Below are 139,410 nucleotides of genomic sequence, written 5' to 3'. Positions count from 1 at the left end.
CTAATCTCCTGCCTCCGCGCTTGGCACCAGCCTATTGAGTCACCTGTCATACGCCGCTTTGATGAGGCGAATTCAATCTCTCAGCTATAATGACAATGGAGCCATTTTAATGTTTGGAAATGATTATGTGAAGGTTTCTCTTTGCTCTGTCTTGGCAAGCAAACCAGGTCAGCGTTCCGGCTGTGTCTCCCGCCGCCGCTAACGACTTGGAAGGAGCTGGCCTGTATTAAGTGAATATGCCAAGTTATTAGAAAGGAGATGCCGAAGGCAGCTGGAGGGGGGGAGGCTCTTTTTATTTCCTTTTTCACAGCAAGTGTGAGCCTGAGAAGATGCTTCACACACGTGAGCATCTCCCACGCACCCCTGGTGCCCGGCGGGCCACGAGAGCCCCGTGCGCTGTGTGCCGGCAGCCACGGGCTCCTCGTCCCAAAATCCACCTGGGAATGGCTGGCATTGCACAACAGGCCACATGGAGCTGGCTTCGTGGTGAACAAACCAAGCTCCCAAACCTGTTCGAAGCCCTCCAGCCTGCTGGTGTGCTGGGAAGGAGGGCTGCACCCAGAGCCTGGCTGGGCAGCCGTGGAGAGAATCTGCGGTGCTGGATCCACCCCTGCCCGGGTGCCCGTGTCAATTCACTTTGGAGTAGAGACACTGAATTTCTCCTTCTCTCAGGTGTCTCTGTGTGTGAAACTAGGTCCTTTGAACAGCAGCTGAAATACTTGGTTTGTTTATTTGAGTATAAAAGGAAAATGGCTGTGTTTCCTCAAGCTGCCAGTGGTCCCAAATGCTCGAGGAAAGTGTTTTCAACTGGACAAGGGCTTAAGTCTCCTTGGAGGAGCGCAGGGTCTGTCAGAGCCCATAGGTTGGGTACAACCTGGGGACTCTTGGTGCTGCCCAGTCTCCCAGCTGGATGGCCTCTCCCTGGCATCTCTGCCAGGATCCCATGGGTGTGGGTGGCACAGCCATGGCCCAGTCCTGCAGAGAGGCTGGCACATCCCAGCGGGAAGCACCACTTCCCACACGGTTCCATCACCACCACCCTGTGAGAGCCTCTGGCATTGAGGTGTTTGCCACCTTCCCTTGGCCTTCCCTGCTAGGGGATGGGTTTTAACCGCTACAACATTAATTTTCCAGAATCTTGAATAAGTCTTTGCCAGGGCAGGGGTAAAGCAGCAGAATTTCAGATGTCAAGCTTTTATTAAGGTGAGTGTTCAAGGCTGGCCCTGGATGGGTGTCCTGGGCCACTCTTCAGTGGGTGAAAGGCAATTGTTGGGCTGGAGAGAGGACGGAGCAGAACCCAATTGACCCACACCATGCAGGGAGCAGCGCTGAGCCCCTTTCACCAAGAGTCCTTGCTAAGAAACCTTTTTTATTAGAGCTGAGTGCTGGAATTATTTCAAGGAAGTGATTATCTGCCTAATAACGACTGTGCCCGCGTGAGTGACCGCCACAGGGAGAACCAAGGCAGCAGATTTGGAGAGGGGCTGGGCAAAGCAGCGGTGACACGGGCACACGGGGCTGTCCCCATGGGCACATGGGGTTGTCCCCAGTGACACAGGCATGCAAGGCTGTCCCCTTGTTGTGTTTGGAGGGATGCTCCTACTGGAAGCTTGGCCTTGCTGGTGGGACAGGATGGATGATGGCATCAATGCTGGGATGTCCTTTGGTTTTGGAAGGGCCCAGCTTGGGGCTGGGTGTCACCCTGCTGCCCTACCAGGCTGGTGCCTGCATGGCGGGGAGCTGGGCACCCCCACATCCATCTCCCCTAATTAAGGCAGCCAATCTAATTAGGGCGGTGCCCCGCGCCGCCACCCCATGGGGGCGCATCAAAGCCAGCGTGGGGCTGGCGCACGGGCAGCGCAATTACCCAAGTTAAGAAAACATCCCTGTAATTAGCCAGGCAACTCCGAGCACAAGGAATGGAAATTAGTCACAGCGCAATAAATTAGTCGGTGCATATATTACGTGCCGGGAGCACCCCGGGGGCCTCCTGTTTTCAAAGCTTTGGTTTGCAGCCCCATGCCTCTCAATAAAGCATTCATCCCTAGGTGATTATGTGCCAGCAAAAGGAGTTTTTAACTGAATTACAAATTTTCTTTTCTAATTCTTTTGTAGGCAGAATTGGGATCCCTCACTTTTTTCTCTCTCTTTTTTTTTCTTCTTTTTTTTTTTTTTTTTTTTTTTTCGTTTTTTCTGAAGGTCCGGGGAGCAAAGCCACTTCCCTCCCCCTTCAGCTAATAATTAATTTTCAGCTTTTCAGGGTGCTTCAAGACCCTGCATTGTTTGCTTTAATTGGGAGCGGTAGTTAAGGAACTATTTCAGAATCCCTCCCCAATTCTGAACTATTTTAGCTGTCGTTTCTTTCCTGGGGGAAGAAAAGGGGAGGGTGAAGCAGGAAATTGGACTGTAGCAGCACATAACATTTGCATCAAAATAATACAGCCGGCAACAGAAAATCACAATCACATCACTCAGAAGGAAGGAACAGAATACAAATTAAAGGAATAATGTAAATTTTTTGCCATTAAGCTTCAATGACCATTTGAAATGGTGCAAGGCACAAAGGTTTTGATGAGCATCATCCAGTTTGATTATTCATACTTGTGCTTCTGCTTGAATTAAAGTAGGAGTGCTAGAGCCTGTTAGAGCAAAATATTTGAATTGGTAGTGAACTCTCACCTTTACTTGCATCCATTTACTTTTCAAATGAATACCAGATAAGTTAGTGCATTTTATAATCGGCCTGTTTTCCAGTGAGTGCTGTCATTACATACCAATTTCTTTTAGAAGTGCTTCCTAAGAAACATTAAATACTTACAAATAAGGATGTGTCCATCACCAGCAGCAGCCCTCTGTGAGCAGGCAGGTTGTGTGTCCTGCCTGCCAGGGCTGTGTGCTTGGCTTCTCTGGCCCGTGTGGGGCTGCCAGCAGGGTCTGACCTGGACAGGGAACTCCCTGTGGGCTACAGGAGGTGTGGGTGTGTGGGTGCTGCAGAACCATGTGCAGGAACATCCCTGCCAGGCTTTCCAGCAGCAGCCATGAGAGGAAAGAGCATTGCAGGAGCTCTCCCTCCAGCCTGCAGCTTTCTCCCCTGAGCCATCGCTGTTTTATCCCGGTTCCAGCACTCACGCACACAGATGGCTTGTAGAGAGGAAAAACGAGAGGAAAGACCAGGATTGGTGTGAGTTTTCAGGTGCTGCCCTGTGAATAATTGTGGATGCAGGGGGAAAGCGAGGAGCATTAGGGTAGGGTGGCAGGAACCAGCCTGGAGAAGCTTCCCTGGGGCCTGGTCTGACCAACTGGCAGGTTTGCTGGGTGCCTTAAGAGCAAAACTGGGCAGGTGTTTGTCTGAGGAGATACCATGGGATTAATGGCTTCAAAAGTTGCAGCAGAACAAATTTAGATTGGATGTTGGGAAAAATTTCTTGTCCAGAAGGGCTGTTGGGCATTGGAACAGGCTGCCCAGGGCAGTGGGGAAGTCACCATTCCTGGAGGGATTAAACAGATGCATGGATAGGACACATGGGGACGTGGGTTAGTGGTGGCCTTGGCAGTGCTGGGGGAATGGCCGGACTTGATCTTAGAGGGCTTTTCCAACCTAAATGATCCTATGGGCTTCTGGAAAAGCCAAAAGGCAGGCTCAAAATCAATGCAGAGAATCCCAGGAAAATTTGAGTTGGAAGGACCTTAATGCCCATCTCATTTCACGGGCAGGGACACCTTCCAGAATCCCAGGTTGTTCCAAACCCCATCCAGGGGCAGCCACAGCTTCTCCGGGCAAAGCTGGTTTGCTAAGTAATAATTAGGTTATTCCTAATGAGCAAGGGGTTGGTGATGCTGCTCAGAGCCATCCTGCAGCTCCATGAGCACGGAGGTGTCAGCAGAGCTCCTGTGGGCTGGCAAACACCCACTGCGGGATGCCTCGCCCTGCCCCGCTCCGGGTCTCGGTAAAATGCCTTTTATTAAGATGAGAGAGGGGGAAATCAATGCGACTACACATCAAACCCGAACAAACCTCCGGTTTAGCAATTCCCGAGCAATCCCTCAGGAGCCAATGAAGGCCGGGTTATTTAAATGAGAAAGGCCGGGATGAATGCCTGCCTTTGTCCGGGCGCTTCCCCAAGGTGATCTGGGTTAAACCCGTGCTCTCAGGGTTAATTATCAGCTGCTTTTCTTTTAAAAATGTTTTTTTCCTTATTGACACAGGGGGGTTGATTTATGTAATATCCATCATAATTCCCAGATTTCTGTAGATTACAAGGTTATCCCCACGCAGTGCTCTGCTGGTGGAGGGGCTCCGTGCTGCCTCCCGCCTCACTCCGGCCACCACCCGCTCCCTGGCCCTCCTTAATTAGGGATGTTTAATACGAGGGGCTCTGGGGTGCAATTAAAACCAAATAAAACAAAAAGGCGGCGTGGAAAAGCGCAGCCCTGCTCTTTCCTTCCATCTTCTCTCCCTCCCTGGTGTCTGCGATGCCTCTCCAGCCCACCAGGGATGGGTTTTGGGGACCACCAGCCCCAGCCCAGCCCAGCAGAAACCCAATCCTGTTCTCTCCAAATGGGGGGAATGGCCCCCCATGCACCTATGGGGTCAGAGGTCAGAGCCCCTCACGTGAGCCTGGAGGTGATGTGGGGCCTCTCCTGTCCTCCTCAGGAGTTCCATAAACCAGCCAAGGAAGAGGCCGGATTGGCATCCAGCTCTCCAAAGCAGGCCTCCCAGTCCTGAATCCCTCATTCCTGGGGAAAAGGAGCAGTGCCAGACCCCTCCAGTCCCGAGGTTTGAGATGCCCCTGTGGTGTTGAGGAGGTTTCCCTGTCTCCAAGCTGGGCTGCCAGGCAGAAGGAGGCACACCCAGCTCCCAACACACGCAACACCTCAGAGGCTTTGGGAAGGAGCATTCCTTGGGCCTGGCTGCTCCACATTACTCATCTCTCCATACTTATTTTATTTCCTCCCATCCCTGGGGTTTTTTTGCTGCTTGCCCCCTGCCCAGTGCCTTTGCTGGCCCTTTGGCACGGCCTTGTTTTCCGGCTGCTGGCCTGCGTGTGGGCAGCCGCGGATTTCTGACAGCGCCGAGCGCATCCCCGCCGCAAACCGCGGCTTTCAGGGATCATTCCACTCGACTGGCTGAGAAGAAAACTGCTCTGATAGAAACTATGTCATAATAGTTGGGAGCTGGATAACAACGCCCCGCTGCCGGGGCTGATCTATTCTCCTACGCCAGCGCGGGGAATTGGTCTCCACCAAAGCAGAAAATGGAGCTGGCTTTTCAGGAGGGTTTAAAATTAAGTGGCTCTGGAGTCACCAGATGATGGTTTCGGTAATATTTCTGTGGCCAAGCCAGCCCTTTCGTTCTGGGAGGTGCTGGTCTGCAAAGCAAATGTCCCACAGCACCAAACCAGAGCTCCCCACAAAAGTTTAAGTTTGGCTTTGAGCTCCTCAGGCTGCACTGCTGGGGATGGGAGGTGCTGCTGCCTCTCAGGAGTGACTGGGGGGAACTGGTGAGGTTTAAGAGTGATGATGAGAGGAATGACACATGCTCTGGATTTGTCAAGAATGTCTGCCTAGGTTTGCTTTGGAAAGGCAGAAACGAGGGGGCTGCTTGAGAGTGAGGGCTGGGCACCTCTGGCGACGGCAGGCAGAGTGACACAGGGTGACAAAGCCACCACAGGAGCAGGGCTGGAATAACGGGCTCCTCCCATGTCCGTGGCACTCCATCCCAGCTGGCACCCTGGCAATCTGAGCAGTTAGTTTAACTCTGGCTGTCCAGTTTGGTTTTGCAGGGGAGGATGCACAACGACCGCACAGCAACCACGGAGCTCGCAGCAGGTCCCTTCCTGTGGCTCCAGGCAGCGTCCCAGCTGGAGGCTGCCTCACAAGTGACGTTTTTCCATGATCCCAGGCCAGCCCAGCCGGATGCTGCAGCCATCCCCTCACTGCTGGCCGCTGCTCCCTGTTCCTGGCGCGCTTTGTGCAGCTGGGGTTGGCTCGTGCGATAAATGGACGCCGCTCAAAAATATGACTCCTCTGAACTTTTTAACCTTTACACGAAAGGGAGGAATTCTAAGAGCAATGGGTAAAATTCAATTAACTGAGATGACAGAAAATAATCTACTGAGCACGTACATCAGGCAATTGGAAGCTTTCATACCTTTCAAAAAGGAAATAACCTATTTCTTCCCTTGTTATCTAATGACACAGGAGTTTATTTCTCTGGGAGCAGTTACAAATCTACCTAATGGGGCCTAAATGCTGTTGCCAGGCAATTAGGGGTTCATTGTGTGGCTAATTCTTTCATTTCCGTGGCGCTGGTGATTGCAGTGGCGGGCAAGCTGAGGTCCCTGGGCCGTGTTTGCCCCCTGAGCCAGGTTTGCTTCTATGTGGAATACACCTCTGGCTCCGCTCCTGTGTGGAGCACACCTCTGGCTCTGGGTGTGTCCATTCTCTGTGGCTCTGCCCAGGGCACCCCTGGCCTTGTCACACTGTGACTTATTCAGTGTCTGATCCCTGAGTTATCCCATCCCTCTGAGCTGATTCCAAAGGTTCCTGCACAAGCCCAGGCAGCTTTTGGTTATGAATGAGTGCAGAGAGACACACAGGGGCATTATTTATCTAAAATATATAAGCAGGAGGAATCTTCATAAATCACAGGCTGCTATTATCCTGGGGTTCGTGACAGCCATATCTTTTTTTTTCCTACAGAAACCCAGAATACATTAAACACCCAAGGCCTTTGAAAAGGACCTTTCAAACCTGTACAATTGCTCTGTTTATCCCATTCCTTTAGCATTTCATATTTGAAGTCTGTTCTGCTAAATCAATCTTAAAATTACACAATTGATCTTCAAATTAGGATTTAAGCCAGAATTTATTGAGGGGAAGCTCCTATATCTGCCTGTAGGAATACTGTTGTTTATGACCTGAGGAGTGGGGTGGTTAATCCTGGAGGGAGAGCCTTTGGAAAACTGTTTTAAATTGGGCTCTGCTCATGTCAGACCTGTTGGGGAGCACTGGCAGGGCTGTGCCTGGACCAGGATGCTGCAGGAGACCTGGGATGCTGCAGGATGTTGCTGCCCTGCGGTGGCACCTCACAAGATCATTCCAGAAGGCCCCTCCTTGGGCTGCAGTAATCAAGGGCTGTGCCCAACAGTTTACTACAGCATTTAATTAAACAAATTTACCTTTTGAGGGAAAATCCTTCGCAGGCAATTTGGGTTCTGGTGTATCAGAGCCTTTTTTTGAGGTGACTAGTGCTTTTAACCACTGTCTAAAGTGCAGGCGGTGTTAATTAGCATATTTAGGATTAAGTAGATTTAGCATGCAGTAATCATTCCCTAATTCAGTAAGAACTATCTCTGGTGAATAGTGGACATTAATGACAGTTGCAAGAGCTTAGATATTACATAATCACTAATTACATTCTGCACAATTAGCAGAGACTCCTCAATGTGAATGGCTAATGGCTGATTTGTGTCAGCAGCCTGTTCTGGCTGTAGAGAAATATAAACAGTCTGCATAATGTTCTGAGGGAATTAGCATAGGGAGGGAGGTTATCTGTGGAGGTGGGAGGCCGGAGGAGCTCTGATGGATGGGCTGAGCCTGGAGCCAGCGTCGTGCCTGGACACACACCTGCCCTTCCTCATGGATCGCCTCAAAATGCCACCACGCACTTCAAGGCTCTCAGCTCCCGTGGGCAGAGGATAAATCTGGCACCCAGGGGCCTCTGAGGGAGTGGTGGAGTGTTCTACTGGGTGCTGAGTGAAGAGGTGCAGAGCTGGCACCCACAGCCAAAGCCTCAGTTCATGGAAGCCTCATGCTTCGTGCCAGGGAGCAGGCAGGAGTGAAGTAGGACAGGGCAGTAGGGCAGGAGCAGCAAACTGCAAGCGCTGCTTGGTTTGTTTGGGGTTTTTCCCCACCACTCTCTCTGTGAAAATAAAAATGCAATAGTGTCTTGCCCTGCCGCATTTGGCATTTCCTCACCATTAACCATTTCCTAAAAGGATGAAAAAGCTGAGCTTCGCTTTACGCCCATCGTGCGTTTCAAAGCTGCCCCTCAGGGAAACCTTGGGCAAACCTTCTGGGGATTTGGGCAATACTGAGGTGGCAGGCAGGGAAATCAACCCATGGCCCATTAATTTTTAGTGATGGATTCCTACAAGCAAATTCAGGCTCCCACATTTGTTGTGATTAAAACGAGGAATAGCAGTATTAAGCTGAGGGAATAGTTTTGGACAAATCCCAAGCTGGAGACCGGCACTGGGCCCCTATACCTTGAGGTATTGGGTATTTTAAATTAAGATTGCATGTGGTTTTAAAAGGCATTGTCAGAGCAAAAGCAATTTAACAAAAGGCAATGTATCTGACGGCGACTCTCCTGTCTGCCAAGTGCTCTTCTCCGCGAGCGCATTGTAGGGAAGCAGATTACATCTCCTGAATATTTTTGTCTGTTGCTCGGTTCATTTTCATAATAATAACTCGCATCCGTCTCCATCCTTTCATGTTGAAGGGTTGCAAACTATTACACAAACACACCCGCTCCTGCTGCAGCCACCTCCAGGGAGGGGACAGCCGGCGGCTCTTGGCAGCGGGGAGCGGGACGTGGTGACCTGGGGGGATGCTGATCCCTCTGCTCGGGGGCATGGGGGGTTCTGGGGAGCCCCAGCCTGCAGCTCACCCCACCTTGTGCCTCCAGCATGGAGCTGTGGGTGCCTGGATGCTGGGGAAATGTGGGGCAGGTGAGTCACGGTCCTGCCTGTGCCTGGGGTGGACCTGCAAGGGATACACGGGGCCCAGGGAAGCTGTGGATGCCCCTGGATCCCTGGGAGCATTCCAGGCCAGCTTGGAGCAACCTGGGATAGTGAGAGGTGTCCCTGCCCATGGCAAGGGGTAGAATGAGATGGACTTTAAGGTCCTTCCAAGCAAGGATTCTGTGTCTGAAGGAAAACACCTCAAAGCCCTGGAAGCCTCAGCGAGACTACTTCTGCCTCAGCACACGAGTGGCTGTGCCCCATTCCACACCCCCAAGCAGGACTTGGGGAGGGTTTATAACACCTGCAATGTTGTTTCCCAGCTGCTGGGATGTTCAGAGTTGAGGCTGAACATACTGGCCTTTGGGTACCTTGTCTAGAATCCCCATTTTTTCACCCCTGAGGGGCTGGCAGCTAGGCTGGCACGAGGTAAGGAGAGCAATGGTGGGGCTGAGGCCAGCAGGATTTCTCTCCTGCCAGGGAGGAGCAGTTCAGCAGTGCAGAGATCACTATGTTCAGTTAAGGTCACTCAAAGCCACGTTCCTCAGTGTCACCAGTGGCTTTTCTGTGGCAAGGACCATTCCCTGCTGCTGGCCTCACAGCGTCCCAGCTCCTCCAGCCTGGAGCTGGGGGTTGGACACAAGTCTCAGGCCTCAGCACAGGGCAGCATTTCCCTAAGTGCTGTTTGCCGAGGCAGGTGCTATTCCTTACATTATCGCCAGGACATTTAAATCTCACTGATTGGCATTGTTGTCTCAAAGACAGTGTTTTTCCTGCTGAGAAACTGCATTAGATCGGCGAAACGGAGCTCATTTCCATTCACTCAGCAGTCTCTCTAGAAATGACATGCAGTGCTTGAAACTGTTTATTTCCAAATTCAGGCCTCCTCCGCATCAGTCATCAGCTTCAATTACCAGTTTTCCGGAGCCGAGCCATCAGGCAGTCTGACACGAGGGTCCAACCTAATTCCCACCTTCTCCAAAGTCAAGAGCATAATGTGCAGATGAAAAGGTGGAAAATAGCCTGGACTTCATTAGCATGCAGAGCCCGGCTGTTCATTTGCTTGCTGCGAATGGAAGTTCTGACACTCGGCGCCTTCTGCAATATGAGAAAAGTCCTCTTCAGAGTATATGATGTCCTCACCAGCCAGCAAAGGTCATCAAAAAGGCAGGCGCTGACCTTGCTCCCTGCTCTTCATGACTAGTTTATTGATTCCAGGAACACCTCATTACATGCCGGATCAACATATTATTGCCATGTTCAGCGGCTGAATTGTTTACAAGTGTCTTTATAACCAGCAGAAAGCCTTCCGGATGATGCATGACTACACTCATTTGGATGTGACCTGCCAATTAGATGTTATCCGATCCGGTGCCGTGTGTCCTGATCCCTGACCGGGCCCGCTGCCCTGCATCAGCACGGGCCCATTTACTACTTCTTTCGAACGGCTCTTTGGCAAAGTGTCCATTAGCCTGTCAGTCTGTAAATTTTTTTTTTTTTTTTTTTTTTTTTTTTTTTTTACCTCGGGCAGAGCGGTGGAGGCGCCGCCGGCGCTCCTGCTCTGCCATTTGCTATGCATGAAGTTGATAATCAGCTGGGGGAGGCGAGGGGGTGTTTTATGGCGGCGTCTGATGGCCCACCCCATTTGCAGTCAGCGTGCGTGGCCCGCGCTCCCGCGCCGCGTGCCACCCCGCCACAGGGACCCGGCATATTTTATTCCAGCGCCGCGAGACTGCTGATTTATGGGTGGGGGGAAGGCAGGAGCGAACCCTCCCCGTGCTCAGCCTCCCCCTGCCCAGCCTCCAAAGGCCCCATAACTTACCACCCAGCAAATGCCTTCCCCCTTCTCCATCTCTGTGTTCTCCCCCGTTAATATATTGCGCTGCGTTATTTATCCCGCAGCCCGGGGTGTTTACACGCGCGGAGACGCGAGAACTTCAAAAATAAATCACGGGGCACGACTACTATTTTAATCTCTCATTACAGACACTTCTGTGGCTCCATAAAGAAAAGAGTGGCGCACAGCAAGTCTGTAAAGAGAGATCTTCCGTGCCAAAAAGCGGTGTTGGGATTGTGGCTTCCGAGCACCAGAAATCTCCACAGGCTGGGGTTTTGATTTTTCCTCCTCAGCCTTTGGTGGTGGTAGGGTGGCTGAGATGCCAAAGGAAGCTCTGTGCAGCCACGGATGTGGCTGATGTGGCAGTGCCAGGATGTCCAGGGGGGCTGTGGCCTTAGCTGGAATATGATAAAATGTTCACACGCATGGCACTCTCTGCCCAGAGCTCTGCAAACATTAATCAAGTTGCCCAGCGGCCCTTGGCAAGTGTCAGTGCTGAAAGCCCCCTGCTGGGGTTAAATCCAGGGGCCAGAAGGGCTAAAGGGCTTCAAGGGTGAACCCACAGCCCCAAAAACACCACATCTCCGGCATCCTGCTCTCCGGAGCCAGCATTGCATCTCCCCAATCCCAAAACCTACCGTGCCAGGCCCTGGGCTGCCAAACCACAGGAATGTGACAGGAGGGAGGGATGCCCGTGCTGGGTGACAGAAAACAGCTGAGGGTTCAATTCCCTCCTTACAACATGAAGCATTGGGAATTGGGGGCTGGAAAAAGGGGGATTTGAATTCCTTAAAACAGCACAATTAGCTTCCAAAATAAAAACTGGAATGTGTTTGTTTAATTAAAGCTGAGGCAAAACACACACTCAGGTCAAACCAGCCTCAGGCTCCAGAGACAGCACAGTGCATTGATCTGAATTTTGGAAAGGAGTGGAAAAAGCTTCCATTTCCCAGCAAATCCCTGGCTCTGAGCAGCCCTGGAGCTGCTGGCATTGAATATTCAGAGGGCTGATTCCCCACGGTGAGCTCGGAGCCGGCGCTGCAGCCAGGTAACAGCGGGAATGGAGCCTGGGAGCTGCAAATCCCAAATGTGGGATCTCCACTGGGTGCAGGGATCTCCATCCTCCAGGAGAGGCACCAGGTCTGGCCTGTCCCACGGTCCCAGTGGGGGATCTGGCCTTGTTTTGGCTGTGTTAAGCCTGCAGTGGTTTATCAAGCCCCAGACATCCCTCCAAAATTGGCACCTCATCCCTTTGCTTCTGTTTGTGTCCCTGTTACTGGATTTCTGTTCATGATGTAAATTCTCCTTTTAAATGGGAGAAAATAATCAGCTCTTTATGACAGCAGACATCAAAGTTGTATGACTATGGAGAAGTGCATTAACCTTTCCTTTAGCTTGGAGAACTTCATAATCTTTTAAAAATCAACATTTTATTAATTTTGGAATGATGCTTAATGCCTGAGAGGAGTGAGGAGCAGTGGCAGCACCAGTGGAGCTCTTTGCCACTCTAACTTAAGGTCAGGCTTGCAAGTGCTGCAGGAACCACAGCCCATGCAGATATGGAATCATGGAATTGTGAAGGTTGGAAAAGCCCTCTAAGATCACTGAGTCCAAGCATTCCTCCAGCACTGCCAAGGCCAGCAGTAAATGGTGTCCCCAGGTGCCACACCCGGACATCTTTTAAACCCCTCCAGGGATGGGGACTCAGCTCCAGAGCACTCAGCCCCAGCTGGTGGTGCTTGGCCAGCCTGGAGCTGGACCTCTGCATCCATATGGGTAAGGAGAAAGGAGCCACCTCAATTTTCTTGTAAGATTGAGTTTCCCTGGGAGAAAACCAGGATGTCCTTCCTGGGCTGAAATTTGGATTTAGCAGGGCAACTGTCAGCCGTTCTTCCTTGCAGACTGGGCCAAGGAGACAGCCAGGAGAACCCAGCCCCTTTCCAGGGGGTTGTGCAGGGAAGGAAGCAGCTGAAGGGCTGAAAATGCTTCACCCAGAGAGAGCAGCTCATGGGGCCACAGACCTCACATGGATCCACCTGGAGCCCGGAGCTGGGGGCCGTGTGAGCCTCTCCAGGTGGCGTGCACACACTGGGCAGGGTGGGCTCTTATTAATTACTACTAATAACTTATTTCACATATCATTCTGGACGGGATTTTGTTGCAGAGGGCTGCTGATATTTTAGGGATACGCAGGGCAAATCTCTGTCCGCGCAGCCAAATCCCCGGGCCGGGGCTCCGGAGCCTCCGGCACAGCCCTCGCCGAGTGTTTCCAAACTGAATAGTCATTGGTTTGGCAGATAATTCAGAAACTATTTGTATGAGCTGTTTATCAAATTATTAACTGCACAGATGTTGTTTGGTTGAAGAGCAGCTGAACCTTCTCTCTGCCAGCCGGGGAGACAAAGGTCTGCAGGAATAATTGGAGATGTGCATGGAATATTAAATTAATTTACTGCTCTTAATTCTTATGCAAATCCTGACCTCTGATAGAGCCTATCAATTACCCTGCACACAGGGAAAAGAAAGGAGAACAGTTTCTTTCTTTTCTTTCCCCCCCCTCTCCTTTTTTTCCTGTTGTTCTCCAGTTTGGGGTTTTGTTTCTTTGTTGTTGTTGGTTTTTTTTTCCCTTTTGAAAGGGAACTTGGGAAAGGAAATATTTGTGGGAAGAAAAAAAGCCATTTATTTGTGGTGCAAAGGGCCAGGATTATTTAATTGAATGTCCTGGTTGCAGCGATGTCCCCTGGGAGACAGGGTGCAGTTTTTAACATTGTGGGGTGCTCGGGGGAGGCCTGGGAATGTAGGCAAGAGCCAGGCTGGAATAGCTCCACATGCTTCCCCAGAAGGGGCCCCACTCTGCCAGCACCGTGGTGGGCTGAAGTGGGAGAGGGCTGGAGGCCCGGGCTGATCCCAGCCGGGTTTTGGTGGGGCTGGGGGCAGGAAGGGGCCCCTGGCTCTGCTGGAATCCAGCCGGGGTGCAGGTGGGTTATCAGGGAGGGCTTCCTGCCCCGACAGCGGGGCTGATTCTGCCAGTAATTACCAGGGAAGAAGAAAAGGAATTTGTTGTGAGATCGCAGGTAAAATGAAGCAGGATTTAATTGGTCCTCATTAAACAGAGCTGGGTTTCCAATATGGAGAAAGGCCTCGGTCCGGGCAGTGTTTAATTGGGGCTGTGTGTGCGCTGCTCAGCCGGTGCTTAAAGGCGGGCGCCGGGGCCTGTTCTTTCATCCCATTTTCTAATAAGGATAAATAAACAGGATGAATAATGCCATCAGTCTCTCCCTCGACCCCTGTGAGACCCCAGCAGTGCAGTGCTGCTCCCTGGGATCCATGAATCCAAGGCACACAGGATCCCCCGGCTCGGAGCACCCGATGCGGCACCGATGGGCTCCGTTAGCAGAACCCCCAGGTCCAGCCACGGAGCAGTTTGGGGAATTCTCTGGTTAGTGGCTGTCAGAGGGGAGCCGGAGGAGGGGATGGGGCTCAGGAGGGGAAAGGAAGGAGAAAAGAATGGAAAATAAAATTCTATCTTTCCCTTTTATTTTTCCTTTTTTATTTTTTTCCCCTCCGTAAATCCTGGGAAGCGCTGGGAGACTGCACTCCCCCTCCCACGCCGCCCACTCGGGTAATTTCATTTATCCCGCAAATCTAATTAGCAATCCGTAGCTGACATTAATACAGATCTAATGAGGCCGGCGATGACCAGATTATCAGGCGAGCGCTGACAGAGTCTTAAAGGCACATCAAGCCCTGCAGTCAGTGGGACCTGGCAGGGGAAAAACTGCTTGAAAGGGGGAGAAGAAAAAGGAAAAAAAAAAAAAAAAAAGAAAGGAGGAAAGAAAGAAAAAAAAAAATTGACGAGGGAGGGGGAGAAAAACATGAGGAAAAGCAGTGCGGGTAGGGCTTGGCGGCTTAGCTTATTAAGGGAGCTGGAGCTTTGCTGGACGCAGTTTATCCACTAGCATCGGGCCTCTGTCCCTGCTTCTCCCGAAATACCGTTCTGCAGAGGAGAAAAAGGAGGGGGGAAATAAGGGGAAAAAAAAAAATAAGAAGAAGCTGGAGCCCAAGGAGTCGCTGTGCAATTTATTCCAAGGGGTGGCTGTTGAGAAGGCGGCAATTTGCGGCGGCCGGGGGTTATTTAGTGCGATATGAAATCAAATGATCCTATTGCTCAAATAACAGTGTCTGGGAGGAGAAGCGAGCGCGCTCCAAAGGTAATTGTCTCCAGATGATATTCTTATTATCCCCCAATCCCGGCCTAAACGCTGCCAGCGCCGGACTGGAATCGATACGGGGGGAGGACCGGGGGGATCCCGGGGCCGGGGGGAGCATCCCCGGCGCTGACCCCCCTCGGGAAGGGCGGCAGGGCTTCGGCAAGACCCCAAATTCCCTGTGGCTGCTGCCTGTCGGTGCCTCGGCGGGAGCGGCAGCACCGGCGGCGGAGCCGAGCCCGGAGCCCAGGTAAGAAGGGACCGACGGGGGGACGGGGAGCGGGAACCCGGGCCCCTCCGTGCCCCGGCGGGCAGCGGCTCTCCGAGCGGACCCTTCTGCATCGCTTCACCCCAGCACAGGCTGCCGGGTCCGGGGCGACCTCCCGCGGCCCCGGTTCAACCCCGCCGCGCTCGGTCAGCCGCTGCTTGCGGTCACCGGTGCCTGCGGTCGGTCCCGTTTGCCCGGAGCCGCTGGAAGCGCAGCCGGACCAGGGGCGGTTTCACTCTGGATCCCCCGCTAGCGGATGGAGCGGCGGCCCCCGCTCTCCGCGGCGCTGCCCGATGGTAAAATCGCCGCAATTCAATGGCTTTGAGGGAAAAAAAAAATCCAAAGGGACGGAAGGCGGTGAGGGGGAGACGGGAGCGAACCGGCGGCACTTACCTGGGCGGGGGTCGCCGGGGCCGGGGCCGGGCTCGCTCCGTGGCCGCAGCGGCAGCGGGGACCGAACGCTCCGGGTGCGGCAGCCCAAGGCGAGCGGCGGCCCCGCAGCTGCTCCCCAAAGTCCATCGGGGCGCCCCCCGTGCCCCCGTGGGCTGGCCGGGGTTCCGCCAGGAAAATCCCGGACGGGGATTTCCCTCTTTCCGCCTTTCTTTGTCAGCCTTTCGCCCCGGCGGACAGCGCGTCCCCGGCGCTTCGGGCATAGAGAACAAACGCGCTCATCCTGCAAAATAAATAATGCGAGTATTGAGGGAGTGAAACTCCGGGCTGGGGCGCTCAGGAGTGTCCCGGCTGGGGCAGCTCTGTGCTGCCGGGGGCCAGGGTTTGTCCCGGAGCCGTAACAGCGGGAGGTGGCTGCGCTGAACCAGCGGGGACACTGAACACGGGGAGCGGCAGGAGGAGAATGCTCGGGGTCAGGCGCCTCTCTCGGGTCAGGTCCCGATGAGAAGAGGGCACAGGTCACCCCCCGGGCCGCCAGGAGAGGCTGGTGGGGTTTGTGTGCACTTGCTGCCATGATCTAGTTGAACAGTTAGAACATCGGCTGGACTTGATGATCTTATAGGTCTCTTCCAGCCTTGAACTTCTGTGATTCTGTGATTCTGTGTGTCTGCAAACGGGCAAAGCATTTGGAACCTGAAGCCTGGAAGTGAGCCCCAGCCTTTGCCCACCCCATGCTGCCTCGCAGGTATGTTAGAACGCGTTTTTCAGCACTGTCCAAATGCGCTGTTGGAGGGTTTTTCCATCTCTGCTCAAGCCCTTTTGTCAGCTTCAGCCTCAGGTTCCTATTTCTGTTTGGCGTGTTCTGAATGGAGTGCAGGGCCCAGGGGTGCTGAGCTCCGAGCAGACAGAGTTTAATTAATTGAATAGTCCTGTGCTTGTTCTCCCGCTTTTTACGAACAAATGAACAGTTGATATGTGTGGATCCTTTCATTCACCACCAGAACAATCCTCTGCACAGGACAGGGGGAAAATGCCTAATCAGTCACAGCAAACCAGCATGGTGCTTTGGGGTGGGAAGTGAAAAATACCATGTCCATTCAAACTTGGATTTCACAGCGCTGGAGGATCGGGAGAGGCAGAGTGCAGGACTTGCCCCAGGTGAGAGCTGCGCTGGCTGCACAGGCAGTGCTTCCTCAAAGCACTCCCAGGTTTGGGCATTCAGCTCCAGACCTCTGGCAGAAGTGAGACTGGAACAGAGGCAGCAATAAAGCTGTGCCCAGGCAGGAGGTTGGGGTTCCCTACGGCGCGAGCTCAGAGCTCCATGCTTTTTCTCCTCCTGCTGATCCGCTCGCTTTTATTTTTCCACCTGGTGACCCGCAGGTGTTCCTGCTGAGACACAGATGTGGTGGGGGGCATGTTTGAATGCTGGGCTGTGAGGAGGGCAGGGATCCTCCAGGGACCCCGTGTTTGTCTGTGTGTCTGTCCCAAGAGCCGCGCCCGGATCCTGGCCCCACACACCACACGGCTCGCCCAAGTGCCTCCCTTTGTTTCAAACTCTTGGAGCCTGGAGCACTTGTTGAACCTGACCACGAGTGCATCAAAGTGGCTGACAATTAGGAAATAAACAAATATCATTTGAGGTGGTTTTGGGCGGAATCCAGCCATACATAGAAGGGCTCGTTGCTGTTGTTATCATTTTGAATATTCCTCATAGTTGGGATATTTGTACTGTGCAGCGGCGTCCCCGGCACAGCAAACATTGCATTATCTCTCTGTGCAAAGGCTCCATTAATCACACCAGACAATGGGCCAGACACATCCCTTTGAGCCTGGTGCTGGGATCCTCTGGGCTTTTCACCTTGTCCAAACGCTTCATCCCTGTCAATGCAGGCAGCAGCTCTTCAAAACCGATGGCTCTGAACTCTGGGACTGACAGGAAAACGTCTAATTCAGTTAAAAGATTTCCCCAGTTATTTTATATTCTCCCTTTGATTTTTCATGGCTTGTAGAAGCTAAACTTTTTCAGTCTTTCTGTCTGTACATGAGATCAATCCAATCATTTGTTAAAACACTAATGAATTTGCCTGATAGATCTGTGTCCTTTAAAGCAGCAGCAGCAGTGGCAAGCACTGAGATCGAGCAGGATGGAGTGGCCTGGCCAAGCCGTGGCCCCACTGGCAGGAGCTTCAGAGTGGACAGAAGAGGGAACACAGCTTGGTGGTGAAGGTGCTGTTCTCCTGAAAGAGGATCCTGGCAAAAACATGGCTTGGTGCAGGGGATGGCACGCTGAATGCGAGGTAGGACCTTGTGTGCTGGGAACAGGTGTGGGTGCATGTCCCCTTTTCCTCACTGCAGTGTCCCCTTTTCCTCACTGCAGCAGGACTGTCAGGCACAGGGAATCCTGAGAGCCCCTGAGGGATGGTCTCCATCCCACATCTGTGAGGAGGGGAGCTCGTGGTGCCCCTGGCAGGCTTTGCCTTGTGCTGGGTTCTGTTTCCTTGGGTCATGCTGCAGCTGAGCGGGACCCTGGTCCCCCCAGCCATGGGACTCCAACAGGCACTTGTGGCACTGAGCTTGGCTGTGTGTTGTGAGCCATTTCTGCCGCTTGCAGTTTGGTCACTGCAGGCCTGAATGAGCCAAAATACCCTCTCCTGAACAGAAATACACCAGAACTGGTTCAGCTTGGGGAACACAAGTTGAAGGAGCCATGGCACAGGGCGCTCCTGAGTGTGAGGTGTAGATGCTTTCAGGGAAGATGAGGGTGGAACCCTTTGGCTGTGAGTGGTCAGGTTCAAATTCAGCCTCTGGGCTCACATCTCAGAAAGCCTGAATTCGGTTCTCATTTTTCCAGGGATGGGGAAACTCAACACTGTCAATCTCCTCTTTCCTCTTCAGACAGCAGCAGACACTTGAATGGAGACTCCTCGTGTTTGCAGCCTGGCCACACGAGTGACTGAGACCCGAAATCTCCCTGACGTCCTCTCTGGATGCTTGGCCTTGGAACAGCCTCTTTCGTGCCACACCTGCTCCCTTCCACTCGTGGAGCCTTCTGTGCTGCACAGGACACTGGAAAAGCACTTGGAGATGGCTGGAGAAGGATGGGGCTTCCTGGAAAATGGTCTCTAAACCAGGCCTTTCCCTGTGCCGTGGCTCATTAATATCAGTGGTATGTGCTTATATCTCAATTCTCCAGGATTAATTAAAAATCCATGGACAGTGACACGCCTAGGGGCTTTTCAATTATATCACTTTTGGCTAAGGCCATTACATTTGTAATAACCATGACATGCTTGTAACTGCTGCGGTCTCCAGGTTTTTGTGTACTCAGCCGTTGTGTTCTGCGTTCCAGGTTCCTGCTGGAGGAACTCTGTCACCTTCCCCGAGGCAGCAGATCTGAGGCCAGACGTGGTGTGCACTGCTTGTGCATTCAGACACGAGTAATAACAAGTTTGGAGGAACTGTACCACTTAATAAAAGCATTTTATTACATTTAAATGTATTAAAATGTGAACATTAAATTCAACGCGCTAATTACCGCTCCCAGGCATTGCCGCTGACAGGAAATGGATCCTCACAATTGCTCTGCTGAGATCACTCACTGCTGTTACTGCTCTTTGGTTCCTGGTGTGTTATTAGTGCTCTGCATTTGGGACTTGAGTCATTAACAAAAGGGACTCGTGTTGGGCATTATGTAAATTCTGTATGTTTTCACACAGCTACCGGGGCCTGTGTTATGTATCTCATTGACAAAAAGAAAAGCAAATGCATTTGGCTCTGCCCTGGCTTGTGGGCGAGGGATCTCAGGGGTCACCCAGGCACAGAGAGGGAAAACCTCTTCCTAACACATCTCTGTGTTTCTGCAAATCCCTTTCCAGGGAAATTTGTCCCCCCCTACCACCACTTGCTGCATGTCCCATGACACCCTACCACGGACACTAACAATTCCTGCTCTGTAAGGTGTTTCCCACTTTTCTGGGAGCCAGGAGCTTCCCATCCCTGCTGCAGGCATGTGCAGCACATGTATCCATTGCCCTGGAAAACTGGGAAAGCCTGCCAGGGGTCTCTGCTAGGTGAGAGACCTGTGGCCAAGTGCTCAGCTCCATGAGGCCAATCCCTCACCTTCTGGGATGTGGTTACTTCTCAGAGAGGGGGATGCTAAAGGACACGTGGCTGCCTCCCTAAATGAAAAAGAGTGTAAAGCTGTTCAGATTAGTGCACATCAATCCCTGCACTGGAATCAAGAGATGCTTTGGTTTGGCAGCACTGGGGACAAAGCCACCATTTCGTTCAAAGTGTACTTAATGCGACAGAAGGAGGCAGCTTCCTTTGACAGTTTTACAGCTCTTATCAGATTACATCAAAATTAAATTAAAACAATCTAAAAGAAGTGTGAAGTACTGCAGGGAGAACACAAATAAAACACTCCTCTTTGTAGGCTTTCAGGGAAGGGACCACATTCCTTATCAGGGATGGGAGGATGGAGATTATTCTTGAGTCAGTTATGAGCCCAGAGGCTGCGGTGAGCACTGAGACACAGAACAAAGTGGGAAATACATCGGGGGGACTAGGCTAAGGCTCCTTATTTCCTTATTTTTCCTTAAATAAATAGCAGGATGTTGAGCCCTGCTGCAGTTCAAACACTCTCAAGCCCCAGCCCGAGGTCCATAGTGAATCAAAACCTCCCAGGGCTGCCCAGGAGACAAACTGTGCAGCCCAATGGGTCAGGGACCATCAGCCCCTTTCCACCAAACCCTCAAAACTGGAATAAGGCTTCCAGTTTTTTCAGTTTGGGAATAAGGCTTCCAGTGGGGTCACGATTCAGACAGTGCTGGAAGCGCCTGGAAGTTTTGCACTGTTTTAGGTGTTGTTTTAGTGAGCACAAATATTTCTGAAAGCAGGGTCAGATTTCACCAGTGGGCTCTTGTGAAGGTGTGAGGGAGACCTCCAAAACACATCTTTGCTTTCAGTAAACAGAAGAAGGTGGGAGAACAGTCTTCATGACAAGTGCTCCATATGGGAATGCAATACTAAAAGGCTCCCAAATCCTCTGCTGGGCATTCCTGGAGTGGGAAAGCTCTGACTCAAGCCAGTGTTCTCCATACTTTGTTGAGCTGGGTATTTAGACGAACACACATCTGAGCCAGGCTAATTTGGGGACAGCTGGGTGCCACTACATCCATTCCACAGAGCTTTTCACTCTGAAGCTGAGCTGGAGGCTGCAGGTGTTGAAAACACCAGGAATGCTGCTGGATCTCCAAACCCAGTCTAGGAACCCCAAAAGCTCCCGATCCCCCCAAGGCCAAGGCATGTCCCCAGCCAGAGCCTCCAGCTGAGCTTTCATGTGTCTGTTCTTGGCCAGAAGTTCTAACGAAGCATAATTACTGTGATGATCTTGCACTAATTGTACTCTGATTGCCATCCTAATTATGCTTAAGCATTTCACTGCTCTCTGCAATTTTGTCTATTGATGTATCGCTTCTCCTTCATTTCAATTATTCCCGCGCTATTCAGATTTTATTGGGGCCCTGGAATTTAAGCGCTCATTTGGCAACTTCCTTTCAAAGGGATTGAAGTTTTTATCTGCAAATGAAAGGCAGGCGTTCTGTTTTCATTCTCCAGCTGGAGATGTGAATGCAGGGCTGGAGATGGCTGTGCCCGGCTGTGGCTTCTCCAATATGAATTCTGGAGAAGTGACAGCACCAGAGGGACACAGTGGCACTCCAGAGGACGGGGAAATCAGGGTGGCTTTTTTATTGAAAACCATGGTGTACAATAAACTCGGCAAAGCCAACTGTAACTGTTCAGCAGCTTCCAGTTATTTTTTGGATTGGCACTTTGCAAATTTCCCCCTTTTCCTGTGACATGGATAGGTGCCCTCCAGCACCAAGCTGGGGGCTCAACACCTGCGGTAACAACGTGGTGGTGAGAGATGGGATGACGATAAATAATTATATATATATTAAAAAAAAAAAAAAAAAAGGAAATACAAAAAGGAAAAAAAAGAGAAAAAAAAAACTCTTCAAGGCTTCCAAAGCGCCTCTGGGCGGCGCAGGCCGCGCCCGCCCGTCCCCATGGCAACGCGGGGCGGCACTTCCGGGGTCCCGCGCGGGGCACGGCGGGAGCCGCACGTGGGCACCGGCGGAAACCGGGATCGGGAACGGCACCGGGATCGGGAACGGCACCGGGATCGGGAACGGCACCGGGATCAGCGCCAGGATCGGGGCCACTGGGACCGCCCCCGGGCACCGGCGCCCCCGGGATGCGCAGCCCCGCGCCCGCCAGCCCCGCGCCAGGTGAGCCGGCTCCCGCCGCGGGGTGGTGGGGTTCAGTTCCCGCCCAGGGAGGGCGGATGCTTTTCCCCTCCTTGCTCTCATTCATCTCCTTTTTATTTTCACCTTGGATATCTAAGTTCTAGAGGGCTGGGAAGTCAGTCAGCAAAGATGAGGCTCCTGGCCGATGGAGCACGCCGGGACGTGTAGCTGGACTTTAAATCCCCTCTCAGACTGTTTATGGCCAGGGTTTATTCCTGGTGCTGGGCCCTTTTCCAGCCCCACGCCCGGGGGTTTGTTTGCTGTGCCTGCCCCAGGAGACCTTCCCTGGGTATCCCTGCCTGCCTGAGTGGCTGCTGCGGGCAGAAAAAACTGAAAACCCACTCTGGTGGGGAGGGAATGGGTTTTGGGGAGCCGAGGAACTCAGTGTGCTCCCTGCGGGATGGGAGAGTGGGAAATGGGGATCAGAGCACACATCAGGTCACATCCATCGGCTTCTTCATCCCTTAGGATATCGGTGTTCTCCACTGAGGCAGGAAAATTACTTGGAGAAGTGTGCAGGAAAATTACTTGGAGAAGTGTAAAAGCAAGATCTTGAAATCTGCGTGTGCTTGGCTGTCCATGGCATAAGAGGAGATTGAAGGGATGAGATCCCAGATGGAGCGTGGCTGTTAAATTGTGCACATTTAACACACAACCCTAATCCTGCTCCAGGCACTGCCAGGATCACATGGCTCAAAAGGACGCCTTGATCTCCCAAGCAGAGAGGCAGGAAGGGTTTTTCCTGTTTCCCTTCTCTGCAGTGAAACTGTGAAGGGATGTCCGTGTGTGTAGGGAGAGCCCAAATCCATGAAAAAGTGTTGGGATGTGTGATGTCCCCTTTGCTGCCTAATGACAGCCTGATGCTGTTCTTGAAGAGGCTTTGCTTCTGGCAGGGTTTGCAGGGAGAATCTGCTGGAATCCTCTCTTGATTATTTTCAGTTTTTCCCTCAGGGCACGGTTGTTCATCCTCAGGTGCAATTTGGAGCTGTTTAATAATGGCAGCTTTACTCTGTTCCCAAAACCACCTTCCCTGTGGGATGGCTTTGGGAGAGGTGTGGGTGACTTTGTCGTTTGGCATGTGTTTGGCAGTGCCATGATGGCTCCATAGGCTCTCAGCACCACCAGGATTCCTGCCTGACACTTGTTCCTGCAGCAGTGCTGCAAGTGGGGCTCACCTGCCTCTAGATGGACCTGGCCTGGATGCCAGGAGGGAAATATGAGCTTGGTTTCAAGTTCAGTTCCTAGATAAAATACTTGGCTGGCATGTGAGGGGAGGGGTTTTGGAAGTGTGTTCTAATCCATCCCTGTGGCAGGTTCAGGGCAGCTGTCCTGGGAACAGCTCCAGCCTAGTGTTTCCTGCATGGAAGGGGGTCTGTTGTGGGACTGTGGGGCAAGAAAGGGAGGGGTGGGCTTGGGAACTGCCCATGGTGGGGTTCAGAGCCCTTCCTGGGCCGTCTCGGGTCTCTGAGTGATTTGGTGGGTCCCATGTGGGTGTTCAAGCATCTCTTGCCTTGCCAGCAGCCCTGTTCCAGTGAGGAACAGAGAGAGGGGTGGGAGTTTGGAGTTGTTCAGAGCTGGGCTGGCACATGAGTCTGTAACTCCCAGCAGATCTGACCTCTCTGCTCAGCAAGGCTGTGCTCGCTGTGCTCTGCAAAACCCCCACGTTCTGGTGTTTGGAGATCTCAGATGGTGAAATGCTTTTATCTCACTGTGTGTTGTTTTCTTCCAGTGAAGCCAGAAGGCTGGAATTAGGAAGGCAGAGAATGGAATACACAATGGCTGATCCACACCTGTAAGCCTGTTTAAAAGCTTCTTAGGGGTTATTTTATTTTAGTTACAAAGGTTTAGTTATCTTGGAATGCCTTTAGAATGTTGTCTTGAAGGTTTTTCAGTAATAATACATTTATATTCATGTTAAGTGTAATGCAAAATTCATGTCTTCAAGTTATTGATGAAATAGCTGCAGCAGTAACATAAATGCCTCATTCTATGGATACTAAAATCTTGGGAATAACTAATGTGCAGCTTGGCTTTATCCTGTTTTTACAAAATTACCACAGCTTAGTCCATGCTGGAGAATCCCAGGGTCTTAGAAAGTTGAAAGCCTTAAGAAGCCCTAGGGGGTATTCCAGGTTCTGATCCTGGAATTTGGATTCTTTCTACAGCAACTATTTAATGTAAATTGCATGGGCGGACAGTCTGTACAAAAAAACCCAAAAAAACCAAACAAACAAACAAAAAAAAAAACACCAAACCCAAACCTAAACAGCAAACCAAATGAAAAAAAAAAAAAATCCAGAAGCCCCAACAACCAGACAGGACTGAGAAGTGTCATCCAATGTTCCATTCCTTTCCTCAGAGGTGTTCTGTAAAGCTCCAGGGACTGGGTGCTGTGGGAGCCCCTCTTCTGAAAGGGGCAGAAAATGCAGATGCAAATTAAAGAAAAAATACCTGGACAGGTGGGGCAGCATCACATATACTTTGTTCCCTGGTTTTATTTGATTTGGTTTAATCCAACAGATTTAGCACTGCAGTTTCTCTGAACATCTTGGAGGCTTTGGGTCGCAGTTTTCCTCCTGGCTGAAATGGAGCTGTGAGCCAGGAGCATCTTTGGGTGCCCATTTCCCTGTGTTGGCATTAATGCCTGTGGCTGCCCTGGAGGCACATCAGGAAAGGGAATCTGGTTTGTAGGTGGGAGAGAGCTGGGTCAGATGGATTTCCAGTGCCTCTCTTGGTGGCACCATGGATTTAGGCAGCTATGAAACCCCAGCTTCGCTGCTTCTGTTTGGGTGACTTCCAGAACACTTTCCTCTGCTAGATTTCATTTTGATTTAATGGCATAGGAGTGACTAGCACATAATCCATTTAAAACACAGTTAGAGAAGATTTTTTTATATATTTACCTTTTGGAACACCACAGCCCCTATGTACATCTGCAGATAAGTGGCACATATATATTTATATAAATGTAGGTGTGCGGAAGAACGAGTCTTCTCCTTTTTGGTGTCTGGGGCAGCTCCCCTCAGTGTTGGTGTGTGTGTCTGAGGCAGAGGGATTGTGATGGATGCTTTTGGTTTATTTTCACTCTTTAAAGTGCCTATTCTTTGCCCTGCAGAGCAAGGCAGAAGCTGCAGAGGCACCTGGAAGCAGTGTCAGCACGGCAGCAGCTGGCCCTGCGCCGGAACCAGGCCCTGCGCCAGGAATTCCTGCAGCTGGAGGCTCACATGGAAACCACAGGCTGGGAAAACATCTGGAAGATGGGAGTATCTTCCTATAAGACTTGGTCATGGGTGTTTGCTGTTGTTATGCAGAAATCTCCTGGTATGTCCTAGAGCTGGAAGCAAACTCCATCAGGGTCTGTATTTCAGGTTGTAGGATAGACAGGTCTGAAGTACCCCAGATTCAGGAGATGCTGTAAGAAAAAGCCAAGCTCTGAGGTTTCTTGAATCACATTATTATTATGTTGTTGTTGTTTTTCCTAAAGTACAGTTTGGGATGTTGCAAAGTGATGATTCCAGATTTTTAAAAATGAAATTGCAACGTCTGCTTATGCCACTGATGCATGGAGCCAGGTTTTTAAGGGATCACAGTCTGGGAGGGAAATGAGTTCATTCTTGCTTTCTAAAAGCAGTGGCACTCCTCAGAAACGTTTGGCTGTGTTTATTCCTCACACAGCAGTAGGCTGTTGGATCTGGTGACATTCCCAGAACATCTTTCCCTGGCTGCAGTGCAGTAGCCCAGAATTCAGAGCCTGTCGCTGGGGTGTGCCATTCCCTGCCTCTGATTTTTACTTGTTACTTGAAGCAGAGCAGGAAGGGGGCTGTGCTGCAGTGCCAGCTTTCCCCTGCTGTTCTGAAGGGGATTTTCCTCCTCAGCAGCCCTGGTGCACACCAGTCTGCCCAGTGTCAGGGCTGGTGGCTCTGACACCTGCTGCAAGTCCCAGTGCCACAGGTCGAGCTGCACATGGGGTTTTTGTTCAATGGGGTTTTTGTTCAGTCCTTCCATTTCTGTGTTCCTGTGCCATCTATTTTATCTTTGCCAAGTTACAGTTACTTTTCAGAGCTGCTGAACAAATGACATCTCCTCCGTGTTAGTTATGGAAAGCAGGAGAGTTATGGAGCATGCAATCATTTAATCTATCATGGGAGCACACAGGAAGAAATTATTGCTGTTTTCTCTCCTTTTTTTCCATAGAGAATGCCCTTTAGGAGTGCTTTATCACAACTCTGTGCACATTTATTATGTGGCTGTAGCTCACAAAACTCCTTTTGTTTCTGAAAGATGCATGTGTTTGGTTAGTAATTTTTAGGAGTATAAATAAATTCACTTCAGCTTGCAGCAAAATCCAGGAGTTACATCTGAGTTTCTTTTGAGCATCCCAGCTCCTCACATGGTGAGGTTTTGTTCCCTAAAATTCAAGTTTGCTGAGTGGCTCCTACCTGGGAGCGGAGCGAAGGGCAGAGGCGGGCGAGTTAATTGTGTGAGGGATTCATTCCCAAGCCTGTTCCTTGATGCAGCATGGGTCCTGCAGTGCTTTCAGCCCCAGTTTGCTGCTGCTGCTGCTGGGGGCTGCAGTTAGCAGCATGCAGGATTAATTACAGGTGCTGCCCAGCTCTGCTCCCAGCACTGCTCCAATAAACCGCAGAGTGTGGCAACGGAGCCTTCCCTGCAGGGCTGCTCTCTGGACATTCTGCCAGGGATTGTTCCTCACTACAGCCCAGCCAGTTTTAAGATGGGGTGTGAAAAACACGTTGTGGAGCTTGTTTCATCCCAAGTGATGGGTACACACCACAGCAGCAATATTTTGGTGCTACAGGTGCTGGTTGGGATGCAATAAACACAATAAATAAATACAGTAATATGAGCCAACAGGTTATTGCTGTTCTGTGGGATTCTAAATGATGGGCATGAATAAATGTGTATGAAAGCCCTGCAGCAGATTGTGTACAGGCCACGCTGCCTGGGCAGGGGAGCTGAAAAATGAGCAAATGAGATCCCTGCTTTTAAATATGGTCTGAGTTAAAAAGGCTGTGGGGGCTTTGCATTTAAAGGTGCACGTTTTGCAAAGTGGTGTCTCTTGGGCTGGGGGGGTTGTTCGGCCTCCAGTTTTGTGTGACGGATTTGTTCCCTTTTAGGAGCGGTACGGAAGGGAAATTAAAAACCTGTTATCCCTTCGAGAGGGCAGCTTGTCAGCAGGAGGTGACAAGGAGGCAGGACCCAGCGAGCAGGTAATGGGGGGGAAATGGGCTTTGTTCAAACTGTGCTCTCCTCGGAGCTGTGCAGCCTTTCCATGGGGATTGCAGTGCTGGCACGTGCAGTGTGAAATTGTGTGTAGCACCCGAGAGAAGGAGAACCACCTGGGTAAAAAGTGCAATAGTTTCATCCAGAGAGCCAGAATTAAAAAAACCTCTGACTGTTTGCACACGTCTTTTTGTTGGCTTTTATAATTCCTGTGCTGGATGGTGTGGAGATGGTCGTGACCGAGGAGGAAATGTTCCTAATGAGGGATATTTGCAGAACTGCAGCCGAGGAGCCGTGTGCTGTGTTTATAATTTTGTGTGTTTTGACCTTTCCTCAGAAGGAGCAGAAGGAGATTGCATATCTAAGGAACAGACAAAAAGACTGACAAGGAATACTTAAATATCTGCTGCCATATATCTGCAGTAATGCAGGCTCCTAATCCCTCCTCCTATCTCCATATAAATGATACAGTTCAAGACCGGAGCTGTTTTCTCCACTAAAAGCAGCAAAGCTCTTTTAGATGAAATGTCTAAAAACATCTTGTAATAACTTGGAGCATGCTGGCAAGAGTAGTCACTTGTGACTGTGTGTGGAAGCCCCTCAGCCAGGCGGCGCCGGAATAGGCAGGACGGGAGCATCACTCCATTATTCCGAGGAGCCGGCAGCACGCGCGTCCCTTAGGCTACAGCATTCATTAAGGAAAGCTTACTGGGCTGAAAGCTGGGAACAGATGATAACGGGATATGATTTTCATATTTAATGCATTCCTTGGAAGAGTGTGTGTGCTGCAGATTGATAGAAGAATCAACTGCTACTTTACTAAAAGACTTTCTAGTTTGCCCTATAGCTACCGATGGAATCATTCAGCCAAGAAATTAACTTTTTCCCCTTTTACCTGCTTTATGTATCTGCTAAGCAGGCTGCTGGCTGCCAGGGAATGTTATTATGCAGTTAAATGTTTGGTATTTAAGACTCTTATCAGAAAAGAAACAGAGGCCACACTATTTTGTTTTTATAGTAGGAGGAAGGTTTTTGGTTTCCTTTCTTCAGTGCATTAGCAGTCGTTAATCTGAGTTTATAGGAAGTTTTCCCCATAGATTAAAAAGTTAAAAACCTTGAATTTAGAGCGTTCTTTAAACTGTAATACACAAACCAGTGAAGCCTAGCAGCCTTGACCTATATAGGCAGGCCTGTGGCAGGGTGCAAATTGTGGTTTGAACTGGGAGGTGTTGTGGGGAAAGGTGAGTTTATTTTGGAATGTGAGCTGTCCAATTAGGGCAGGCAGTGTGGGAGATGGGATTTCCAGCTGATGGAAAAGTTGTCATCAGTAGTGGAGCATCAAAGGCTTGTGCTGTGACTTGAGGGTTGAAAAACTGTGGGCAGGACTTTGGCACTATGACAGTGTGGTGTGTACCCAAAAATGTCAATTTGTGTATAATAATGGATTGGATTGTTGATTCCTTTATCCCCTTCCTCCTCCTCCTCCCTCCTAAAAAACAGGTAACTTCAGCTACATTGTATGTTTTTGTCATGTCCCTGTGGTGTGTTTCAGCTCTTAATTCTTTTTTTTTCACATCAATTGTGTTGCTTCTGTCCAAAGCACAGGAGTTTGTTCTCAGTGATGTGGCACTGAGTCAGTCACAGAGAGAGTGTACAGTCAGCACATGGGATGTCCTGAGTACAGCTTGTGGAACTGGTTTTATTTCCCAGCCCTGGGATTGGGATGGCTTCCTTCAGGCTGTTTGGGATGCAGTGACTGTGTGATGACTCCCTCAGTGACATCTTTGGGGATCATCTTTGGGCTTTGGGGACCCAGGAGGACAGTCCCAGAACCAGCAATATCCCAGTGCTGAAGCACCTCCAGGAATGTCTGGCACGTTCCTGAGCCATGGGAAACGTGCACTTTGGGCTCCCAGTGTCAAGGGGCGTCCTTAAGTTCAGAAGTCCCACCCTGAAGAGCTCCTTCCCAGCTGGCAGAGCTGTACAGCCCAGGCTCCTGGATCCCCTGTGCTGGGGAGTCAGCTTGGAGCCTCTTCCTTGGAGCCTTCAGAACATTTTGGGCATGCTGGAGCCTCCCAGGAACACCTGTGGGTGGCAGAGTCCCTTCCCAGGGAAAGGGATTGATAGGAATGTGCTGTGCCTGTGCCTGTTTGAAATCCATTTGTTTTGGAACACTGCATCCAGGAGCTGCCAGAGCCGAGCAGGAGGCGTTTGAAAGCACCAAATCCCACGCCTGAGAAGTAATTAGGAGGAACCTGAGAGCAGTGGTGATGGAATAAGCTGTGAACTTAATCTGAGTGGCAAACCTTTGCTGCTGCTTAGAATGACTTCATGGCTTTTTGTTCTGCTCCTTGTTACGTGGAATTTGAGCTTTTTTAAGGAACCTTAGTCACAGAGCAGACAAGATGCCTTTGTTTCCTTTCAGCTGGGCTTGGCAGCTGACTTGGTGTGGGAGGAAGAGGTCAGGCAGTGAAAGAGATGGGAGAGGTGTTGAGGTGACTGCAAATTGTGCTGCTGGAATTTGGGGCTGGAGAAGAAGCCCTGCTCAGTGTGCACAGTGGCATTACTTTGGCTAATTTTGGCTTTGCATAAACTGGCCATGACCCTACAGCAGTCGTGGTGTGACAGCAGCCATTCCTCCTAAATTGTCCTGATTGAGTAGGTTTGCAAAGGAGAAGAGGCAAGTGTTAAAACAAAGGGATTTGGCAGCAGAGTGGTTGTGTCCTGGAGCTGGTTTTGTGCAAGTTCAACAGTCCTTGGAGGAAAGTGCCGTTCAAAATGTGTCTGCTCCGTGTCCCGTGTCAGCTGGTGGGAAAGGCCATGTCACTGCCATGGGAGGAGCAGGAGGGAGACAGTGAAACTGAGTTCTGCCTTGTTCCATGGTGTGAGGGAAGCTGGATCTGCTGAGTGACTCAGACATAGAATACAATGGTCCCTCTGGGCCTTGTGGGCAACTCTAAATGTGGTGCTTTTGTCCAGGGTCTCCAAACTTGTGTAGGATCCTAATCCCAGAGGTTTGACACTAAAATCCAGTCACCATTTAGATGGGTTTGATGTGTGGGGGTCCCTTTGGCTGGGCTGGGGGTGCAGGCAGCTTCTGCCACTGGATGTTTTGGCTCATGGAGCTTTAGTGCAGATCTGAGCCGTCATTTCACACTCTGATGCACAGGCTGTGTGCCAGGGGTTGTGTCATATTAATGCCACAGCAAAGTCTTGAATTCTGTGACACTTTTCTCTTCAGAGTCCAGCATGCCACCCTCAGGAAGCTGCCACACACAGTTTGTGTCCTGTTTGTCTCCTCAGCCATGTCCCACTGTGTGTTTCAGGTGCTGCAGGCCGGAGGACAGGTGGGAATTGGCCCCAGTGCAGCTGTGCCAGGAGAACTGAGCTATCCAGTGGCAGCCTTGCTGGGCTGCCCCACACCAGCTGCCCCAGCCACAGGAGGTTTGGGCTCTGAGCAGGAGCCCCCTCTGCGCTCCCCATCCCCTCATGGGCTCAGTCCCGAGACCGGCAGCGCTGCTGGAGAGGGTGAGGAGGGAGCAGCAGGACACGGGGACCTGGCTGCCAGTGAGGAAGGCTCTGAGCAGCTCAGCTCAGCTTCTGGTGCCAAAGCAGCCCCACCAAGGGCGAGAAGTGTTCCAGGTATGTCAGTGGTGTGTGTCCCTGTCTGCCTCCCCCCCAGCCAGAGCCTGCCCACAGCTGCTGCTCCTCCTGCTCCTCTGGCACTGGGCTTGGAGCGTGGTGGCTTTGCTCCCTTTTTCTCTCTTTGTTCATTTTGACTCCATTTCCTCCCAGGCTGCTCAACAGGACAGGGAAAGACACACTGGGGGCTGATCCTGGTCAGGGGCACTGTGAGGGAAGATTACCTCACTGCTGTGCCCACAGAGGCCCTGGCATAGTTTAGCCTCATCTGAAGAGGTGTAATGTGAACCTGCTTCACCAGAGGAGTCACTTCTGGGTCAGGCAGACTCCCTTCTCCCTCAGAGCAGGTGCATGATGGCTGATTGATTCCCCCAGAGCTGATTTGGTCAGCTTTGATTTCCCCCTGGTCTCTGTGCCGAGGGGGTTTCTGAGAAGTGCCAGGTTTGTTCCCAAACCCCAAAGGCTGCAGCCTCTCTGGACTCCCCCTTGTGAGAGGAGCGTGCAAGGACAGGGGCCGAGGGCAGGGAAACCCACAGACAAGAGGGATGGATGGATTGGATGGATGGATGGATGGATGGATGGATGGATGGATACTCTCTCACACAGGGTGAACAACATGGGTAAGCTTGCTTTCAATCCCTACACTGTGAGCTACTCCATGGTCGTGCTGATGTTTTGAGAAGAATAATTACAGGTTTTATATCTTTGATTTATTATTTTTTACTGTTATTACAGGGGCAAAGCCTATCCTGAGCAGCTGGTGGGCTCACAGGGAGGGGAGCAGTGCCAAGCTCCCGGTCCCTGCCGGTGCTGAGGAGGAGGCGAGGCCAAGCATTCCCAGCCTGCAGCAGGAGCAGGGCAGGGATGCCCAGGCTCCAGAGGGCTTCCTGCTGCCCCCACTGAACCCTCCTGCAGCCCAGGAGGAGGCCTTGGACAGCTCAGCACCACACAGGTACCACCACCTCCTTGTTTCCTGGGTCAGCTGGGCTGCTCAGGGCACCAGAGCTCACACCAGGTTCTCCCCTGTCCTTTAGTACCTTGTACCTGTGCTGGGCATTCAGGGGCTTCAGGCACCTCACTGGGGTCAGAACTGGCAGGTGGATTTGCTACTAAAAGGATTTGTTACTAAAATGCAGATGGTGTTCTTTAAATGTTCAGAAATCTTATTCCAGTCACTCTGCTTGGTAAAACTTCCACTGTTTGAACATTTTTGTTCGGAAACAGAGTAAGAAAGGATGAGGACAATTTGCTGCAGACACAGGGCCTGTCCTCTGCTGCAGGATTTTGTGGCCAACAAATGCAGCACCAGAGCATCGGGCTAAATCCATCCCGGCAGGATTTTCAGCCCAGCAACGCCCTCATGAGACAGGCAAGTGCATCCCTGTCCTGGTGGGGCAGTGCCCACGGTGAGATGGTCCCCAGAGCTGGCCCAGGTCACCCAGGAGGGCTGGCCCAGGTCACCCAGGAGGGCTGGCAGGTCTGTAGTGAGCTGTGGTGCAAAGGAAACAGTGCTTTTACCCCTGGAGAGCAAGTGCTCCTGCAGAAGGAGTTCTCTTCTGCCAGTTGGTTGGGTTTTCCCATCTTGGCTGTTAAATCTGTTAGTTCTGTTCCTGGGCATGTTGTGGTGATGCTGATGTCAGTGCTGGTTTGGGTGTTGACACCTGAGCAGAAACTGGGAGACATGGCAGAAACTTCGGTAACTTTATCCTTTCCTATTTGCATCGGGCTGTTGCTCACTATGGAAACATCATCTAATTTACATGTAAAAAGCTTTCCCCCAGTCCTCCCTTTGTATCCCACCTGTTAATCACAGCAGAGCAGGCTAGATCACCAAGTGCCTGTGTCTGTGAGAGGAGTCAGAGCTGACCCCAGCACCAGCAGTTTAACCTTGTGTTCCTCCCTGCAAGGCCTTGCTGTGCTGTGCCTGATGAGACACAGAGCAGCTCTTGAGGCCCGGGGAAATTATACACAAGGTTTGAGCGCCTGCATTGTCCCCAGCACACGGCTGGAACCGCAGCACAGAGCTCTCCTCCCGTTGTGCCAAGCTGAATGCCTCTGCTTCTCAAGGCCATGGATGTGGGATCATCACCACTGCTTGCTGGTGCTGCAGGAAAGATACAGGTTTTAATTTGCTTTACCTGAAAATGAAAAGGCAGATCCACCAGCAGGAGCCGTTCTCTTGCTGTGCTCACTGCCAGGTGGGCTTTCCAAGGCACCTGGAATGCAGCGTGCACACTTGAGCCTTGCAAAATTAATTGGCCAAAAATCTTGTGGAAAAGCTTGCAAGTGATTAGTGCGTGAGTTTCAATTGTACACGTTACACAAAGTATGGGAATGCAGCTTCCTCTGCTCTGTCACACCATGGATTCACAACATGTGACGTCCTTCCAGTCCCCGTGGTTTTCTCTTGTGAAATTCCTGTGCTGGCTGAAGAAATGTGCTGAAATTCACCAAATTCTGTGTATTTGTTGCCTTAAGTTGAAATATTTGTAACTTGGACTCTCCCACTGTAGCAGTGTCACTGTGGCATCAGAAGGAAGGAATTGTTCATACACTTCTGGTGAATTACCTGAAATGAGTACAAAGGATGGTGTTGAAAGTAGCAGAGACCAGAGGCAAAACCAGTCCTTGTTGTGTGCCAGGAAGCCACGAGTTTTTATCTTTATCTGTCCTACTGCAGAGATGCCAGCCTCTGTTTTTTAAGGAGTTTTCAGTTTTTTCCCCTGCAGTGAAGTGTTTGCAGCCAAGGCAGGGAGATGTTGTTGGGAAAGGTGATTGAGCAGAAGGTTTCCATCTCGCTGCAGGTCACAGTAGGGTGCTGCAGCTTTGCAGCCTCAGTTATCAGAACTGGTGATTGTTGGACAGTGTTCCAGAGGATCAGAGGCTGCTCCCCTGCCTTCTCACACCCAGCCCCACGGGAAGAGCCTGGGATGGGTTTCCTGTCAGCAGCCCCCTGGCACCACAGGGGCTCATGAAGACTCCGTGTCCTCTTACCATTCCCTGCAGCACCCAGCCCTTTCTTTGAGGGCTTAAACCCGGGGGGTGGCAGGCGGGGGGAGAGGGTCTCTGAGAATTAGTGTGCAGAAAGATGATGACTATTTTAAGGCCTGAGCTGAGGGGGTGGAAAAAGGCAGAGCTAATGCCTGTGCTGCTTCAGCTGCATTGAGGAGGACTTAGCACAGATGGATTGTGCATTACAAAATGTAACACATAATTCAAGCTGTCAGCTTAATCAGACTGTTTCCAGGAAGCAACCTGTAAAAGAGAAGGACCTCTTGTTTGCTGACCTCTGATCCGTAGCCTGCTGCAGATTGTCATACATTTTGTTTTTCTTTATGTTGGTGTCCCTTCCTTCCCCTTCCCTTTTTATTATTGTATCCCTCTCGAGTGGCACCCTGGAAGGACCACCCAGCGGGAGGAAAACAATGGGAAACGAGCCGGCCGCTGGAATACAGGGTTTGTAAGGCTGGGGGAAAAGAGAAAGCACTGTTTAACTGCCTATGTGATCTCCCGAGCATTGTTTTGCTTATTAAATGTCTAGGAAACTCGACTAAAGACACAGCAGCCCCCACTTAATTGTTCACTGTTGCCCAACACTCGGAGGGAAAACACAGCTTTGGGCACAGCTCAGCACGAGTGTGCAAATGCTGCAAGTTTTTGTGCACAGAGCTTCTCCCTGGAGGCAGAGTAAGCCAGGGTTAACTGTGGAAACATGTCAGCTCCTGCATGTGGGGGAAAGAAAGAAAGAGAACTCTCTTTTGCCCCGGCTGCGGTGTTCATCGCTGGCGAGACCTGGGCTGGGAGCCCCACAAAGAGGCAGCCGGGGACCTGAATAGCCATTTACACCTCTGTCCCGGGATTAGCCCGCCCCATTGTTTCAGTGGTTAAGTCCTCATTTGCATCATTATAGAGGTGCAGCTTCATCAAAACCCCTCTGAGGTTCCAGGGCTGTCCCCATACCTGTAGGTGGTCACCAGATTTGTTTCGCTTGTGGAGGTGAAGGAATTAAAGTGCTCGGCACGGGGGTAATTTCCATGCAGCAATTTCCATGCAGTGGCTCAGCCCGGGCTGATTTTTGGATGGTTCGTTTGCTCATGTGCTTCTCCCACCCCTACCCCTTCCTACAGAGCTCGGGAACGTGGTTCTTGCCGTTAGCTTTGGAAAGCTCTAACGAAGCTGTTCATTTTCCCAAGGGATAAGATGGGAATGCACTGACGAGCCCTATCACACATTGTCGGTGACTCCCACCCTGTCTGTCCATCCGCAGGCCCGGCGGGATGCGAGCCGAGCTCCAGGAGCTCTGCCAGGCGCTGCAGCTCCTGGAGGGGCTGGTGGAGAGGACGAGCCCCCAGCACCGGGCACTGTACCAGGGCCAGCCCTCGGGGACAGCAGAGCTGCCCAGGTGAGTGAGTGAATGCACCCGGGTAACAAACGGCCCATGTGTGCCAGAAAAACACAGCACATGGAGCAAGAGAGCAAAGGGAATCCCCAGAACTGAGTGTTGCCAAAACCAGTGGCAGGGAGCCCTCGCTGTCCCTCCTCAGCCTCTGGGCCCCCAGGTGCAGAACTGGGAATTGTTGGCAACTTTATTGACAGCGATGCACAGCCTCCACAGACTGAGACTCTTGTAGGCAGTTGATGATTGGAGGATTCCTTGGGATTTAGGAAAGAGGAGCCCCAAACAGGCCTGCCCCCCAGGGGATGTGCTCAGCTTCCCTCTCCCTGGGTGGCTGCACCTGGTACATTCCAAGTGCTGAGTGTGACCTCCCTGTCCTGTCCCACGTGTGTCACAGAGCACCACGGATGTTTGTTTGTCCCTCTGGCTGTGCCCTGGCTGTCCTGTCTCCAGGCTGTGCTCACAGGGCTCGTCCCCCCTGCTTTGTGTTGCAGTGCTTGTGCTGGGGCCAGCGGGCTGGCTCAGGGTGACCTCGAGGTGATGGAAGCCATGGTGCTGCGGCAGCTCCAGGCTGTGTCCCAGTGCATGCAGAGCAGGAGCCTCCCACCAGAGAACACCAACGAGGCCGTGGGCAGAGCAGGGCATGAGGAGCACACCAGGTATGGGGGACACAGAACCCATCAGGACTGAGGAACATCTCTGTCCTTGCCCTGGATCCACCGAGGCAGCCAGGCCAGCACTGGCAAACGGAGCCACCGGAGCACAGAGCCTTGTGGCACTCACAGTGAGAGCATTCAGGAGTTTATTTATTTCCCTGCCTTCCCCAGTGGCAGCCCCAGGGTCCTCCCAGCTCATCAGGTCCACAGTGTCTCCCACTCTCTGGCAGGCAGGGAATTGCAGGAACTCCAGACACCTCTCAGCCAGCCATTCCCAGGATCTGAGAGTAAGGCCGACAAATGTAATTCTGAGAAGGAAATTAGTCTGTTTGAGACAGAAGATGCACGTGGCCTTTGAAAACAACAAAGTGCAGTTACACAAAATGGACTTTTTTTTCCGTGCATATGCCACAAGGACAAGTGAGAATTACTTTTTTTTTTTCAGGTCTCTTTAACCTAGGAATGAAAACAATTTCCATTCTGCCTTGCTTAGCTTCTGTCTAGACCTCCCTCCCTGTCGCAGGCTCCGCAGTGCTCAAGTGCTGGCAGGATCGGGGCACTTGTGAGCGCTGCAGAAGGGTCTCTCTGCAGTACCTGCCTCTCTTGCAAGGCTGATACGCCTGCGGGCACCAACAGCTCCTTGTGTCTCCTGAATGGTTTCTTAGGGACAAACACTCCTGGAGTTAATTGGAATTCACTCCTCTGAAACTTCACTGGAGCAGCAGGAAAAAAAAAACAGCTTTGGCAAACAAAAGGATTGCAGGATTGAGATTTTCTACATTAAAAGACACCTTTAGTTGCTTTTTTCCTTTTCCTTTTTTATTCTTTCTGAGCAAAAGACAAGCCTGGGGCAGTGGGTGCCGGGCTGTGCCCCAGGGAGTAAGTGAGGTGCTGAGACCAGCGTTGTGTCTTTGGGTCCTGAGCCTCAGGACAGGGCAGGCATGGTGATGATGATGCCCTGACCATCTTGCAGAACTCACAAATGGCTTCCTACATTTTGCCCTTTGAACATTTTTAAAAGAAAAAGTGGGAATTAAGGCCCAGATGGGTGGTGGTTTTCCCAGCACGTTGTGGGTGGGGTGTCTCACTGAGGGTGCTGGTTTGTTCCTCAGGGACACGGAGGCGCTGAGGACTCTCCTGAGCCACCATGGCTTGTTCCTGAAGCAGCACCAGGTTCAGCTCCCAGAGCAGGTGGCAGAGATGTTTGAGCAGCTGCTGGCTTCAGGAGAGGAGGAGCAGGAGCGCCAGGTGGGCACTGACACCTTGGGTAAGTCAGGGGCACTGGAGGCTCTGCACTGCTGTGGCTGTGCCCTGGCACAGTGTGGTAGTCAGGGCAAGGGCAAGGGGCGGTCTGTGGTTAAGCAGCCCTGGGGTCTCAGGGAAATATCTCCAATGTTTCATCCCACAGGAAAAGGGACTTTTAAGGTTCCTACCCTTTATGCCAGTCAGGCATTGGAACAAGCTCACCTCTTTGCTCTGGTGCAAACCAACGTGAGGCTTCTATCTTCGTCTTTCTCTGTGAATTTTTATAATGAATGATGTATTTTGACTTTTTTTAAAGTAGAGTGAGGTTTGGTACTGAACACACAGAGCATTTTATAAATGGTAGCTCACTCATGGTTTTTCTAAGTTAATGCAAAAGTTTACAGCTAATTATTTAAATAAATCAATAGAAATGGTATTCCATAGGCTGTGAGTGCCTCGACCCCTTACTGTGATGTTAATTGATTTACTAATCAGTGAGAGAGTTAGGGCAGAACATAGAGTAAATATTACAGACTCAAGTCCATATTTCTGTCCCAAAACCAGCCCCAGAGGAACACCCTAGATGTCAGGTAGTGGAACATCTAACAGAAACACCCTGAAAGCAGATTACCCTGGGAGCGTAGATTAGCCTGAATGCGTGTTGGAAAACGTTCGAGGGGGAGGATAATGGAGCTGTGGCTGTTTCTGTTTTGAATGCTCAGACTGTGCTGAGAGAGGCCCTTCCAGGAGAGTGTGGGGATGAGCCACCTGTGCAGAGTGATGAATCCTCTCTTGGCCTGCCATCGATCCCGACCAACGGCGGGGAAGGAAAGCAGGGGGAGCTGGCACGGCGAGAACCAGGTAAGGGTGTTCCAGCTCTGGCTGCCACTGCAGCTTCCTGCTCTGGACATAGGGGAGTTCTGTCCAAGCCCCCAGGGGACTGGGACATAGCCACTGGTAGATCAATGTACATTTGTGATGGATTTGGGGGATTTTCCTCAATATCTTGGTATCCTTTGTGATTATGGCTTTCCAAACTAAGTGATGCCTGTGGTGGTGGGTTTTTCTGCAAGAGAGAAAAGGCCAGGCCCTGTGGTCGCTGTAAAATGGATGAGTGAGTTTTGTGTGCATGTTTGCAAGGCATCTCCCATTTAGGAACTCAGCGATGTATTTGCTGCCTCTTATGACAAAGCCAGACCACAGAAGGAATTGCCAAAATGAAAGGGTTCATGCAGGGCCATATCCCAGCTCAGGATGTGCTGGTGTTGGGGAGAGCCCAGTTCGTTGCTTCACACAAGGAGGGAATACATTATTCCAGTGATGGCAGCTCGCTTGCTCTGCTCCTGGAGCACCCCTTCCATCAGAGTCTGGCAGCAGCAGGCAATTAGGCTGCTGTGCTCTTTGCACAGCAAATGCAAACAGGCTGCTCCAGGCTCCGAAATCCACGCCACTCTTATGTGCAGAGGCGACCAGACTTTGATTTAAGCTAATTTCCTGCAGTGGGTCTGGCACATGCCACTGCCACCAGGCATTGCTGCAGGTTGTTTGTTTCCCAAATCCACGGGGTCTTCAATCCTCAGGACATTTGGTTGGCTTGTCCTTCTGTGAGGAAGCTACAGAGAGGCAGGGTAGCAAGTTCCCAGTAGGCGCTGCTTTTATGAGCGGTAATGGATAGTTTAGATCAATAAACAAGAGATAACAAAAGTGGGAAATTAAAGGGAGTAGGGCTTAAAAGCAAGCAAACCGGTCTGATGGCTGCCGCTTTGAAATGGTTTCATTACGGTGTGTTCACATCCACAAGTCACAGGCTGGAGTGAAGATGAGAGCAGGCAAGGAAGTGTGGTGGGAAAGATTCCCATTACAGGTGGAAGGGGTGGCTGCATATTAACCTCAGGCCCAGCATTCGCCTGGGTTGGACAATCCCACCCCGGCGGCTCCGTGCCGCGGGCGACTTCAGAGGGAGCAAACCCAGCTGCTCGCCCTGAGCACAGATTAAATGTCACATCACAGGGCCCACGTTGGCAGAAACAAAGGTGGGGAGCCTGGTGCCTCTCTAATTCCTTGTAATCATGTTCCACGTTTGCACCATGTGAATATCCACTCTGCAAGCCTGTCAGGGCCCGCCATCCGTGTTACTGGGGTCAGTCTCTGTGATGGAGATCCAGTAATTATATGGCAACTCCAGAGAGTGCTGGTTTGATTCTTTCCATGAGTAATTGACTGGGGATCATTAGAATAGCATGGGGCAGATCCTTGCCAGGCAGGGGCCGTGCCTGTGCCAGCCAGGAGCCTCCTCCTCTCTGCCTCCTGTACCAAAGCTGCCTGATAACAGTGGCTCCCTCCAGCCAGTGCCATCATTGAGACTTCCTGACCTCTCCTGGCTCGCTCACAGAGCAGACGTGCAGCTCCTAATGCTTGCTGTGTGTAAAAATGCCAAGAAGCTCCTCAGCCAAACCCAGTAACCCAGTTCCAGCCCGTCCCTTGTGAGGGAGCTGTCTCTGCTGTTCCTGTGTCTCCGGGAGTGAGGCTTCTCACACCTCACTTGAAAGCCAAGCTGCTCCTTTCAGACATGATTCATCTTCAGCCCGTGATCTTCTGCGGGCTTCTGATTCCCCTCCCCTCCTCTCCCTGCCAGGCAGCTGCTCATTCCCTTTTATCATCACCATTTGCTGTGGCCCGGGGGCTCTGGAGTCATTATGGGCCTAAAATAGAAGCCACATCTCTTGTGTGTTGGCTTTTGGGCTCAAACAACTTGTTTTGAGGGGTTTAGATGAACTGATATTTGACAGCCATCCATACAGGATTGTTTTGCTGTATGACTTTCTCTGAACTTAAGGGATACAAATTTGGGTTGATTTTTTTTTTTTTATTTCGGTATTTGCTGCATTTTTTAAGTGTTGGTTTGAAACACCAAAAGCCTTTTGGGGCTTTGGGGTTTGATAGACTTCACTGTGAAAGCTGTGTGGACACACTTCCAAGCAGCGTTTAGGGCAGCACTGTGGGAACACTTCTGGAGTTTTGGTTCATTTTTCTTTTATTCTGTTACATAAACTGAGAACCAAAACGTTAATTTATGTGAATATCTGTAAATATTCCAGTAATATTTGTGTTGGTTCTTTAATGCCCTGTCCAGAACTCATGGGTGGCCACCTGTGGACAATGGGCTTTAAAGGGATTGTACCTGGTCCACAGCTGGCCCAGGGAGGAGCTGGCTGATAACAGCAGGCTCCTGTGATACCAGGTTATGTGAGAATACAGGGGGAGAGCAGAATACAGGGCTCATTCTCAGCTCCTCCACGGATGCTTTGTTTTTTTATGGGGAAGACTCAAAAGAAATTGTTCAGCTCTTCTGCTGTTCCTGAGGTAGGTGAATAATGCGAGATTAAGAAGGATAAAACCCATTATTTCTTGTTTTGCTGGATGACTGTTTAAGAGTCTCATTTATGAGTAGGAAATTGCTGATTTTATTGAAGGGGCAGGTTTTTTAAATCTTTAACAAAACCAGATTCTCTCTCTTCCCTTCACTTGTCTTTGATTTGAGCAGGCGTTAAGGCTGTAGAGGATTTGAATAAAAATGGTGTCACTGCTCCACTCCTTGGGCTCTGCTTTAAACAGCTGGAACAGCACCCCCAGCTGCTCTCCAGGCCTAAAATCTCCTGTAGGAATAAGGAGGAAAAGCCCTATTGCAAAGAAAAAATCAGCCCTTCTTTATGTATTATATGGGAACATGGAGGGGCACAAGCTGGATTCTGCCTTCCTTTTCAAGCCACCTTTAATGAGCCAACAATTGGGTGACCACTTTTCCCACACCCACGTGTCCTTCCTGGTGAGGTCCTCCTTTGAGGATTCTGAGGTGCTGCTTGGAGTGCACCAATTAAGGCATTTAATAAGTCTCACTCAACCTTTTCCTCTGTTTGATATCATTTGATACGTTTGGGATAGAGGAAGCTCCTTGGGCCAGCGCCAGGTTGGACATTGCACTTAGGTCCGTGTGGATGATGCCATCCAGCAGCTCATGTTGGACACTTAAGTTCCTCAAGGACCTCTGAGTCTTTGTGAAATTGTGAATTCTGGGTGGAAGTCCTTCATCCATCTCTAAGCAGAGGCAGCAGCAGCTTGAGCGCTGGTTTTGGGGGAGAGGCAATGCCATGAGCTGTGATATATCATGGGAAAGGGGGGAATAATTATTTTTTTTTTTAAACCACTTTATCTTTTTTCCCCTCTCATTCTTGATTTCTCTCTCCTCCTGGGCAGACTCTGGCACCTCTTTTCTGGAAGTGCCTGAGACCAAGCAGGACTTTTGCTGCTGCAATCCAAGTGCAGAAGGGACCGGGAATGTGCACAGCCAGTTAGGAAGTGGAGAATCCAATGTGGACAGAAATACTGAATTATCCTGGGTAGGGACATTGGTGAGAGCAGGGCTTGGTAGTAGTTTCAGTGCTGTAGATAAAAACATATATAGAAAATATATGTATGCAAAGCAGCCTTTTAAAGTGGGATTTGTGCTTGAGCATCGTGTGCTTTAGAAACGAATACAAAGATGAGCAATTGTCTGACTCCAGTGAATGAATCCATTTGCCTCTTCTTTTTTTTTTTTTTTTCTAAATCAATCTTTACAGAATGGAAATGAGATCCACAGAGCAGGGGAAAAGGGAAGAAAGGAAAGTGGGCATAACAGGTTTTGAAATAGTTGTGTGTTTGGCTGTTTAAGTCACAAAAATCTCAAGATATGTGTTTAATTTGATTTTTATAAGATTTATTTATTTTTGTCTAATTGAAGAGAATGGTTGAAAACACAGAGGTATCAAATAGCATTGACAGAACTGTAACATTCCAAAACAATCTACATTTAAGGGGAAGGAGAACAAAAATAACCTTTCTGCTTAATGTGAATGGGAACTTGGAAGGTTCATAGCCCTGTTTTTCCTGCACAGGTGGGGATCACAGCCACGACAGTCCTGAAGGAAGTGACAGTTTGGGAACGCATTTGGAAAGCAGCTTCTTGTCAGATGGAAGCACTCCTCCCTTCTCCAGGTAAGGCTCTAACACTGGAAATGGTTCCATGAGGGAAAAACCCTGACAGAAAAGGGCTGAAGCTCCCCTGATGTATTTTTGTACTTGGACCAGGGTTAAGGTTGGTGTTTCTGTAATCAAACACTGCAGGTTTGGAACACCTCAGGATATGAGCTTCTCCTTGCTTTAATCTTCTTGCTGCATAGATTTTTAGGCTGCTGTGGGTGAGGCCAGTTCTGATTCTGCAATTGCTATTAAAATCATAAGAGTTTCTATAATTCAAGCACATTAAATATGAGCTGTAACTGAGCATTGATGACTGGCGTTCCTGCTTTTGTGTGGGATTAATTCTTACCATCTTAGGTTCAATTGATTTCTCTTTTCGTATTTTCTGGCACTTTGAGAATGACAAGCCAATGATTTATCCTGCCTTGTGCTATGAAATGCAAAGGTGTTCCTGTAGATGAGTTTTTGAAATGTTATATTTTAGCCCTTCCCTGAAGCCTGGGCTAGCAGGAAGAGCAGGATAAGGGCTTGAGAACTTACTTACAGGATCACTGCTGCTGAGTAAAATGTGTAATTTAAAATTAACTATTTTTTATTTAAAATAAAAACTCTTCAAACTAAACCCCATTGCTGCTACACTGCCGGCCAATCGTGCCTGCAGCCACTTCTGCCTCAGTTAGATGCTGTAGATTTTTTTTACCTTTTTTTTTCTTTTTCTCCAGTTTTGATTTGTAATAGATTTCAAATAATTCCCTCTGGTCTATAATTCCAGGCCTCTCAGTGCTCAGCAGCAGCAGCACACTTTGTGCAGGGACACGCGATGATGCTGCTTTACAAAGCCATGGCAATAAAGCTGTAAGTCAGTGTTAGAGTTAGTTTCTGTGAATGTTTCTGTTAGTTTCTCCCAGCCACAGCAGGGTTTGGGAGCAGCCCTGGGTGCCCGGAGTGCGGCACAGGGAGGAGGAAGAGGCAGAGCTGTTTGCTGTGCCGTGCCGCAGTTCTGCGGCACTGCAGCTCTGCTCCCGGCAGCCACTCCTCGGGCTTTATTGCTTTCACAAGTGGTCTCAAACCCACTACTTGAGAATAAACATCCCTGCGAGCTCGGCCGTGGCACTTTATAAATTCTCCTTTGCCGCATTTTGTCACTGAGCTGATGAGTGACCTCGGCGCGGACCCCGCCGGACCGGAATAAAAACCGTGGCTCCTCTGATGTCCCCCAGACAATAATTATCATGTGCCAGTTAAGCCCAAACTACAGCTGAGGGATTTTACTTTAAAGCGGAGGCTCGGGCGCAAAAATGCATTTATAGCTCTTTGTCTGGCACCTCATTATGTGTGGGCCTGATTCATTAAGTAATTGGTTTGCAGTTGTTTACATGAGTATTAAGGCTTTCTATTCAGCAGCCTTTGAGATACACATTGTGCAAATGTTGCATGTTATGAATGCGGAATGAGGGGCCGGGGCCCGGCCCTATTGGCTAAACACTGCGCGCTGTTGAAAAGCAAGAGAAAGAGATTGGGTGCTGTTTTGCATAGCAATGACTTTCTTAATAAGCTTTACAGATTGATACACACAAGCTATAAAAGATGCAAAGAGATACTCTTAGCACATTTATCCATGCTCGTTTCACTATTATGGGCCTGGAGAAGGGAAGAATTGAGGGCTTTCATACTCGGGTTTTCAGTGCATGTCTTCAGTGCATGAGACTTAATAGAATCTGATGTTTATTGTATTATAAATCATGGGGAAGTAGGCAGATCTGCAACAGTTTATTATTAAAGATTCTTTCAATGTAAATCTTTTTCTGCCATTGTATTTCCTACAGCAAAATCATTTTGTGGTTGAGTGGGGATGAAAGGCATAATGTACGACGGAGTGAGTCTTAATAGGAAGCTGCTCTCCGAGTAAAGACCACTTGTTCCCTTTTGTTCAGCGGTGCATGCCAGAGCTTCCTCTTCTCCCACAAATGCCGCCTGCTCTACCTCCAGCAAGAAAACCACTTTTCCCTGGCTCCTTTACTTTCCCGGGGGAATATTTCTACGCACGGAGATGCACCTCTGGGTGGGGTGTCAGGGTGCTGCAGCAGGCGAGAGGGCGTTAAGTGGCGTGGTCCTGGGGGGAGAAGGTATCAGAAGTCAGGGCTGAGGATGCTGGCGAGTGCAGGCGGGTGGGCAGCTATGTGTGTGGCATTCCGGGGGGCTGTAGCGATGGATGCAGCCAGTGGAGGTCACTCGCTTTCTGGGAATTCCCCATTTCGGATGCAGGCGTTTTATTTTTCTTTGACTTGTTTGCGCTGTCTCGTTTCCAAATAATCTGGAGATTAAAGGTACGTTATCAGCTGAGAACCAAAGCCCACTTTGGATTTGTCAGGACACCAACACGGCATAAAGTCTTTTAAACTTTAATTAATCTGCTGGAAGGACTCTGGGGGGGGTCTCTGAAGGCCGGTATTCAGCCCTGTTGCCCAACACAGCTGTAGTGACATGCAAATAGAAGTTGGCAGAGTTGGATTCATCTCTTAATCATTCCTGGGCTCGTTGCCTTTGGCCATCGGGGGGCACTCGGGCTCTGTGCATCCCCCATTTCCCCCTTCCCGAGCCAGTCCTGACGCTGAAAACTGCTGTGCTCTGAGGAGACATCCCAGAGCTTTGGGGCTGGCAGCAACTCAGGATATGCACAAATGCCTTTCCCTTGGAAATCCAGGAGAAGTGCCATTGTGTCGGTCTGGATTTGTGGGAGGTGCACCCAGGAACAAGGCAGGATCTGCTGGTTTTATCCCCCCAGTTGTCCAATGGCTTCTGTAAGAAGCTGACTGAAAATTCCAGCAGGATTCTTTGCTGTTCCAGCTGTTTGTGTGAGCTTTGTTTCCTCTGCCTGCACCCCCAGCTGTTGCAGAAGCAGTGCCCTGCCAGGTGTGTGGGGAGAGGCACCAACATCTGCCAGCTGAGCACAGAGGGAACAGTGGATTTTTTGGCACTGCCCCTGCTCTCCTGCAGAGCTTCCTTGCAGCGTTGTGATGCATCTTTGTGTCAGTGGGGTTTTTTTTCTCCAGCGTGGTGAATCCAAACAGAGACTGGTCTTAGATGCAGCTCGACAGAAATCTTTGTATCCTAAAATAAGGGTCGTCCTACTCACAGTGAAATTACTGAAATTCAGTGTTATTACTCCAGCTCTGGCATGATGAATGGACTTTTGAGTTTATACTGCCTATGTGACACTGTGCAGAATATGTACTGTAGGTACTTGGTTTCCCAGGGTGGGAAAATTCCTCTCTTGGCATTTAGCATTTCCCAAATTTTTGGGTGTCTTTTTCATTTGACACTAAAACATAGAAATTCAACAGGTGCTTTAGCAAGAAGACCTCAGGCCACAGTAAATGTTTTCTGCTGTTTTCCAGCAAGCTCCCTTGATCACCTTGGCTCTTGTTGTCCTGGAATTTTCCTTGATGCCTCAGGTTTTAGCTTTTATATTTTTCTGATTCTGTACTGCTTTAGTGTGTAGATCTGAGCTTCATATTAAGGGATAGCAAGCTCTCTTCATAGAGTAGGGAGACAAAACAATTCCCTCTCTAGCTGGGGACCAAGGACAAACAATCCAAATCTCAGCCCCAAGAACACAAACAACAGCGGAATGAAGAGAGAAAAACAAGAAGGATGAGACTTCCTATCCTAAAGCTATAACTGGACAATTAATTCCAATATGCAAATGGACCAGAACTTGTAACATTGAGGGATCTTGTGACCAGTCATCCATTTTTGTGACCATTTTGGTTCATCTTGGGTGTAGCCCTGGCTGGGCTCTTGTACTGCCCAAGGTGCATCCATTGAGGATATCCTTTTCATAAATCCCTACTTTTTTCTTTAACTCCATCTAGCCTTTGTTCTAGGTCAGCTTTCACAAGGCATCATCCTCTTAATATTAATTTTCATTATAGAGGAAAAAATATTTTCTTGGAGCTTTTTCATTTCTTACTGTTGCAGCATCTTCAATACACAAAAAGCCTGTTTCATCAGAGAAATGGGGAGATTAAAAGGCTCTTTGAAGTGAAACTGGTTTGGGTTTTCTCTTTGTCAGAGCCTGGGTTCAGTTTGGAATTATTTTAGGGAAGAAGCAAATGTGTAAATGGATATCGGAGGGTCAGGGCGGGGATTAGTGGAGGCGCTGGAACCGGCCTGGCTCCATTTACAGCCCAAAACCGTCTCGGCGGAGGTCTGTGCCCATTGTGTGCTGCGGCTGCGGGTGAGCGCAGCTGCTGCGCCGCGCCAAGGTGCTGCTGCACCTCCCCAGCCGCACACACCTCACCCCAGGGTTTATCCCCTGCTGCATTCCCCAGGTTTGGGCTGGTTTTGGAGCTGCTGTTCCCCCTCTGGCCTTTCTGATGTCCTCACTCCGTTTTCTGTATCTGTGTGCTGACAGCTCTCGTTGCGAGTCTTTGCTGCCACCCTGTCCCCATCTCCTTTCTCTGGGGATGGCTGGGCTTGGCTTTTTGGGGAGTGAAGCCCATTCCACACCTGGTGGGTAAGCCCTGGAAGATGAACCCCAGGCAGCAGATGGTGGTCGGTAGAACACAAACATCTCCTCTCCCTGCTCTCCTGCCAGCTTTGATCTTTCTCTTTGTGGGAAGCTCTGGTGGCAGTGAGGTCTCCAGATGTTTCTACAGCCGTGGTGGTCCTTTCTCCATGGATCCCTCAGCTGGATCTGGAAGAGCAGGGCCTGGAGATGTGGGCAGTCCTTCCTGGTGATCCTCAGCACTGGACCCAAAGCACTGACCTGCTGGTGTTTGTTGTGGGACAACAACCACTGAGAGAAGTGGGACAGAACTGAGGAAAACTCAGTTGTCAAATGGCTTTTGTGAGAAGCTAACTGAAAATCCCAGGAACCCCACGCTCCCATTCCAGCAGCAAGCTGGGATGTGGCCGAGGGGAAGCGATGGCTGCTGCCCCCTGATCTTCTCCTCTGCTACTTGAAATGGTTCCTGTGCCAGCATCCATAGGAGAAGCCTCGCCAGCTACAGCTCAGCAACAAGTGGTTTCCTGCTCCATACCCCAGGGAAAACAGTGCAGCCTCTTGAGCAGATTTTCATAGGCTGGGATGCATGGAGCACCTCCTGGGAAGTGCTGAGGACCAGGAGATCTGGCAAAGGGAGCAGGAGCTCAGGGTGTTCAGCAGGATTAGCCCAGAGGCTCTGGCTTCAAATCCTTTCTGGGTATCCTGTTGAGTGAAGGCCTTTGAAGGAGAAGTGAGAGTACAAGGCAGTGTGGAGTTTTGTTTGGAATAAAAGGGAAAGCCAGTGGGCTGGTGCACTAAAGGAATGTTGGAAAACATTTGAAGCCCAACAGTTTAAGGTTTTTCACTGAATAAGGTCATTATGAGTTACATCACTGTTAGTACTCTGCCAGAGCTGTCACTCGGTATTGGCACTTCTGCCTTGGTTTGGTGCCTTGGTGGAACCTGGGCTGTGTTTAATATTCTGGGAATTTCTGCCCACAAAGCAGGAGCCTTTGGAGAGGAAATGAGATTTAAACAGTGGGAGCTTTCTCTGAGTTAAAAGGAAGAGTGGCTGCACCACTGGTAGCTGCAGTGTGTGAAACTTCACATGTGCCTTTCCAGCCGCAATCCCAAATTCTGACTGAATACTGAGGGTAACACTAGCAAGGAATCATCTTTGCTTTGTTTTGTCTCCTTCACAAATACCTCCACAATAGTGGAATATTTGTAGCTCCCCACTTTAAACACTACTGTATTGGCTGCCACATTTTTAAATGAAACACAGCAAATCACAGACATTTCAGAGTCCTGTTGTGGCTGAGGCCACAGCTTCAAACTGCACCTTGACATTGACTTATATTTCACTGCTTGGCCCAGTGATGTCCCAAATATCTCCTATTTGATATTCCTTATTAAAATCAGCTGAAGCTTTATTTTTGGAGCTTCTTGCAGGACTGCTGGTGTAACAGTTAATTCTCCCCCAGTTTGCCCCCGTGTGATTATTCCCCAGCCCCAGCACAATGCACACGCTGCGCACAAAAGATCAAAATGATTCCAGCTTGTTTGAGAGATTCAAAAGGGCCTGTGATGCTCCAGACACAAGAGCAGCCATTTAGCAGAGCAGGCTCGGGCTGCACACACATCAAGGTAGATCAAAGGCAGTGGAGATTGCACATTGCCGTGGGGCTGGGGGACAGCACCAGGACCTGGAGGAAGTGCAGGGAGCAGCACTGGGGGGATTTGGTTTTGTTTGGATTTTGTCTTTCTGTACTTTGCATGCTCTGAAAGGTGGCAGCAGCTTGGCAGGGCCCTGCTCCTCTGTACCTTAACTCAGTGCTGGTGTAAATCAGTGCCGTTACCAGGGAATGACTCCAGGAACTGCTGGACCAGTGTCACTCCTGCACGTGAATTTCTCCACCTTTTAGGTGAAGAAGTCCGTGATTAAATAGCTATTTGAAAAAAAAAATAGTTACAGAAGTTACTAAGCTGTTGTTTTTTCAAACCATTTCACAGTATTTTTTAAAAAGTCACTTTTTTTTATTGGAGACATTGTGCTGATTGTTTGAAATGTTTTACAGGACTGAATTACGGAAGGAAACAGTACCTGCCATAAAATCCAAAGGTAAGAGACAAATGTTACACTACTGAAAATTAGTGTCTTTCTAGTTAAATTTGTACCGTAGAAGCCCTCCCAGAACAATGTTATGACCTGTATAAGGTAGAGAGAAAGGGAAGCATGGAATTTCTCTATCTCCAGTGGGAGCCAGCAGGGAGCTGAGGACAGATCCAGGGCAGAGAGGAGGTGTTTGTGGCGGGGTGATGTGGAACGGGTTGGGATCTTGGCAGGGTTTAATCAAACGCCTGTTAACAGCATGTGGAGGGAACTGGAGAAGGAGAAACCAGGGCATTCCTTGGTCTTCCCTGTGACCTGGGACGTGGGTGGGTGCAGCTGGAAGGTTTTATGTGGCCAGGCTGCTTTTATTCTGAATTGGTGTCTGGACCCTGTGTGTTTTTGCTGCCCACACATTCCAGTTCCCCCTTTACCCCCTGCAAGGCCCTCCAGAGCGTGCAGCCGCCTCTGACAGAGCCTTCTGCCAGCGGGGCAGTGCTGGGGGCCAGGATCTCTCTGCCTGGAGCCTTTAGAAGTGTGGCATTGAACAGGGGTACAGATGCCATCAAGGACAGCTGCTTTGGTGGCACTTGAAAGGCTCTGGCATGCCTGGCCCCTTTCCTCTCTTGGAGCTGTTCAGCGTGGCAGCCAACACAGGGCTGGCTCTGATGTTCCTGCAGCCCAGGGGGCCGGGGATGGAGGATGAAAGATGCAGATGCTGCATTTATAGATAAGGTGTTCATGGAGCTGGTGCCATCAGTAGTGTCTGTGTGAGTGTGACAGCCTTCCCCCTCCTGCTGTCCCTGGCTGAGCCCTGGGCCTCATCCCGCTGCCTTTGGACAGCCAGCAGCCTCTGGATTAGGTGGGAACAGAGAGCACGGCTCTGTCAGCCACTGTGGCCCTGACTTCATGTGCCACACTTCCTGCTCTGTCCTATCCATGGGTCAGAAGAATTCACATCTCCAAAAATCTCTCAGGCACTCTGAACTGCCGTGGGATTCTGCTGCTGTCAGTGAAAGGGTTTGCTGATTCCCAGAGCCTAAGGTTAAAGCCGTGTTCTCCATGAGATCAGGCCTGCCTGGATCTGCTCTGATCTCCAAGTGGTGATTTTTCATTTGTGATGTCATTGCCATTTTTGTGCCAACTCTGATGTCATGGCCCGCTGGTGACTTCATCGCAGGGTCAAGTAGCGGGGAGAAAAGGGAAGAGAGTAGACAAAGCTGCAATTCAGGCAGCAGCTGGTCAAGTAAATTGCTTGGAGTGGAAATGTTCTGCCCAGCTACCTTGTGGCACAATGGAGTGGGAGCGCTGAATGAGGCCGCTGTCCAGCACAGCCGCTGCACTGCCGGACACTGCGCCAGACACGCGCACCTGGGGCTGGGCTCCCAACTCCCAGCCCTTGGTCAGCCTCGTGCTAATGGCTGTGACAAGTGGCAGGGCCACAGAAAAGGTTTTACACCTCTGCTTTCCTTCTTCTCACCCACAGCGTTCTGGGGTGAATCTGATGACAGCAGCTCCGAGCTCGAGGCTGCGCTGCGCCCACAGACCCACGGCACGGATTCAGATGACTTTGATGAATTCTATGACTGAGATTCTCCCACTGGCTTTGGGGAAGAAACAGTCTGTGTTTTCCTTTACACAGTGAGTGTGCCACAGGCTGAAGCACTGCCTGTCACTTAACTGGCAAAGAAAACTTAAATACCAAATAAACATAATGGGTCCTATATATTGTCTGTGTGCTCTCTCTGGCCTGCAGTGTTTTCCTGCTCTCACAGGAACCCTGCCCCATGACAGTCCCCTCCCAAGGCTTGTGGCATCCCAATATTGGGACTCCAGCACTAAACAGGGTTTGGGAAGAAGCAGCCAAGCATTGTGGGTATGCAGACAGGCGCTGCTGTGGTGGGCTGGCATGTTTGATCTTTATCTTCTGCAGCAGATCAAGAAGAAAAAATGCATAAAATGTCCATTTGTAATTCAGCACATTTTGGAACAGAGCAGCATTTACATGTGGCAAGCCCCAGTGCTTTCCTGCTTTTCCCTGCTTTGTGAAATCCGTGCTGGCGTTGCTGTGTGGACATCACAGTAATTGGATGACTCCAGGAGCTTCATGCATTTTTAATTTTCTTCTTTTCATTCCTTTTATCTAAAATTAAGTTCATTAAACATGAGATTTTCTTTGGGAGGGAGAAACCAGGGGACATGTTAAAGCTGTTCATAAATGATGACGAGTTCAAAAGCAGAAAGCAGCACCCCAATTAAGCTGTGCTGTGCTGAAGCCCCACATCTCCCAACATGGGCACCAATCTCTGCACCCCATCCCTCAAAACCCAGCTAGAAATGGGAAAACATTCCATTTAATAAGAGGAACTTGTAGGCTGAGAGCTGAACAGCACAAAATGACTTGGAACTGAGCAGGAGCCTTTGGCACAGCTGGCTGCTGTGGGTTTCAGTCTGCCATGAGTGAAGCTGCAGCCTGGAATGTTCTGGGAACTGGGAAATCTGCTGCAGCAAGGATGGAGCTGGGTGAGTCTGTGACCAGGGCTGGCATCCTGGGAGACTGCTGGGCTCGACTAAAGGACTGCAGCAACTGACAGAATGAGAGGACACAGTCTTGAGCTGCACCAAGGGAAAGATAGGTTGGATATTAGGAAAAATTTTTTTACAGAAAGAGTGATAAAGTACTGGAATCATCTGCCTGGGGAGGTGGTGGAGTCACCATCCATGGATCTGTTTGGAAAAAGACTGAATGTGGCACTTAGTGCCATGGTTGAGGTGTTAGGGCACGGGTTGGACTCTGATCTCGAAGGTTCTTTCCAACCTTGTGATTCTGTGACTAAAGCCAGACTATACTGAGAGCTTTAATGTCCTTTTTACCACACCAGCTCCCTGTGTCCTGTGGGACTGCTGCCTTCTGCCTGTGCTGTGAGGTGGGTGTCTTGCTCAAGGCCTGAGAGGAGCGTGGAGAGGAGGAGCAGCCCCGCTTGAAAAATCCAGCAGCCTGCACTGCCAAGGAACATTGCCTCAGCAGCGCAGTGTCTTCGAGCTCTGAGCTCCTCCTGAGTGGCTCTGGGCTGCTGGTATCAGCCCACTTTGCTGCCTGACACCAGTCTGTGGGGCTCTCCACCACCACAGTCCGGCTCAGCCCTGACAGCGGCCCGTGACAGGTGACAGATGGCTGTAGAGCCACATGCAGGCAATCTCTGCCTCTTGGTGTGGGAGCGATAGCCGGGCTCTTCCGCAGCGTTATTCATGATACACTTATTGTGCACAGACTCATTAGATGCAAAACATCCTGCCAGTCAACTTCCCTGTGCTCCTTCACAGCTGTCACCCCGGCAGCCCGGCCCTGGTGGCAGGTGACGCTGACAGACAGGGGGATTGGAATCAACACACCCCCAGCAGATTCCCATCGGCACACCACTCATCCCAGGAAAGTGCCCGAGCAGGAAAACCTTCCCTGCTCCTGCCCAGGGTGCGCCGCTCTGTGCTGGGCTCATGGATGTGCAGGTGGCAGGTGAGACCTGGGCTCACCACCCAGAGCAGCTCCTCGTGCTCAGACCAACTTTTCAAGGAATTGTCTGCTGCAGTATTAATTTTTCCAGCACTTGTTTACCCAAGCAATTATAAGATAAGATGATTGCCTTTCATTTGCGTCTGCCAGCCTTCTGTTTTCTTCGTCATTATCAGAAAAACAACTGATTGCCCATCAATACAAACAAAATGTTCATGCTAAGTTGCCGTGATCCCTACAAAATTCTGGGAGGAGATGCACTGGAAGGAATACAATAGGAAGCTTCAATCAGGGAACATTTTGTAAGGAACAGATAAAGGACAATCTTCCGCTGATACCACAGGTGTGGTGCCACTACAAAGTTGCAAGGGAAATTTATTCAAGTCACAGATTTTACTGAGAGGAGCGACAACAGAAAACGGCTTAACAACAGCCAAGTGAGGATAAGAATAATGAGAGACACAATATCGGGTTAATTTATTCTACAGCGAATTAGCCAGGTACCAAGGTTCCCCTCTGCTCCCCAAATCGGCGGCATTGACTCAGCAAGCACTGCTGAGGTTTTGTTATTTTTGTTAATGGCTCCCGGGCCGCTGTTCCCTGTCCTCGGCCCTGTGGCTGCCCTGCTAACGGAGCTGATGTGCAGCAACGGGACACAGCGGAGCAAAACCCGCCTCGTGCTAATCCCGTTTAATTCCCGGCCGTTTAATTCCATTTTGGTGCCGTCAAACGGGCACAAATTAACAGTGTTTGCTTATGCCATGGGCAGAGCAAGGGGACGGCGGCTCTTTTGCCTTGTGTTGGTCTCAGGAATCACATGGAGACATTTCTCAGCAAGGGAAATATCCCCTCAGAGGGCACAGAGCAGCCGTGCCCTGAATCGCTCCTGTTGTTCGCACACGCAGGATGAGTCAAAATTGCCCGAAGTCAGGATGTTCTTTAATGTAAGATCTTTGTATATTTTCATGCAGAGACCTCATTAGTGCATCCTTTCCTCAAGGACATGCTGGAACCACCAAGCCTTAAGGATGTAGTAAATCCAGATGTTGGCGCCTATGTGTGTATTCCTAACTTGGCAAAGCACTCAGATTCCGTGTATCCTATAGCTGAACTGTGTTTGTTGTAACACTGAAACTCACACCTACAGCTCAAAAAGAGGTGCAGACCTTTCCCCTGAGCAGGTGGAAGAGTTGGCTGGGGTTACCTAAATCACGTGGAAATTACTGATGGATCCCCTCTAAAAGAGGGGCTGTGCTGGGGAAGTTGCCAGCTCTGGATTTCTGAATATAAGTAACAGTGGTTGTTCTGGATTTAGGGAATATGTTGAGCATGCAGCTCATGCAGCGCTGAAATAAATCATCGATTTCTCTCTTAATTATTGACTTGTTGGGCAACACTGCTGAGTGTGTGCAGCCTAAAGCACCCTTTTTTAAAAGATTTTCTAAGCCTTCTGATGTTTACATTTTTATAACAAACTTTCTCACACAGTTTCTGTAGATAACTTACTGTTTTGCATTCTTTTATGGAGGAGGAAAATTTTGATGAACTGTTGGTTTGTCCAGTGTCATTGGAGAAGTGGCGCTTTTACCCTCTAATCCACTGTCACTTTAGAAAATCTATAAATATTGGAGTAAAAAAATAAACTTCCTTTTTTTCACCTTGAGAACAGCAGTGCGTGCAGGTTATGTTGTTACATGTCCTATAGTGACACGCTACAGCAACACCCCATGCTTGTTTTTTAACAAGGCGCTAAGGGAAGGTGAGTCTTCTATTAAACTGTTCGTTTATGGCGGTTTTTGAGAAGTTGTCACACTGCGTGTCTTGGCTGAGCGTGAGGGCAGCACTGGGGCTGTCTCAGGAGTCAGGCTTCGCTTTTCCTCCTGGACATCACTTTTGTGTCTTGGCTGAGCGTGAGGGCAGCACTGGGGCTGTCTCAGGAGTTCGGCTTCGCTTTTCCTCCTGGACATCACTTTTGTGCCCTCTGGTTTTGTTTTCCCCTCTGAGCGTCCCTTTCGTGCCCCAGGAGCTGCCCAGACACGTTTTACGGGGCGCTGTCCCCTCACGCTCCCGGCCTCCCCTCAGGCCGCCATTGCGCCGCACTCAGCCCGCACCCAAGATGGCGGCGCCGCCTCCTCGCGCACGCGCGCCCCGGCCCCGCCTCCCTCCCTCCGTTCCCGGCGCGCCCCGCGCCGCCCCTCGACCCCGGAAGTGCCGCCGGCGCCGCGGGTCCCGCTCGGCGCTGCCCGTGCCGCTCCCGCCATGGGAGTGCCGGCCTTCTTCCGCTGGCTCAGCCGCAAGTACCCCTCCATCATCGTCAACTGCGTCGAGGAGAAGGTGAGCCGGCCGCCCGGCACCGCGCGGGCCCGCCGGTGGCCGCCCCCCGGGGCTCTGCGGAGCGGGGCCGGTGGGGCCGCACCGGTGCTGAGCCCCAGGTGCTGAGCCCCCGGTGCGGAGTCCCCTCTGCGCCTCCGTGGGCCGCGCCGGGGCATTTCCAGGCGGGTCGGTGGATTTGGACTTTGTTTGGGTTTGGTTCGGGTGTTGTTTATGATTGTGGGATGTTTGGGTTTTTTGGGGGGGGGGTTGGAGTTTTTCCCGGGTTTTTGATCCCGGTGGAAGCGGCCGCTCTATGGGGGGAGTTATCCCCGTGCCCCGCTCAGTGCCGGGGGTGCGGGTGAGCCATCCCGGGGGGAATGGGCGCCGCAGCCGGGAATCGAGCTTCTCCTCCGATTCCTCCTTCTCCGGCCGCTTCCCGGGATTTCCTTCCCGGGATTTCCTTCCCTGGAATTCCAGCCCTTCCCGACGCCCTCGGCTCTGCCCTCGTGTGATTCCGACCCGTAAAAGTAAATTTTGAGACGCTGGTGAAATTTGAGTAGGGAGCGTTTTTTGCTGTTTCTTGAATGTTTTTCGCAGCCTCCGCTTTTCCACAAGTTTTTTTTTTGGGTGGGAATTAGAAGCCTCAGCAAGCTTCGGGACTTGCTGGAAACACGAGTGCAGCTACCGAGCCTCTGCTTGTGCTCTAGCCTAGAGCAGCCTCAGGGGGTTTTGTCTCGTTGCTGGTGATTTCTAGTTCGGGATAAACCCCTGAACTAGAACTCTGGTGCAGGATAATCTCCTGGCCAAACAGGGAGCTGATTATTCCAAAGACACCGTCTAAAATCTGGCTTTCCATAGCAGCAGCAGGAGGAGGTTTCAGCGAAGGCTCTGTCACAGGATTCCACAGGTGCCTTTCCAGGCAGTATTGCAGCTGAAATGATGTTTGTTTACGTGGTTTGTTTGGGCTGGTTCCTTCAGGCACATCCCTGCAGGCACGGGGGTGTTGTGCCATCCTATGGGACACGGTGGGAGGGACAGGGAGGATGGGGGTGATCTCCCTTCATTGGCACCGTGGTGGATTTGCTGTGCCCTGAGCGTGGCAAGTTCTCCTCCTCAGGGCTATTTCTGAGGAGGCAAACTCTGGAGTTCTTGCTTCCCAAGCTGCTTTTCCCATAATAATTTGCGTTCTGTTTTGTTAGATTGCACTGGCTGCAATCTGCTGATTTGGAAAGTTCAGGGCATGTGCTGGGGCTTCTGCCTCTCTGCTCCTCCTCCCAGGGCGTGCTCACCTCGGGCAAGCACCTGGAAGGGGACAAAGAGTGGGAGCACAATGGAGAAGATCAGGGAAAAGAGAGTGAAGTGTTGGAATTCCATGTTGGGGCTGCAGGTGTGCCCTGCCTGCAGCAGGATGTTCAGCTCTGGGCTTCTCCTGGGTGGTTTTGTGTTGCAGGTTCGGGCAGTGAAGCACAGGGTTGGTTAAAAGTGTGAGTTGCTGCTGCTGTGGTTTTATTGCAGCTGTGATTTCAGGCCCTCTCGGCAAGGTGGGGAGTTTATTTTACCTGTCACTGCAAAAGGTGAATTTTTAATGGGGGAGAATTAAGATCTAAGAATGTGCCTGGGAATTTTTATGGAAAAAAGGGGGCTTGTTTAAGAGCTTAACAGTGTTTTAAGGGCTTTCCCTTAATGCTGAGCTCCAGCAGCACTGGCTCTTCTGGACTCTGCACCAAACTCCTGGATGTGACCTCTACTGGGGCTTTGGGAACCCTCAGTTTAGGGGCTGTCCTAAATAACCCTTTAAGATCAAAAAGCAGCCACAATTTAAACAGCAATTACATCCGTAACAGTTTGGGGCAGCTGTCTCTAAGAGCAGATTTGCCTTTTCCAGCACATTTGTAAATGTTAGATTAATCTCTGTGTAATCAAAGCTGCTCTCACATTTAGGCAAAACAAAGGTTTGCATAGCCTTGGTTTTACTGATGGTGTGTCTCTTTTTTCAGTCTTCAATAACTGGACTTGTACCAGCCAAATTATTTATTAAAATTAGTGGAAAGACACAACAAATTCCTTGAGTTGGATTTGCCATAAGTGAAGTGGCAGCTCTTGCTGTCCTCATCCACATTGCTTTCTTCCAACTCAAGAGCACGTTGCAATTACAGCCAGGACAGCACACGGATAAATCACATTCATTAACATTTTTTTTATATTCAAATCTGGTCATAAATCTGAGAGTGGAGTAGGACAGCAGGGAGAAGCTGTAGTTTGTCTTCCTGTCGATGAATTTAAGCTTCTCTCACGATGTAATCAGCTCTGTGTGTGTTTTAGGATTGCTGTAAATCTCTCTAATCAGAAATTTTGTATCTCCCGGTAGCTTGTCTCTTTGAAATATTGAAAAGTTGATCCTTGTTCTCTTACCTTGCTAGATTAATCAGATTTAAGAAAAAGAAATAATCTTCTTCTTAAGCTGAGCGGGAAGAATGAGAGGAAGATCTTGAAGATAATAAAAAAATCCAGGAGAGAATATTCTTAATCAAATGGATAGGAATTAATAAAGCTGCAGCTAAAGTATCATGTTTGAAGATCTGTTTTGAATGGTTTCAAAAGAGGCTGGAGATGAGAAGTGAACAGTTTAGTTGTATCACAAGAGATACCGCTGCCACACACTTCAGCCTGCCTTGCACACGGCTGCTGCATGAGAACCCCAGTGGGCTTGTGAAGGGGGGCTCCTTTTCTGCCTCACAGAGCTGGGATTCCTCCTGAATCCATTGAGCTCGGATCCCACGGGGCTGGGGATCAGGGAGAATCCAGGGGGGTAGCCCAGAGGAAGGTACAATGTTTGCACTGACATTTAGTTTCTGCTAGCACCACCTCATTTTGTGTGTGTGGTGTCTGGAGAGCTGAGTGAAGGAGGCAAACAGCAGTGCTTGGAGGTGGCATCTCTCAGGATAGCTGTGCCAAACCTGAATACTACATCAAGTCTTGAGAAATGAATGGAATGAAACTTGGGTTTCGTTTTGGGGGTAAGAAGTCAGCCGGTCCTGCTGCTGCTTTAAGCAGGAAAGTTGTCCAAAGTTGACAGCGTAATCTGTAAGTTTTGGGGTTTTTCTCTCTGAAACTCCATCAGAGATGTGGAGAACTCACTCAGTGAGTAGCAGTCTGCAGACAGACGTTTGGGAAGGGCTTCTTGTTGGCTCAGCAGCAGCAGCTGAGCTCCATGTGATGGGAGACCCAGGGGTATCCCAGTTTTCCCCATCCCATGCACTCCTGTGACTGTAGTTTCACCTCAAAACATGCCATTCATTTTGTTTATTTTTAAACTTGGCTTTATGCCCAGCTATTCAAGAGCACACTTTGTTCCACCTTTGGATGTGTTATAACCCATTCCAGCCAGAATTCTTCTGAAAACCATCAGGCTTTTCCTTGCTCAGGTCCTGTCTCTTCCACGCTCTTGGGTTTTAATCCATGTGTGTTATGCCTGTGGCTGATGGAAGGGAGAATCAGTGTTGCTGATTGTCCTTTGACCAAACTAACCACAAAGCCAAACCACAAGCCCAACAACAACAAAGGCCCAAAGAGAACAAACCTGAAATTATGGTGAGGAAACGAAAATGACTGTGGTTGTTGAGGATGTTGAAGAATCCACTGCTGGAGCAGTCCAGGCACACAGGTGGCTCTAGGTGGGTTGGGATGAAGAAATAATATGAGGTATGAAAACTTCTTGTCAGGAGAAAAAAACAACTCTTCCATAACCCATTATTGTGTTTTCTGGTTAAAAGCAGGTGTAGAAAGAAGTGCTGTTTAATAGTGAAAAGTGCAGCTGCAGGTAGTGTGGGTACTTATTACTGGCACTTGATTTTAATAATAATTACTTATTTCTTAGTGTGGGTACACTTTTTCCTCTGCTGCCATTAAAACCAAACCAGACTTTGATGAGCCTGTGCATTAATAGCTGCAATCCTTGTCCCCACTGCATCCCCAGGCCAAGGAGTGCAATGGTGTCAAGGTCCCCATTGACACGAGCAAGCCCAACCCCAACGAGGTGGAGTTCGACAACCTCTACCTGGACATGAATGGCATCATTCACCCCTGCACACACCCAGAGGACAAGTAAGGCTTTGTTTAGCTCTTTGCAGGTGCTGTATCTCTCTCCTTATTGAGAGATAAGGTGAGAGGTGAGAGGCATTTCAGGTGTTAAATTGGATGCTCTTTGTTTTAGGCCAGCGCCCAAAAATGAAGATGAGATGATGGTGGCGATTTTTGAGTATATCGACAGGATCTTCAACATTGTGAGACCAAGGAGACTCCTTTACATGGCCATAGATGGAGTGGTGAGTATTGACACGCTGGGTTTCCAGCTGGAAAATCCTCATCTCCCCTCACTGCACAGAATCACAGAATGGTTTGTGCTGGAAGGGACCTTAAAGATCTCCTGCTTCCCCATGGGCAGGGACATCTTCCACCAGCACAGGTTGCTCCATCCAACCTGGCCATCAGTAGGTCTGATGAGAGGTCAACTCTTTGTAATAACTTGTGACCCAAAGCACCTCTCAGGACAGGAGAGATTGTCCAGATGCAAAAAGTGACCCAAGCTCTCCTGTACTTTTTTTAGGCCCCACGTGCCAAAATGAATCAACAGAGGTCCAGGAGATTCAGAGCCTCAAAGGAGGGCATGGAAGCTGCTGAGGAGAAGCAAAAAATCCGACAAGAAATTCTGGCCAAAGGTAGGGCAGTGGCCTTATCAGAGGTTTTTTCCTTGAGAATCACCTTGTTTGATCACCTCAGTAAGGTTTGGAGAAAGCTCTGTGTGCTTTGCTGGGAGAAGGGGAGAACAAGCCTGGAGAAGGCTGGATCTGTGTTTTCCAAAGTTAAGAACTGAGACAAAACAAAATGTCATCTTTTCTTCTTCAGTCTCCTGCCTGAAATGAGTTTGTGTTGAGTGCTCTTAATTCCTTTTGAAAATAAATTGAACAGAAGAGCAGGGATAAATGCAGTGAGAAACAACCAAAACCCTTCTGGAAGGAAGTACACGTTTGTAGGGCTTGATGAAAGGAGGATTGAGGCTTAAAAGCAGGGATCAGATGGAAATACTCCTCTACAGGGATAATAAGCTGCCAGCAAGGGGAGTTACTTGACAGTGGAAACTCTAAATTCAGTGAGGAAACAAAAGTCAGAGCAACTTTGAGGGTGGTGGTGACACAGCTGGAGTGAGAGGGGAGTGTTTGCTGCTAGCTGGGCTTTGAAATCACCTTGCTGAAGTAACAATGTTTGTAAATGTGGCAGCACCTTGTAGGATGGAGATAATGCAGTGATAAGAGTTGGTTTGGTTTGGTTTTGTGGGAATTTTATTAAACAATCTGGTTTCAATGAGTTAATTATTCCCAGGGGAGCTGTCTGGGTTTTGCCATGCAGAAACGTTGGCAGTGTTCCATCTGGATGTAACTCTGCTCTCTGTTGCTCCAGGTGGCTTTCTGCCTCCAGAGGAGGTGAAGGAGAGGTTTGACAGCAACTGTATCACCCCGGTGAGTGGCCTGGCCCTGTACCCAGCAATTTCTAGGGGCTGGATGTTGGTTTAATTCCTTTCCTTCCTACCCTCTGCAGGGAACTGAGTTTATGGACAATCTTGCTAAATGCCTGCGCTATTACATCGCCGACCGCTTGAACAGCGACCCGGGCTGGAAGAACCTGACAGTGAGTTTCCCACTTTCACACTTGAGGGAGATGAAGGGGATGTTTGGGCTGGGCTGAGATCCAGTTGAAGAGTAGAAATTTAACAGATTTGTCTCTTGGCCTGGCTGTGAGCTGTTATTAACAGCAGGCCAGCACACACATCCCTCTGAGGCTTCAGAGATCCATTGTGTGCTGATAACTCCATCTCCCAGCACCATTTGCTGTGATTTCATTGAAGGACAAGGAGCAGGTTTGCTGCTGGAAGCCACAATTTCACATAATGGGGAGACAGGGCTTTAGGAATACTTTTTCTGCTTTTGTGGGAAGTGTCAAGATACATTGTAGTTGTATCTTTTGCACTGTTTCTTTTTTGTAATTGCTTCCTCAGCAGGCTCAATTTCTCTGTTCCTCTAATGGCAGGCAGTGAAAACAGAAGTGCCAGCTTTCTTGCCTTTCTGAGCTGGGTGATTCTCCCCTGTTCTTGCCCAGCCACTCCACTCCTCCATTTCTGCCCTGTGTGTGCTGCACACGAGGAGCAGTGCAGGCAGGAAATGCAGCTGCCTGTGCTGTGTGCCATGAGCTGGCTGTTCAAGTGCTCTAATTAGAGGGCAGTTGGCTCTGCTTGATTCCCCCATCAGACAGGGGTTTTATAAACACTAATTCTCGTCAGGGTGAGGAGGGGGTGATGAGATCATGTTTCAGTGCATCAGTGAGCTGAATCTGGGAGTTCTCTAGTGCCCATTTCATTGCCCTGATAATTTATTGGACGCATCAAATGTGACGTGATCGTTTCAGTGGAATTTGCAGCAGTGTCAGCTTCAGCCTGGAACTGACAGAGCAAAGTGAAAGTGTCTTCACTTGCTTCTTCATTGTAAATAATTTCATCTTAAATCACAATATTTTAGCTCAAACCACAAGTTAGAATTTCAGGTATTCATAAGTCAGATGCTGTGTTCAGTATATAAGTTACTGTTTTTTTTTTCCTCTGGCAATATTAATTGTTGCCATTATTTCAATTCTTTTCAGGTTATTTTGTCAGATGCCAGTGCTCCTGGTGAAGGGGAGCATAAAATCATGGATTACATCAGGAGACAAAGAGGTAAAATTCCAATTAATGTGGACATTTTGTTTTAAGTTAAACTCAGTAATAACTTACTTAGCATGACTTTGACAAAATGTAATTTTCTTTTGTGCAGCTCAACCCAACCACGACCCAAACACTCACCACTGTCTGTGTGGGGCTGATGGTGAGTTCTTTCTTGCTTGTGGTTCCTGGGTAATCACATCAGTATCTTGCTTGAAGCAGAATCCACTTTGCTTCTAAACATTAAAAGAAAAACAAAACCAAAACTTGATTATGTTTATCCTTAATCATATTTTATTTTTCTCCCTTGATAGCTGATCTGATCATGCTTGGCTTAGCTACACACGAACCAAACTTCACCATCATTAGGGAAGAGTTCAAACCAAACAAACCCAAGCCTTGTGCTCTCTGTAACCAGCTGGGGCATGAGGTTAAGGATTGCCAAGGCCTGCCCAGAGAGAAACAAGGAAAGGTAAGAATTTTGCTATTTCTAGGATTTTTTTAATCTGTAGTGTACAAGGAGATTCTCAAATTGTTCTTGCTGCTGGTTTTAGCTGAAGCATGGTGCAAATTGTTGCTGGGAATACCTAGCTTTCCCCTTGGAAATAAAAATACAAAAGGGTCATGCCAAACCTGATGTCCACATTTGAGGTGTTTTGTTGTTTGGGGTTTTTCCCACTGAATGGGAACAAACAATCAGTAACTGAACAGATGTGCAAAGCAGCAAAATACACCCTTGGCACAAGGGCTTGGGAGCCTGTTTTTGGATCCCTCTCAACTCCTCTTGAGGCAAACCTTGCAAGTAGGGCTGGAGAAGCTCTGGAATGCCCTTGGATCTGATGTGGGTCCCCTCTGGTTTTTCAGCACGATCAGTTTGCCGACACCATGCCAGTCTCTGAGCAAGAGTTCATCTTCATCCGCCTGTGTGTCCTGAGAGAGGTGAGGTGCTAAAAATTCCATCCAAAACTATAAATCCCTATAAATTCCATCCAAAACTATAAATCCCTACAAGTTCCATCCAAACCCCTGCAGTGTTCTCTGAGCTCCTGTTGCTTGTGTGTGTGTTGCAGTACTTGGAGAGAGAGCTCACCATGGCCAGCTTGCCTTTCACTTTTGATTTTGAAAGGAGTGTTGATGACTGGGTCTTCATGTGCTTCTTTGTGGGGAATGATTTCCTCCCTCACCTGCCATCTCTGGAGATCAGGTAGATGAGAATCTGTGTTCTTGTCCTGCAAGAACAGCTCTTGTGCTTTTCACTACCAGGAGTCTCACCCTGTGCTTTGTGTTTAGGGAGGGAGCAATTGATCGCTTGGTGAACATCTATAAAAACGTGGTGCACAAAACTGGGGTGAGTTTTTTCCTTTTCCTTTAAAAATATCTGGGTCTTTGCCACAAAACAGGCTTGTTTTTCAGCTCTCTTATTCTCTGACCTGCAGGGCTACCTGACTGAAAGCGGATTTGTGAACTTGCAGCGGGTCCAGATGATCATGCTGGCTGTTGGGGAAGTTGAAGACAGCATTTTCAAAAAGAGGAAAGATGATGATGTAATTTCTTTGTTGTTGTTCTGACATTCTTGAAGTTAGGTTTTAATCACTTACTATTAGCCAGAGACACTCCTTTAAGAGAATAAGAAAAATACCCAGAATTTGTATTTTCATTGTTATAATCTCTGGTGAATACTTCAACACTGCTGTCACTCAAATAAGGCTGCAGCTAAATTTAGTAGATCATTTAAATCCTTAGCAAAGTTTTGGAGCTTTGGGTACCCAGCTGTTTTTTTTCCCCATAGATTTTCAGGGTAGGGTAGAAAATTCCATCCCTTTCTGTTGGATTTACAGACACAGGAATTGACCCATGTCTTATTCAGAACACTCCCTAAAAACCTCATGGCATGGTCAGTTGAGGATTATAATGAAATCATTTGCCAAGGAGTCTGTGTCCATGACTGACTTTATTTCCCTTTGTTCTTCATTTAGGATAACTTTAAAAGACGACAAAAAGAAAAAAGGAAGAGATTGAAGGTAAGTGAATTCCTTACCCAAACTAGCAAGAATTTGAATGTCTACTTTAGTTTTTGAATGTTGGAACTGCAGGTGTAATCATGGTGTTTTCTGCCTTGTATGTAACTACTTCAAAGTTTAAAAAAATTAAGTTAGGTTGATTTTTTTTTTTTCTATTCCATATTCAAAAAATGTGTCTTTGTGCATTCATTTCCCCATAATGTTAATCTGAAAATTGTGAGAGAGCATCATCCCAGTGCTGGGGAGATCACAGCTCTTTCAGCAGCCTTGTCTGTGTTTATCTTGCAGAGGGATCAGCCTTCCTTTATTCCTGGTGGTCAGTTTTCCCCTCAAGCCCTGGGAAATCGATCCAGCCCTCAGGCAATCTGTAACCCTCGACAAGCTGCCTTTGAGATGAGGATGCACGACAGGCAGAACTCGGTGAGTGGATGTTCAGAGGCATTTGCACAGAGAAAGGAAGGAATTACTGCCTGCGTTACTCCTTTTTGTCTGCTCTGTCCAGTTTTCTTGAAAAGCTGGCACCTCAAACATGATTTTTCAAGGAAGTGGCTTTTAATAAGTGATTTTTCTAAGCATGCTTGAATAAAATTGTCTTCTTTATTTCTACTTGGAATGATGCTTTTCGCTGGGGAAGGGAGAAATTTGGATGAAGTTTTGGGCAAGGTATTAGTGCGGGAAAAACTGGAAAGAAGTGCCCTGTTAGAAGTCCTGCTATCTTTAAATAACAATTATGACAGGTATTTTCTTTTTTGGTATAAATCTTCATCCAAGCAGCAAACAGATTAAAAGTTCTTTTTCATCACAGAGATGTGTGTTCTGTCTCTGAAGTCTCAATACAATGTGCTTTTTCAAGGTTTAATTTCTGCTGCTCTTCCCTTTTAATCTCAAAACTTTTTTGCACATGAGTTACACAAATTAGTTCCTTTATGGAATGGGAGACATTTGTTTTAGATTCTAATATTAAAATAGATAAATTTGAGAGGAGTTTTAGAGACCAGCTGTGAAGCAGCTCAGAGTATTTCTGGCAGTTCTGAGTTGGAAGCACCTTTTTTTCACTAGTGCCACAAAAGGAAGTTGCAGCAGAAGCTGCAGTGGTGTTCCAAAATTGGACTGTATCCAGAATATGAATTGATTAAAAAATGCCACTGTGTTTATTGCACTTGTTTCTTTCTCAAAGCCAGGGACAACTTTTCCTGTGTGCATCAATGCCTGCCTTTTAACAGAGATATGTTTTTCCCTTTTGCACCTTGACTATGATGGGTTGTGCATCCTTTGCCTGGAGTTTTTTTGGAGCTGAAGAGAAGCCTTGTGATTATCACAGAGCTGTTAAAATTAACTGCATTTTTAAAAGCCTAACAAATCTTCCTCTCCCCACCTCCACCAACCTTTCCCTGTTTATCTCTGATAATTCTGACCCTAGACAACTTCAGCATCTCCCAACACCAGCCTGACTCCTGACAGCAGCCCGTCCCTGGGAGGAGGAATTAAGCGGAAACCTGAGGACAGTGACAGTGAACCTGAGCCAGAGGATAATATCAGGTGAAGCCATTTTTTGTAGCACTTTGTTAGCAAATTGCTGAGATAGATGCAGCCTAATTAATGCCATTTAGCTCAGTGCAGCGCTGCCTTCGGATGCTTTTGTGATCTTTTTTTATCCAGCGGTAATTAACGTGGAGGGTGAAGATATCCAGTAAATTCCAGTGAGATGGGTGAGCTCTGGCTGTTGAAGCTAAGTATCCAGATTAGTATGCATGCAGGTTTGCAGCCTCCCAGCCACTGCTCCCTCTGAGACCGAGCTTGGCGAGACATTCCCTGATTATGTGAGCGGAATGCTCCTGGAATCTGGGAGCTGTTTAACCCACATGTGGGCAGCACTGTCAGTGCTCTCCACCATCTTTGGGTTGCAGCAGGCCCTGGTTTGGCTCTGAGTTCTTGCATTGTCTCAGGAGGGCTGAGCCTGGGATGGTTGAGACAGGAATTTTCTGGGAATTAACCACCAGTGAGTCTGCATTGGTCAAGGATTTCAGTGAAACTGTTTGCATCGAGGGTGAAGGCCTTTACAGCTGTTCCTGAGAAGTGCAGCCACAGGGGTTTTCTGTGGAGTCTGCCCACATCTACCCATGGCCTAACACTCAGAGTTCTTTCCTTGTGCAGTTCTGTTCACAGTCATCACAATATATTTGTGTTATGTGGCCCATCAGCTCTAGCAATATCACAATTCTTATTATATGCTCTCATTCTTATTTTCTTTCCAGTGTGTCTATATCTGAATGGACTGATTTTTTTTTTCATCTATCAAGCAGTATTTTTATATAAAATAATAAATTTTAAGGATATATTACTCCATCTCATTTCCATCTGAGTGTTAGCAGAGCTGCTAAAAGAAGCTTGAACAGTATGAATGAACTGTGGTGATTCACGAGCAGCAGTGGTTCTGACAGGGTTGGTATTGCCAAGGAAAAAGATGTGCTACATTCAACCACAGTTTAAGCTTTTGTAGCTCAGAATATTTTTTCATATCCTTTTCTGAGTGGAAATTAATTCTGTGCTTGCCATTGTAAATAAAAAGAACTGCATTGATGTCCTGGATACGACCACACTGTTTGTGAAAATAAATTCTGTATTTAGAATGACTTTGAAACCAGAGCAAATTGTTGCAGTCAGCTGCAGATGGGTTTTATCTCACAGAAAGGTTTTTTTTGGAATTTATGCAAGTGTCTGTCTGCCAGGCAGCTCAGAGCCTGCAGATGTTCTTGACTCCATCCCTCAAGCCTTCAGTGCCAGGAGCTCTGTTCTTGCTTACCTGCTTTTCTGGAAGTCTTGGAAGCATCTCTTGGCTTTTCTGCCTGCTCATCAGTGTGAGTTGTCTTGGAAGGATTTAGGAAGTGTCCTGAGCAACTGTCTCAAAACAGAAGCAAAGATCCTCTTTGCAGAGCCAAAGGGATGTGCATCCTGTAAGGAAGCATGAATGGATTGTGGCTCTCTCCTAAAGCTCCATACACAGGATTTAGGGCTCTGGGAGAATCTGACCAGTGTCAGCTTGAGGTGACCTCTTGGAGTGGTTTGGAATAAAATTCCATGTAAGAAAACAAATCATTATTAAGGGATTATGTGGTTTAACCAGTTTGGTTCTTTGCTGACATGATACAGCAGAGCTGAAGGGTGCAACTGCCCGTGTGTGAAAGAGGAGCCAGTGTTTGTTTTCCCTGCCCCATCTGTGGACAGACATGAGGGGGAGCTGTGTGAAGGAAGGATGAACCGTGGCCTGGTTGGCTCCTGTGCTCCCAATGTCCACCTGTGGCCTGAGAGACTGAAAATCCTGTGTGAAAGGGAGCTCATCTGATGTGAGGCAGCAAGCACAGGGCAGAAGTGCCTCTGGTAATCACAGCTTGTCTGAACAGAACAGAAATTGTTTTGCATTTGCTTGCCTTTATATTTGAGGTAACAGGAAAACCCTGACAATTCTGCCAACAGTCATATTTTATTCTGTTGCTGCTGAGCATCGCTTTTTCTGCTTTCATTTAAACTGTATATAAATGGCAACTGAAGCAGCAAGTGGCTTTGTTTTACAGTGTAATTCAGACCTGCAGATGTGCATCTGCTGAGGTGCCCATCCATGTTAACATGTTGCCTGTGCCTGGTTTGTTGCAGGTTGTGGGAGACTGGCTGGAAGCAGCGCTACTACAAAAACAAATTTGACGTGGACGCGTCCGATGAGAAATTCCGCCGCAAGGTTGTGCAGTCCTACGTGGAAGGGCTTTGCTGGGTTCTCAGATATTATTATCAGGTACCCCAAAGTTTCTGGTCTGAAGTTGTTTCAGTCTGTTGCTCGTTTTGGGAAAGCTGTGGGGATTTTTGAAGGTGTAAAACAGATGTGTTCCCATTCTGTTTGACACTGGGGGTTTGAATGCAGTTTCGCCATCTCTGAAGCTGCTGAAGGAACAACTGGATGTGGCACTCAGTGCTCTGATCTGGTTGACAATGTGGTGATTGGTCACAGGTTGGACTCTCATCTCAGAGGTCTTTTCCAAACTCAGTGATTCCAGGATTCTGGTTCTCATATCTTGGTGCAGCAAGAACCGCTGATATTTTCCCTTTCCCACAAATAATGACTGCACGTGCCTAAATGAGAGAACAAAGAGCAAAGCCCTTGAAATGCCAGTAAGAATTTGCAAGGGAGAGAGTTGTCAGTCTCCTCTGTAGATTGTAATGCTGCTCCATGAAGTGTGTTGTGATTGAAGTAATCTGTGTCAGATTTAAATCTTTTGATAATTGAGATGTCAGATTGGCAAGAGATTAGTGGGCCATGGTGACTGATGGTTAATGAGGAGCTCCGTGCCCTGAAGGCAAAGTCAGACTGGCTGTGTGACCTGGGAGCACAGTGTGCTCCAGCCCAGGAGTTTGTCCTGTCTCAGCAGGAATTTGGAGCTTCCACACAGGGCTGTGTTCTTAAAACTTTGTATTTTTCCTCAGTGGCTGCCACCTGTCCAGCTGGGAGCACAGGCAGGACAGATACCTCAGGTGCCTACAAAATGCAGTTTCCAATAGGTTTTTTCACTCCCCCCTTGGAACAAAATGGGAATGTATCCTCTTCCCTCCTGCTCTAGCCATTCCTTGAGTTTGAGCTCTGACTCATCTGTTGTGGGGGATGAAAATCATCAAGTTTAAAGTTTGCAAGCTCTGGTGCAGCTTGTCTGCAGGGAAGCTGAGTTCCCCCCACCCTTGTGTGCACGACCTCCTTTTGTGAAGGACAGATGTCACCTGGATGCCTTTATAGGTGGGAATTATCAGGATCCTGTGCACAAGGAAACTGTGGTTTTTAATCATGACAGAGTATTTTCCCACAACTCCCTATGTGCCCATCTGCCTCCAGGGGTAGAAATGAGCCTTCAGGTGAGCTGTGGGTAAAAGTGTCCCCTTCAGTGGTACAAGAGCACAAGACCATTCCAGTCTGTTGTATGGGGATGGAGCAGCTAGAAAATCACTCCCTGCTGATATGGAAATGAGGTTAGGAAGCTGTTGGGCAAGGGGAACTTCAAAATAGGTTTGCTTGAGGATCTTTGTTTGGCTTTTTTTCTTCTCACCATAATAAAAATTGACTCCAGTAATTACTGCTGGCTGTCCATAAAACTTGTGCCAGAATATATTGGATGCCTTTCTGTTCCTACAGAAAGCTAATAATGCAGGGCATGTCCCACTAGACATCTGTTTGGAGAGGAGGAGGAAAAAGGGAAAAAAAAGAAAGGAGAATGAAAGCAATCCACCTGGCTTTTGAAACATTCCAAGTCCGTCCAAAGGACTGCAGAGAATAATTATAGGTGCTGTACTTGTATACCAAAAATATCACTGGAGGAGCCTTGTTGACATTTAATCGTTCAGAACTAAAAGTCAAAATAGTAGTGGGCTTTTGTTTCAATTGGTGCTGCTAAGAAAAATAGCTGAGGAGGTGAAAGCTTGACTTAGACCCTCTGGAGCCACGTTTCCTTTAGGAGGTGCATGGTGTTCTGGTGTGTTTTGAGTTTGCTTGATTCTCTCCCTTCTGAGGAGACACTTTGTATTCCCCACTGCTCAAGGCAGGAGAAGGAGAGGGGAAGAGCAAAGTGCTACTCCAAGTGTGCAGTAGTGCTGGTGCTGGAGAGAGGAGCACCAGTGAAAACCAGAATGCTTCTCAGCACGTCTGCAGCAAATACTGTTCACATTTGCACACCCAGCAGGGCGTGCTGGGGTCTCTGCTCCCACACCACCTCCCCAAGTTAGCTTTGGGATTTTGCTGTGGAAAACAGGGGTGTGAACTGCTCTCTGCCACGTTGTCATGTTTAGTGACCGGGCTGCATGATTTTCATTTGCTGATTTTTGTGTCTCCCACCAGGGCTGTGCATCCTGGAACTGGTATTACCCTTTCCACTACGCTCCCTTTGCCTCGGACTTCGAGGGCATTGCAGACATGCCCTCAGACTTTGAGAAGGGCTCCAAACCGGTAGGGCTCCTGATTTATCAACTCATTCACTGCTCATCTGCCCTCCCATTCCAAGAGTCTCACACCTGCCTGTCTGTTCTCAACAGTTCAAGCCTCTGGAGCAGCTGATGGGGGTGTTCCCGGCCGCCAGTGGAAACTTCCTGCCGCCCACGTGGAGGAAACTCATGACAGACCCAGTGAGAATCCCTCTTGTATTTATTCCTGTCTCTGGCAGCTCAGGTCATCTTGCACTGGTGTGAGGGGGACCTGCTGCTTCTCACTTCAGGCAGAGAAATGCTGCAGACCAGGAGGGAAAGGTTTTGGAAGATTGCAAGGATTTTTTCAAAATCCTTAAAAGTGATTTCTTGGAATTGAGATGTTATTTCCCAGCTATCTTACACTTCAGATGGCTTAGTTTTTTCCAGAAATCTTCCAAAACTTAGTTGGGGAGCAGATAACTTACCCTGATTAGCTCTCCTCTTTATCCTTATTTTTCTCTCCTCAATTTCTTGTTTTAAATCTCTGAGTAGTACAAGTGCCCATCCTCACTTTGTATTTAAATGGCTTTTAATGAAAGCTGTTTCTGTTATCAAAGACCTTTCTATTTGGCACCACATGACATTCTGAACCCGTGTCAAAGTTGGCTTTAAGGGTGATTTTTGTTTTTCCAATTCCAGGAATCAAGCATCATTGACTTCTACCCTGAAGATTTTGCTATTGATTTGAATGGGAAGAAGTATGCTTGGCAAGGTGAAACTTCAACTGTCCTCTTTTTAATTTTTAGACATTAGTCTTAAAAACCTGTAAAAATAGAAAGAAATTGGAAAATTATCTTAGTGAGAAATGCTGCACAAAGGTAACTTGTGTTACTTGTTGTGGGGACAAGTATTTTACAGCAGGTGTGTTTTTGTAAAGAAATTAGTATGAAGAGCAAATTACAAATCAGTAACTGGTTTTGGATTGGCAATGATTATTGGTAATTTCAGCAGTCATTCTAGATTTGTTCATTTGTCCTGAACTAGAGTAATCATTCTTCTCTTTTTATCAGCCTCAGTGTGTAATTGTCTTTTGTCTCCTTTGCATTTAATTAATGGATCTTGTTCTGCACAATCAGTGGCTCATTAGTACTGTGCCAAAAATACTTTGGAGAGTATAGAAATATTTTGGAGCATACAATGAATGGAAAAAGAGCTACAGCATTTATGCAACTTTTCCTTTCTTTAAAGAATGTTAATTTCCAAGGTCTTCCAGATTCTGTGGATGGGTGTAATTTACACTGCAATTAAAATTTTAGGTTTTCAATTTGAGTGCAACAGGTTTTGTTTGAATAAAGCCACAGAAAGATCTGACTTCTGAAGCAAAAATATGATTCCTTCAGATTCACACTGTTCTGGCTGTTTCTTGGCTAAGGAATCTTATCAGAGCTTGCCATGCTGGTGTCTGTTTTTGGGGATGCTCTGGGTTTTTTCAACAGGTGGGAGGAAACTCTGTTTTGGTTTTGCCAGGTGTGGCGTTGTTGCCCTTTGTGGATGAGCGACGCCTCAGAGCTGCCCTGGAGAAAGTGTACCCTGACCTCACTCCTGAAGAGAGTAAGAATTGGGGTGTTGGGCTAAAGAATTGGGGTGTTGGGCTAAAGAACTGGGGTATTTTGTTGCCACCTATGAAATTCACCGTAAATGAATGAAGAAGGTGTCCTGAATGTTTGGTTGGCTTGAGTTTGACAGACTCTTCCTCAGGGATGCTGCTGGTAATTGGTGATCCTCAGTGGATTTGTTTTGTAACACTTGTTCAGCTTATAAAGGCTAATGTTTGTTTCTCTTTTGTACAGAAATAACATCTGGTTCTTGTGCGTAAAATGTGGAGCTGTGTGGGGTTTGGGGTTGTTTTTTATCTGTTCTGTCTGTATCTGCAGTGTTACTCTATTCTAAATTCAGCATTCCTCCACTGAACACAAGATTCCCATTATTTTACTGCCTGCCAGCTGTCCTTGGGACCAGACACATCCTGCTCTTGTAGATATTGTCTTTCCTATGTTCTCAGAGCTTTCTTCTAAATCACAGTGAAACTTGGCTTTTGTGGAGGTGTCACCAGGACAGCCTTGCTGCTTTGCTGCATTCCTTCCTTCCCTCTTTCCCCTGAACTCTTGCCCCATTCCCATCATTTCTCCAGCCAGGAGGAACAGCCTTGGCGGTGACGTTCTCTTTGTCGGGAAGCACCATCCCCTCTGTGACTTCATCGTGGAGCAGTACAAGACCAAGAACACAGAGGTAGGTTGCCCTTGTTGCTCAGGGGAAGTGGTGAGATGGGAGGTCTGAGGTGCTGCAGCTGAAACCTTCCTCCCTAGGCAGTGGACATCCCACCGGAGCTGTGCCACGGCATCCAGGGAAAGCTCACCCTGAACGACAACGCCGTCCTGCCGGACCAGTGAGTGTGGCCTTTGGGGGGGTTCCTGCTGCTAGAGGGCCCCTCCTGCTCTTATGGCAGCAGAAATGGTTTTGTGCCCCCAAGGAGTAAATTAAAGTTCCAGACAAAGCCACGTGTGTAGGTCTGAGGGTTCAGAGCAGGCCTGTGTTACCTCCAGCTCAGTGAAATTTGCATTCTGTGGTCCCATTTTTTAACCTCTCAACTTGGCTTTTAAAGCAGCCTCAGATATTTTTAAAATGTTGTAATGCATTTGTTTATTTGCTGAGGAAGCTTTGTTTGTTTGTCATTTTGCCTGTGGAAGGCTGATTTTTATGTGTTTAGTTATTGTTTTATGAGGAAACAAGGCCTGGGTAATAAAAATGGTAGTGCTCGCTGGCCTGGTTCAGTAGGGTCATGTTTTGGCTTCTCTGCTTTTGTGTGGATGTTAATGTGGGCTGATCTGATATCCCATTAGTGCACATTGCCTAAAAACCCCAAAACTCTGTTTTTGATATGCTAATCTGCATTACATCTGAGAAAAATCCAGGTAGTGATAGCTTAGATATATTTTGGCTTAGATATATTTTGGTTTTTTCCATTTAGTCTGCAGCACTAAAATCAGGGCTATTCCCAGCTACACATAGTAAGAATATTTATACTTTTAGTTTTCTTGAGAGTGTATCCAGTCTGAGGAATGATCAGTGTAATCTTCTCCTTGTAGGATGCACACTCATTTATCTGACTGTGCTCAGAGATATAAGCAGGTGTTCAGTGCCTTGTTTGCATTAAGTGCACAAACAATGGCTTGGTTGGACAGAAAATGTACCTCAGATCACTCTAATAGACATTTCTCCATTCTTGTCATGGTTGACAAGAATATCACCAAGTTAGAGTTGTTCTTGGACAGAACAGGAACAAGAAACCTCCTCCAGCCTTGATTTCCCTAGACAGACCTAGAGAATCCCCACACATCTGCTGCAAAAGAGGTGGCATTAAGAAATAAGGATTCAGTCACTCCAGTGCTTATAGAAGTACTTGGTTTAGGGGAAAGGCAGGTTAACTTTGAAATAAATGCTTTGCAGGCTTAGTTGGCAGAGCAGCAGATGGTGAGAAATGTGTTTGGTGGTGTTTTGACAGAGGTTTTTCTCTTCACCAGGGTGGTGCAGTCTCCTGTTCCCATGCTGCGGGATCTGACACAGAACTCTGCAGTCAGGTCAGTAAACTGTGGGCTTCCATGCAAGGGTGTGCAAAGTGCAGCACCCAAAACACTGAAAATCACTTGTGATCTGTGTCATTTTTATCTCCAGAGGCACAGCTTGGTTCAACCAGAGCAGCAGCTGTGCAGAGAAGTAATAAATGCTGAGTTACACTTTGTCAGGGCACAGTAGGAAGGATGTCTTAAATGGGGATGTAGTTCCTGTGGGTGATCAGTTAAAGGAAGGATTTGGCTTTTCCATCTGCCACTGTCAGGAAATTGGAATTGTTCTGTGCCGGTCCCTGTTTCTCTGTCACAAGGATTTTTCCTCCTGTCTTTGGAGGTGGTATGTGCAGTCAGGACATTGCTCTTTAGGCTGTGTCACTCAGGCTGAATTTTCCAGGGAACCATTATTTTCTTTCCTTGTACCCTCATTCTTTCTTAGTCCTGGAAAACATGAATTCCATCTGGAAGAGTGAAATTGTTCTGCTTATCTGTGTGTTTATAGCTTTCTTGGTCATAAAGCAGTGACTACTATTTCACTTTGTCTCCATTATGCAATGAACTTAATCCTCAAATATTTTCTTCTAGCATCTCATTCAAAGATCCACAATTTGCTGAAGACTTTATTTTCAAGGCTACAGTGTTACCTGGGGCAAAGTAAGTGTCAGCTGTCAGCTTTCAAATCATTCAATTCTGATTTATCCATCTGAGTATTTGCTCTGACAAGTACTTATGGAACTGTTCTTATTGTTCAGGAAACCTGCTCCAGTTCTGAAGCCAGGAGACTGGGAAAAAACCAACAATGATGGCAGGCCTTGGAGACCACAGCTTGGCTTTAACAGGGACAGGAAACCAGTGCATTTGGACCAGTCAGCGTTCAGAACCTTGGGGTAAGGCTCTGGGGTTACTGCTGCCTTGCTGGGGTCACTGCCCTCCTTCTCCCTTTTTAAATTAAAAAAAAATAAAGGGATTGGGCATGGAGTGTCCAAGTTTAGGTGCTGATTTTCCATGTTGGACACCTCAGTGTGTGATATTTAAATTCAATATTGCTGAAAACTGAACATTACGGTGATTTTGCAGTAATGCCTTGTTTGCTTTTTGATTCTTTTTTTCCCCTCTTAGCAGCTAGTTCTAAGTCACTTTCCTGCTGTTTAGGGTTTTTAAAATTTGTTTGGTGGATGTTTGCTTGTAGGTACAATGAGAATATTATGCACAAGTGATAATTAAGACTGCTAATGAAGACAGGAATATCTTTTAAGCTTTTATAAACAAGCTTTAAAAATTAAATGGGTTTCCATACTGGGGAGTGCAAGGAGCCATGCATTTATCAGAGCCAGAGAAGAGAATGTTTTAAAGGAGACTGGCAAATAAAGTTGGACTCTGGAGTGTCTCCTTAGGAAGAGATAATACCTTCTTCATCTTACGGCTCTGGGGGAGCTGCAAGAAGGAAAAGCACTCCCTTTTAGGAAGGAAAAGCAGAGCTGTCCTGGGGCTGCACTTGAGAACCCTTTTGCATGTCACAGGCACAATAAAAAGCACAGCTGTGCCATTGGAAGCCTGAGCATTTCCCTGGCAGCAGCTCCTCAGGCCCGTGTGTGTGTCGGGATGTGCCTGGGCCCCGATCCACCAGTGCATCCCTGGCCCAGAGGAAAGAGAGGGGGCTTGGGATGGGCTGGGAGGCAGCTGTGCTGGGAGATGGAGCCCAGCACAGCATCCTGACCTGCTGCCTTGCCATTTCTCCCCATGACAGGCACACAATGCCAAGGGACAGGGGCATGCCAGGGATGTACCCCAACGCCGTGCCACTCGGAGCCTATGGCAGCCCCTATGCCAGGCCCCTCATGGGCAGCCAGCAGCAGATCCCCAAACTGCTGTCAAGTAAGTGCCTCTGCTTCCTGCTTCTCACAGCTGGGTTGGTCTGAACATCATCTCTCTTCATCTATTTCACTTTTTTATCTGTGTTTAAATACGATCTGGAAAGAAGAATGTGGGGAATGGGAAGGCAGAACTAGCAGACAGGCATCGCAAATTCATCTCCGAAAAGAGAATATTTATGTGGTTTTGGGGAGGTTTTTGGGAGCCCAGCAGTCCCTGTGCTGCTGTTCCTGCCGAGTCCTGATGTGTTGTGGGAAATGCTTCAATGCGCTCTGTCTGTCCCACATCCCTGGGCCTGGTCCTGCCAATGAGTCACTCCCAAGCTCTCGTCCTCATGGCACCCGAGCCCCTTGTGCTGAGCAGGGAGCACTCTGCAGGCAAATACCCCCCAGTGCCATAGAGTGGTTCAAACTGAGGAGGCTTGGAGCCTCTGCTAGAGGAGAAATCCCAGTCCATCTGTTGGCCTTGGAAAGCTGTCTGGTGACTTTCTTTGATGCAGGCCTTCCTCCCCCTTGGAGCACCACAGCCATCCCCAGTCGCTGTTCTGCAGGTGTGCCTGGCAAACCTCAGAGCAATTGGTTGGGCTTTTCTTCCCTCCTCCCTGTGCTGCTTTTGGCACGAGGCAGAGGTTGCTGTGCTGCTGTTGTGTGGAGCAGCAGGGACAGGATCCAGGTGGAGCTGCCTCGTGGAGGCTCCTTCACCACGCAGGGTCGTGCGCCAGCCGCGCTCTCCGGAGCCACTTCCTGGCACTCTGCTTTCATGGGACACCACAGAGCTGCACACTGCAAATGTGTCCTCTGGCACTTCACTGGGTGGTGGTCCTCCTCTTCTGCTAAGGCTGCTGTCCTAGGAGATTAGGCTTAAACTCTAATTAACTTCTCGTTTGCTCTGACTGCGGCGTCCGGTCTTTGCAACGGATTATGGCAGCGCTTGACTTAGAGTTTGGAGATTGTTTCTTTCAGTGCCTCATTATTTGGGGCCTGAGGACAGCTCATGTCCCTCAGGAGGATGGATCAAACAGCCTGAGGGCTGTGTTGCTCTCTAGAACCATTCCCAAAACCCATCCTGCTTGCCTGGCTGCAGGGTCAGGCCCCAGCCTGGCCCACCCAGTTCTGTCAATGCCAAGTGAACCACGTGTGCCTCAGCTCCTCTTCTACCAGGTAGAGTCAAACTTGCTGAAACTCTTGTTAGAATAACACCTCCAGGTGGCATAGCCCTGGATTTCTGCTGGGATCAGCCTTTTGGATGCTCACCTGCCCGAAGATCATAACACATCCTGGATTACGGATTGTGTGGGTCTGGTGCTGAGCAGACCTGTGAAGATGAGGAGTGTCAGCAGCTCCCCAAACCCAAAGTTGTGCCACTGCAGTGCGGCTCTTGCTGAGTGGGAGCAATCTACCTGCACAGTGTGGTTGGGAATTCATGAGCACTTAGGCCAATTCCCCTCAGTAATGTTCTGCCTGGAGTCCCCAGAGGTGCTCCTAGGTCTGGAGCACAGCATCTTCTTCCCTTTTGCAGTCATCTCTCAGTCCTTCATCAGAGCACTGGTACCTTCAGCTGGAAAATCAAATCAGGAGAAATGGGAAGGCCTCTTGGATGACACAATGTTCTCTCCAGTGTGCAAGTTGTGTTCATCAGCTGTACTGTTGTGAGAGAACTGCAGTTGTGGTGTGGCCAGGCTGGGAAGCACCAGGAGCCCACACATCCCTGAAAAACCACAGCTGATGTGGTCAAAATCCCCACATTCAGTGGGACTGATGCAGAGGAACTTTCCCCTTGGTGTGTGGTGTTTTCACAGGCATGCTGCAGTAAAATCAGCCTCCAGAAGGGCGATGCGGTCAAGCCAGGAGCCAGCCCCTCCTCAAGAGCCTCAGGGCTGGGGGTGTTCCTCACCAGTGCTCCCTGATTTGCCTTGGATGTGCCAATTTTCAGCTGATGAATAATTGTCTGTGCTGATAACTTGGGGAGTCAAGTGCAGGGTGGCAGCACTCTGGGAATGGCAGGTTTGGCTCCTGCAGAGCAGGACATCTGATTTATGACTTGCGTGGCAGGCAGTAAACTTGTCAATTAGCTGCCTTGGAAAAGTGATTTTGATTAGTGCAATCAGTAAACACAAAATCTTCTCTTTGATTGCCACCCTGATTAGATAAATTGTTACTTGAGGAGCTGCTAGACAAGGCAGTTTCTTTGGCCTTATAGCTCTGGGAAATGCCTAAGTTTTGCAGGCTAAAGAAAATATTAATTGTCATTCCTTCTTCTGTTTTGTACCTTTCTGAAATGCAATTCACTGCTGCAGACTCTCTCCCTCCAAGGTTGTTCTGTCAGCCATACAAATGAGTAGGGGGGCTTGAAATGTTTAGATGATGATTTCATTGAAGTCTTGCTTAAACTGAGCGGCAGAAAGGTGTGGTTACAGCAGGAGACCTGGATCCTTGCTCACATGCAGAGGAAGGGTCTGCAAACAAGATGTTGCCTGTGTTTCTGTGCTGCTGCTGTCTGTGAACTTGAAAATTATCAGAAACAGAGAGTCATTTTAGGATATTTTTGATTTAAAGTTATGCCGCTCAGGAGCTGTCCAAAACTTTAAAAAATATTTTAAGCTCCAGTTGAAAACCTGCTCATTTTCCCCTAAAGCAGCATTGTGGATTCCATTGCCCTCCCCTTGTATTCCAATATAAACATGGCTTTGTGTGGGTGCAGCCTGTTCAGGCCTGGAAAAGCCCTTGAGATTCCCAGGCTGATCAGCAGGGAAATGCCACTTCCCTACCCTCAGTCCTGGTCTGCTTCAGGCTGGAAATTGGCTGGAAAAGAGGAGCTGAGGAGCATCAGTTGGTAGCTGTGTGTGTTTGGGGATGTAAAACCAGGTTGATATAGTTGTGTGTCTAGGTGTAAAGCTGAATAAATAACCCTGCATGGGGGATAAATGAAGAATTATGGGCTGGATTGGCTTTGCCCAGCAGGCTCCTGGGAAGAGCAGAGCTGCTGGGGCTGCGAATTTGTTTGGTGTTCTCTTCGCTGGGGCTGGGACAGACAATCCAGCCACAGCTAGGAGAGAGGCACAGACTTATTTATTTAATGTTTCCCCCTTCCCCTTTGCAGGGGAGGCCAGGCTTCCATGTCCTGGCCCCTGGCAGCACGGCAGGGTGTCCGTGTGCCGGCCATTATCCAGCTGCTGGAACCAGCTGTTGGAATTAGGTCACACTTGAAGGCCACTGAAAGCCATCAAAGGTGTCAGTGAAACTGGAGCTTTTGATTGACGCTGGCCCCGAGTGCTGGGGGCTGCCTGGGTGCTTTTGAGGAGCTGCTGCTTTTATCCTGTTTGCTGACCAGGTTATTTAGAAGGACAACAAGCGTTTAATTGCGGGCCCTGTTAAGGCAGCGTTGCTCCTGCCTGGCCTTTGTTTGTGCCACCCAAACCAGCCCTGCACAATGGGTGAGTGGGTGGTCTCCTGCACGCCAGCACTGGGGCTCTGGCCAAGGTTTTACCCAAAAAGGCTTAATTCAGTCTGATTCCATTATCTGGGACATCATTAATAGGTTTTTATTAGTGTATTATCACTGCCCGCCGTAACTTTTAAATTTACCTTTAGTGATAATGTATTTATATTTTGTTTTAATGAATTTTTCACCCTTTTCATCCTAAATATAGTTATATTTACCTAAGCGTGAATAAAACAGAACAATCCACTTTATTCCATGCTCTGGCCATTGTTTTAGTTACCTTTATGGAATAACTTAGCCCAGTCAGAGGAAAACTGGTCCATATTTTGACTTTATTGGTCACAAACATGGTGTGTTGTGGTAACACAGTGTTGGCTATGTATTTGAGTGCCTGTATTCTTTATATAGTAATGAATGTACTGGTAAGATATATGAATATTAAACTGAGTTGTTAGGGTGACAGACAAGGTTTTGCATCTTCAAAAATTCAAGAGGAGACACCTGCGAAGCATCTGAGCACTAACCAATGCCAGCTCTAGCAATTAAAATTCATAATTTCCTCTTATGAAGCTTGTTGGATGTGCTAGAGCCAAAAAAGTTGCTTTTTCTCCATTGACAGCAGGACACTGTCCAAGCCAGCAGCAGGAAGCCATGACTTGGAGTGTGTTTGTGGCACATCCAGCCTGAGCTTTCCTTTCTGGCTTCTCAAAAGCATCTCTGGGGCACACAGAGGAGTGAGCACAGCTCCTGAGTTGTTCTTGCTCTCTCTTATTTTCCCATCTCATTTCGTCCTCCAGATCTTCGGCCCCAGGAGTCCTGGAGAGGTCCCACACCCTTGTTCCAGCAGACACCACAAAGGTAAGGCAGGAGGGATGTGAAACGTGCCCAGGAGGGCAGACTGGGCTCTGCCAGCCTTCCCTGTGTTTGGTTTTCCCTTCTCTGTTTGCAGTATTGTGGTTTAAAATTGTGGAAATGATGCTGTGCAGCAGGTTTTTTGAGTTAATTAATGTCCATGATTTATTGATGTTTTGAGAGCCCCCTACGTGGTGTTCATCCTTTAAAAGGCTCGAGTACTTTGTATTAAAAAAAAGGAGGGAAAAACACTTTCCATTAAAACTCAGGCTTCAAAATTAACTTTACTGTTGGTGCTTTGGTACCGTTCTTGGTTCTTTGGCCTTTATCTTATTGAAGCTTTTGAGATACTATGAAATTGAACACAGAGAGCTTAAAACTGCATTAGATTTTGGACAGGCTAAACAAATTTCTTTTTAGGAGGGCTGTGGAGCTTAATGAGGCATAACTAATGGTGTTCCACTTTTATCATTCCTGTGCCACAGCCGCAGCATTAGCACAGACCAGCCATTGATTCTTGCTACAAACCTCTTGAAGTCCTAATCAGCTTCTTTGGTACAAGTTTTTCAGGCCTGACAAGCCCATTGTAGGGCAGTGTCACTGTAGGTCAGTAGTTATTAGTTGCCACTGAAAACAGTTTCTTTAACTACTTAAGGCTGAACTGAATTAAATGCAGAAGGGACTCAGGGAAGGATTATGGAATCTGCAGCCCAATAAGTGCCATCGAATAGAAGGAATGTGACATGGTTTGATAATCAGGGATGTTTTACATGCATCCCCTCATTGATGGCTTGTGTGTCCTCCGGTGGGGTGGGCTCAAAAAGCCCAGGCTACCTGTGTCAGCTATGAATAATGACATTTATTTATGTTTATGGAGGAGGCAGAGAAGTTTCTGCTCCAACACCCAGCTTTTTTCCCCTCCCCGGGTTTATTTGCAAATGTTTCACCATTGAAAATATGGGCTTTGGGGGAATTTATTGAGCTCTCCACAGCCACTTTCCATGGCAACCATTTTGATCCCCACTGAAGTAAGCCTGGCTCCCTTGTCCTGTGCCTCATCTGTGTGGAATATTGTAAGGCAAGATTCATTCATAATGCAAACTTTAATACTGCTTGGGCCATGGGAGTTGCCACTCCCACCCCTTAATTAAATCCAGTTTATATACTTTGATTTTAGAAGGACTGCTGCAGGTCTGTCACTTGTCACTGCCTTCCCTTTGTTACACTGTGCAGGGTTTATGAAAAGCTCTGCCAGCACTGAGGATAAGTAGTTTTGCCGTGTTCTTGGAAGGTTTTGGATTTGGGGAGCAGATCAAACGTGCTTAGAGCTGGTGTTGAGTTGCTGCACAGAGACTTAAGCAGAAAGTTAAACACAGAGACGCTTGGTACAGGAAAAAGCATCTGAACCTGTTGAAGGCATTTTGAGTTTCCTGTTCTTTCCCTGGGAGCTGCTGGTTCCCCAAATTCCTCTTGCTGCTGCAGCTCTCCAGGATCAATAGGTGCCATGGGGGAGAGGAGTCAGGGATTTCTGCTCAGGGAGGGAAGGAATGAAGGAGAGGCCAACCCTGCTCCAGCCCTGTGGGATGGAGTGGGTGGGCAGGAGGCTGGGATAGCCTGCATTCACCACTCTGAGTAAGGGATAAGCAAGGAGCCCTGTCTCTGCCAGCTGTGCTATTTCAGGGATGGAATGGTGCAGCAGGGGCTAAACTGGATCTTCCTTCCCAGGCCTGGGAGGAAAAACCAGGAGTGTAAAGCTGCTTCTCTGTAATCCAGCTATTCCTGTCTCCTGTACGGGATTTCTTGCTTTTAAATCTAGTGGTGCACCTTGGTGTGCAGCAGGGAAACTGAATTTTGGGGTCCCTCTCCCCTGTCCTGACATTCCTGGGCACTGCAGAGGTCTTTTTTGTGCTCTTGAGCCAGTCCAGAATTTATAGAGAGAAATTTGCTACCTGGCTGATGGAAATGTATCATCTGGTTGAACAGATTTTTTTACTATTCACAGAAATAATTTCCAAAGTGGCTGGGGTGTGAAGACAGGAATCTTTTCCTTTATAAACTCTCCTGAATTTATCTGACCTGGCTGAATGTTTGAGTTGGTTTAACTCTGGATAGTGCCTGTGTGAGCTCCCGGGGTGCTCCAAGTGGCACAGTTATCTTTTTTGGTTAGTTCTTTTTTTGGTTACAGCTTTGCTGTGTACAGATCTCCACCCTCAGGTGATTTAGATTACCAACCAGTGCCCCAACAAAGCAGTGATGTTAGTGGTGTTGTGTTTAATTTGTTAAATATCTCAGCTTTTCACTAAATAACACTTTAAAAGTTTAAACTCTGTGCCAAGTAAAAATTAATGCCTAAAGAAATTTGTGTCAAACTTCCCCATTCCAGGCATGGAGCAAGAGCTGGTCTGTGAGTTTTAGGCATATTTATCACCAGCACTTGTTGTAGAGGCAGAATGATTGTTAATGAAAGCCCCAGAGTTGGGGCTGTATAGGTAATTCTCTGCAGCTTTCCTTATGGCTGAGCAGTGCATTTTCCCTGGAGAGTTTGCTGTTTTCTAGGAACCACAAGGGGAAAAAACTTAGCACTCAAAATACTAAATCAAAAGAAGCAAGTATGAACAAAGGATGAACTTAGAACGTTGAGTCTGAGAGTTTAGTCCCCACAAATGTAAAGTGCTCTTGGCTTTAACGACAGCATGGCTCCTTCTGAGGGGTGGTGTGTAGGGCAGCAGGTAAGCCTGGGATGCAGAGCCTCTGCTCTCTGCTGTCCCCATCCCAAACCTGGGATGCAGAGCCTCTGCTCTCTGCTGTCCCCATCCCCAACCTGGGATGCAGAGCCTCTGTTGTGATCCCAAACCTGGGATCTTCCCTCTCTTCTTTGCTGTCCCTATCCCAAACCTAGGATGCAGAGCCTCTGCTCTCTGCTGGCCCTGCTCTCCTCAGCCAAGTCCCTCTTCAGCAGGGGTCAGGAAGGATTAACTGTCTCCACTCTCCATGTTTTTCCCTCACAACATCATATTGTCCTGCAGGACCCACCTGCTCTGAATCCTTTAAGGAATTGTCCCTCAGCCGTGCTCAGCTGTAACAACCGGATCACGGCCGTAGCATTTCCCCTAAATATTTTGAATCAAACAATATTGGACGTGTTCTACCTGTTGCTTTCTAATTATCATGTCAGAATGGGTACTTGAAGGAAATGAAAACATTTCTTGCTGTGGGTAATCCAGGATGGCAAACTGGGCCATAATGGATGTGGGATCTGCGTTCCCATATAAACTGTACACCAAATGTCAGTCAGCCCGTGCCAATTAGTGCTTATGTTGCTAGGTCACCGTGGTCAATTGAAAACGGCATCAATAGAACTTGAAAAGGTTTCTTCCCGATCAGACCTCCTGACATATTGAGCAGAATAATGGATGGGAAAAAGCAGCCAAGGCCCCTACCCTAGATTCCGAATGCTCGCCGTAAGAATTCATTTGCAACCTGCAATTAACTGGGAAGAATGGGCTCCCAGAAAGAGTCTGGGCGTTCAAAGAAAGCCCCTGGCTCCCGTGTGGCACATGTTTACTCCTGGGGTGTGCTGGGGAGCCTTTGGGATCAGCAAATCTGCCCCTGCAATAAGAGGTGCACGGAAGCCTTCCAGGGAATTGGAAAAATCCGCTGCGTGCGGCCGAGTTTGCCGCTCGTGGCTGTGCCGAAGGAAGAGGTCGGCAAAGCGGCCTTTAGGGAGGATTTGGGGAGATATTCCCTGCTCCTGGTTTCTCACTGGCACTGGGCTGTCCGTGCTGAGCTCAGAGACAAAGCCAGAAGTGGGTCTGTGCTGTGGGAGGCTGTGCAGGAGCCCCGTTCCCACTGCAGCGTTCTCTCCTCACGCAGAACCGCCGGAGCTGCTCCTCTGCTCGCCTGGAACCGCGTGATGCAGTCCCCAAACCAGTTCCAGCCAGCCCAGTACCAGGGCATGGGGCCCATGGGATACCCCCAGAGACCCGAGGACCGCATGGACAGGGGCAGACAGGTAGGAAAGAGGGGCCCCACATGGTGTGGTGCACTGTGCTCCCCTCCCAGCCACAGCTTCCTCCTCCTGGGGCTGTGCAGAGTGAGTGTGGCATGGGCAGGCATTGCTGAGCAGGTTTTAGTGTCCCTGTGTCACCATGCACAGGTGGGTGACTGCCTGGCTGCACCCCTGGCACAAGGGCCCTGCTGGGAATGCACCACCAGTGACATGGTCACTGTCCTCCTGCAGCCTGAGGCAAGCATTCCCACCAGCCTTCCTCTTCCACAAGGAAATCTGCCCACTGGACCTTTTGGGTTCTCCTCAACGTGTTTAAAATGTAAATTCTTACACCTTCCTGAATTTCTGCCCTGAATTTCTTATTGGCTTTCTCTGAGCTGAAAAGATGCTTAATGCAAATGTTGGGTTCTCCTAGCCCAGAGGAATAAGCATGTGGACATAGCTCTCTGCAGTTAAAAGGAAACAAGCAATTGTGAGGAGAACTTCATCCAAAATTGCAGGTGACTTGGTCAGCAGTTCATGAAAATGCCACAGAGTGAAAATGCTGCTTGAGAGTAGCAGGTGACTGTGCTTAGGGAATTTTTTTTGGGGTGTGATCCCAGTAAAACATGATCTGCATATTGTACCAGAAGTCTGGGTGTTTACACTGCTAAACACTCATTTTAAATAAATTTTGGATATCTAGGTTGAACTCCTAGCTCTGCTGCTGTTTGTGGAAGTCAGGACTGTGGGAAGGTTAGTGACCAGTCCCAGGGAGGAGGAGGAGGTGACAGCCCTATTGCCCTGTCCTTTATGTGGAAATTAGGGCAGAAACTGTTGGAAATGTGCCTTCTGCTGGGGCCTGATTCAGCTCAGGACAAGTCAAGTTAATTTTCTTCCTCCCAGCCTGCTCACCTACCCAGTACCCAGATGTGTGTTACACAGCTCATCACCAGTACAAACCCTGCCAGCACTGGTTGTGACTGGAGGCAGAAATCACCAACATGGATCATAATCACAGGGAAATAATGGGGCCTGAACCTTGACCCAACCTGTGGAGCTCTAAAATACATTTTAAATTTGGTTAAGATCAGATTTCAGAAATCTTTCGTTTTGTGCCACACAAGTTTACCCAAAACCCCAGAGGCAGAGGAATAAATCCCTGATTGCACTAATCCATAGCAGGGGCTGCTGTGCTCCCGGGGGAAAACTGGGGGAGGATCTTTGTGCTGCTGGAGTCTGGGCAGGGTTTAATTAGTCTGGGAAATGGACTCCTGGAAAAGTCTGTCTGCCATGGCACACACTCTGCTCTGTCCTTCATCCCAGGCAGGATGCCCCTATAAAGGAATCTGTGCTTGGAGCAGTTCATTCCCAGCCTTAAATTGTGGTGCCCAACAGCTGGAATCGTGAGGGGGAGCAGGAATGGTTTCCCAGCAGGGTTTGCAGTGGGGGCCCAGGGAGGGTATCCCTGTTAATTCCCACTTTGGAGCCCTGTGGACATTCACAGCCTGGGTAAAGGTGTGGTCTTGCCCAGAATAGAATTCCCCTGCTGCTGACATGGACCCACCTGTGGGTGCAGGAAACATTTAACCCAGCAGTGACAACCCTTTTTTTAATTTTTATTCACATACATGATGAGTTCATAATGAAGCACAGATCTTTTAGCTGCAGTGAATTTGCTTCCTTTAAAAATTCCCTTTGCAGTTGTGCTGCAACTGTTTATCTGCTTTTAATTTTCTTTTTTTTTTTTTTTCTTTTTTTCTGTTCTTGTTATTTTTAAATGAACTTTCAGATGTCATTATTTCTTCGAGGCTGGAGTGAAATGAGAAAGTACCTGAAAGGGTTTAGGGTGCCAGCCTAATCATTGAATCCGGCCTTGCTGCCTGAAAATTTCAAAGCTTTAAAGCCTTGAAAAGGGATTCAAGTGGAAGTGGTGACACGTAGCAGCATAAATAATTATCTTTGGGCCCTTTCACCTCTGAATTCTTTTTTTACAGCGTACAGAACATGGTCTGAAGAGGTTAATAAACGCGCTGCCGCAGAGTGCTTACAAAATTAATGCAGCTGCCATGGATCTGGGGGGCTCCCTGGGAGTGGGGCTTTGCTGCCTTCCAGCTCTCCCAGAGAAGCAAAGAATGAGCTTGCTGGGGTGGTGCAGGTGTTGGGCAGTTTTATTCCAGCCCGGAGCAGCACACAACGGAGCGTCCACCGCGGCTGCTGCAGCACTCCCAGGCCTCCGCTTTGTCCTTCCCTGCTGATGGTTTGGAAGGGTTTTTTAAGGGATGTAGCCAACTTGTTTCTTTTTTTAATTGAGTTCATCAAGCCTGGAAACAAACCTTGCCTGCACGGGCAAGGCTGCAGGAGCCTCCCTGGCAGGTCTGCTCACGGCTCCGTGGTTTCCGTGGTTATCCCAGCCGCCGTGGGCTGTGATGGAGAGAGATTTCCCTTTTAAAGGCAGGAAGCCCCTTTTTCCCTCCACACCCAAAATCCCTGAGTAAAGAGCAAACCAAGGCTGTAGCTGGTGTTGGTGCATCACCTTTAATTAACTTGCTGGTCACTGCAATGTACCAGGTTTGGAAATCATTTTAAATGCTTCAGGGGCGCTCTGTGAAAATTTTAAACGGATTTTTCCCCTGGTTACCTGATGTACCAAATGCCTGAATTTAAGTACAAATATACATCTAATTTGGAGTAATTTCCAAAGTGAGATTTGGATCTCTTTGACCTCTTATTAAAGCGAACGAGTGCTGGAAAACACCTCTTCTGCAACAAATACAGCTTTTGTTTTTCCTTAAAATACTTTAGTGTAAAAACGCTGAGTGTGAGCTGCCCCACGTCCCTGGCTCCAACATTTCTCCTTTTGCAGCAGAGGTGTCACAGGTGGGAAGTGCCTTGCCCAGGGTGCTGGCTGGGGGTGGATTTATTTGGGATTCCAAAGCCTGTGCAGCGCAGCGATCCATTCCCAGCCCGTGTTTTTGGGAGACTCCACAGCCAGATGAGGGATGCTCAGCCCTGCCCCTGGCACCTCTCTGAGCAGAGGATGTTTTGTCCCCGTTCCCTATGGCGCCTGGAGCTCACCCCACTTGTTTACTCGTGCTGCTAATCCCAAAAATAAATGCTTGCTTTTGTTTGTTTGTTTGCAGGCGTACGGCCCCGGGAGGCCCTACCCGCTCTCGCATCCCGCAGGAAGGTACAGCTGGAATTAGCTCCTGCCTCCTGGTTTTATTTTTTAAACATGGAAAACGTCCGGGATTTTTGCTTTTGTTCTTTTTATTATTTGTGGGTTGAGGGGGGAAAAAAAAATATGAAATTGTTAAGCACCATCCCTGTAGTTTTTAAACGGATGCCTGTTTTAAATGTGCACATTTCTTACGGACCTGATGATGATTTTTTGGGAGGGACTGGGAAGAGCGGATTGCCGTCGGACGAGGTGGGAGTGCTGCGTTGTCCTCCTTACAAATCCAAGCTGTGCCGAGCGCTGCCCGCCCCTCTGAACTCCAAACATCCTCTACTCCACACACAAGAGCCTGAAAACAGACAAGGGGTTGGAAAGAATGCCCAGAAATGGGATTTTATGGACTCTGGGGGCAGACCCAGCAGGCAGCCGGCGGCGCTGAGAGAGACACGGCCCTCGCTGCTCCTTGGCAGGTGCTTCCTTCGGTTTCTCGGACTCTGAAGTAAAACATTTCAACTTTTTTTGGACGTGTGCCCGTTTCTGGCATGGGTTTTGTCATGGCATAACCAGGCAGGGGCTGTGGGTTTGTCTGTTTGATACCTAATTTAAAACGGCTGCGAAGGGCAGGAATTCCATTCGTTTTTAGCACTCTTTCTAGGGATTTTCTGTGTGGGTGTACCAAATCAGTAAATATTTTTATTTGCTTTATAAAGTGGCTTTTGAAATTCTCAGCAGTGGCGTGTGGTTAATTTCCAGCCCCTCCAGAGCCTGTTTGTATTTTTGCTTCTGTGCACGCATTCCGGTTGATTTATTGGAAAATAATTTCACCCAACTTCTAGCATTTAAAATCTTTGTTTAATAAGAAAAAAAAAATTGAAATGAGGAGAGCATCCAGTTCAGCTTTCCCTTTGGATTTTTCCATTAAATCCAGGTATTGTGTAAAGTTCCCAACCCCGCTCTGGCCCTGACTCCTTGGAGCTCCCTTCTTTCTAAACATCCAGGTGTTAATCACCAGCAACTGGGGGGAAAATGCCCTGACAGCCCTGTTTAACTTGGAAGGAAGAAATCAACGTGGATTTATTATTTTCAAGTGATGGAAGGTGGAGCAGAATCCCTCATTGTGATGCAGCATTCCCGGGGCTGGGAGCCACCAGCCTTCCCCGGGGCCTTCTCCCACAGCTGGGAAAAGATTGGGGTGCTCACAAAGAGCCATTTTGCTTTTCCAGCAGGACAAAACCAGCTCTGATGGTGAGTTTTCATGGGAATGGACTGGAGGAAGGAGTGGGGTGGGTTGCCTACATTCCAGAGGTGGATGGACCCGCGTGCTGGTGGCTTTGTCCCTTGCTCCAATTTTTTGGGGCACAAAAAGTCTGGGTAAACATTTGGGAAAGGTTCATCCCTTTCAGGATTCACCCCCTTGCAGTGTGAGTGGAGCCAGCCTGGGCCCTGGGAGCTGTCCTGCCCACTTGGAGCAGCGTGCTGGCCTGGGGCTTCCTTTCCTCGGCTGGGATGCAGGACCTGGCTGGGCAGCACCACGTTCCTGGGGCTCTGCTGCAGTTCCCTTTGCCCCCAGCTGCTGGGGAAGCCTGGGGGTCACCCTGGGACAGCATCCCTGTGGAACTCCTCAGGCTGCTTTGCTCACAGGTAACATTTGGGTTTTTCCCCCACGCTGGAGCTGAGCCCGATATATCCCCTTGGATTTAACAGAGTTTGAGGGGGAAGCCACTCACCAGGCTGGGCTCAGTCCCACCCCAGAATTTAAGTACAAATACCATCTAATTTGGAGTCACTCTGGGCCGTTTCCCGTGGGACCCAGCAGGGAGAAATTCTCCCTCATGGAAAGGGGAGGGAGCCAGGGAGGAAAGGGATCTCTTTCCAGAAGAACGGTGGAGATTCCCTTCCCCTCCAGGCTCTCACATAAGGCTTGGGGACAGGTCTGGGACTGAGTCTGTGGTCTTGCAGAGGCCAAAATCCCGATTTTCCATATCAGAATCATTCCTTCATGGCACAGCTGGGAGTGGAGCAGCCCTCGGTGCTTCCCGGGGCTGGGGTTCAGCGGGTCCCCCAAGGATGGGGGAGCCTGGCAGAGGCAGGAGGGACACAGAATTAAATCCTTAGCAGCCGACAGGGAGGCAGAAAAAAGGGGATTTTGAGCTTGTCCTTCAGTCCGTACACCGAGAAAGAAGCAGCCGAGTCCTGAGAACAAGGCTTCCTTTTTATTGTTTAAAATAAAATTAAAATAAAAAAAAAAAGAAAGAAAAATTGCCGGAAGGAGTCCCGAGGAGCGTTTCCCGACGTGCGGGATTTCCTCGGACAGTGGCGCGGGGATGAACCCCGCTCCGGCTCCGCGCATCCCCCGGCCCCGGCTGCTGCGGGGTCCGATCCCGGCGGGAAGCGGGGTCCAGCCCCGGGGATCCCCGGGCTCTCCGTCACCTCCGCAGGGCTCCGAGCCAAGAGCCGGGGGCTTGAGGCGGCTCCGCGGGACGCGCGCCCCGTCCACGCACGGGCATTCACTGACTGCGCGGTATTTGATAACAACAACGAGAAAAACGGGGTTTTCCCCTTAAACCCGAGCACCGATGCTGCGGGGCTCTCCTGCCACGGCTCCCGCCTCAACTGAGCTGCGACCCAATTTACCTCGGGCGGAGATAAGAACGGGATGGCACCGTTCCGGGGCACCCCCACGGCGTTAATTCGGCCGCGATGAGCCGCGCCTCGGAGGGTTTATCGCGATATGCGCCGGGGCTCCGGGCTGCGCTGCCGCCGGGGCGAGGGGCCGGGCCGAAGCGGAGCCCCGCGCTGCCCCGGCCGCCCCCGCCCCGTCGGGAGGAGCTCTCGGCGGCCGGGACACGGTCACACCGACACTCACACAAATCCACTCTGATTCACACTCACGCAAGCGCTCGGAGCTGCCGTCGGGACCGTTTGTCCAAAACCAGGAGAGACTTAAAAAAAACTCGAAGGGAGGCCGGGAGGGGACGGAGGGTGGGGCGGCCGTCGGCGATCCCCGCGGGCACCGGGCAGGGCGGAGCGTCCGGTGCCGGAGGAGCGGCGCACTCGGGGGGACACACACGGGACGCACCGATTGTTATTACCACGTCCTGCCGTAGAGCAGGTTGGGGCTGACCATGCCGCCGTTGTAGTCGACGCCGGCCGAGTCCAGGGGGGCCAGGGGAGCCACGGGGCCGTGCAGCGCCGGCGGGCTGGGCGACAGCTCCTCCAGGTCGGCCGCCTGCCCCAGCGAGCCGGGGTGCGGGTGCGCGGCGGGCGCGGCGGCGGCGGCGGCGGGGGCCGCGGGGGCGGCGGGCCCGGGGCCCGGGGTGGCGTTGCCCGGCGGCGGGCAGGGTTTGCCGTCCTTCACCAGCACCGGCACGGCCACGCGGCGCGGCGAGGGCTGCTGCTGGCACAGGCCGCCGCTGCCGCCGCCGCCGCCGCCGTCGGGGTGCAGCTGCTGCGCGGCCGCCTTGTCCTTGGCCTGGCGCTTCATCTTGTAGCGGTGGTTCTGGAACCAGATCTTCACCTGCGTGGGGGTCAGGTGGATGAGGCTGGCCAGGTGCTCCCGCTCGGGCGCCGACAGGTACTTCTGCTGCTTGAAGCGCCGCTCCAGCTCGTAGACCTGCGCCTGCGAGAAGAGCACCCTCCTCTTCCTCCGCGGCGCGGCGTGCAGCGGCACGATGGCCTTGGCGCCCTCGGCGATGCCGCTCAGGCCGCCCATGCCGGCCACGTTCATCCCCGCCGACGGGCCCATGAACCTGGAGACTGAGCGGGACGGCCTGCTCAGCGCCCGCCCCGTCGGGGCCGCGGCTCCGCTCCCCCCGCGCCCGGCCGCCCCTCATCCTCCTCCTCATCCTCCTCCTCCTCCTCATCCGCGCCCCCCGCGCCCGCACTTACTGCTGGAGTAGCGGGGGTCGCCGCCGGGCCCGTACCAGCCGCCGCCCGCCGCCGCGCCGCCCCGCATCCCCTCGGGGTAGGCGGGCAGCTCGCCCACGTTGCCCAGCCCGCCGTTGCAGTAGCCCCCGACGGCGCCGTGCGGGAACTGCGACACGCCGTGGGGCATGTGGTAGGCGGCCGCGCCCGCGGGAACGTGCTGCGGCACGGCGGCGGCGGGGGGCACGGAGGCCTGGCGGTACGGCCCGAGGGGCGCGCCCAGCCCGCCCGCCCCGTCCATGCCGCCGAACTTCTTGTAGCTCTCCTCCATGGGGCTGAGGATGTCGGTGACCGAGAAGGGCGTCGTGTGCTTGGGGCTCAGCGACATGGCGCGGCGGGGCGGGACGCGACGGGGCGGGCCGGGCCGGGCCGGGCGCTGCCGCCGGCACCGCCGAGCCGTCCGCGGCGGCGGCCACCAGCCCCGGGCGCCGGTAGCTCGCCGGTTCTTTTAGCCCGGCGCCGGGTTTACGCCAGACGCGGGGGGGCGGAGCGGCGGCGGCGGCCCCGGCCCCTCCCCGCCTCCCGCCGGCCCCCGGCCCCGGCCCCCTCCTCCCGGCCATTGTCCTGCGCCCGCCCGACGGCTCTTAAGCCCCGCCACGCCGGGGCAGCGCCCGAGCGGCTCCGAGCGGCCCCGGCCCCGCCGCCCTCGCCCGTAAGTACCTGCCCGTTCCCCGAGCCCCTCGCCACGGTGCGCGGCCGCCCCCGGGCACGGTGTCCCGGGGCAGAGCGGCTCCCGCCCGGCCCCGACGGCAGCACCGGGCAGCCCCGTCCCCTCTCCCCGTCGGGCTGCACCGCTCCCGATCCCGGTCCCGCTCCCGGCCCCTCGGAGCCGCCGCCGCGGGGTGCGAGGCCAGCGGGGACCCCCGCGGCACCGGGGCCCCTTTAGGGCCGATGCTTCGTTTGCGGTCGCGTTTTCGGTTTTTTTTCGGTCGTTCTTCGTTTGCTCGTTGGTTTTGGCGCAACGAAAGGCTCGCCTGGAGCAGCCCGAGCCCGCGGGCCGGGGCCGGGCTGGCTGCGGGACTCGCTCCCCCGCCCCGGGGAGCGGCTGCGGGGCTCCTGCCCCACCGGCACCCCGCGCACGTCGGGGCCGCTCTGAGCGGGGCTGAGCGGGATCCCTGCCGGGCTCAGAGGCCGAGGCACGGCCAGACCCCGCGGCCGGAGCTGTGCCCGCATCCCCGGGCCGGGCACCGCCGCGACGGGGCGGGCGCAGCCGAGCGCGGGGAGATGCGCGGGGTGCGCGCCCGGGGACCCGCGGGGCTGCGCCTTGCCCAGAAATTAGTAAAACTCGGGGTGTTCAGTGAGCAGCCTCGCCCCAGAGCGGCACCGGTTCCCGCGGTGCTGCCGGTGTTCGCGCACGGACTCCGCTCTGCGGGTTTTGGGCAGCCAGGGTTGTCCCGCACCCTCCGGACTGCACCCTTCCCTTCTCAAACCCCATCTTCTCCTGATCTTTTTGGAGGGAAGGCACCTGCAGCTCTGCGGTGATTGTTAAAAATAAAAGATAAAAGATCGGAGCGGGCGCAGGTTTGAGTTTTAAACTTTGTGCTCCACGTCTGAGAGCCCGGTGAGGGTCAGGAGTTAAACGGGTCCTGAATCTCCACGCGCTGCCGTCCAAATCCCGACAGCTCTGTTCAGTTGCAATATTCCCACCATTCGGACTGAGTTCCTGGCACCTCCATCCTTTTTTTTTTTTCCCTGTACCTCTCTTCCCCTCCCCTGCTCAAAAACAAAAAAAAAAAGAACAGAAGAGAAGAGAAAAAGCCAAATCCTCTCTACATCCTCGTGGGAGCAGCACGGGGGGTGCCCCACGCGTGGGGGCACTGCTGCCCCTCAGGGTAACCCAGGGTGGGACACAGCTCTGTCCCTGGGGTCGGGCCCCCAGCACAGCCCCCGGTGCCCACCAGTGTCACCAGTGGTACCAGTGAACTGCTGAACCGTGTCTGAGCCCAGCTCTGCCTTCATCAGAGTCTTCCTCCAAAAGCTGATAATTTTATTATTTTATTTTATTTTACTTTATTTTAATTTTTTTTTATTTTATTTTACTTTATTTTATTTTACTTTTTTAGTTTCTTATTTTAGTTTTTTATTTTACCTTTTTAAACTTTCTTTTACCTTTTTAAAACTTTATCATTTAATTTTTTTTACTTTCTTTTCTTTATTTTTCTTTATTTTTCTTTATTTTTCTTTTTTTTTCTCTACTTTTTTTTCTCTACTTTTTTTTTCTCTACTTTTTTTTTCTTTACTTTTTTTTTTCCTTTGCTTTTTTTTCCTTTATTTTTTTTTCACTTTACTTTTTTTTTTTTTTTTTACTTTACTTTTTTTTTTACTTTATTTTATTTCGGCACCTGTAGTTTCCCATCCCTACTGGAGCAGGTCCCCTCCTTTCTGGGACTCACACTCCAGGATGGAGCTGCTGAAACCTCCCTCCAAGGGAGCAGCTTGGCAAAGCAGGAACCCTGCCCTGGGCGTGGATGGATGGATGGATGGATGGATGGATGGATGGATGGATGGATGGATGGATGGATGGATGGATGGATGGATGGATGAGAGGCAGAGCGTGGTGTCCCTGCTTCCCTCTGGGAAGGGAGAGGCAGCTCCTGGTGCTGTAGGGAGGATTCCCTGCAAGCCTCTCGGGCATTTGGGATCTCCCCGAGGCCTCAGCGCTGTTTTGGGGTCGAAGCAGGCAGAAAGAGGTGAGGGGCTGGAAGGGACCGGTCCTGTTTGTGTCAGACTGGCCCTGTAAGCCGGGATTTTGGGATGTGGCACCAGCGAGCTGGTTTGTAGGGACTCAGGGGACAGGTGTGTCACCAGCCCCTGCTCGCACCCAGGACCCTGGACTGGGCTCCTGGGGCACAGGGAGGAAAATCCAACCAGGATGTCCCGGGACAGCAACCCAGGAATTTCCCCACATCAGTAATGTGATGTTTGGGATAAAAAGCATCACATCATTTCGGTGATGAGTGTAAAGAAAATCTTTTTGATGTGGCAAATGTCTCACAAAAAACCAACCCGCTAACCTTGAACTCTTTCTCGCTTTTAGAGAGTGTTTTTCTTAGCTAACCCTCCATCACCTGGAGGTTCCACACAAAACTGGACTTTTTCCCTTCCCTACCCTGGCAGGATCAAGCTACAGATTCCAAGGGAAGTAGTTTAAAAGCAAATTAAAAAAAAAAAAAAGCCAACAACGACAACAAAAAGCCAAAACAAAACCAAACAAGCAAAAAACCCCCAAAACAAACAAACAAACAAACAAAACCACCAAAGAAAACAAAACAAAACAAAATTACAAACCCCTAAACAAACAAAAAAAAAAACCCCAAAAACCAAAACAAAAAAAACCCCACCACCAAACACGTAGAAATTGCAAAAAGCCAAGAAGCCAAACTCTTGTGTTTTAATTTTTGGGGGTGATTTTCCCCTCTCCCTGATGACCCCCGTTCCGCCGGAGGTCGCCGGGATGCCGGGCTGTGCAGATGTGATTTCCAGGAGTGCAGATGTGATTTCCCAGCCCGGCTTGCCTCCCGGATGATAATGACACGCTCGGGGCTCATTTCCACACGCAAGTTGTCCTTTGCCGTGCCAGCCCGTGCCGGTCACAGCGGAGGTGCTGACCCCGGTGCGCCACAATTGACACGGAGATGGAGGCTGATTTTTTGGGGGGGGGGGGCGTTTTTCAATAATCCAGTATAAATGCTAATTTATTTCTCGGCCCGAAAAGCGATGGTTTCCTCTAAATAATCAGCGGTGGCCTCTCTCTCTCAGCGCGGTGGTGGCGGCTCGCCTCGGTTCAGCTCTCACCAATAATTTGCAGAGATTAAAAGGGTCTCGGAAACGGAGGCTTAAGGAATTGCTTTCTAAAGACCTGGCGAGATTGGAAAAGGAACCCCGGGTTTCCAGCGCACTCTAAAACCATTTCCACGTAAAACCCCCGGAATTAGGGAGTTTGAAGCGGCGCTAAATGGGCTGTTCACGGGCAAGGCGAGAAATTAACCCGGCACCAACCGGGACACCGCGGCCGCCGGGGAAAAAAATCGAGCCTTGAGCCAGGAACTGCGGGCTGGGATGCCCGAGGGATGCCCGGCAGGAATGCCCATCGGGAATGCCCATCAAGACTGGCACGGCCACAGCAGGACACCCTGTGACAGGTCTGGTCTGCCCTAAAGTCAGGTTTAGGAGGTCCCTGTCCACCCAGGTCTTTACATGATGATAACTTTCATGGCATGATGTTTATCCTTGTGGTTGTAGGTTTTCCTTATTGTGGCTTTTTTGGGATAACCACCCCCCTCACACACCAATAAATACATTGGTCTCACACAGCCTTCCCTGGGATTCCTGCTTGCTGGATGGATGTGTTTTCCCGCGGGGTTTGGGGGACAAGGCAGCTTTAATCCTCCCTGTGGAAGGGGATGTTTGCAGCTACTGAGCTCCCAGGGAAATGTCTTCTGTCCTCAGATACAGCTGGGAAAAGTTTCTGGAAAGGGAAAAGAGTGTGGATGGGAGTAGAGCAGGTTCCAGTGCAGGCAGCAGGAAAGTGAAATATCCCAGAGAAAATTAAGGTTTTCCTAATTATTGAGGTGGCAAGAAATACTCTGTGTGATATCCCTGAGGCATCTCCTCCAGCTTTTCCTAGGATTACAGAATGCAGATGTTTCTCTGGCACCACTCTATGCCTGAATTCCTAATCCTGGATCCCTGATCCCAGATTCCTGACACCTGCCCCATCCCACCTGGCAGCAGCGTGTGCCACCGGCTCCTTTGTGCTGGGCCCACTGCCTCTCTCCCCTTGTTGAGGCTCTGTTTTTCATTCTATAATGTTTTCCCAGTTTCATTAGTGGGAATAACAAGGCTGGCTTTCCCTGTGGCTGCAGCATGGGTGAGGGAACACCAGGAAAATCCAGGCTCCTGAGTTACTCCCAGGTTTAAATTCCCTCCTGGCTTGTGCTGCTCGTGACTGCTCCTGCCTTTGGAACAGGAGCCCTTCCACATGGTGGATGTTTTCCCATGGGTTTTACCTGTGGGATCACCGTGGAATTCCTGCCTGGTTTGGGATGGAAGGGACTGGAAGGACCATCCTGTGCCAAGCTCCAGATCAGGTTGCCAGGGTCCCCGTGCAGCCTGGCCTGGAGCACTTCCAGGGTTATCCAGCATTCCCATGCTCCTGGCTGCTGGGTTCAGTGCATGTCCAGCACTGGTGACTTGGAAAGAGCTTTATCCCTGCCTCTGCTGCCCAGGAGAGATCCTTGTGCTGATCCTTGTCCTGGTGGGGAGGGTGAAGGAGCCAGAGGCCACCCGTGTCCAGCTGGGAAGTTCACTTCTGACGGAGCTGGATCTGCACATGGGTTTTCTTGGGAAAGAGGAAAATAAAAAGATGGGAAAACCTCCATTTGGATTGGGTTTAGATACAGTGTGAGGAAGTCATGAAGTAGAGACCCTTCCTGAAGGATGATCTCCACAAATTCTAAAATCAGAGCAATATTCCATGTACGGTTAGGAGTAACCTTAGTGACTCGGTGCCCTGGAGCTTCAAAGTGGGGAGAAATCCCCTCTTTTGGAGGAAAAATCCATCCCTCTTTTCTGTGCAACCCTGACGGGTAGGATCGTGTCTGATGGGTGCAGGAGCTGACAGGGGAATCGGGAATGTGTTGCTTCCCAGGGGTGTGGAGAGACAGGGAAGATGGTCCAGCTGTGGATGTGAAATGGGGATCAACTTGTGGGTGTCAAATGGGGATTTTGGGGTATTTACCCCCCTGCCAGTGGCAGCTGAGGAGCAGCTTCAGGGCTTGCTCCCCATCACTGGAGCAGAAGGAGCTGGAGCCCAGGCATGGCAGAGGTGGAATTAGCCTGGGACAAACCTGTGGGAGCTGAGGTTGTGCTGTGGGATCACCTCAAGATGGTACCTGACCAAGAGGCCCTGAGCCCCTTGTGCTGCTGGATCCTTCATCCTTCTGGATTTTCCATGACTGGATATCAACTCCTCCTGGCCCTGCTGGGTCCTGCCTGCAGCTCCAGACCGTGCAGGCTGTGAAACACCATACAGGCATCCATCTTTTAAATCTCACTGAGGGACCCATGGAGGCGGCAGGGCAGCATCCTGGGGTTTGTGGGACAGTCTGGTGTGGAGGTGATCCAGATCCTGGATGGGGAATGCCCAGAGCTGGCAATAACAGAGCAGGACAAGACAGGGCCAGGAGGAGTGTGTTACACTGGATTTTGAAGGATGTGGTCCCAAAGGAGACGAGTTCTGCTCTCAAACCAGCACGTGGTGGTGGGAGATGTCTCCCAAGCTTCCTCCACAGAAATCCCTGCTGCTGTAGCCACCTCTGCCTGGATCCAAAGCTGTTCCACAGGGAAATTCCCTCTGGGCTGTGGGAGGCAGTGGCAGGATGGATAAGTGCCCTGCTGATGTGCGACCGGGTTCACAGGGGTCTTATATTGAATGAAGAGATGAGGATCTGACTCCATGTTTCAGAAGGCTTGATTTATTATTTTATTATATATATTACATTAAAACTATACTAACAGAATAGAAGAAAAGGTTTCATCAGAAGGCTAGCTAAGCTAAGAATAGAAAGGAATGATAACAAAGGCTTCGTCTCAGACTCTCTGTCTGAGCCAGCTCACTGTGATTGGCCATTAATTACAAACATGCAACATGGGCCCATCACAGATCCACCTGTTGCACTCCACAGCAGCAGATAATCAATGTTTACATTTTGTTCCTGAGGCTTCTCAGCTTCTCAGGAGGAAAAATCCTAAGGAAAGGATTTTTCATAAAAGATATCCGCGACACTGGCGCCTTCCCAGCTTTGGGAATCCGCTGCTCCATCACGAGGAGCAGCATTCCCGTGTGGAGCTCTGCAGTGCATGGTCCCTCATGGCTGATGGACATTACCCAACCACTGGTTTGGGGCTCTCACTTGCAGGAGTCAGCACTTTGGGGTGACAGAAATCCCTGGGAACATCCCATTGTTGAAGTGCTGGAATAAGCCAGGCTCGGAAAAACAGTGGAGAAGTTTCACACTTGAACAAAGCCCCCGAGCAGATGTTGGAGAGGTGCTGGCCCCTTCCAGATGGGGTTAATAAAAGACTTCATTAGGTTTAAAAAACAGAGGAAACCGAAGTTAAGGACCTTCTCCTGCGTGCCGTGCTGTTCTCTCCTGCTCAAGGCCATCCTTTTTCCCGGGGCCCGGGTTCCTGCTCCGCCTCATTGTTCCCTCCCGGTGCTGCCGTGCCGGCTCTGACCCGCCGGTGTCACGGCTCCCGGAGCTGCTTGTCACCATGGAGTTGGCTCTGCAAGGCAGCAGCGGCATTTCAATCACCCAAACCGGGCTCAGAGCTGCCTTCCCACCTGGCACAGCCCAGAAATGGCAGCAGGATGATCCCAAACGGATGCAGGGATGAGGGGCTTCGTCCCTCGCTCTGCTTTTTCCCCCTGAACATCTCCCACGGTGAATGAGGAAAGGGAGTGGAGCTGGGGGAGCTGAGGATGGAAGGAGACACGGATGCCTGTAAGTCCTCGCTCTTATTTTCCTGCAGGAATCTGCCCTGCTCTGGAACCCTTGGGAATCATGCTTGAGTCCTGGGGTGTGGTATTTTTGGGATCCCCAGATGAGGAAAGGAAGGAATGAATCTGACTCCATGTTCTTAGAAGGCTAATTTATTATTTTATGATCTATATTTTATTAAAGATACTAAATAAATATATTAAATATATTAAATGAAGATACTAAATAAAGGTATTAAATAAATATAATACTAAATATAATAGAATCGTGGAATAGCCTGGCATTGAAGGCACCTGAATAAATATAATACTAAAAAATACTATAGTATTTTAATATTAGTAAATATAATACTAAAAAATACTATACTAAAACTATACTAAAGAATAGAGCAAGGATACAGACAGAAAGCTGAAAGATAATAATGAAAAACTTGTGATTCCTTCGAGAGTCCCGACACAGCTGGACTGTGATTGGTCATTAAGTCAAAACAATTCACACGTTGGATAAACAATCTCCAACCACATTCCAAAGCAGCACAACACAGGAGAAGCAAACGGGATAATTATTGTTTTCCTTTTTCTCCGAGGCTTCTCAGCTTCCCAGGAGCAAAATCCTGGGCAAGGGGATTTTTCCAGAAAACATGACAGTGACACTGGGGTTTTTACTTTCAGAGCTGTGGATCTCACAGGGGCAGGATTTGGGGTGTCCCATGGGGAGCTGTCCCTGCTGGGCTCCAGGTGTGTGGGTGCACTCCCCAGTGCCCAGCAGCACTGGGAACATCTGCTCAGGGAACAAGGGTAGGGCTGAGAGCTTTCTCAGGGAGTTCTTGGGTTTTGGCTCCTGCCAGGAGCCAGCCTTGATGACTCTAATTGTTTCGGTTTTAATTGTTGCGGCAGGTCTGGTGCGGGGCTTGCTCCAGGTCTAACCCCTCTCTGTCAGCCTTGATCCAGGGGGAAGCTGGTGACTCCATGCTGCTGAGCCCCTCTTCCATCTCTGGGAAAGGAATTTCTGCCCATGGGAGGCGTGTGACAGCTTTGGGTGTGTGTGATGGCTTCGGGTCTGTGTGACAGCTTTGTGTCTCTGTGCCAAACACACCCCTGAAAGTGGGACAGGGGCTGGGGCCTGCCTGGTGGCCACTGGCAGGGGTGATTCTCACTAAGAATAGGGAAACAAAACGTCCTGGTGGATGAGGGAGAGGTAGGATGGATGATGTCCCTGGGAAAGAGCAGAGCCTGGGGCTGGGTGGTGCAGGGACAGGGATGATCCCAGCCTGGCATGGGCTGTCCCTGCCCAACTCCACAGGGGGACATGACAGGTTATTCCTCATTTCTCAGTGATTCCAGCTGAGCTTCCAACAGTCTGGGGCTCTGTGGTGTGATCACAGAACCACTGGGGCTGGAAAATCCCTCCCAGCCCATCAGTCCAAGCTGTGCCCGATGCCCACCCTGTCCCCAGCCCGGAGCACTGAGTGCCACCCCCATTCCTTCCTTGGATGGCCACTCCAAACCTCCCTGGGCATTTCCAATGCCTGACCACCCTTTCCATGAAGAAATCCCCTCTGCTGTCCAGGCTGGATGTGCCCCAGTGCCTGGCACGTGGAATGCTCCCCACCCCAGCGCCGGAATATTGACAGGGCACCTTTGCCGTGTTCGTTCTGGCGTTAAACTGCTAATTAATTATGACATTTGTGCTACTTCATTCTGCGCCCTGGATCTGCAGAACCTGGCAGGCAGTTAATTAGCTCTCTCTATGCAAAGGATACAGGGGGAAAAAATAATTGCTTGAGGAACAGTCATGGCCTTCTCTCAGCGAGGTCCTACCTACGAGCTGCCTCAGAGCTGCGCTCCCAGCGACACCTCTGTCAAAGGCCAATCCTTTGGAAGAGAGATTTGAAGGAAAAGGTTATCTGGGAGATGTGCCTGCCTGGCTGTTATTTAGTGCTTGTAAGTCCAAGGGAAATCAATTATCTAAACAACTCCCGTCGTGGAATGGGTTTCTTTATTCTTGTCTAAATATGTTCTCATCTTTGTCTGTCTGCATGGGGATGTGTGCAGCCAGCGAACCTGAGAGCGAGGGAGGAGCCCTGGCCTCTCACAACCCATGCCTGGCAAGGCTCAGGGGCTTCCCTGCCTTCCTGTTTGAAAACAGAATTTATATTCCAAAAGAGCTGTGGAGGGATGGGAGCCCCCAGTTTCACCCTCCCAAATTCTCTTTCCAAGTGTATCCTGGTTTCCCAGGCACACAAACGTGCCAAACCCCTCCAGGGGCTTCTCTGAAAGTGCTTTTGGGGTGGTGCTTTTGGTACCTTCTGCCTGTGGGCAGATCTTGCTGATTTGGGGGGCACATGTCCCCAAACCCCCCTCAGAGGGTTTGGCAGCACATCCCCCTGGAGCATCCCCCTTCTCTGTTTTTGCCACCTTGGCTACTGCTGGAACAAGGAGACCTTTCAGGTGCCTTCAATGCCAGGCTATTCCACGATTCTAACCCAGATTTTTTTTTTATTTTTTTTTTTTTTTTTAGCAGCACACCAGGCACTGCACTCCTCATTTTCCACCTTCTCTAACGAGGAAAGGTCCGCGACCAGCGCGGGCTCATCAGGATACAAGAGCAGGTTTTTGCTTTGGGGCCAACAAAGACGAGGAGGAAACCAGGATAATGGAAATGGTGTTTGTGCCTGCAGGGATAAACAGGAATTTTCTTAACCAGATTGGAACCTCCAGCAGGTAACTTGCCCTCTGCTCCCCCTGCGAGAAAGTTGTTTTATTAGCAGATAGTTCCATGTTGAGGCTGCCACGGGAGTGTTGCAGTAATGGAGTTGACATCTATATAATGGAGTTGACATTTTATTCAAAAGGGAAAAGAAAAAGCCTTAACAAACAGGGGTGCCCCCCTCCCCCTGCCTTTCTTCCCGTGTTTTGCTGCCATCGATCACATCAAGCCGCACGAACTTTGGACGGCCGCCCGTGCTGGCAATTTAATAAAATTCCACACAGCCCTGGGTGCTTCAGGGACAGGGTGGGGGACAATCAGCCCGCTGGGAACTTGAACTTGGCTGAGAAATCAAGGCAAGGGCTTTGTTCAACAGCAAAGCACCACAATTCCAGTTGGTTCTTGGCAGCACGCTTGTGTTAACGTTGTGTGCTGGTCCCCGCGTGTGCTGGATGCTTTTGGGAGAGGGAGAACAGGGATTCCTGGGGAACAGGGATTCCTGGGGAACAGAAATCCTGTCATCTCCTGTCCAAACTGCCTCAGGGATGGGCTGCTGCTGCAGGTTCTGGGGTGGTTTGGGTTGGAAAGGAAACCTCTCCCATGTCCTCTGGGTTTAGGACAGCAGGGACAAGCAGGCCCAGCTGGGCCCATGGAGGTGACAGAAAGAATTCCAGAGAAAAGACCCGGGATGGAAGCACCAAAGCACCCTCAGTGTATGACATTCCTGCAGCCATTCCTTCCTGTGGGGAGTGAGCCATCTGGGATTTGTATCCCTGGTTTGGGCGAGCAGGGAATGACCCACAGCTGTCCCCTCTGGTTGTCCCTTGGTCTGGGTGTAGCAGAAGGATCACTGAGGGAAAACATGAGCTCCCAGCCCCCAAAATGCTTTGGGGAAGTAGAATATTTTTAATTAACTCAAGTTAAAAGTCCCTTTGGGGCATCTTTCCCCTGGTGTGTGATTTAAGTCACACATCTCCCTTTCCCCCCTCCTGACAACCCGGTTGCTGCGGCCCGTTGACATTTGTGTTTCTGATGTAATAATCAGATGCTAAAACACTGAGATTACATTTGGATCAACACATTTGGTTCTTAAACCCCGAAAGTAATTATCTTTTCTCATCTACAACGGATGGAAATATTATTCCATTAACCATTAAGCAGCTCTGAGCTGGGGCTGGTGTCACTGTTGCGAGGCCTACGGGGATTTTAACCTCAGCTTTTCCCCATGGCCAGAAACTTTTTGTGGAGCTGTGGGTGAGATTTCACGGGTGGGAACTGCCTCAAGTAGAATGAAGGTTCTCAAAACCTGGCCTTGAGCATTCCCAGGGATGGGAATGCCTCTAAAATCATGGTTAAATTCCTTTGGTTTTGTCTGCCAAACATCTTGCTGGAGCCCAAGTTAGTGAGTGCTCTCCATGCACCCAGCTCTCCACTTGGCTCCCTGCAGAACAGGGATGCACCCAGAGCCCCTCAGGCCCCCTTTGGAAGGCATTCCCAGGGAGGAAATTGGTAAGGAAGTCAATAACAGCACGTGTTTGAAGTGGGACTTCAGCTCAGGGCTGGGAACACTTGAGGAAGCTCTGGCCACAATTAAGCACTTAATCAGGAGAGAGCGGCAATTTCCCCAGCGCAGGAACCACCGAGCACACATCCAGACATGGGAGGGAAAAGTGTCTCTGTAGCAATTAATATCCCTCCTGATGGAGCCTGGGGATGGCCTCGTGGAGTGACTTTTGTGGCACAGTGGGTGCCAGGGATTTTCAGAAACACAAACCCTGGTGCCTGAGATGCTGCTCAAGGGGTAAAACTGCTCCTCCGGTGCCACTGCTGCTCAGTGGGTCCTCTCCTGCTGGCTCTGCTTTCCCTCCCTTGGAATAACAGCTGAATTATCTCTTCTTCCCCGCTAGGTGCTGGCTGGAGACCTCACCCAAGCATTCCAAGAATAACAGGTTTTCCAGGCAGTTTTCTGGGTGCAGAGCTGCCTGAGGAAGGTGCTGGTCCCTCAGGAGATGCACTGGGTGCCTGCCCTGCTGCTTTTTGTTGTTTTTGGGGTTGTTCCTCCCCTGTGCCTCACCCAGCAGGTGAGGCTGGGCTGGGCTGGGCTGGGCTGACGATCTCCCTGCTCCCATTTTTCCCTCCCAGGGAGCTGCTCCGTGCCAAGCTGTGGCAAACTCAGGTGCAAGTTCTCTGCTCTCCCCCTCCTCCCCGTTCCCAAAGTTTTCAGGGCAGATCTGGGAAGCACTCAGTGCTCTCTCCACTCGTTCCACACTCGATTACAGATAATGGCTGTCGAGGTTTATTGTTGGTATTTTCTGGTTTGTTGCCTCTGTGGCTTCTCAGAACTTCTTGTTCCATCTCCAAACAGCGATGAACACGGAGCCTGCCGCCGCCAGCGTGGCTTCTCCTCCTTGGAGCACCTGATTCAAAGCCTCCTGAAGTCACTGGGAGCTTTTCCAGTGGATCTCAAGTCAAGAATCTTCCAGGCTGGCGCTGGCTTTGATGGGCTCTGAGTGTGGCACACGAGGCACAATGGGCTCCTTGTTCCTCTCCAGCTCCCCGGGAGCTGTGCTGAGCCACGCTGAAATCATCCCAAATAAATGCAGATTAAACCCTTGTCGTTATTTTGGGGGGGTTTCGAGGGGCACAGACAAAGCTGGGATTGCTCTGAGTGCAATTACCTCTGAGAGCTGTGTGGGCAGCTCAGGAGGTGCAAGAGGAAGCCTGGAGTGGTGGGAGTTATTCCTTAAAAACTCACAGTATGGATAAACAGCATGTCAAAGCAGGTATCTGGAGCATTTTTAGCTGCTCCACTGCGGAGTTCCTTCCCAAAGGTCCCCAAGGCAGCCAGAGGAGGAGTTAAGGGAGGCTTTTCCCCCTCCTGCAGCCAGATGGGATGGAATAAATCCCTCCTCACACACAGCCAAGCCAAAGCAAATATTGTGCAGTGATTAAGTGGCAACCCAAACAGAGGCAGGCATGCTGCGGGCTGAGGCAGGAAACCTTGGGCTGCAAACCTCAAGATACTGTTCACTTAATTTGGTTACGTATTTGATGGCTATCTGGAGTGGCCCATGAATTATTGATGGAGAAAAGCTGCTGTTTGCCTTTAAAATCGAGCTGCACAAAGTAGAGACTGGGTATTTAGGGGAGTGAGTGATGTTTGCATGGGGCACTGGAGAGGTCCCCAGTGTCCCTGCTGGTGACCAGGGGCAGGAGCTGCTGGAAGGACACATGGAATTCTCCCTGTTTGATAATCAATGGTTATCATCAATTAGGGAGCAGGAACGGTGAAGCTTTTCAGCTCCTCCATGGCTGAGGTGGAGCAGGAAAACCCCAAACCCAGGAAGGTGCTGTTCCCTGCCCTCGGGGTGTGAACAGAGCCTGGAACGACGGGGTGGAGCTAAACTGGGATTGCTCCCGGATTCCTGCTTGAATTCCGGCACAACGGCAACACCCACATGGAAAATCTGGGCTTGTTTATCATTTTCTTCATGCCAGTGGCACAAACCCCATGATGAGCCCAGCCAGATGGCCTCAGGCACGCCACTGAGTTGATTTATCCCTTCACGGGTGCTGGTCCAGGGGAAAAAAATACAACACATTTTCCAAAGTCAAAACTTCCCAAAAACAAACGAGGTGAGCAGGTGTCTCTGGGCAGCCACACAAACCAGGATAGATGGAGCTGGATGTCATAGGGGTGTTCCCAGATCTGCCAAATCCCTGCTGGACATCTTTGCTGGCCCTGGAGGTGACAACATTTTGATGTTGAGCCACTGATGTGCTCCATTGGGACTTTGGACAGGCCAAATTTTGGGTGGGTTTCTGCCACACAGCGCTGGGGCTGCTCTTCCATAATCAGGCATTCATTATTTATTATTTGCAAACCCATGGTTCAAGAGGAAGGGAGGAGAATAAAAATTTATCCTGAATGGACTCCACCAGGGCAAAGTGACCTCCAGTGTTAGCATTCCTCTGACTTTTTAGCTACATTGTGCAATCTGTTTATTGATTAATTCTCCTAAGACATTGTGTGGAAGGGAGGTTGGGTTTCCCGTGTGTGGGGTGCCCTGGGATGCTCCAGGAAGGAATTGGGTGCACACTGAGTGACCATTCCTCCTCCTCTCCCTCCCTCCTCACCACAATCAGCTCGCTTTGCTCTTTGATGGCTCTGGGGTGTTTTATTTTCGCCTCATTCACAAACCCTTGAGAGAACTGAAATACAAAAAGCTGGGGGTGCTTCCATTGCCTTTTCCCCCGTGTGATATGGAGTTTTAAGTGGCCCCACTCGAGAGGGACCAATCAAGGAGCTGCCTGGAACCCACAGCAAGCAGCTGCCACCCCAAGTCACCGCTAATGACAGCCCTGAATTCCCTTTTGTGGTGGGTTCTCATCCAGCTGTTCCCTAACTCTGAGAGGGACATCAAAGGCCGGTCCTGCATTTATCCATAGCTTAAAAAGCACCCCTTGAGCCAGGAGGGGATTTTGCCCTTTAAGGCCTTTGTCTTTGGGTGTTTTGGATATTTAGGATTGCACAAGGCGTTTCCATCCTGGCAGGGGGAGCTTGGTGAGGTGCCTGGCACTGCCAGCATTCCCTTGGGTGTGGAAATCCATGGATCTGGTGCAGAGGAGCACAGACAGATTGGGATGGCCGTGATGGATCAGCACCAGTGGGGCCAAGGGTCCCTGAGGGTGGAGTGGGAATTCCCAGCATCTCCCCCTGGGAGGTGTTGAAGGGGTGGAGGCCCCTGGATCTGAGTTTGTGTCTGAAATCGTCTCTGATCCCTTCCCTTCTTCACCTGTGACGGGTCTGATGTGCAACCAGGGCCTCTCTCCCGGCTGGGGGAATTCCAAGCCCCTCCGGATACGTGTGGGGCAGCATCTCCCCTCGCTCTTAGGGCACAACAAGGCTGGCCTGGGAGTCACTGGTTTAGTCCTGGGCTCACCCCATGGGCTCTGCCTCAGCCAAAGGGGCTCCAGAACCACTTTCATGGGATTGCTGTGGGATTTTGGGAAAGCACCTGGGGAAAGAACTCAGGGGTCACTTCCCTGCAGCTCCCTCTGAAATGTTTCAGGCTGATGCCTGTCGTACTCTGGGAATGAGCAACGCTCCTGCTGGTGTGCAGGCTGTGGAAGGAGAGTGCAGCCCTTCCCAAGCCACTGGAGTGTGAAGGGGAGGAAGAGGATGAGCAAAGCCTTCAGCCACACTGCTGCACCCCCAGGGAACACCTGCACCAAGGAGGGTTGGGAATTGTGTTACCTGTGGGATGTGCTGCCAAGAGCTGTGGTGTGGCAAAGGATGGAGGCATATCCCCGAGGATTTGAGGGATTTATGGCCATTTCTACCCAAAATTTATCGAGGCTGAGTCACTTGGCCTGATTTCGGGTTAGGAATCCTGTGTGGTGCTTTCATCTCTTTTAGGAGTCAGTGACTTTTTGTGGGACAGCTCTAACTGGAGAGGGGAGAAATAATGTCTGGATAACAGCAGGGAAGCTCCATAATGGGGTAAATCTTCCAGGGATGTTCTTTTTAAGACTCTTGAACAACCAGAGTTGAACTCTTTCCCTTCAGACAGGATGTGTATGTGGGAGCCAGGAGTGATGGATCCCACAGGTGGTGAGGAGGAGCAGCTCCATCCCTGCACATCCAGACACACAACCACACCTTAAACCTGTTTTATTTTCCCCTGAAATAGTTGAGCCTGCTTGGCCAGACCCAATCAGAGGCAATGATTTGACCAGCACGATTTGACACAATTTATTTCTTGCAGTTTTTATCTCATGGAGAACTTTCTCCCTGAATTGGGGCTGAATCCTACAGAAAGCAGCAGATCCCAAGGCAGGATTGAGGCACTCTGTCTGTCCAAGTGAACCTGGAACAATCCCAGGGATGTTTGTCTGAGCTCTTGGGTTTTCCCAGCAGATCTGGGATGTTTTGCATTGAGAGCAGGGATGTGATTGCTGGTGGTTTAATCCCAGATGTGTCAGTGGAAATCAGGGGCAGTGCATGAGCCCCACTGAAGCTGCCCAGACTTTGTATGACCCAATAAAATTATGTTCAATAAAATTATGTTCAATAAAAGTACGTTCAGACAAACTTTGAGTTTTGTGGCTGGTGAGACCTGTGGGGCCTGTGGGAGGGAAGGATGCTGCAACCTTAAATCCTCCTTTTTTTTTTTTTTTTTTTTTTTTCCTTCTTTTTTATTTCCCTCAATCAAGTGCTTGTCCTTTGCAGCTGAAGCATCCCAGGTTCTCCCAGTTTGCTGGTAATTTAAATATCAGGGAGGGAGAGGAGGTGGGGATAACATTCCCCAGTGTTGAGCAGGAGAGAGGGAGAAAGAGAGAAAGAGGGAAAGAGGAATAGAGAGACAGAGGGAAAGAGGAATAGAGGGAAAGGGGGAAAGAGGGAGGCTGCTGCCTGCAAGGGCCATGGGGGAGCTGAAGGGAGGGGTCTCTCCTGTGTCTCCCTCCTCAGAAATTCCCTGAATCTCTACATAATTACCGCCAATTAACGGCATTGGGCAAAATGCAGAAAATTCGCCAGCACTGAATGAAACCCAAAATTCAGTGAGGCATCACCTGGAGAGGGAGAAGCCCAGGGCTGTCCTGAGACACTCACCTGTTGTGCCCAGGTGCCTGGTTCCCTCTGGGTGTTCAGTCCCCATCCCAGTGGCTCCCTGTGGGGCGGGAGGAAGCCGTGGATGTGCTGCCTCATCCTCTCCATCTCTCCGGAATTCCACGCCGTCCTCGCCATCAGTTTGTTTGTTCTTCCAGCGTGGAAAGGGCGAGTGCTGAGCACCAAACCCTGCCCGGGCTTTGGGGACACTCTGCTTGTCCCAAAGGTGGGGTTCTGTGGCTTGGGACACTCTGCTTGTCCCAAAGGTGAGTTCTGTGGTTGGGGACACTCTGCTTGCCCCAAAGGCTGAGTTCTGGGGCTTGGGACACTCTGCTTGTCCCAAAGGTGGGTTCTGTGGTTGGGGGACACTCTGCTTGCCCCAAAGGTGGGTTCTGTGGTTAGGGACACTCTGCTTGCCCCAAAGGTGGGTTCTGTGGTTGGGGACATTCTGCATGTCCCAAAGGTAGGTTCTGTGGTTGAGGACACTCTGTTTGTCCCAAAGGTGGGTTTTGGGTGTTGGGGACACTCTGCTTGCCCCAAAGGTGGGTTTTGGGTGTTGGGGACACTCTGCTTGCCCCAAAGGTGGGGTTCTGTGGCCTGAGGAGTTTGAGGGGCGGCACCAGTCCACAGTGAGAGTCATGGGCCAGACCTCATCACTCCCCGATCTCCACGCTGCATTTCAAAGCGATGTCCCCGGTTTAGGGCTCAGGCCGCTCCTCCCGCAGGCCGGGGGTTCCTGTCCCACCCTCCAGCTGCCCGTCCCTCCCCTCGGTGTCCCCGGGCGGCCGCCAGGGTCCCCTCCCCGCGGGGCGGCCCCGACGGCGCGTCCCTGTCCCTTATCCAGCAGCGCCGCCGCGCGGCCATCCCGGCCCGGGGACGGGGGTGTCGCCGGGCACAGAGACACGGAGCCTCGGGGTGCCCCGCTCCGCCGGGCCCGGGGGCGCCGAGGGGCAGCGCAGCCTCCGCCCCGTCCAGCGCGGGGCTCCGCGGGGCTCTGCTGCCTCCCCGCGGCCGCTGCTCGGCCTCGGCGCATAACGCAAGCACAACCCGTCGTTTACAGCAAGGAACCCCTCCAGGGGCGCTTCTCGGGGGGCTTTGGCGGTGTCACGTGCGGGGGAGCCCCGCAAATCTCCGGCAACGCGGAGCGGGGTCGCGGCTCTGCTGCCGCTCCAGCGCCGCCCCCCGGGGCTCCCCCCGGGCCCTTGGAGCCCCCCCGGCTCCGTAATGAACCCGCCGGGAGCTGCCCTGGGCTCGGTAAATATTGGCTTAGCTTCCCCTCGAGCGGCTCCTCGAGCAGCCCCGAAAAACCCACAGCGCCGCCAGCTAAGCCCTACAGTCAACAGGGCACGGGGGGGAGCTCCGAGGGGACAAAACCGGGAAAAACGGGGGGGAAAGGAAACGGAGCGGGCCTGGAGATCGGGCTGAGCTCCCAAATCCCCAAATCCCGACCCGCCCTGGCGGCCGAGAGGGGCTGGCCGCGGTTGCCAGGGCCGGACCCCCATCCTGGAAGCCTCGTCCGAGCCCGGGGCAGCTCCGGGCACCGCGGGGATCCCGCGCAGCGCTGCGCGTCCCGGGGCGCGGGGGATGCCCGGGCTGGGGCTTCTCGCCGCTCTTTTTCTCTTTTCTCCCCTGTTTTCCTCCCCATCCGTTGTTTATCTTTTTCTGCTTTCTCAGGTTATTTTTTCTTCCTTCGCTTTTTCTTATTTTGTTTCGTTATCTTTTTCTTTTCCCTCTTTTCTCTTTCTCATTTCCTTTTCATCTTCGTTATTTTTTTTCCTCTTCCCTTTTATTTTTCTCTTTCCTTTCCCCTTTTTTCTTTTTTTTTTTCCTGTTAATCGTTTCTCCTTTATAAAATTTCTTCTTTCTTCCTCCACTTATTTCCCCATTTTCGTTATTTTCTTCCCCTCTTTTTAAAATTAAACTATTCATTTCCCCTATTATTATTATTATTATTACTACTATTACTATTTTTTTTTTTTCTTTCCCCTTTTTAATTTCTGTCCCTCCCTCTCCTTCTGCCTCCCTCCCTCCCTCCCTTCCTCCCCGCCTTGCACAACCAGGAGCGCGGACAAGAAAGGGCCATTTCTCCGGCAGGCAGCGGGACGTGCCAGCCGGGCTGGCGGTACGGCCGGGCCGCGCAGGGAGGCGGCAGCTGCAGCCCAGCCCGCCCTCAATGCCGCCTTGTTCTGCCCGCGCCTCCGCGGCCGCGCAGCGCGGCTCCGCGGGCTCCTGCGGGGGGACGCGCTCGGGCCTTTCGGTGCTGCGGGGGGGGGGGGGGGATTTCCTGTGAAATGAGAGAGAAACTTGTCAGAGAAGAGGAGAGGCTCTGTTGGCCTTCAAAGAGAGAGCAGAGATTCTTTTTCCTTGCGCCCCCTCTTTTTTTTTTTTTTTCCCCCTTTTTTCTTTCTTTCTTTCTTTTTTTTTTTTTTTTTTTTTTTTTTTTTTCCAGAATAGATATAGCACGAATTTTTAATTCGCCTGCCTTTCACAGACAACAATGCTGGGTTTGAAAGCTGGGCACAATTTGGGTTTTGTCAGGGGTCCCCGGCCCAGCTGGCCATATGGGATACAACATGTAGAACATGCCGAACAATGAGCGCGAGTGACAGCCCGAACAAAACGCGGAGGACACCGCTCCCTGACTCCGCGCTCCGCATCAATGCCGAGCCCCAAAAAACAGAAAACAGCCAAGGCCGAGGCAGGCGAGGCGCGGCGAGGGCGTCCCCCCCTCCTCTCCTCCCGCACCGTCTCTCCCGGTTTTTCGCCGGCTCCTTTGGCTTCCCTGGCTGCGGCTCGTTAATATGCACGCCTCTAACATGCTCACCTCCCTGCCTCCCCCATTGTGCTGCTCTCTGAAGTCTACTGTATATTGTGCAAAGATAGACTGGCCCGGCGGCACGGCAGATATAAGGCCACGGAGGTTAGGGCCACACAACTGGTTTGATAGACTCGCCACAGCCCGAGGGGAATGAGGGGGAAAAAAAAACAAAAAAACAAAAAAAACAAAACAACAAACCACCCAAAAACAGGGAAAAAAAATGGGGATTTTTTTTTAATTAAAAAAAATAAGTAAGGAGGAAAAATTGATAGTTTTCATTCTGTCCGCTCCTGGCTCGCACGCCGGGTTTGGAGAAGGGAAAACCGGCTCTGGTCGCTGTGTTCCCCTCGGGTGTGGGACAGCAGCGCAGCTCCCCAGGGCTTGGAAGCGGCCGCGGCTGCTCCAGCGCTCCGCGGAGCCTCGGTGGTTCGGGGATGGGAGCAGGGATGGGAAAAGAGCGGAGGAAAAATGTGGGAAAAGAATAAAAAACCCCAGCGGCGGCGCGGAGGCTGCAGGATGCTCCGGGATCGCCGGGATGTTGGAGGGCCGGGATGTTGCGGGATTGGGATTTTGCAGGATCGGGATGCTGCGGGATCGGGATGCTGCGGGTTTGGGATTTTGCGGGATCGGGATGCTGCGGGGCCGGCGCCGCTCGTCCCTTTGGCTCTGAACTGCCCCGTCCTGGCCGGGCTCAGGACGGGACGGGGCGGGCGCTGCACCGGCCCCGCGGCTCCTCACCAAGCCTGTTTGGGTTTGTTTTCGTTTTCGGAAGCATCTTTAGCAGCCCGAAAGCCGCAGGGGCGGGCTCGGAGCCGCTGCTCTGCCGCAACCCGCCCCGGGTTCGGTCCCGGTCCCCGTTCCAGCCCGGCACAGCCGCCCAGCCCCGCCTCGCCTCCCTCTTGTCTCTTCTCCCTCCTCCTCCGAGTTTTTGGGGGGGTTCTCCCCGGGTTAACCCTTTCCCCAGCCCTGCCGGCGCATCCCCGAGGGCTGAGCCCGAAGTTCGGCTCTCCCTGCCGCTCGCAGGGGCTCCAGCCCGGGGAGGGGGCACCGGGGCCGTGCCAGAACCCAAATCTCAGCAGCACCGAGCAGCAGAACAGCGCACTCACAGACAGAAATTAGGAAAATATAAATTCTTCCCGCTCCGGTTTTTCGCCGGCGGATGAAACCGACTGTTCCCACCAAAAAAAAAAAAAAAAAAAAAAGCGGTTTTTTTCCAAAAATGAAGCCGGGGGGAGCGTGGGGCCCCGCTCGGCCGTGTCACCCCGGCCGGGCCCAGGCAGGGCTGGCTCGGGGGACGCGGGGCGGCCACCGAGGCCGCGACTTTCCGTCGTTGTTATTGGCTCCTTCTCTACTATTTCCCCTCGAAAAGCAGCTTTAAAAAAAAAAATAAAATTGGTATTAAATGTCGGGGGGGCCCAGGGGGCCGCTCTGCGGGCGGAGAGGGTCTCAGCGTCCGCGGGGATTTTTCCTCCGCTCGGGAATGGTTAAGGCGACCCCCAAACGGGAGAGAGGGAACGGAGCGCCCCGGCCGCGGCTCACGGCAGAGACAACGACGGCGACAAGGGGCAAAAACATCCCCGGGAGCAGCTATGGGGGCCGCAAACTGCGCTCCCCTTTTGGGGTGCTCCGCTCGGCGGCCGCACCCCCGTTCCTCACAAAATCACAGGAGCAGCGCGGGGAGATTTTATTCTTTATTTTTTTTTCCTTTTTTTTTTTTTTTTTTGTAATTCTGACGATCTCCCCCCCCTTCTCCCCTTTTTTCTCCTCTTTTATTTTATTTGTAGGTAGACAGGACCACTCTGAATGGCGCAAAAAATTTCTGTAAACAATGACGCACAAAAAACACCTCCCTTCCCTCACCCCCCGCCTCCCCCCGAAATGAAACCGAACCCCCCCAAAAAAATGGAGGGGAAAAGAAACGGCAGAGGGAAAGAACCCATAATAATAATAATAATAGCAATAATAATAATAGCAATAATAATAATAATAATAATAGCGTTTCCCTCGCCATTCCTTCCCCCGCAGTTTTTTTTTTTTTTTTTTTAATTTTCGGAGCATCAGTCTGTCTCCTTTTTTTTTTTTTTTTTTTTTCTTTTTGTTTTGTTTTTTTTTTTCCTCTCTCTCCCGGTTTGTGCCTGTTAATTCTGTGTTTTCCTCCGCTCTCGGGGGCGTGTGCGCGGGGCCCTCACCAAGTCCATTGCTGCGCCTGTACCAAGTGATGCGCTGTGGGGTACTGGGGGCTGCCGGCCGCGCTGTACTGCGCGTTGTACTGCATGTGCTGCTGCAGGGACTGCGCGCTGTACGCCGAGAACGGGATGCCCGCCTGGAACGTCGCGGCTGCCAAGTCCTGGGCTTTGAGCGTGTGGCACGGCTTGCCGTCCCTGACTAGCACCGGCACGGCCACCCGCCGCGGCGAGGGGAGAGGAGTCACTTCCATACCTTTCTCGGCCCGCGCCCGCTTCATCTTGTAGCGGTGGTTCTGGAACCAGATCTTCACCTGCGTGGGGGTGAGGCGGATCAGGCTGGCCAGGTGCTCCGGGCTCCATCCTGGTCGCCGCTCCCGCTGACCCAGCCGGGCACGGCTTGTCCGCAGTGCACGGGCTGGCGGCCGGCGGCGGCGGCGGCCAGGACCCCTCGGCCAAATCGCCGGAGCCGTCGTGCGGACGATGTCGGGCGACTCGTCCGCCGACGGCTCCGGCGATTTGGCCGAGGGGTCCTGGCCGCCGCCGCCGCCGGCCGCCAGCCCGTGCACTGCGGACAAGCCGTGCCCGGTGGGTCAGCGGAGGGCGACAGGATGGAGGAGCGCCCCTCGGCCGCCCCCCGCATCCCTCCCGCCGCCCCCCGCATGCCCTCAGCCGCCCGGAGGCCGGGCATGGAGAGAGGCAGCCCCATCCATCCATCCATCCATCCATCCATCCATCCATCCATCCATCCATCCATCCATCCATCCATCCATCCATCCGCGGGTCCCCCCACCTCGAGCCGCATCCCAGCGCCCCCCAATCTTTGCTGCCCCGGCACTCACGGGAGTACTGGATGCCCTCGGCGCTCGCCAGCCAGCGCGTGTAGGGATTATCGCTGTTATCATAGAAAGGGCTCTTCAAAGGCAGCGTCGGAACAGTGTCCAAGGGGGTTTGTCCCAAAACTCCCGCTTTCCTGGGCGGCTCGGGCGCCTCGCTCTCCTCCTCGCCACCCTCCGCCGAGCCGTCCTCATCGTTGGTGTCGGGGAGGGTCCAAAATGTCCTTCACCGAGAAGCCCGTCTTTGTGTTGGTCAGAGACATGTTCCGGCCAAATTCCGCCTGGGAAAGTTGGAGCCGCGGCTTGGCCGAGCGCCGGGTCACGGCTGGGCACGCACACGCCGAGCGGCGACAGCGACACTGCGCAGGGACACGGGGAGGGACGGGGACGGGGGGGGGGGGCACGGAAAAAGGGGGGAAAAAATAGAATAATAATATGGATTTATAGAAAAATAAGCGGCGGGGGTTGTGCGGGAGAGAAGCGGCCACAGCGCCGGGTCTCTGCGGTGCTGGTTGTTGTGCCACGGGGGAAAATTCCGAGAGCGGGAGCAGCAGCTGGTTTCGGGAATAGTTTGTAACTCAGGGAGAAAAAATTAAAAAAAAAAAAAAAAAAAAGAAAAAAAAAAAGGGGGGGGGGGGGGGAAAGAGACGCCAAAAAAAAAAAAAAAAAAAAAAAAAAAAAAAAAGGAGTAAAAAAAAAAAAAAAGATCACTTTCTGGATCTTGTTCAGAGCCGCGCCGAACCCGCGCCTGCCGCTGGAAAATCCCGAGCCATTGCTGGAGCGAGGAGTCCATATAAGGCTGGTCCCCACACATGAACCTGCCGAGAGGAGGGAGAAAAAAAAAAACCTACATTAAACCCAGGAAAGGTTGGCCACGTGTGGGCGGGTCTTGGAAGTCAAGTGGATGAAGACAGTGTTTGCAGATGTGAAATTGCGGGTTTTGGGCGAGCTCCGAGCTTCCACCATTGGTGATGAGTGGTATAACGTGTCAGTTAATTACCGGCGCGGGGAGGGTCCTGGGCGCGGGGAGGGAGGCAGAGGGAAGGAAGGAGAGACGGAGGGAGGGAGGGGAGGGAGGGAGGGATGGAGAGAGAGAGAGAGAGAGGGAGGGAGGGAGGGAGGGGGGCGACTTCCCAGTTCTTTTTTAAGGCCACTATTTACATACAAAGAGCTGCGCACCAGCCCCGACGCTCCGGACGCTCCAAAGTGTGTTTCCACCCGTGTTTTCCTCCGACAAAAAAAAACCCCAAATCATCACAATAATAATAAATAATACTAATTTGCCGTTCCCACAGCCTCTCAGTCTGCGCGCCCCGCGCTGCCGGCCCCGCTCGACACCGAAGCGGCTCAGATGGCAAGAGCCCAACTTATCTAACCCGCCTAGGTCAATATTTTGGTTGGGGCTTAGGGATGAGCGCTGGAAATTAAACAGCGAGTAATTGATTCTAGTTTGCTCCGAAATTAAGCGAACTGGCGAAACGCGATCGTCAGGCGCGACCCGGCGAGATCCGGGCGGTGATTGCTGGGGAGGGGGGGAGTGTGTGCTTGTTTGAAGAGGTCTCATTGATTTTGCCACCTTCTTCCGGGGGAATGAATCCAGCCCGTTGGGATCATTCCATGGGCTGCAGCCCGATGGACTCATACACCACTGGATTTTTTTTTTCTTTTCCATCTTTCTTTTTTTTTTTTTTTCCCTTTCTTTTTCAGGGCTTGGGGAAGGAGGGAGAGGGGCAAAGAAGGAGTTCCTTCCCAAGGGAAGGCCGGCACCCCAGGTGTCCCCACGCTCGCACACAGCAGCGCTCGGCCCCGGCCCCGCGGAGCCCGCAGCGGCTCCGGGGCTCGATGCAGAGACCGCCCCTGCTTCTCTCTGTGTGCCACCAACTTTCATTTTCATTGCCTTTCTTCCTTCGTCCTGTTCACTGCACCTGCCCAGGAGGCACACCCTCATGGGGCAGGGCCAGGATCATTATCGTTTTCCTTCCTTCCTTCCTTCCTTCCTTCCTTCCTTCCTTCTTCCTTCCTTCCTTCCTTCCTTCCTTCCTTCCTTCCTTCCTTCCTTCCTTCCCTTCCTTCCTTCCTTCCTTCCTTCCTTCCTTCCTTCCTTCCTTCCTTCCTTCCTTCCTTCCTTCCTTCCTTCCTTCCTTCCTTCCTTCCTTCCTTCCTTCCTTCCTTCCTTCCTTCCTTCCTTCCTTCCTTCCTTCCTTCCTTCCTTCCTTCCTTCCTTCCTTCCTTCCTTCCTTCCTTCCTTCCTTCCTTCCTTCCTTCCTCCTTCCTTCCTTCCTTCCTTCCTTCCTTCCTTCCTTCCTTCCTTCCTTCCTTCCTTCCTTCCTTCCTTCCTTCCTTCCTTCCTTCCTTCCTTCCTTCCTTCCTTCCTTCCTTCCTTTCCTCTTTCCTCTTCTCTTTCCTTTTCCCACTCTTTTTCCCTCTCTCCTGTTTTCCATCCCTTTGCCTTTCCCGAGCCCCGCCCGGGCCGGGTTGGGGCGCGGGACCCAGGGAGATGCGCGGGCCGATGCGGGACGCGGGGTTTGGACAATCTGGGAAGGGGTTCCCCCCACTCCCCTCATTTCTGGACAGGAAAAAGTTGCCCGAGTTTCCCTTCCCGGGGGAAAGGAGCCGCAACGCCGCCGGGCAAACGCCGCCTCAGGCTTCCTCCTCCGCGCCCATCCATGGATTCGCACCTTCCCATCCTCTCCCTCGCCGCTCCCCCCACTTTTCCTGCCCCAGCCCCCAGCCTGCCTCCCATAAAGTATGTGATGTGGCTGACAATGCCCAGGGATTTTTTTTTCCCTTTTTTTTTCCCTTTTTTTTTTTTTTTTTTTTTTTTTTTTTTAAGCGAGCCCCAGCGCGCATCCTGGGTGGTCGGCCCCGCGCAAACACAAATACAACCCGACGGCTAAGCTGGGGACAATGTCCGCAATGTAGACAAATGTCCGGCTCCTGTTGGAACCCTTTGTGTCTCGGCGCAGTTTTTGCATTTATTTCAGTGGCGAAATAATACGTGATTGACGCCCTCTTTCAGCGCGCCCTAACTGTTGGGAATAAATCTGAGGTTGTTCCTAGTTGTCATGGTATTCAACCGCACTCAATGGCTATCTCTTCATCCATTGCGGAGTCCTCCTCCTCCTCGATATCGAGGGAACCCCTTCGGGCCGGCCCCCGCCCGCTCCTTTGCCCCGCTCCGACACCGCCGATTCCCACTGAATCCCGGAGTTACCGGTGGATTCACCCCGGCCCGGGTGGGGAAAAAAAGAGAGCGGCGATAATCGCGATAGCGGCGGGACGGAGAACCCCGACAGCAGCCGAGCCCGGGGAGGGGAGGGCAGAGCATCCCCGGGGCAGCCAGCGCGGGCCGGGCGCCGCGGGGCTGGCAGCTCAATAGCAATAATAATAACAATAATAACAATAATAATAATAATAATGATGATGATGATGATGATGATGGCGATAAACACTCCCACACCCGAACCCGAGGCCGCGGCCCGGGCAGAGCGTCCCGGACACAGCGCCGGGGGTCGCGGCCCCCTCCCCGCACCGCCGACGGCGGGGACGGCCCGGGGCACCGTGACGTCACCGCCAGGGGGTGTGACGTCAGAGCCGCGCGGGCCCCATGACGTCAGGAGGGGGTCGCGAGGCCGGGACACTGCCCCGCGCCGGGGTCGCGCTGCGTGGGGCCAAAACCCGACGGCAGCGCCGCGACTGTCGCGACAGAGCCGGGACCGCGCCTTGTCCCCTCCCAGCACCCGCGGGGCGCCCGCCCCGAGCCCCCCGCGCTCCACGGCTCGCCCCACGCGTGGCGGGGATGCTTCAGAGCCGGGACAGGCCGTGACAAGGCCGGGAGCGCTGGGACCCTCCTGCCCCAGCCCCCGGCGCTGAGCGGCCCTCGGGGACACGGGGCTCTGCCCACGGGGACCCATTCACGGGTGGCTCCCCGGCCCGTGGGGCTAAGGATGATTTTTCTGTTTTTTAGGATCGGAAAGGACAGTCCCAGAGGGTGGGAGGGGGGAATGCGGCCTCCCGAGCAGCTGCCCGCGGTCACGCGTGGGCCCCAATGCCGGCCGGGTCTCGCCACGCCACGGCGGCCCGTGGGGCTGATTTTGAGCCGTGTCCTCGCCTTTCTCCTCCCGGCCGCGGCCCGAGGATGATCCTGCTCCCCGCACGGCCCCGGGGCTCCCCCTCTGCTCCCAGCCCCGCTCCCCTCTCCGATCCCACGCACGAATCGCATCGAGTGTAACAACACATATTGCAGGAGAAATGTAGGAAAGGGCGCTGGGCAGGAGCCCGCCGCTCTCCATTCCCCCTCCCTACCCGGCTCCATTCCCGCTCCCGCTCCGCCGCTCCGGGAGCGGCCGACAAGTGGATCAATTTATTGTTTGATGGAGCAAAGATGCGAGACATTGTTTTCCCTTCCCCGCAGCCCGCAAATAAACAAACGGAGCGCGGCTGCACCTTGCCGCTCGGCCCGGATTAGCGGAGCCCGCACAAAGCCTTTTGTTAAGGGACAGGTTGATTTTATCTCCTAGAATGAGATCCACTTGGCATGAATGGGGAAAGGGAAGAGCAGCCCGTGTCCTGATAATTGTCGTGAGGAGCTTCACCTCGGGAGCATCCCTGTAAGTAACACCCTCTTTGTTTTAAAGTGTGCAGGAGGGAAGAAGAGCCGCCACACCAAAGGGGACAGCTCTCCCCTGGCCGTAAAAATATAGAACCAAAATTTAAAAAATCAGAGTAAAACCATGGCAGAGAAATAGCATCCCGCGCACGGAGGGCTTTAAATCGCATTTTCCAGCCCTGGAGAGGAATTCTGCTGCTGCTGCTGCTCGGCAGCGGCTCCGGCTCGGAGGGGACCGGCCACGCCAGGCCGTGGGCACGGAGCCCACGCCACGGGATTGCTCGCACGCCGGCAGCGAGAGAGAGAGCTCCATTAAAAAAAAAAAAAATTAAAAATTAAAAATCGTATTTCCTAAAATCAGGAGAACCGGAGCCTCCCGAATCATCCGGCGCTTACAGGAACTTAATTGTAACGGAGTTTCTGCGGGCTGAAATTCCCGGCTCGTTCCTGGCTGGAAAAAATGGCATTAGCAAAGGCGTTAAGGATGGTTCGGGGGAAAGAAAAGGGAGGAATAAAAAAAAGGGGGGGGGAAAAGGGGGGAAGATCCCCCCGCACGCAGGAAGGGAGCCAGCAGCAGCATTCCCTATGGAAGCTCCAGGGAAAGCCCCAGTGCCCCCCAAAATCCCGGCGCCGGCCTGCTTTTCTCCGGCAGACAATTAATTCTTTTCCAGGACATAGGAATCTAAATGAGCTTCCCTATTCTCACGATTGCTCTATCTCCTTCCCCCGAAGCTTCAAAGGCGCAGAAATCCTTCCAATTCACCGATATTCCTTATAAATCTGGAGATGCGGATCTGCCCCGCAGCCAAGCTCCCGAGGTGGCGAATTGTCATAGAAATTGGGATTTCCCCCCCCGAAACCCCCCTGCTCCCCGGGGGCCGGCGGGGTTATGGCAGAGCCGGAGGGCACATGTTAGGGCTTTGATAAATGCACTTTAATGAGATTTTGGAAATTATTGCCCATAGTGATGGAGGCTGTGGGGTACGGGCACAAAGCCGGGAGCCCGCAGCCCCCGACCCACATTTTGTCTTATTTATTTCCCTGCAAGCTGTAAGCCTGGCCCGGGGCTCCCTTCCCCTTCCCAGCCTATTCCAAACCGGTTTATTGGCCGGACCAAACGGGGGTGCCCCCCCCGGAGCCCCCCGGCTCTGCCCGTCCCTGTCTCCAATGATTAAACGTGTCCCGACGAGATTAAGCTTTGTCAGAAATGATTTTTCCCTGCGGGGCCCGCCGGCCCCGGGGCGAAGGCAGCAGCAAGGCGGGCGGGATTCGCTCCCTTATCAGGATTCGCTCCCTTATCAGGATTCGCTCCGCACCCCCGCGCAGGGCTCCGCGCCCCGGTCAGCGCCGGCTGCGGGTCCCGAATGGGGGTGCGGGGAGCCCGGAGGCAGGGCTGGGTGGGGATGGGCCCGCTCGGTGGGCTCGGCTCCCAAAGCCTCGCCCGAGCTTTGGGCACACGCGTGGCACGGGCAGGGAAGGGATGAAGAGGAGGAGGAGGAGGAGGAGGGGGCGCCGCCGGGGCCGCTCCCGGTCATTCCCGGTCCTCTGGCGGACTCTGCCGTCGCGGATGAGAAGTGTCCCACGGCCGGGGCAGGGGGAGCGCCCCGGGATCACCTTCCCCGCGCTGTCCGTGCCCCGCTGCCACCCGTGCCCGTGCCCCTGCCCGTGCCCCTGCCCGTGGCCGTGCCCGTGCCCGTGTCGCAGCCGCGCCGTCGGGGCCGGGGCCGCGCCCCCTCGGTGCTCACACCGGCTCCGACCTGCGCGGACCCCCCGCCCCCCAAAGCGCCTTCCCACCTGCTGCTGCCGCCCCTGGTGACCCCTCTGCCCCCGGGGCTCCGGCCTGGGGTCCCCCCGCTCCCTGCCGGGCTCACCTGGGCGGGTCCCTGCGGGGGAAGAGCCCCTGGGGGCCCCCAGCACTCACCTGGGCGGGGGTCCCTCGGTGTTGGCGTCCCCCCGCTGTCCCCGGGGAGTCACCTGCGCAGGGTCCCCGCGCGGGAGCGTCCCCCCGCCGCCTCTCGGCGCTCACCTGGCCGCGGTGCCGGGGCGGGGGGTCCCTAGCAGGGGGGGCTCCGGCGGCGGCCCCCCGCCTCCCGCATTGTCTCCGCCGTGCGCCGGGGCCGCTGCTCGTCCCTCCGGCCTCACATCCCCCGCGCCGCTCGCTGCCGTCCCCGGCGGCTGCCGCCGGGCGCAACACCGGCCATATGCTCCGCGGCCATAAATTGGGAAGGAGCACGAACACGCCGGTTCCTGGGTGGCTCTTTTAAGGCTGAGCCGGCCCCTCTCTCCCCCCGGGGGGCAGAGCCCTCCCCCCGGCCCCCCTTCCCCAGAGGAGCCGCTGGCTGCGGCCCCCCCGCCCCCGCCGGGCCGGTCCCGCTGGCCGAGCGCGGATGGCTCGGTAGCCAGGGCGCCGAGCGGCCAAACCGCCAGATGTGGCACGGTGTCGGCGTGGCACGGTGTCGGCGTGGCACGGTCGGTATTGATGTGCCGGGGCTCGTTTACATTAGATACGCGCCTGATGCGGCCGCTGATAGCGCCGGTGTGCGGGAGATCCGAGCCGCGCTGCGCCGCCGGCCGCTGCCCCCTCCCCTGCGCCCCTTTCCGCCGCCCTTTTTGGGTTTTAACATTATATTTTTTATATTATTATTATTCGCAAATAAGGCGATTGAGCTGGTGACTGAGGGTGGTGCTGCCCGACTTCCCCGGAGGATGAGGAGCGGTCGTGGAATGCTGGAATATCCTGAGTGAGGCTGATGGAGCCCAGCTCTGGGACAACCCCAAAAAAACCCCAGAGCGTTTCCCAAACATCCCGAGCCCGGTGCTGAGACCGCTTCCCAGCCATCCCCGTTGGCAGGAGGCTCCTGCCGAAGGTACGATCCCACCGGGATTCCAGAGGGATGGAGAGCTCCCAGCTGGCCACGAGGGCTCCCTGGGCATCCCATGTCCCGTCCAAAGGCTCCACGGGTGACATGCAAACGCCGCTGGGGCAGAGGGAAGGTGACAGAGCCCCTTCCCCATCCCACCTGCCCCCGATCCTCCCCACACCTGCCCCGCTCCTGGGAAGACCTTGGAGTGCTGTGTGAAATTCCCGGGTCAGATAGGGCTCAGTGAAACCCCCTGGTCATAGATAAAGTGATTGATCCCCACAGCGATCAATAGAGATCCCATTCCAGGCAATTCATAACTTTGCCGAGCTTGTTTTGCTTGGATGAAGTGCCCGGATTGCTGAGAGAGGGAGTGAAACGGGGGGGGGAAAATAATTCTGTAATTTTATGTTACCCACATACAAACGCCAATCAAACCTCGGTGATTTGCAGACATATTCATTTGCATAAAGAATCTTCATTTGCATAAATCTGCAGGGTCTCCTCTTTCACAGCAGGAAATTCGGGCTGGATGTCCAGGCCATGTTTCACTCCATTCCCAGGGAATGCTGCCCAGAGGGATTGGAACTCTGTAAGTTTGGTTCTAAACCAGCTCCAGCTCCTGTCTCCCCTCATCCAGAGAGGAAGGAAAGTGCAGGAAAAGGCAAAGGAGCAGGAGCTGCATTTGGGCCCCCACAGGCATTCCTTGGGACAGCTGGGCTGTGCTATAAAACCTGAGCTGTGCTGAAAACCAGCTCCTATTTTATGAATAAGAACTCCCTATTTAATTACTAAACCCATTTTTATCCATTTATTTTTATACTTTGGGGGTGTTTTGGCGCCTGGTGTGTGGATCTCACCATGTCCCAGAGCTGCATGAACCAAACCATCAGGCCCAGGCGCTGGAGAGTGATGCGGGCTTCGCTCAGCCTTGGGAATGAAGGTAAAGCCTTTAGTCCTTTCTGCTCCTCAAACATCTCGTGTGGAATCTCCTGGAGGGGCTGGTGTGAAGGTGGAGGTCTGGACTCCAATCTGGGGAGGTTGGGATGGGCTCCACCTCATGACAGGGTGCTTATTCCCAAGTATTTGCAGTCACCCAGCTCCTCTCCAGCAGAATCCGCTGGTGCCTCTTTGTGTCCCAGGACTGGGAGCAGCCTGGGAGCTCTGGGCTTGGAACGCCCCAAAAATTCCCTGGCTGAAGGGATGTATTTCCACTTGTCAACCACAGCCCTCTCCCAAAAGTGAAGGAATCCAGAGTGCCCCAAGCACAGAGCTGGGACACGGCAGGGAAGAGCGAGACCTGGCAGGTCTGGGCTCAGTTCCTTATTCCAGCCTGGTTTGAAGAAGGAATTAGAAAGATGCCCAGTGCAGCAGAGCAGGGAAGGTGATGGGAGAGACAGGAGCAGGTGGAGGGGCTGGGGGAGCACCCCCACAGCCCACACCCCTCTTTACAACCCTGGTGTGTTTGAGGAGCCTGAGCCCTGTCCCTGTGCCGGGCTGGGCACACCTGGGGGTGACAGATGGCCGCGGGCTGTCCCCAGGCTGAGCACACAGCACAATCTGCTGCTGCTCCTGCTCCTGGCACCTGGAACAGGGCAAGGAAGGAGAAAACCTGTGCAGAGTGAGATGGGGATTGCCCCATCCAGCAGGCTTTGGTTCGAAGCAGGCACCCACTCTTCACTTTGTAAAATATAGAATTGAATTTAATTTCATGTTATTCTGCCTTTCCTGGGTGTTGCCCTGGGATGGAGCAGGAGCAGGTGCTGGCTGGAGGTGGTGGGGACACAGCAGCCCCAGGCTGGGACACCAGCTTGGACATGGGAGGATGTGTGGGCTGTGGGGGTCCTGTGACAACATCAATTTTGGGGACACCATGGGGACCTTGGGGACACCATGGGGACACTGTGGCCTTGGGGACACTGTGGTCTTGGCCTCATCTCACCTGCCTGGCAGAGCAGGGGAGGTTTCCCAGCATTTACAAGTGGAGGCCCTCATTCCTGGGGAAGCAGAGGGAGCGGGAGGATGCCCCGGTGACACCAATGACATTCCCACTCTGACTGGTTTTGTCCTCCCCTCTTCCCCTGTCTCCGCAGCCAACCTTGGTGGTCCTTTTGGATGGAATTCTCCACTGCAGTGTTGGGCTTGGAATCCCTCAGGAAGTTGCTCTGGATGGATTTGTCTCCCAGCACCCTGCCATGGAAAACGTCTCCTCCAGCTCCCCTGCGCCCACCTACGCTTACGGACAACGATTTTACCTGGGATGCTTCACCCAACCCCACAAACCCTGCAGGTGAAACAGGCTCCCTGGTGGGAAAGAACCAAGCAGGGTGGGAAAAAAAAAAAACCAGGCAAGGCGAGTGACAGTGATGCCACAAAGCCTGGGAGCGACGTGGAGCCCCCGGCGAGGCGCAGATAAGGAGCGCTCGCGCCGTATCGCGGGCGCCCCATCAATCACGCGTCCGTCTCCCACCGCCCAGCGAGGTGGGAATGCACGGTGGGATCACTGTCAGCCAGGAGCAGCAGCCAGGAGCAGCCAGGAGCAGCAGCCAGGCTGGGAATGCTGTGCCCAAGGGGACACCACAGTGGTGGCCTCAACGCCGGCCAGCTTCCCGGGAAGGACCAGGCAGGATTGTCACGACATCTGTTCTCCTCAAGCCAGGTCCCATAAGCTCTTGGAGGTCTATATCACACTCAGCTACCTTAGAAGCCGCACAATCAGCAAGATGGCTTCTGTGGTAGTGTTAGAAATGTAAAAGTTTTAATAAAAGGCAAAATAGCAAAGCTCTTTACAGAGAAAAGTCGAGCCCAGGTGTAAGAAGTTCTTGCTCCTGGTAAAACACCTCACAGAAGCCATTAGTTTCTTTGTTCTCTTCTTTTTCTAGTAAATTTCTTAGGCAAGACTTTTTAGCTTTTGTCCCATTGGCTGTCCTAAAGTTTGAGGTGAAGTTCCCCAAATCCTATGAGGTGTCTTTTCACTAATTGAAGAAAGAAACTTCAAAGATTTCTTCCTTTTTAAAGAGGCAAAAGATAGTTTTGTCACTCCATCAACAAGGGGCACATCCCTATATTGTCCCCAGTGGAGACAGGGCTACAGGGAAGGTTTAGAATGGACATCAGGGAAAGGTTTTTCATCCAGAGGGTGGCCAGGCACTGAACAGGCTCCCCAGGGAATGGTCATGGCTCCAACACAGCTCAGGGATGCTCGGGGTGGGATTGTTGGGGTGTCTGTGCAGGGCCAGGAGCTGGAATGGATGATGCTGGTGGGTCCTTCCAGCTCAGGATATTCCATGATTCTCTGATAATCTGGGAGATCAGGGTGGTGCTTGTCTCGTTTTCCATCTGGACTTGCTGGTCACTAATGGAAAACCTTGATGGAAGCACTGGCTGCTGACCCTCCCAGGAATTCCCTGTGTGCCACAGCAGATCCCAGTGGGAGTAGATCCCAGCACCAAGGACATTCCTTGGAAACCCTGCCACATCCCAAGTGAGAGCATGACAGAGCTCCAGGGGCTCTTCAAAGCTGGGCTGGGAAGGGCTCATTCCCAGGTTCTTCCACTTCTGTGGGAACGGCTGGTAGGAAAAGTGGAATCCCAGAGGAAACAGGGCAGATATTGTGGGGTGTGAGGAGGGACAAAATCTGTCCCTGGGGTCTCTGTGCCCCGGAACCCAACCCTGGGGGAAGCTCCTGCCACAGCCATCCAGGCAGGGAAAGGAGAACATGAGGAGGAGGGACATGGATTAGTGGGAGACATCAGGGGAAGGCGCAGGGAGCCAGGGGGCTCTGAGCAGGACTTGGCCCACTCAGGATGACCTGAAAGCAAAACCCCCCAGCTTTCCCTCACCCCCTGCTCCCTCAGCGCCCCCCGAGGGGCTCCTCAGCCCTGCCTGGCCCGGGTTTGGAGCCTGCCCTGGCAGCTGCTGCAGTTACACATTAACCGGGACAGCAGCGCTGCTCTCCCTCCTGTCCGCAACCAGCCCGGCCCCGGCTGCCCTGGCTAATGTGTAACCCCGGCCCTGCTGCTCCTGCCCGCCAGCGTGTCCCAGTAGCTAGGCTGGCTCGGGAGTTCGGGTGTGCAGGGACAGTGTTTGATCTCCTCGGCTTTTATGGATAAATGTTTTTCCAGCAGCCCTGGATGCTTCCTTGTGGGCACAGAGCGGCCTGAGGGACAGGAGGACGAAGCCCAGCTTGCACAGGGACAGTTTTCCTGTTAAATTCTGCTCGTTTTCCTGTTAAAATCTGCTTGTTTTCCTGGGAATGGTGGGAACTGGGCTGCTGGAGTCTGTGCTGCTCAGCTCAAGGTGTTGGGTGGCTGTTGCTCATCCCCGCACAGCCCTGCCACAGGAACAACTAAAAAATACCTGTGTTGGCTCTTCTCCTTTGTGGGACTCGGGCTTTAGGGATGTGCCCCTTTTTTTACCCACTCAGACTTGAATTTCTTGGACTCAACCCTGTGAGAAGCAGGAGAAGCCATTGGGGCGATGGGATGAGCGGGGATGGGATCCTGCAGTTCCAGCAAGAAAAATGTGCCCATTTTGGTTGCTTTTTTCTCCCCCTGCTTTTTTTCCTTTAATAAATTCAGGATTTATGTTGGATAATGCCCATTGAGGGTTTGTTTCCTCCTCTATGGCTCCTCTGAGCAAACTCCTGCAGTAGTAGGTCACATTCGTACTAATCAGGATGCCGAATGCTGCCTCTAATCCAAAGTTTTCCATCAAAGGGAAGGTTCTGAGTCATGTAATGAATATCAGGAGGGTTCTGCTCTTCAAAGGTGGAGAAAAGTTGATTCTTTTTGAGATAAAACTCGCTGTTTGGAAAAAAAAAGAAGATAATTGGAAGGAAAGCTGAAAGATTTCCTTATCACCAAATATTATTCACAGCAATAGCAAGGTTTGGTTTCCTCCCCCCTGGAAGGCTCACAAAACCCCGATTTGAGTGAGAGACAGAGGAGAAATTGTCTGAATTTTGGATTTTCTAGGAATTTGGGGGCCTTGGAAATGCTCCTGGCTGGGAGTGTGGAGGGGGTGATTCTTGGTTTTGCTGAGAGGGGAGCGGCGTTGGCAAACCCGGCTCCATCCCCAGGAATTTGCTGTAAATTTGGTGGGAAATTGGGAATTACATCAGCCTTCAATTTCTGTGCAGGCAGAGCAAAGCAGCGGGGAGGCCTGAAAAAGGAGGAAAATACATGGAAAAGAGGGGAAATACTGGGGATCACCAGCGCTGTGAGCTGTACAGGGGGTGCCCCATCCCTCCAGGCCAGGTCGGATGGGGTCTGGAGGAACCTGGGACAGTGGAAGGTGCCCCGGGGCAGGGGGGGGCACTGGATGAGATTTAAAGGCCTCTCCAAGCCAAACCACTCTGGGATAGCTCCATGAATCCCTCCCCATTCCAAGCTTTTCCAGGGAGCAGGGATGCAGGTGAGCTGATGCAGCTCCTGCCTGGGGATTAGCCGGGTGCTGAATGCCTGACCTGTGCTGCTCCCAGGGTAATTACTGGGCTGTGAGGGGGAGGCAGGAGATTCCTGGGCTTCTCCTCGCCGTGCTGAACCCATTCGGGATTTTTTTCCCTTCTCAGGTAACGCTCCAAGGCGGTGGAAGGAAACCGAAGGAGCTCGGAGTCCCTTTTGTGCCTCTGTAATCTCAGGGTTGATTTGAATGTTCCCCTCGCGGTCATTTCCCGAGCGCCTCTCCCTTTTCATGTCCAGCATCTCGTGTTGAATAACTCCTCGGGCTCTGTAATTTCGGGATCAACCACGACGCTGACAAAGGAGAACAAATTACACGGGGAGAGGAGCCCGCAGCCCCAGCTTTATTCTGCTGCGTGTGTGCATCCCTAATCCAAATTAACACCGGGATCAACTTTCTCCCGGGCTGCTCGGGCTCGGCTTCGCACAAAAGGCAGAGAGAGCTCCGGCCACCTTCAATAGCTGAGAGCACCCCGGGGCTCAGGAGGAAAACACGTGGCTGCAGCAGGGAGAAAAGAGGGAAAGGAAAGATTGGGGAAGCAGGAAAAGGGGTTGGTGTTTCTGAAGTCAGGCTCTCTTTGGTTCCAGTTTCTCCAGCTCCCAGCAGGACGGAGCTGGTGGAGTGGAAGGGGAAGCGTGTGGATGTGGAATCTCGGTTTTCTTTGGGTTTGGAGCTGATCCGGGATCAGGGATGCTCAGCGGGGCATCCTGTGGGGTGCAGCGCTCGTCCTCTGCCCTCCTGCCTCTCCCTGAACCAGCAAACAGGAGGAGGATCATAATTGGTAAAAAATAACCCCAAAAACCCCAGCAGAGGCATCTCCTCCCTCACCCTCAGTGTTCACAGCCCGGGCTCACCTTGCCTCCCCTTATTTGTGATTCCAGGCTTCGGAGCCCCTCCTGAAGCACGGGCACCCCAATTTTGCCCCGAAATCCCCACAGTTTGGGGGCTGCACCCCTCGCCACCCCCTGCCCGCCCAGGGAGGTGTCCCCCAGGCGAGCATCAGGGGTGGGAGCAGCATCCCGGGGCTGCGGGGCTGCTCATCGCTCACTCACCGGTGAGCCTGTCTGCAGCCCGGCGAGGGGACGATGACAGCTCCGTCAGAGGCGTTCAGTGGCTCGTTCTTCACGCGCTGGCCGCCTGGCTTATTCGCCTTGAACTTCCCGCACCCGCTCCCAGAGCCCTGCATTATCTCCCTGAAGGACACCCGGGATAATTTCATTCAGCGCGGGGCTGTCTGTAAAGAGAATAAATGAAAAGACTTAACGCGGCAAGAGGACGTGAGACGTGTCAGCGCTGGCGGCGGCTCGCTGAATATGCAGCGAGTCCTCCTCAACTTCAGGCAATTGAAGAGCTGGAAATAAATTCGCCAACTCTCGTAAGGGAAAAAAAGAAAAGAAAAAAAAGCGAAGGATGTGCATTACCGGGGTGGCAGGTGTCAAGTGACTCGGCGTTTTAACATTTTCATTATGCTCGGCGAGTGTAAACAGCGGAGCCAGCCAAGGTTTTCCCTCCCTACAAATCGCGTTTGGGCTCCCGAACGCCTCGTGGTGAGCCCGGAGCCAGCACGAAACTCCCGGGAACGGGTGCGGGAAGCTGGGCTCGTTCCCAGGGTGACAAGTGTGGAGATGGATTGGTCACAGCTCGGTTTCCCTGTCCCCTCCTCAGCCCCTGCCAAGGGAAGGGCTGATCCCAAGGGAAGTGCCTGGGGAGGCTTCCCAGCTTTTGGGGCCTGAGATCCTGCTGGATTTGGCCCCTGTGGCACAGAGGGAGGTTCCAGTGGGATTCGGGAGGTTCCAGTGGGATTAGGGAGCTGCTGGGAGCTGGGGCTCCCATGGGACCATCCAAGGTGTCCCTTGGGTTCCTCTGGAGTCTGGGAAGTTCTGGGTGCTCGGAGAGCCTTGGGAGAAGGAGTTTTGTTCTGGAGGCTGATGCACAGCGACGATACTCCCAAATAATCCATCGGGGAAGTGGATTTGGGGATGGAATGGTGATGGGAAGAGCGGGAAGAGCACCAGCGGGTGGGTGCTGGCCAGGAGATGCCGTGGGTCACTCACTGGCGGCACCGGAGCTTTCCCCAGTGAGGGACGGCTGGGAAACTCGGGATGAGCTCCGGCTGGAAAACTCGGGATGAGCTCCGGCCCGGGCGGGATGAAAGGAGCGGGGCTGGCGGCGCCCACGGCACAAAGCGGCGGCTCCTTTGTGCCTGCCCGGCTCGGGAGCTCTCGGCACCCGCCGCGGGCTGAAGTGGCTCTTGGGCTGTTTAAAGGTTGAGTGCTGCTGCTCCGAGTGACGGGAGGCAGATTCGGTTAAATAAACACGGCGGCTTAGAGAGAAATTGAAGGTGACGCGGAGAGCTGGAGCAGAATTTAATGTTGGCAGCCGCGTTCCATAGCGGCTCTCCCGCCGCATCCCTCTGGAGCCGGCCGGGACACGCTCCCTGGAATTCTGGGGACGGGGAATGGGGGCTCGGAAGGGTGGCACAAACCGGGAACCCGCTGCAGGTAATTCCTGAGGGTTTCACGCCTCCTCTGGGCAATAGGAGAGCCTGGGTTTGTTCCCAGGGTTTGTTTCACCGGGCTGCCCCCGTGCAGAACCCTTATCAAAATGTCCCCTAATCACTCCTGTCTCCGGTTTTCCACCCTCTCCCTCCAAAGCCCAGTGTTCGTCCTGGGGTTGTGTCCGTGGGGCCCTGAGGGTTTGGGTTCAGAAAGGGCTTTTTTGGGGGGTCCCTGGGCTGCGGTTTGCTCGGGAGCTGGAGCAGATCTCCCTCCTGCTCCCTGCCCTGTCAGCACATGGGAATTCCCCTGGAGGCAGAGAGAGGAGAATCCCAAAGGTCGGAGCAGGAGTTTCCCCTCCCTCTGCAGGGATTCACCGCATCTGCCCCAGGGGGAAAATCCCACTGGATTTTCCTGCGGGGAGAACTTCCCAGCCCAAACACCTGATGGTGTTGAAGCAGAATTGTTTCTCTGCTCCGAGGATCCCCCCTGGTACAGCCGTCTCTGTGCCGGTGGAATTCCATCCTGGAATTCCCCAGAGCAGGGATAATGCAGGGAATGAATGGCTGAGGGAGCCTGGCCTCGTTCTTTAGGTGCCATCAATTCCCAGGCTGAGGAAGTGAGGGCAGGAAAACAGAGTTTTGGTCAATACCAGATTCCCAAAACAGCCGCAGTGCAGAGCAGAGGGATTTCGGTGGATTTTTTCCCGATCCAAAGCTCATGGGACATTCCCACCTGGAGTGTGCTGCTCCTCAGAGCAAAGCCCGGGGCTCTGCTGCCCCTCGCCTTGTGCCAGTGTCTGCACCGATGGATTTTCGGGAATTCTGGTGCTCAGGGAAGGAGGGACCTGCAGGACTCCTTGTTTCCAGAGGGGTGGAGCTGGGAAATCTCTCCGTGCCTCTAAAAATCCCATTGAAGGAAAAGCTTGGACGAGACTTGGAGCAACCTGGGATTGTGGCATTGTCCCTGCCTATGGCAGGGGGCTGGAATGAGATTAACTTTAAGCTCCTTTCCAACCCAAACCCTTCTGGCATTCCGTGACAAAGAGAGGCGCATGGAGAGGAGGCCGGGGCTGGAAATGCTCCGGGAATGTGGCAGCAGAGGATGGGTGGGACAAGGAGCGCCAAGGAGAGGACAGGATGGAAGGAAACGTGCAGAAAAAGGGACGGGGAGACTCTGGGATCACCACACCGCAGCGGGGATGTGGCACAGCTCATCTGTCACTGCCTTGGCACCCGTCGGTCCCATCCGCTGTGACACAGAGGGGACAGCGCGGCCCAGCCCTGCTGCCACCCCACCCGGGTGACAGCGGTGTCACCCAGCGCGGGTGCAGCGGGAAGGGAGCCCCGTGTCCCCCTCGGCGTGTCCGGGGGCTCAGGATGGGGCTGGGCTGGGGACGGGGCCGCGATGTCGCGATCTGCGCTGACACCGTGTGGCCGCTGCCCGCATCTCGCCCCGGCGCACGGCAAAAGGGGGAATTCAGCCCAAACAGCCCCGAAATGTCCCCAAAGTCACCTCCCAGCCCAGGGAAGTGTCACCCGGTGGAGGCAGGAGATGGACCTTGGCCCGCTCCCCTGCCAGCTTCGTGCCTGGATCCCCGCATCCCTCAAAATGGGCTGGATTTGGGCACTTTAGTGCTTCCAATGAGCTGATTTGGGCACTTTAGTGCTCCCAAATAGACTGGATTTGGGCACTTTAGTGCTTCCAAATGGGCTGGATTTGGGCACTTTCAGTGCTTCCAAATGGGCTGGATTTGGGCACTTTTCATGCTTCCAATGAGCTGGATTTGGGCACTTTTAGTGCTCCCAAATGGGCTGGATTTGGGCACTTTTCATGCTTCCAATGAGCTGGATTCAGGCTTTTTTTGTACAGTATAAAACTCAACTTGGTTTAAAACAAAATTAGGCCAATTTAGATAAGATATCAGAAGGGATTTTTACTGTGGGGTTAGTGAGGGTGCCCAGGGTGTCCAGAGAGGCTGTGGCTGCCCCTGGATCTTTGGAATTGTCCAAGGTCAGGCTGGAGCCACCTGGGAGAGTGAAAAGTGTCCCTGCCCATGGCAGTGGGATGGAGCCAAATGAGATTTAGCTCCCCTCCATCCCAAACCATGCAGAGATTTCCCAGAAAAGCCCTCCTGGCCTGGATCTGGCTGCTCCAAGATATTTTTGGATATTTTTAATCCCTCCTGTTCCCACCAGGCAGCTGATTTGGGGAGGACAAGGACCTTTTATGTCTCCTTTGGGCAGGCACGAGGCCCTGGAGAGGCACCATGCCCGATGCATTCAGCCACTCTCGGAAAAAGCCCTTTTCTCCTCAGCCTTTTCCAGCCACAGGGATTTGGCAGGGATTTGGCATCTGGGGGGCAAAGCTGCACATTTGGGATGCAGCTGGATGGGGCTGGGGGCTGCAGACGGGCAGGGGGGTCTTGCTGAGAGCAAAATTTATTCTTCATTTCTGCAGCACAATCCCACGGATGAAGGCAGGGAGATTCCTACCCAGCGCTCCCAAATGGGGCAGAATTTTAGGATCACCACGCCAGGAGCCCCGAGGGTGCTGGCCGTGCCTTGTGGCTCAGGAAAGAGCCCCAACAATGGACAATGGAGGCGTTTGAGGGACAACAAACAACTTTGCTGCTGCCCTGCGAGTTTGTGCCGCCGCCGCAGTCACGGGGTGAGCGCAGGGCATGAATGGGGGCTCTGCTCCAGGGAGCCGGGCTCGGCCACTTCGGATGCTCGGGTGTCAGTGTTTTGTCACAGGATCAGGGCCAGAGAAAGAGCGGGGACAAAAGGAGAACATTCGCTGTCGAGAAAAAAAAACAAAAAAAACCCCCAAAAACCAAACAAAAGAAAAACCACCCCAAAACCCCACAAAAAACCCCAAACCCACAAAAAAAAAAGAGAGAAAAAACAACAACAGAAAACCCCCCCCAAAAGCCAAACCAAAACAAAACAAAAAAAAACCCCAAAAAAACCAAAACCAAAAAAACCAAAACCAAAACGAAAAACAACCGCAAAACCACCACCACCACCACCACCAATAACAAAAAAACCACCAAAAAACAAAACCAGGAAGGGATAGACAGAAAGGGCCTAAAAATATGTCATGGATCGGAAAATATGAAAATATTTTATATTATATATTATTTATATATTATATATTATTATTTCTCTATATAATATATATTATATTATATATATTATATTATATATATTATATTATATATTATATATTATATATTATATATTATATATTATATATTATATATTATATATTATATATTATATATTATATTATATAATGTGTATATTATAATATATATTATATATTATATATTGTATATTGTATATTGTATATTGTATAATCTATATCATATACTATATATCATATATCATAAATTATATGTTATATATATTTATTATATATTTTATATTATATGAAAATATATGAAAATATTCCAGTGGAGAAAGGGACTGAACCTCTCCCAGGGAAGCTGCTTTGGAGCTGGGGAAGCTCCATTTGCAGGGATTTCAGGGCTCCCATGGGATGTGGTAGGGTTGGGAAGCTGAAATCCGTGCCCAGTGCTGGGGATTGGAGGTGTCTGTATCCAGGGTGCCTCTGAATCAGGAGCTGGACCTGTGGAGAAAGGCTGAAAGGGCAGAAAATTGGGGATGAAAGAGTTGTGGGATCTCCTGTTCCCTCTGTGCTCTGCCTCCAGCCCAGCTGGGAGTCGGTAGCAGGAGCTGTAACGAGGTGACAGAGAGACGGATCCTGCTGGAAACAGGGAAAACGAGGCAAAGATTCCTTCCTCCCGAATTCCAGGCCTGGCTGCCAGATGGAGCAGGGCCGTGCTGCCCCTGAAGCCCAGCAGGGTGCTGGGGTGAGAGGTGCTGGGGCTCCTGGGCTCTGCCCTGCGGCATTCCCTGGGAATGAGCTGCGAGAATTGGAGAGCCCACAGGAAAAGTTAAAGGGTTTTTGTTTTTATTTTTTCCCTGCAGTCTGGGAAGCTAAAAATAGAAATAATGCCAGAGGAATAAATACAAACACCCAATCATCCAAACCAAAATTGAGCAAGGGCAGCGAAAATTGCGAAGGGAGAGTGGGGAGAATGTGCTGGGCTGGGACGTGCTGCTGGCTCTGCTTCCTGTGGGATTTGGCTTTTTCGGGATGCCAGCCCAGTTTTGGGTGTTGCAGGCCTGGGTTTGATCCCACAAACAACTGCTTTTATTCAAGGGAATCAGCAACGGGAAAGCCTTTGATGTTCATGAGCCCTAACATCCACTTCCCGCCTTTTCCTGGCTTTTGGGATCTGGGATCGTGACACTGCCATGGGATTGTCCCCAACATCCACTTCCTGCCTTTTCCCACCTTTTGGGATCTGCAATCATTCTGGGATCATGACACTGCCATGGGATTGTCCCCAAAATCCACTCCTGCCTTTTCCCACCTTTTGGGATCTGCGATCGTCCTGGGATCATGACACTGCCATGGGATTGTCCCCAAAATCCGCTTTCTGCTTTTTCCCACATTTTCCTGCCCGTTCCCACCTTTCCCCCGCATTTTCCTGCCTTTTGGGATCTGGGGTCATCGTGGGATCATGACACTGCCATGGGATTGTCCCCAAAATCCACTTCCTGCTTTTTCCCACCTTTTCCTGCCTGTTCCTGCCTTTTCCCACCTTTTCCCGCATTTTCCTGCCTTTTGGGATCTGGGGTCGTCATGGGATCATGACACTGCCATGGGATCGTCCCCAAAATCCACTTCCAGCCTTTTCCCGCCGTTTGGGATCTGGGATCATGACACTGCCACGGGATTGTCCCCAAAATCCATTTCCTGCTTTTTCCCACCTTTTCCCGCCTTTTCCCACTTTTCCCGCCTTTTCCCGCCTTTTGGGATCTGGGGTCATCGTGGGATCATGACACTGCCATGGGATTGTCCCCAAAATCCATTTCCTGCTTTTTCCCACCTTTTCCCGCCTTTTCCCACTTTTCCCGCCTTTTCCCGCCTTTTGGGATCTGGGGTCATCGTGGGATCATGACACTGCCATGGGATTGTCCCCAAAATCCCCTTCCTGCCTTTTCCTGCCTTTTGGGATCTGGGATCGTGACACTGCCGCGGGATTGTCCTGGATGCCAGTGGGATAACCCAGGAGTTTGGGGTCACTGGTCACTAAAAATCAGCGGATTTTAGATGGAAATGTGCTCTGAGGAAGGTTTGTGGGCACCCACAGCAAACAGAGCCTTGGCATCAATCTGGAGCAGCGATTCCCCCTGGGATTTTGGGATGCAGCTGTGGAATTAGGGTCCACCTTGTCCTGGCAGTACAGCTGTCCTGGTGACACTGAGCTGTGCCCCAGAGCTCCATCCCCGCTCCCGGTGACACCGTCCATTCCAGTTTATCTCCCCCATGGATTTGAAGCTCTTCCCGATCCCTATCAGAGCCCTTCCCGTGCTTTCCACATGAATAATGAATGCTGGTGCAGCTTCCCATAAATCATCGCCGCTCCCGGTGCCACGGCTGCTTTGAGTGCAGACATCTGCATTTCAGACCATGGAGAACAGGGAAAATCCATCTTTTCCCTCCTTCCTGGTGAGACCACCATGGAGAACATGCAAAATCCATCTTTTCCCTTCTTCCTGGTGGGATCACGGCCTGCTGCTCCCCAGGGAAGGGTGACTCCAATCCCATCCTTTGGCTTCCTTTAGTTTTGGGGGTGGAGAATGTGGGCTCCTGGCTTCTCCACGTTGCTGGGACACATCCTGGGGCTGATCTGGGAGCGTTTTCATGCCCAGGGTGCTCCTGGAAAGGCCTTGGGAGCTCTTTGATCCCTACTGGCATTCAGGGATTTGGGGCAGGTTGAAGCTGGATGGTTCCTGGGCTGGGAAGGAGTTGGTGGATGCCCAAGCCACGCTTCCCTCCTTCCTTGTGGATCCGTCCTTTGCCCGTGGGAGCAGCCGATCCCTCCCTCCAGCCAGGGCACACCCACCCACACCCTGATTTGCCTTACAGGAGAGATTTTCCAAGGAGAAACCACAGCATTCCCTTTCCAACCCATCCTTTGGGGCCTACAGAGCGCATTTTCCCTTTCCCCACCGGGCTTTGAGGGATTCTCCCTCTTTTCCCCCCTTCACCTTGGCTCGTCTTTTATCAGAAACCGCTCGGAAACTTATTTTTATTTTATTATTTTTTTTTTTAAATTCACGGGCTTTTTATTGCGGCTGTGGCTCCTTGCTGAGGAGCCCGTTCTGAAGTGTTCTCGAGGCTCTCATTGTCCCTTATCTCGGGATTGTATCTGGCTGCAATTCATCCGCAGTCATGCTTCAGAGGCGAGCATCTCTCATATGAGGCCCCTTTCATCACGGGCTGACAACTCTTGAATACATCATTATTCGGCGGCGGGGTTGGGAATTATAATCATTAGGCAATTTTTCCACCCCTAATCTGATTTTATAAACTGTTTCTTTTCATTATCTTCGGGCGGCAAACAGTAAATGCATCTGTCTGCCGAGATCCTCCGGATAGCAGTAATAGAAAAAACCCAGCCAGGGCATCTCTGGCGAGGAGGGAGCTCGCCCTGCATTCGCACATTCGCAGGTTATTTAGGCTGGAATTCGCCTGGCTCAAATTCCCAGAGTGAAAATTCCCTCGGGTGAATTTTGGGGCCGGTGGAATGGCGTTTGTACCCTTAAAAAGGGGAAGAAAAAGGAGTGGGAAGGAGGAGATGTGTTTCCACACGCCAGGGCTGTGTTTCCAATGAGTTTTTTTGGGAATGAGTGTCCCCTTTCACCTCACAGCCAGATAAGGGAGATGACACCTGTAAAATGTGGGATCCCACGCAGAGATGTTTCCTATTTAAACACTTGGGTTTTTTTCCCTTTATAATGATGGAAAATCAAATCTCCATGGTTCTTTTCCCCTCAGAAACTTGGGAGAGGCAGCCAGAATGGAGCTGGATAAAGCCAACGTGCTGCTTCATCAATTCCCTGCTCCTGGAATGCGTGGGACCACGATGCCCAAGATCCACCAGGATTTCAGCCCTCAGTTCCCGTTTTTGGGATGGAACAGGTCATCAAACCCAAACGTGGCTGTCACCTGCTGGGTTTGTGGCAGGGACATCGGGATGAGGCCTCCCAGGGGTGACCCTTTCACCATTTTTTTAAAACCATCCCAAATTTGCACAGAATTGGGCAGGGAGGCTCCATCATTGTCTATCCCTGGGATTTGGCAGAGCCTTTCCTGCCCAGGGAAGGGGATGAGGATGAATTCCAGGGATGAGGAGAACTCCAGAGGTCCCAGCCCCATCCCTGTGCCCTCCTGCTCTGCTGTGGTTGTCTCTGCACATATCCCACCCCATCTTCCAGAGGTGAGAGGAGCAATGGGAATCTCAGAAAGCAAGATTTGGATTCCCAGGCTGCTTTTAAATCCCATATTTATTCCTAGAAATAGGGTTAAACAAGGAGCTGTGTCCTCCTTTACCAGGAGGGGAAGCACCCCCTGCTCTTCCCTTCATGGAAGGGACGGAATGCTGGAAATTTGACCAAAATCCCCATTTTCTTCTCCCTTTCCTAAAAAACCTGCCTGCATGGCGCAGCCCAGCAGAGGGAGGAGGGAAGGAGGGAGGTTTGATGTCTCACTCAGCTCGGCCCGCAGTGACAGGAGCCAATGAACCCGTGTTGATCCAGAGCTTAGCCCGAGCAGCCGCCAAACCCGGGGCCGATGGCAAACAGATAACGGGGCCGCTCCAATTCCCCCCCGTTTATTCGGGAAGATGGAGGCGGATAAGGCGGCGCAGGGTAAATACCCGGTATTGATTCGAGCACGGGGAATAAATCCCGCTCCTCTGGAAGGGCTGGAGCGGGATTTCCCTGCTGGGAGCTCGGGGGTGTCAGGGCCTCACCAGGCTCATTCCCGGCGCCGGGAATGCCATCGGAAGATGGAGATTGCCATCTCCCGGCGCCTGGAGATGCTGCAGCGCTGCTGGGAGCGGCCTGGCCGGGCTCAAATCCCGTGGGAGCAGCACATCCCACCCTCCGTGCTCTGGGAAACACCAGATCCCTCTCCCGTTTTGTTTTCCCCCCGAACCAGCTGCGGTCCAGGAGGGAGAGGGAGGAGATGGTGCCGGGTGGGGACACAGATTCCATGGGATGGAGCTCTGGGAAGGCCTTGGAGTGGGAGCATCCCCCAGGGCACAGAGGGATGGGGCTGCTCCTCATGGGATGGGAATTTGGATATTTGGGAGAATCACATTCCCAAGGGCACAGCAGGATGAGGCTGCTCCTCATGGGATGGGGATTTGGGAATTTGGGGATTTGGGAATTTGAGACCTGGGAGAGTCACATCCCTCAGGGTATAGAGGGATGGGGTTGCTCTTCATGGGATGTGGATTTGGGAATTTGGGGATCAGGGAATTTGGGACCTCGGAGAGCCACATCCCCCAGGGAACAGGGGGATGAGGCTGCTCCTCATGGGATGGAGATTTGTGGATTTGGAACCTGGGAGAGTCACATTCCCCAGGGCACAGAAGAATGGGGCTGTTCCTCATGGGATGGGGATTTGGGAATTTGGGGATTTGGGAATTTGGGACATGGGAGTCACATCCCCCAAGGCATAGAGGGATGGGGCTGTTCCTCATGGGATGGGGATTTGGGAATTATTTGGAAATTTGGGAATTTGGGGATTTGGGATGTGGGAGAGTCACATCCCCCAGAGCGTTGAGGGATGGGACTGCTCCTCATGGGAATTTGGGATGTGGGAGAGTGACAACCCCCAGGGTACAGAGGGATGGGGGCTTCTCCTCATGGGATGGGGATTTGGGAATTTGGGACCTGGGAGAGTGACATCCCCCAGGGCACAGAGGGATGGGGACTGCTCCTCATGGGATGGGGATTTGGGATCTGGGGCAGTCCCTGAGATGCTGGAAAATGCTCTGGCTGTCCCTTGCTCCTCAATGATTGTCCCCATGGCTGTCCCTGTGCCTCTCCCTCCTCGGGGACATGGACAGGAGAGAAGGGGACGCGTGTGGGAGAGAGGTGAGTGCCCAGGTGTATCCAGGAACACCAAACTCTGGCTTTGGACGCTGCCCCATGGATCCATCTCAGCTCAGCCAGGGCAAATATTGACGAGTGGCACTTGTGTGTGTGCTGGCAGGGACAGGGGGCACAGACGGGAGTGTCCCCAGGGCTGGGAGCCGTCACTTCCCGCTGCTGTCAGCCCTTCCTGGGATTTGCCACGCCGGGATCCGGGACTGCTCAGGGTCCCTGGGGTCCCTGCTCCGGGGTTTTGGTGGCACCAGCTGGAAAAGGACACCCAAAAGTGTCCTGAGGGCTGGGGCAGGGAATGGATGGGCAGGGAATGGATGGGGCAGGGAATGGATGGGGAGGGAATGGATGGGGAGGGAATGGCTGGGGAGGGAATGGCTGGGGAGGGAATGGATGGGGAGGGAATGGATGGGCAGGGAATGGATGGGCAGGGAATGGATGGGGAGGGAATGGATGGGCAGGGAATGGATGGGCAGGGAATGAATGGGGAGGGAATGGATGGGGCAGGGAATGGATGGGGAGGGAATGGATGGGGAGGGAATGGATGGAGCAGGGAATGGATGGGCAGGGAATGGATGGGGAGGGAATGGATGGGCAGGGAATGGATGGGCAGGGAATGAATGGGGAGGGAATGGATGGGGCAGGGAATGGATGGGGAGGGAATGGATGGGGAGGGAATGGCTGGGGAGGGAATGGCTGGGGAGGGAATGGATGGAGCAGGGAATGGATGGGCAGGGAATGGATGGGGAGAGAATGGATGGGGCAGGGAATGGATGGGGAGGGAATGGATGGGCAGGGAATGGCTGGGGCAGGGAATGGATGGGGAGGGAATGGATGGAGCAGGGAATGGATGGGGCAGGGAATGGATGGGGAGGGAATGGATGGAGCAGGGAATGGATGGGGAGGGAATGGCTGGGCAGGGAATGGCTGGGCAGGGAATGGCTGGGGAGGGAATGGATGGGGAGGGAATGGATGGGGAGGGAATGGATGGGGAGGGAATGGATGGGGAGGGAATGGATGGAGCAGGGAATGGATGGGGCAGGGAATGGATGGGGAGGGAATGGATGGAGCAGGGAATGGATGGGGCAGGGAATGGATGGGGAGGGAATGGATGGGGAGGGAATGGATGGAGCAGGGAATGGATGGAGCAGGGAATGGATGGGGAGGGAATGGATGGAGCAGGGAATGGCGGGGGAGGGCAGCTCTGCTGGCTGTCCCCTCCACAGCTTTTCCTGCCGGGATGAGAGGATCCCCGGCCCCTGGCAGCTCTGGGAAGCGGCGCTAGAGGGAGCCTCCAGGCTGGCAGCGCATTCCTGCCTCTTTTCTCGGTTTTTTCCTCCTTTTTCCCCCCTGCAGGAGGTTTCCCAGTCAAGGATTCTGACACCTGACCTGCTCCGGAGCTGTGCATGGAGGCACATCATGCCTCCCACTGGAGCCATCCCAAAGGTCCTTCCCAAAATCCCGCCCAGCCCTGAGCTTTGCCTCTCCAAAACTATTTTTAAAGGAAAATTTACTTTCCCCTCTTATTTTAAAAATGTAAATCTTTGCTGAAAATGCAGGACTGGGGGGGGGTAGTTCTGACAATCCATAAATATTTCTAATTTTTCCAGAGAAACCCTGGTGAACTTTATCTCCATTCCTAAATTTCAGATCTTCACGGCTGATAGGATAAAGGTGCTTCCTTCGCCTCTGCTGCTCCGTTTTTTCCTTAAATCCAGTAACACTTTAAAAACCCTTTTAAGGTAAAAATCTGCATATTGATATTTAATTTTTTTTCCCCCAGAGACTTTTTCATGGACGCTTTTTAAGTTGTAAACAACATTTCCTGTTCATGCTTGAGGCAAAATTGGATGGGGTCTGAAGCAGCCTTGGATTGGGGAAGATATCCCCGTCCATGGAACGGGATGAGCTTTAAAATCTCTTCCCACCCAAACAATTCTGGGGTTCTTTGTGGATTATTCTCCACGTGCTGCTGAATCCAAGAAACATTTTGGGGATTTAAATGTATTTTATGCCAGCAACACCTTCATGGAGCAGCTCCACCTCTCCTGTCCCTTCTGAGCACCTCGGGTGTCCCACAACCAGGGATTTGTGAGATTCCCTTGCACGCAGGGAATTGAGGAGGAATTTTTCCATGGAAAGGGCCGTGTTCTCCCCCAGACACCTCTGGCGGGCACTTCTGGCACAACCGGTTCCCCCCACTGGAGCAGAGATTGGGATCGAGCTTGAAGTTCAGGCGCTATTGACAAAGACTCTGTCAACAGAAAGGTGTTGAAGGACGGGATATTTGTGGAAGAAGTCACCAAGAGGTGAAAGATA

At 51.4% G+C, this 139,410-nt stretch overlaps 4 protein-coding genes and 1 long non-coding RNA gene across 7 annotated transcripts; 3 read left to right on the top strand and 2 right to left on the bottom strand.

Moving 5' to 3' along the window:
• Positions 1–14,062: 14,062 nt before the first annotated feature.
• On the top strand, positions 14,063–18,939 carry LOC132071255 (uncharacterized). Of its 3 annotated transcripts, none has more exons than XR_009418085.1 (5): positions 14,063–14,795; positions 16,073–16,195; positions 17,562–17,747; positions 18,346–18,616; positions 18,800–18,939. It is a non-coding gene; the product is annotated as an uncharacterized LOC132071255 (long non-coding RNA). The 3 variants fall into 3 exon arrangements; XR_009418084.1 differs by having other exon boundaries at positions 17,559–17,747; XR_009418083.1 differs by lacking the exon at positions 14,063–14,795 and having other exon boundaries at positions 15,490–16,195; positions 17,559–17,747.
• A 2,582-nt stretch (positions 18,940–21,521) lies between these two features.
• KIZ (kizuna centrosomal protein) lies at positions 21,522–50,271 on the top strand. The gene is given in 14 exon segments (XM_059468954.1): positions 21,522–21,597; positions 21,600–21,765; positions 23,491–23,553; positions 24,877–25,024; positions 26,897–26,989; positions 30,329–30,644; positions 31,380–31,596; positions 34,912–35,046; positions 35,535–35,699; positions 36,809–36,944; positions 37,664–37,802; positions 41,876–41,975; positions 48,528–48,571; positions 50,046–50,271. Coding segments are annotated over 14 exon segments (1,902 nt in total). The 3' UTR covers positions 50,150–50,271.
• A 3,985-nt stretch (positions 50,272–54,256) lies between these two features.
• On the top strand, positions 54,257–86,771 carry XRN2 (5'-3' exoribonuclease 2). Its single transcript, XM_059469091.1, has 30 exons — positions 54,257–54,404; positions 58,360–58,487; positions 58,597–58,708; positions 58,990–59,101; positions 59,841–59,899; positions 59,979–60,068; positions 61,074–61,146; positions 61,244–61,294; positions 61,446–61,603; positions 61,996–62,070; positions 62,202–62,335; positions 62,422–62,479; positions 62,568–62,675; positions 63,108–63,152; positions 63,441–63,572; positions 64,573–64,691; positions 66,804–66,939; positions 69,022–69,129; positions 69,216–69,305; positions 69,786–69,858; positions 70,614–70,697; positions 71,278–71,375; positions 71,453–71,532; positions 72,668–72,724; positions 73,298–73,366; positions 73,465–73,599; positions 74,460–74,587; positions 78,823–78,883; positions 82,751–82,889; positions 86,009–86,771. Exons 1-30 carry the CDS (start codon positions 54,330–54,332, stop codon positions 86,069–86,071), a joined length of 2,850 nt encoding a protein of 949 aa, XP_059325074.1. The 5' UTR covers positions 54,257–54,329; the 3' UTR covers positions 86,072–86,771.
• A 2,360-nt stretch (positions 86,772–89,131) lies between these two features.
• Positions 89,132–90,298, bottom strand: NKX2-4 (NK2 homeobox 4). The gene is made up of 2 exons (XM_059469096.1): positions 89,932–90,298; positions 89,132–89,799 (listed from the first exon to the last, which is right to left on the bottom strand). Exons 1-2 carry the CDS (start codon positions 90,293–90,295, stop codon positions 89,132–89,134), a joined length of 1,032 nt encoding a protein of 343 aa, XP_059325079.1. The 5' UTR covers positions 90,296–90,298.
• Positions 90,299–111,751: 21,453 nt separating this feature from the next.
• NKX2-2 (NK2 homeobox 2) lies at positions 111,752–113,077 on the bottom strand. Its single transcript, XM_059469330.1, is given in 3 exon segments — positions 111,752–112,360; positions 112,635–112,839; positions 112,841–113,077. Coding segments are annotated over 3 exon segments (822 nt in total). The 5' UTR covers positions 112,892–113,077; the 3' UTR covers positions 111,752–111,794.
• Positions 113,078–139,410: the final 26,333 nt, after the last annotated feature.

The sequence above is a fragment of the Ammospiza nelsoni genome, chromosome 3, assembly GCF_027579445.1.
Source record: "Ammospiza nelsoni isolate bAmmNel1 chromosome 3, bAmmNel1.pri, whole genome shotgun sequence".
NCBI classification, from domain to species: Eukaryota; Metazoa; Chordata; class Aves; order Passeriformes; family Passerellidae; genus Ammospiza; species Ammospiza nelsoni.
Note: the sequence above shows the minus strand (reverse complement) of the source record. Positions and strands in the feature narration are given on the sequence as shown.

What these genes read in the sequence shown, in the direction of transcription:
- XRN2 (XM_059469091.1), top strand. Translation starts at nt 54,330, where the DNA reads ATGGGAGTGCCGGCCTTCTTCCGCTGGCTCAGCCGCAAGTACCCCTCC. An exon ending in TCAACTGCGTCGAGGAGAAG is followed by an intron (nt 54,405 to 58,359) that starts GTGAGCCGGCCG and finishes CTGCATCCCCAG; the next exon opens with GCCAAGGAGTGCAATGGTGT. An exon ending in TTACATCAGGAGACAAAGAG is followed by an intron (nt 61,147 to 61,243) that starts GTAAAATTCCAA and finishes TCTTTTGTGCAG; the next exon opens with CTCAACCCAACCACGACCCA.
- NKX2-4 (XM_059469096.1), bottom strand. Translation starts at nt 90,295, where the DNA reads ATGTCGCTGAGCCCCAAGCACACGACGCCCTTCTCGGTCACCGACATC. An exon ending in CGACCCCCGCTACTCCAGCA is followed by an intron (nt 89,800 to 89,931) that starts GTAAGTGCGGGC and finishes CGTCCCGCTCAG; the next exon opens with TCTCCAGGTTCATGGGCCCG.